Source organism: Clarias gariepinus, chromosome 28 (assembly GCF_024256425.1).
Source record: "Clarias gariepinus isolate MV-2021 ecotype Netherlands chromosome 28, CGAR_prim_01v2, whole genome shotgun sequence".
NCBI lineage: Eukaryota > Metazoa > Chordata > Actinopteri > Siluriformes > Clariidae > Clarias > Clarias gariepinus.
The window spans coordinates 10930240-11049495 of NC_071127.1; the positions used below are offsets into that span (position 1 = coordinate 10930240).

At 38.7% G+C, this 119256-nt stretch overlaps 3 protein-coding genes across 4 annotated transcripts; 1 reads left to right on the forward strand and 2 right to left on the reverse strand.

Moving 5' to 3' along the window:
• Nucleotides 1-65372: 65372 nt before the first annotated feature.
• On the reverse strand, nucleotides 65373-81678 carry khdrbs1b (KH domain containing, RNA binding, signal transduction associated 1b). Of its 2 annotated transcripts, XR_008356709.1 has the most exons (11): nucleotides 81372-81678; nucleotides 79433-79554; nucleotides 77454-77570; nucleotides 73808-73954; nucleotides 72885-73018; nucleotides 72470-72680; nucleotides 72315-72382; nucleotides 71642-71700; nucleotides 71198-71394; nucleotides 69163-69219; nucleotides 65373-65872 (listed from the first exon to the last, which is right to left on the reverse strand). XR_008356709.1 is itself a non-coding variant. In XM_053489993.1 (9 exons), the coding sequence occupies exons 1-9, from the start codon at nucleotides 81463-81465 to the stop codon at nucleotides 71288-71290; spliced, it is 1059 nt and encodes a 352-aa protein (XP_053345968.1). In that variant the 5' UTR covers nucleotides 81466-81678; the 3' UTR covers nucleotides 70161-71287. The 2 variants fall into 2 exon arrangements, 1 of the variants encoding a protein (XP_053345968.1); XM_053489993.1 differs by lacking the exons at nucleotides 65373-65872; nucleotides 69163-69219 and having other exon boundaries at nucleotides 70161-71394.
• Nucleotides 81679-100738: 19060 nt separating this feature from the next.
• On the forward strand, nucleotides 100739-111057 carry tspan13b (tetraspanin 13b). The gene is made up of 6 exons (XM_053490068.1): nucleotides 100739-100973; nucleotides 104605-104772; nucleotides 105839-105919; nucleotides 107240-107353; nucleotides 108654-108764; nucleotides 110245-111057. The coding sequence occupies exons 1-6, from the start codon at nucleotides 100911-100913 to the stop codon at nucleotides 110317-110319; spliced, it is 612 nt and encodes a 203-aa protein (XP_053346043.1). The 5' UTR covers nucleotides 100739-100910; the 3' UTR covers nucleotides 110320-111057.
• Nucleotides 111058-114228: 3171 nt separating this feature from the next.
• agr2 (anterior gradient 2) lies at nucleotides 114229-115991 on the reverse strand. The gene is made up of 8 exons (XM_053490106.1): nucleotides 115939-115991; nucleotides 115611-115749; nucleotides 115431-115494; nucleotides 115162-115214; nucleotides 114958-115034; nucleotides 114805-114868; nucleotides 114615-114698; nucleotides 114229-114480 (listed from the first exon to the last, which is right to left on the reverse strand). The coding sequence occupies exons 2-8, from the start codon at nucleotides 115738-115740 to the stop codon at nucleotides 114431-114433; spliced, it is 522 nt and encodes a 173-aa protein (XP_053346081.1). The 5' UTR covers nucleotides 115741-115749; nucleotides 115939-115991; the 3' UTR covers nucleotides 114229-114430.
• Nucleotides 115992-119256: the final 3265 nt, after the last annotated feature.

Sequence of the window (119256 nt, forward strand, 5' to 3'; positions counted from 1 at the left end):
TGCTGAGTGATTGGAACAGATGAGAGGGGAAATGAGGCTGCTGCTGAGGTTGGTACATAAACAAGCTGTTTTTAAACTGTATCTTTGAGCTTGTAACTTTGTTCTCCATAGTTTTACATAATTTAATATAAAGTTGTGTGTGTGTGTGTGTGTAATGCTTTTAAGTCATTTTGAAATGCCTCTGAACCATACACACTGAAATCTGAAACAATATTTTCAAACCAGCAATTGGTTTATTAGTACAAATACTAGGAACTTTATGTCTTTAAGAAATTAATGTTTCAACAATATTTTTTTATTAATTTATTTTATTAATTTTTATTTATCTCATTTATATATTTTACTTTTTTTTAAGTCTATGTGATCTTGGTGAGAGATTTAATATCTCAAACGGGTACCCTCGGCATGCAATAAGTCAATTTTCAATAAGAATGATTGTACCACATACAGTATGTTTTATGTTATGTTTCATTAACTTTAACATTGTAGAATGGCTACAAAACAAATTAGTTACCCTGATTACTATATTTACACATTTTTGAAAGTAGGTCAGGATAGTCTTTAGTACTGGAAAGAGGGGAGAGCAGCTGCCTGCCAAAACCCACATTAATACTTTCACATTAAACATCTGATAATGTTGTGTCTTTTTAAACAACACTCTGTCTACTTACATAGTAATTGCTTCTAAGTTGTTCTGAATTGCCTCTGAACCATCCGTGTTGTTTTTCGATCTTGCATTACTGCTACTGTAGTTAACGTGACCTTGACCTCCCACCAACATACTGACAAGCTTCCAGCAAATGAGTGAAACACAAATCCCTCTCTAACCCCTGATCAAGGGCACTACTTGGTGTGTGGAACAAGGGATTCTGCATTCTACATAGTACACTAGCTTTCCATTTTACAACAATATGGATTTAACCCTGGAACCGTTAGTTTAGTTTTTTTTTTTATTATTATTATTGGAACAGTCAGTTAACAGAGGCATAATATATGGAGACAAAGAGAAATTCACAAGGTCCTCAGGACTGTGCACCACCTCCATGGTTTATTCTCCTCATTATTTGGCTATATCTTACCAGTATTTAAATTTAGTTACAAATAATTTGTACTCAGCTGTGCAGTATTTTGTGTACAGGTTGGCCCAAAATTCTTGATTCCTAGGTAACAACGCTCATACGAGTTTTTCTGGAAGAATGATTTGCTTAAATTTATGAAAGAAGCCGCCAGTGTCAGTGCTTTGTATCATAGGTTAAGCTGAACACTTTTCCAGGTATCACGACAAGCTGCATTTTTTATCCTGTTATCAATAAGAGAGAAGAAAAAAGAGCCTTTTAAAAAAATGGTTTATAGTTTCTTTAATGGTTTTATTGCAACATATATTGTAGAAATTGTGATGTTTGAACGTATTAGAGTTTTGTAAAACCATTACACATTATTTTCCTTTAATAGCATGCCTCTGAGTATCATAGTCCATACAATCCTCCCACAAACACATGATGATACACCATTAGCAATTCTAAATAAACCTGCTTTACAAAACCAGACATAAGCAGCAAGCGTCATGCTCAGTGAACTGTGACTTGTAAAGAAACCTGCTGACATTGTAGCCAAGTTTTCCCTACTTAGTCACTTTTTTTAGTATAATCTTGTAGCTTGTTTAAGTGTCAGTGATTATAAGACAGCTGAACAATGGTTTTCTTTCTTTAGGAAAATAATGGTGAAGTGCACACCTAGTGATCCCAACAGAAAGGAACCATTTAGAGCTGTCACTATAGATGTCATAGCCATGATTTCTTCAGAACTGATCACGATGACTGTCACAAGACGAGTCTTACTGCCAAGGACGCAGCCAAGCTAGACTGCGTTTCTTCCAATGTGTCACTTATGGTTCTTTCATCTTGGAGGATCCTGTGGAGGTGGCCGCGAAATTCAGCCTTTGTTTCAGACATCTCTAACAGACTGTATATAAATGTAAATCCATCAAGAATTTAATACCAATGCATTCGGAAACATGCCTCTATGAGAAGTACGGTATGAGCCATCCTCCAGATAAGGCAGTGTTTTAGGTTTTGTCCTCTGCCCATGTGCATAAACCTGAGTTTAAAGTCCTTGACTATACATTAATCGGGCCACTTCATTACAGTAGGTACATTTTGCTCGTACTGGGTTGGATCTCCTTTTATCTTCAGCATTGCCTTAATTCTTTATGGCATAGATTCAACAAGGTGCAGGAATCATTCTTCCTGGTTCATTTGACATCATCACGCAGTTGTCACATAATTGTCATACATGATGCGAATCTCTCATTCCGCCACATCCCAAAGGTGCTGTATTAAATAGAGATCTGGTGGCTGTGGAAGCCATTGATCTTGTCTGGTTAAATAAACCAGTTTGAGATGATTTTAGCTTTGTGACATGGCTCATTATCCTGTGGTCATAAAGAGGCATGATCAATAACAATATTTAGGGAGGCTGTGGTATTTAAATGACGCTAAATTGGAAAAGGGCCCGAAATGTGCCAAGAAACCCTCACACCATTACATTACTAGCAGCAGCCTTAACTGTTGATACAAGGCTGGACCAATTCTTGCTCTTACAGTATGTAAGTTACACCAAATTCTGACCCTGTCATCCTAATGTCACGGCAGAAATTGAGACTCATCACACCAATATACTGTTGTCCAATTTTGGTGAGGCCATTTAAACTGTAGCCTCACTTTCCTGTTCTTAGCTGACAAGAGTGGCCAAGTGTGGTCGTCTGCTGATGTAGCCTGACTGCTTCAAGGTTCAACAGACTTCCAGAGATGTGCTTTAAGCTCAAATCAAAACATTTGCACATTTTTGCACACTGTGAACTTAAACTGCCATCTTGCACATTACCTTGCCAATAACTGGCCAACGGTTCTACACTGCACTACATTACCTTTCAAATATATTTCATTTTACTATATATATTTTTTTTCTATTTTTATTATATATTCTTTAATGTCTTTTTATTTCTATTTTATTCTACTATTTTATTTTCTTATTGTTTGTATATTATGTAAATTTAAAAAGTCTTTTTAATTCTCTTATTCACACTAAAACTTTTTTTTTGTAAAATAAATTTATTTTTTTATTTATTTTGAGCCTTCTTTCGTAATATTGAGGTCAACAGCAGTCGTATAAACATTTCACTTCGTATCGTACTTTGTATGACTGTGTATGTGACGAATAAAATTTGAAATCTGGTAATTCTCCTTTAACCTCTGAATCTCAGTAGATCAGCAGTTTCAGAAATACTGAGACCAGCCCATGGCACCAGCATCTATCCCACACTCAAAGAGACTTTTCTTGAAATTACTTCCCAATTCTGATGCTCGGTTTAAACTTCCACAGAACATCTTGATCATGTCTACGTGCCTAAATGCATGGAGTTGCTGTTATGTGATTGGCTGATTAGATATTTGTGTTAAAGGCCAGTTGAATAGGTGTACCTAATAAATATACTTCCTATTTTCTATCCCTACTTTAGGTCTATTCACGCATCTGACTTGGCCTCCTGTGATTTACGCATGTTTTTCTTTATATATTTTTATTAAATCTATGCAAGACAAATGGGAATCCCTCAAACACCCAAGTGACATCGTATTTTTAAACGGGACCCTCAAGTTACTGTAAAGTTCTCACAATCGTCTGTACTGACTGTACACAATGTCATATTCTCGGTGTGTATACCAGGGCACTGCTGAACGATCGATTCTACTGTAGTTGGTCGTAATTTTCTGGTTCATTAATTTTCTTGATATTAATGGGTTCATTCTAATATGTTCTGGTTTCTATGGTGACAATTTGCGCCTGGATCTGTATCGCAAATCCTCCACATAAATGGGGGGGAAAGTGTGCATTGGTTTCTATGGTGACATTTTCTTTTAAGAAACATTGATTTAAATATTTTTGAAAACAGTCACTAGTGTCAATGATTTTGTAAAAGAGGTAAAGTTTTCCTAAATTTCTTCAGAGTGGAGGACTTTGCATTCATAGTGTCTCATGGCCACTTGTGGTTTCTAAGTAACATAATCAACAAAAATAACATAGTGAGGGAATAAAGTTTATAGCTGTTAAGGCTGATTTATGCCTCTCTGTCAAGTCTACACTGTACATAGTAAAATCCCCAGTGTTGGTTTAACACTTGCAGAGTTTATTTGAACCCTTTGAACTTCACTCATATAAACTTTGCTGGCTTTTAATTCAACACTGAGGAATTTGCTGTGTAGGTTTTGCGTAGCCATGGACCCAATCCATACCCTACAGGATGGAAATGTAACTAGACATCATAGCCATGCAGACTGAAACAACTGTGATTGGTCCACCATTGCATTCTCCATCAATTTTAGGCGCGAGCTGAAAGTCGACTATGCATGGAGCAAATCTAGGAAAGACGTGCAGAAGAAGTTTGTAGATATCATATTCTCTCTTTCCTATTTGCATAGGCTAGACATAGAGTTGACACAGAAGCATAAATCAGGCTTAATAAGGGATAACAGGAACTAACATCTTTCAAGATGTGAATTAAAATGAAACAAACATAAATCTTTCAAATCTTATTTAACGAATAAATAATTGTCAGGGTTTAAAAAGTGTTTGCTGCAGTATAATAGGAATAAATTATTATTATTAGAATAATAATTAAAAGCTTCTGGGTGAAATCCACTTTACATTGGGCTACATCATACCACCCTGTTGTGTATTATTTTCCAATAACAGCACACCTCATCAGTGGGAGTATGTACTGTATCCTTGGCTGGAGTGTTGGTGCAACCTATTGCCATTACAAGTTCCTTTTCGACATTTTATTAGCTCAAGTGAAGATACGTAATTAGATAGCCCCTTAGGGGCATGGACAAGTCAGCCATGAATTTCACAAGTGGAATTTAACCAGAAGTACTGGGATCTGATGCAATTTCCTCTTCAAACCAGCAACTGGTTTATTAGTATAAATACTAGGGATCCAATGGGTGATATTTATGTTTCAACAACATAGAGCCGCTCAGCTTGTTAGCTAACCCTAATGATGTTAAGACAATGTCATCACTTTTTTAGATTTTCTCCTTCCAGCCAAGTGTGATCTATTCATATCAGCATCAAAAGAAACTACTCTGTCACTCCGTCTATGTGATCTTAAAGAGATATTACATCTCGGTCCTATCTGCATGCAATAAGCAGTGTTTACTTTCTTTTTCAATGTTGTTTCTAATGAGTATAATTACAATTTCTTAAAGATCAATGCATCATATATTTCATGTTATGTTTCATTCAAAGTTACAGTTCATGTTGTGGAATTGCCACAACACAAATGAGTGTGTGTACCTTTATGAATTATTAATAGGGGAAAGTAGATTGGTAAGATCTGCAGTACTGGAAAGAGGAGAGAGCTGCTGCCTGACAAAACCCACATTTAAAACCAGTTATTCATCCATTTGTTTCTATTTCTATTTTCTATTCATCCTTCTAAGAACCTCTTTAGTTCAACTAGGAACCATGGAGGCCAATGGCGCCATTATATTTATTTATATTTGAACAACCATGGTAGGACCTCCAGTCAACATTCTTACACAACGGGCAATTTGGAAATGCCAGTTAGTCTAATCTGTATATCTTTGGACTGTGAGAGGAAACCAAAGTACCTGGAGGAAACCAGCAAACCAACCAACTAACCAACCAATGGAGAGAACATGCAAACTCCATCCACACAGACCCTATAAATGCAAGACTTCCACCAATGCACTGACTCACCCCACCCACTTTGCACCCTATATAGTGCTCTAGCTTTCCATTATATGCTTTATTTATTTTATATGCGTGTGTGGGATATTATTCCCTGTTGTTACTACGGAAATTATATCATTTAAGAACAAGGGCATTAATGCTACTGTCCAAACGGTCATTGTACGAATCAAATATCTAATCATCTAATATCTTATCTGAACCTGATCAACATCACTAATATGTCTGTATACTACAAAACATTCTGTACGAACTGCGACACTGCTCCCGCGACACACCCCTCACCTTCACTTCCAAGATATATGGCAAAATTGACAAGCTGTATTTAAAGACCTTTAGAACTGTTCACCGTTCGGCTTCTTTTTGAGATTAACGGCTCAGTGATCTGTTTTTCAGTTGAAGACAACGATGAAAAAGAGGTCAGTGAGCTCATCCATTTTCAGTTCCTGTCAGTCACTTTTTTCTATATTATAAAACAACCATCTGTTTATATCACATACATCATCGGCTTGTACACCCACACACACACCTACCCACACACACACACACACACATTTGTGTGAGCATAGACAGACTTCGCAAAATCTCATATTGGTGTCATTCTTGTGTAAATTGCTTGTAAGGAAAACTCGAGGTGCTGAAGTTGTCAAAGTGACGAAACTATTTTAAGCCACTCATTGCAGAACACTGGAAAAGCTGTTAGATGGAGCTGTTTTCTCTTCCAATTGGTAAGTAAATGAATTGAAGTGTAAACCAAGTATTTATATTCATATATAAAAATACAGTTTGAGTGAGTCACATGCTTCAGGTTCATTAACAGAATGCTTTCCTATTTACAAAGGCTGCTCTCGAACCACATGTAGGAGCTGGACTGAGAAGCAAAATAGCATAATTTTATGCTTGTTATACTGTAATTATGTATATTCTGCCGTAAAAACTGTTTATAAGTAAATCTCTTTGACTTGTTTACAAGAACAGTCTGAAAAGCAAAATAGATGCTGACGCCATACACTTCTGATACACTTCTGCTGTGGCTCCTCCCACTATACTGAATTACCTCATTTCACCTTGGAAGACACAGGTTGGCTTGGTGGGTACAGTGTTGGATCATGGGCCAGGAGGTTCCGGGTTTGAGCCCCAATGTTGCCGGGTTGCTACTTGAGCTAGGTCCTTCACCCTCAATGGCTCAGATAAAATCGGTGTGGAGCTGGCGAACCACAACCAAATATCTGCCATAGAATCAGCAGCATGTACTGTAGATGGAACCATCCTTGCTGGACATTATGCTCTGCCCCAACAAACCCCCCTTAATATGAGCACATTTGTCCCCCTGACTGTCTGTACAAACAGAATTTTCTGATGTCCAGTTACAGAGGTCAACACAGCCAAAGTCGAAATAAGATCATCTGTAATATTAATTTCAGTCCCATCATGGTATCAAGCATCAATCACAATTCTTGTTTCGGCTACTGATAGATGGTTAGGTGAACGCACGCTGCCTTTCACCAGCTGCGAGATTACGTACACTACCGCTCACACTGCGTGGTGTAACGATCTGGATCACAAGGTGTGCCCCGGCTTGTATTTTGGGTTAAACTGCATTGCTTTGACATTGTGACATTGTGGTGACATTGTTTCCTTCCCATTATTTTCAATAGTAGTTAATCCACTGGCAAATTTAGAAGCTTGTTAATACTTGAATTTGAAATTTAATTGGGAAACCGAATCAATACTGGAGCATGTTTCCTATAAAATGGGTCTAGTAACACCAATGCAATGAAGTCATTTCTGAGAGCCACAGCCTGGTCACACTGGTGCCAAAGATAAGAAATTGAAGAAAATATGTCATCATGGAGGTGTGGCCCCTTACCACCTTCTTACACCTTCATGGGCATACAGCATGCCCACGTTCTGGAGCACCTACAACTGTAAGGTGAGCACTACCAAGCCGTAAGGGCACTCACAAAGATGGGGCTTCAAGATGAGCTGATGACCTTCATCAAGGTGGCCTGCATGCTGCTGGCACTAACCGCTGAGGCCCAGCTCATAGCCAAACAGCTGCCAACAATACCAGATCTGTTTCAGATCAGCTGCACCCCAGAACAACACTGGCAGCACTTCCACAGGCCGACCTTAGGCATGCGCGGTCACCTATTCAACAGCCACTCTGGCTGCAGGCGGAGGAGCGCAGTCACGGTAAAATAATCAACCTTGTAATTCTTAGGATGTCCACAAAAATAACCACTCCTGACACATGACAACACCCTCAGGCATGCCTTTAACCAAGTGAGTGTAGTCAGTGGTCAGAGAATCCAGCACAATGTGGCACTTTCCCCATCTCTATTTTGAGATGAAAAGGGACAGGACACTCAGATAACAGAGGAAGTGATACAGTTGCTGATTTTCATGACATGCGATTTGCACCAGCATTTATCATCTTCAAAAAAATTAATTGGTCAAATGATTTAATTGGAATTTCCCTATATGAATTATTGCATGGTTGGAGACTTTATGTCTGTTTCAGGCTGCATGGCTCCCCAGGTGAAGGGGCAGGTGAGGCCAGGTAATATGTAATGCACTGATATTTAGGTGTTATTTTTTGTTGACTGCTAGACATAACCAGTGAGGGAGTGTGTGCGGGCAAATGTGTGTGCCTATAAATCTTTTATGAAAAGTAAATATAAAATAAAAAGAACCTGCTTGCCCTTCTTCATTCTTCAAAAAACTTCATTATATTGATAATTACATTATTTTTTATATTATTATTTGATGCATTCATATGAGCATATTAATAAAAATCATTGCATATTGTCATAGCTGCTGGTAAACAAAATGAATCAAAACCTTCTGACCACTGAACAAGCACTTACAACGTCTTGTTTTATAATGCTATTAGAATATTGCATACTAAAACATACGACTGAAAAGCTTGCTAGAACATTGCAGGGTTTTACAGGGTGTAAAAACATTCCCATATTCCCCATATTTTCCCCTTTTATAAAACCTAAAGATTCTTAAAACCACTGTGGAAATTGTTCTGCCATAAAGCAAGGAGACAGTGTTGAACTTGGCAATACAACCCGGCTGACCACTGAAGATAAAGTAGTAAATTACCAAAGCACACTTTCAGGCATGAAATAAAGCATGGCAGAAAGATGGATGAATCACCAGTAGGAAGTGAACAGAAGTATTTTAACTGCAGCAGGACAATAAACACACTAATAAAGAAACTATGATGTTTTGTAGGGTAGAAAAGTGGACTTTTCTTTTACTAGCCAACTCATTCAACGATGCGGATCCCAGTGAAAATCCCTTGATACAAGTAGGAACCAAAAAAAAATAAAAATAGTGGCATTACAGGCCTGACAGAGAATCATGAAGTTGTACAGTACAGTGTTGAAGAAATTGCAAAGAATCTTTATGTAAGTATTATATACATCTGTTTTGTTTGTGTTTATGTAAATAAAATAGTCAAATAGTGTATATTGGATAAGAGAAAATGCAGAGTGTAGACATTTTTCTTTGCTGTCAAGAACAATACGATGAAACATAAAAGCAATAGAAAATAATAAATCAACTAAGAGATGGTATGTGTAGGGAAAACTAATAAATATTTAATAGAAGTTTAGTCTACTGCACATTGCACAAGACTTTCTGTAATTACTTCAGGCAAAGAGGACGGTAAGAAAGCCTCAAATAGCACTTGATCCAACAGATACTGTACATTATGCCCATCTTCAGGAATAGCATTTGATCCAGCACACATTCTCATGCTTTCACTCATTCTCTATAATACTTATCCTACACAGGGTCGTGGGAGCCAATCCCAAGGGGACTTAGGGCATTAGGCAGGGTATACCCTGGATGTTATGACTATCGGTCACACGGCACAAGCACACACACTCACAGAAAGAATGGAGAATTTCCAAACTTCTCCAAGCTCACTTGGCATGTCTTTGGAATGTGGGAGGAAACCGGAGAACCTGGAGGAAACACAGAGAACATGCGTTTTATTTTTTAGTAATGTATAACTAGCAATAGTAGCTTTCTTTCGGCTGCTCCAGATAAGGGGTCGCCACAGTGAACCAACTGTTCTGCACAACAAGTTGGCACAGGTTTTACACCAGATCCCCTCTTTTTATCTGGGTTTGGGACCGGCACTGCATCCAGTGGCAGGGGTTTGGGGTACCGGCACTGCATCCAGTGGCAGGGGTACATGCTGCTCAGCACACCGGGCAACATATATAGAGCTGCTGATTCTATGGCAGATATTTGGTTGTGGTTTGCCAGCTCCACGCCGATTTTATCTGAGCCATTGAGGGTGAAGGACCTAGCTCAAGTAGCAACCCGGCAACCCTGGGAATCTAACCCAGGTCTTCCGCATGGTAGGCAAGAAACCTACCATTGAGCCACTAATACCCTAAATTGGTAACAAATCAGGTTTAAAAGTTAATATAAGGTTTCATAAATTTAAAAATACTGTCTATTTCAAAACCCTCCATACATTTCCAATAGGATTCAAATCAGGAAGTCTGACGTGTATCCTGTATGATGTATGATGAGGTAATCCAAAAGCTGTCTGTAAAAGCAGACAGCTTTTCTCCAAATTCAGTTTTACAACTGATGAGATTAAAGCCTCCTTGTATATCTACCAGTATAGTAAATATTAAGAAAACATGTGTTGCCATATATTATGGATTTTCGTTGGAGACTACCTGACCGAAGAGTTGTACTGATTATAATCAGCTGGTTTTGTTAATAAAGGGAACAAATGCATGGCAGGACTGAAGCCAGAGTGTACACCTCTGCAGAAAAATGTCAAAATTAATGATCTCTTGAATTGTGGACTGTTGTGGAAAATTTCTATACATGATCTTCAAATATAAAAATAAAAATATTGATTATTGTATAGGAAATTATAGCATTTTTTTTACCAAAAAAATAATTTTACTTTAGTCTTAATATTTTTGGGAACCCTTGTATCTTTCCGTGTACAGTATGTTGTGTAATACCAATCTCAGTACCACCTCCAGTAAAAAGTTATAATGCTTCTACAGTACCTTTGTGCTTCACTGTAAGTATGATGGTGCCCTTGTGCTTGAGTTTAAGTATTGCTGAGTTCTGTTTTTTTTTTTTTGTCTGATTTGTCTAAATCCTTTAAGGAAAACATTGTGTTTCTTCTTTCTTTATGGATGGCAGGCACTGTGAGCAGTCCATTGCTTGTTGTTCTCTATATACTGTAACTGTTGTTTCTATTGCTTTTAAGTCATTCTGCAACTTTTTTTTTCTTTTTGTTTTTCTGACTGCTACTACATTTCTCTTACATTTTTAACGCTTATGAATACGGTACATCAATGATGTAACGTAAAGTCCAGTGTTCTTGTTTTGTTTATGAAACATATATTTGTTACGCTTATACAGACATGTTCATGCTTATGGCGTATAAGAAAATAACCAAAATAAGAATGTCTTAATACTTATTCCCCCTCATGGTATTTAAAACTGACTTTTAACTCCATTTCATAGTTTCAGTGTGACCTACTGTGGTTACATCAACTGGCAGAAAGAGATGCTGGATTTGATACTGTTCCTTACACAGGCCAATATTGCACAAGAAATCGAACTTATGTGTGTGTGCAGCCCAGCCCAGCTCTCAAATCCATGGTCACATCTGTGTTCTGAATACTGATTCGACTGATGTTTCAGTATAAAACTCAACTTGATGAAACTCTGCTCACTCAGTATGATATACATCCTCTCGAATTTAACTGCAATTTTCTGTCTTATGGTCGTTGGAGCAGGTCAAACGCAGTGTCCCACATCATTTTGTAGAATTTCTTTTTTAAATATACTGATTGCATTAGCAGGATAAACAGATAAATTTGCCCAACAGGAATTGGGAACTACTGTTGTGTAGCCTGTCGCTTATAATTCATTGGGATTAGTGGAAAAAGAGATCCATCTCCATTATATGTAGTCGTCTACACTAATGTGACTGCAAATGCGTCCATTAAAATGCTAAACACTCTTTAGGTGCAGCAGAATAATGTTTGATCAGTGTGCCCTTGGCAATATCTAAGATTCTCCATTTGAATAAGAATTTATAAAGAAGGTCATGTATTCAGCATTCCTAACCTGTGTAGGTGGAAAACACAGGAGATTTTTAATGCCTGTTCATGTGCAGTAGTCTATATCATCCTACAGAAGAAGATACTGTATCTGACTACGTTTTAATCTACTGTATATGTATAATGGGCAAAAAATATAACATCTAAATAAGATATTTGTCCACATCTAGACATGGTCATAGGATGTGACTTTGACCAATTCCAGTTATGCTACACCAGAGCAAAACAAGATGAAACTTTATTAAACACTTCCCAAAATATGCCAATCATCATAACCACCTATCATTCCCCTTGCTTTGGCCATGACTCGACAGGACCTCAGGAGTGTGTTGTGGTGCCTAGCACTTGGATGTCAGCGCGTCCTTTGGGTGCTGTGGTTTTTTGTGTTGGGCTTACATAGATCGGACTTGTTTGCCCTTGGGTGCTCAATCAAGCCTTGCGCCCTTTGCTTGCTGGTGTGCAAGTCTTATGATACTTTTATCATAGCAGGCGTTGGCTTTTTGAACCAAATGGGCTGCCAAGTATAGAAGGAGGAGTCTAGGGTGCCCATGATCTTGTCACCATATTACCTCTACTGTACATTGTTGATCAGTGTATGCCATTCCTTAAGTCACATGACTTGATTTAGGAGTCTCAATTCGCAATGTGAGTTCAACTTGGATCTCATCTTAGGTTTGACCCTATTTCTGCGCCCAGGGCAATTTTAAAACACAAAACTCAACATCAAGCACATTATAAATATTATATTTCATACATGAAAATGACTGAAAAAGTACTGTTTGTGGGAACCTAAATAAACTTTACAACTGTTCCTAACGCAATGTCAGCTCAATGACTCTGATTCAGAAATTCAGCAAACCTACCGTTGTTGTTGCTCAACAATCTAATGCAACTCCCAAAGGCATACATGCAATCAAACATTCAGGCCAAGAGTCTATCATTCAGCCAAGAAATGAAAGCCAACAAAGATGGGAGATGGGAAGCCAAGAAATTATGCTTAAAATAAATATCTGGTATGGTCTCAGTGCCATGAAAGCAATCAGTTGGAAATTGATTTTTTTTTAACAAAGGAATGTGTGGATATAAACAGAATAAAAAGAAGTAAGAACTGATGAGCTATTTATCCAGATCTAGTCTATAAATTCTGCACTATGAACATTTCCTACAATGTTTTTAAATTTAACTCTCAAATACTGTAGCTCCTCTGACTCTTTTTTCCCCCTCAATTTTCTTATGTTACAATCCATTTGCTAGGCACAGCCTGAGGTAGAGCTTTCCGTCTGAAGTGCTCTGAATGTTGCTCTTCATTTTTCCTTTTTTTCACCCTTCCTCTAAGCCTCCAGGAGGCCAAACAGCCATAGAAGAGAGGTCCAGGCATCACATGACGCCCCACCATACACATTTACGCTTTCATAGGGAGCAATCCCATAAACCTGTTCATGCACCAAGGCTTTTGTTTTACTACCATTTGTCCAATTATTTGATAGGAATCAAGTCATTATTCCCATTTATGTGGACATCTAGAGTGCATGCCATCATCTACAGAGGAATACAGCATGTTATTTAACACAGCTTGCCCTGGTATTGTTATCACTGTAATGAGCACTTTATATAACAACATGTCAAAAGCCAGGAAAGACAAAAGTAGGCCACTGGAAATTAACCAGAGAAAGGTATCCAAATTCTATACAACCATTTATTAAGATAAGTAAACACCATCATTATAATTTGTGATTAAAGCAATTATTTATTTTGATAGTGGTGACAGTTGTTAATTAGCAAGGGTGTGTATAGCTAAATATAAACGGTGCACAGTCTTTAAACTGTATAAAATGGATAGTTTAAAAAACAAGTTTTATAACATGGTTGGTAGGATATCTCCTGTACATACCCTTTCCTTTTCGCTTCACTTCCCCCTAACCTCTTCCATATCCTGTGAGTTTAACATAGATACATACAACATACTGTGTTTTTTACTGTATATAACAATAAATCATAAATGTCAATTCTTCTGATTCATCACTGTCAAAAAAAATATATTATAGCCAATTGATTTGCCAAAAATCACGTGTTTTCTTTCACACTAGCTAGGCAAGCTAAAATAGCTACATAATTCATTAGATCAGCTGCCTGTAGGGCGACATCACTCATGCACGAAGTTTATCAGAGCCATCTGATAAGAGACCTGACAAATAACTCAAACAGCAAATAGTTCAAGATCCCTAAGCAAGCGATCTTGATAAGGGATCATCGCAGGCTTTTTTTTTTCCCCATAAAAGGGAGTTTTTATTTTTCTATTGCGCTAGATTCCACAAGCCTCCAGAGAGCAAGGCTGAGGAGAGAAGACACGCTAGGCATCTGAAGTCCTCCTCTTTCCGTCTGATCTGCCAGCATGACGCCAATCAACACTACGCTCAGAACCTGCTGAGCGCTGGAAGATTTAAAGAGAGAGGGAATTGGAGAAAATAGAAAAAGCCATCTTTCGAAGCTGAGCTTTCTTGCTCTCGCTCCCTCCGTTGGATACCGTCTCTCACCCTGTTAAAAGGACAGCAGGTTGCTCTTGCAGCGAGAAAGCATATGTGCTCATCATATGCAGCAGTGTGGTCTCCTCTGTGTGGCTCCAAACTGTGGAGAATGCCTTCGATATATAAGAGTAGGCATGGCCATAACTAGGTGTGAGGTCACCAAGGTCATCAGACGTCAACAGTCTCAGAAAGTTTTGTTGTTTTTAATTATCCAGCTGTTAAATTGTAAAAGCTGTATTCACAAAATAACAGTGTTTAAAAATGTATTATTATTATTATTATTGTTGTTGATGATGATAATTGATGAAGGATACAATTTGCATTGTGTTATATTAACTATGTTTTATTTCCTGTGATCCTCACTTAAATTCTAATCCTTGAGTAGAAAGTTAAGTTGAGTCTGAAAAGAAAGTAGCCTGCAGTCATTTTTCTACTCATGGCCTAGAAATGAGTCAAGCACTCTCACACTTAAGTTGAGAGTGCATTACTTTGGCTTGAGAAATGGAAAATCCTTACAAATGGGGAATGCACTTATATCATTTTCAGTCCATCTATGTCAAACCACCACCAACGTAAAAAAAAAAAAAAAAAAAAATGTAGAAAGGTTAAGGAAAGAAAATTTGACCTTAAAATGTGCAAAGAGATAGAAAGTATTGTACGGTCATTTTAAAAAGTCCAGCCAATCACAGTTAGTCATTTTTGGGATTCTGTCCATCTTTTCGCACGAGAGAATTGACAATAAGTTCCACATTTGCTCAATCATTTCCCATCCTTCTCTGCATTCATACTCTGGCAGACAGTTCTCCTTGAGACTGCTCACTCAGACGGTCCAAAAGAAAGATGTGATCTTTTTGCCCTAGTCTGGACACGTACAGCGCACTACCAAGCCTTTGTGTTTTTTGTTGCCTTTAACAAATTAAAATATATATTTATATGCTATTCTGAGTTAAAGGAAACCTTACTTTTTTCTATCAAGGCTGTTTTTTTTATTATTATTATTAGTCACAACTCATGCTATAGCAAGAGCCAGGTCTGAAAAGAAGGTTGAGAAAGTGTCTGAGATCAGCCAAGAACAGAAAGGAACATTGGAGAATAAAAATGAAGTGGGGGTGGGTGTGAGACTTACCTACAAGAAAAAGAAAATGGTGAAGTTAACGGTAAGGAAGGAGAGTAAAATCAAGACTCGAAGAAAAAAGTTTAGGACGCTCTTGGTCTGGATGTGTTTACAGTAGCACTAGGTGTCTACTGACACAAAGATAGCGTTAGTCAGTTTTTGCTGGTTGGTATAAGCATAACAACCAACTCGAATCAAGTTACTGTAATTTTAGTTTTGCATTAGTGGGTCATTTTAGCTGGATGCTGTAGATTTGTTGACTTCACACTCACGCCCTCATTTTCTACACCATTTTATCCTGTATACAGGGTCGCAGGGGGCCTTGAGCCTATCCCAAGAGACCTAGGCCACGAGACGAGGTACACCCTGGATGGGGTGCCAATCCATCACAGGGCACGCACTCACACGCTTATTTACACACTACAGGCCATTTGGGAACACCAAGTAGTCTAATCTGCATGTCTTTGGACTGCGGAAGGAAACAGAAGTACCTGGAGGAAACCCACCAAGCAAGTACAGGGAGAACATGCAAACTCCATGCACATAGAGGCGGGAAATGAACCCGGACCCTGTAGGTGCAAGGCGACAGTGCTAACCACTACACCACCAGGTCACATGATAACAAATTAAACTTGTGTGAATTAATTTCCATTTTACCTACTTTCACACACTAGTTTCTCTTTTGAATTAAAGTTAAAAAGTCCACTATGACATATTGCATATGAAAATAATCACCAGAACAGAAGTAATCAGTTGCTAGGTCACTCTTTTATCTGTGTGACAAAGCATCAGGTAATCCTCTTGGTAGTCAGGTAATGTGGAGTCATAATTAGGCATTTGAATAATTCCTAACTCATATAAAGTTAAGATGTGTTTCGAGTCTGCAATAACAGTTTTTACTTGAAATTGCTTTTGCTTGTTAAATTTTTTTTTGCTGCACATGATTTTGGCATGGATGAAGGTGCCAAGCAGAGAGCAGCTGGCCATTTCACAGCTCCTGCTTTTATAAAACAATACTGAAGTAATTATGTCTAATTACCTCCTAATCACTCCCCATCCATCTCATATCTTTAATCAGCTCCTACCACCTTCCATTCCAGACCCTACTCTGCTGATAAACGTGAGTGTGTGTGTAGCTCCCTCCACAACACACAACACACACACTGCTTCTAAAATCCCCTAATCTCTACCAGGAAGGATGGCAGCATATGTGCACGTTAAAAGCAATTTAAGTTCTCAGGGTTCTTAATGCTTTCTGTTACAACTACAGCAGGGTGCCAATGTCTATTAGAGAGTGCTGTTTTTATTTTATCAATTATTTAAAACCTAAAGCACATTCCATAAATGATAATGAAACAAGAGTATATCATTCTTCACCGAGTCAAAAATAGAGTCATAAATGATTTGTGAATATGATATTAGGATTAGCGTTCGGTTTCATAAACGGATTTCACAAATAGCTAAAAGAATGGATTTATCTTAGTTTTAAATAACATATCCTATTAGAATTAAATTTATTTTTCATTACTGAGAAGCATTGTTTGTACATGCTTTCTTTTGACTCATGTTGTAGATATTATACTGTAGAGTTATTATGAAAGAGTGGAAGAGTCATAGCTATTAGTCTTTAGTATTTTTCTAACCTATCTAATTTAATCTACATCTTCAAGTCAAACTGGGACTTCTGATTGTGTAGCATAACAGAACACAGTTATGAGAGGACAAATTCCTTTATTTCTTTACATAACCCCCTGCTACACTAATGCACCTATCCCAGTGCTTGGATACCATCAAGGTTAAAGTTCTCTCAATACGCCAGAACCGTGATCCAGAGCCCATCCATCCTGCTTCATGTCTGGAACCCCTGCCTCCCAGAAACCCAAACGAGTGGAAATGACTTGAAGTGGGGTCAAGGCTGTACAGATGGTGTGCCGATAACTCCCTGTAATGTGCAAGTGGTGTTGGTAAGTGATTGTGCATACAGTTACCACAGACAGGCGTGTCTCTTCTGCAAGTTAGTGACAAATAACCCATGGCTTATCAAGCCAACATAAAATAGTTTTACTGCGGCTGAGTCTCATCAATGTACTGTGATGAGGTCAATCAGTTTCAGCAATTTCATCACAAATCCTTGTTTGACTCGAACACCCCTCGTCAGGGCTAGGTAGTTGTTGTTGTTGTTGCGGAATACCCAGTCTGCACTCCGTTAGATTTTTACTGCATCGTACTTTTTACTTTTACTTGAGTAGATTTGTGAAGAAGAAACTCTACTCTTACTCCGCTTCATTCGGCTACACTCGACTTGTTACTTTTCCAACCATTTATTCTACACACTAGATATTCTTTGTTTTTGCCAGAGAAAAGCAGCCAGTGGATCTACTGTATCACATGACTGTGTTTCACCAATCAGATGTAGCAACAATAGTCACATGACTCTGTTTGACCAATCAGCCATTATAACCATAACCATGTGTAGTTAAATCTTCAGACATAGTAGACAGTGAAGGAAACACGTTAGCTGTTTTATTAAATGTTGCAATGTTAAAATATATAATTAGTATATTAATTAGTTAGAAGCTAAAAAATATAAGTTTCTTACATTTGTTCTGCTGGACACAGTTTATGGTGAAGTGAGACCTCTTGTACACACTGTGTGTTCTAATGTTATTTTCTGCTGAGTCATTTGGAGGGCAACTGAATCTTACACAGGAAGTAGTTTACACTGTTCAAACATACATGTGTTACCTACAGTAGATGTTTGTTTCAAAAGCCTTATGTTGTGAAAAAAAATTCGATTAGGAAATTTGTGTTTCTTGTTCTTTAATTTGCTATTTTGTAAAGATATTTAGTTTTATTAATTTATTTAATTATTTGAAAATGTCAGAATTTGTACATTATTTCATCATTTTGTTCTAAAAATGAAAAAATCTAAAAGCAGCCATTACGATGAAACAGTTACTCACTACTTGAGTATCTTTTCACCAAATACTTTTTTTTTACTATTACTTGAGTGATATTTTGGATGACTACTTTTTACTTCTACTTGAGTAATATTATTTTGAAGTACAGCTACTCTACCCACCTCTGCCTGTCGTCAATAATCTAACTAGCACATACGGACACACATTAACTTACAAGCAACCAAATGCCTTCACCACTCCTCAACGTCTGTGCGGTGTTTATTCGAGGCAGAGAATGCAAGTCCGCGCACACATTATCCAGCACATGCTGTTCATTTGCATTCAGTTTTTTTTTGCTAACAGTTCCCAGTGTGAGCGACTTAATGTAGCCCCAAGATACTAAATCAAGGTCAAGGCGCATTGTGTGTGCAGGATGTGTGCGCAGTGCTTTTGTTTATTCAGTGTGCTGTCCTTTGATGAAAATTTGCCAATGGTTTGAAGGATATGCTGACCAAGCAGCCATCTGCTTATTAATACAGAATTTTTAACCCTCAAAAAAAATCAGTCCTTGAGTTAAGCAATGACTGATTAGGATGCTGTATCTTCCACTTTAAAAAAAAAATGTAATAGTGCACACATGTGCTTCCATGCAAGCCTACAGTTATGTCTTTGTCCTCAATCTTTGTCTCATAATGCAATGTTAATTCTCATAAGTCTAAATGCGACCCCCATGTGGTAAGTGATTTTTCCTCAGGATTACTTAATGTCCTTGAGATGTATGGCTGCGAATTTTAAGCATTTGCATAATACTTCTCTTACCTGTTAGCTACCGTGGCCTAAAGACTTAAAACATGAACTTCAGACAAACAACCCAAAATTAATGAATTACATTTAGAGTAAGGGAAACTATACAGTAATAGAATTTTTTTTTCCATTAAACAATTACTTTTAAATTGACCTTCACGTATTATACCTGGCCTAAATAAAGGAAATGTAATGAAACATATACAGATACAAGTGTATGTGCAAAGCTGCTCACTGAAATGCAGAGTAATCCTGGCGAGATAAATCTGAAAGGTACAAAATCAGGCTAAAAAGCTTATAGCCAATGCAGATTTAATAAACAAATGTATTCTTGACACTGGAAAATGTCACGTCAGCTAAAGTGATTCGCTCACCGAAGCACGGTATGTGTTTCAGGTCCCTGCAATTAAAAGCATGTGAATAAATTACCCCTCACCTTCCTCCTGGATTTCTGTGTGGCAAAATCTGCAATGGCTTTATTATATACCAGTGCCCTTAATGAATCTGCTTCTTATTGCCATGAAGAAGAATGAGCTTAGATAATTTTGTACCATAAAATTTTTTCAGTTGCCATTACCAACGTGATGCCATTATTGTCATTTTAAATATTTAAATCTAAGTAAGACACTGCATTTGATGATGCAACATTTAGACAACAGTATTTTTGGCTTACAATAGAATAAAGTCTGATAATTGGTGCAATAGTGTGTTTTCTTCATTCTACTGAACTAACAAGAGATTGCAATATTACATCACTACTAGATAGCAATGGGATCAGATCTGAATTTTGAAGTTAAATAAAATTGTCTGAAATCCCCAAAGAAACTGTTGCTTGATGTCCTGGGTGTTCTCATTTTTGTGTTCTGGATTTTGGTCCCCAGTGTGCATTACACCTGACGTCACATGAACTTGTGTTCACTGGCACTTGGTTTGGTCTGATTAGTTGGTCTACTTAAAGACCAGGTCTCAGTTTGTTTCTCGTCTTGCATCAGTGTTTTCTTACTATCTCTGTGGTTGATGTGAGTTTTTATCTGTGTGTTAGCTTTAGTGCTGCTATTAGCTTCAGGCTGTGGCTATAGCCTTAGTTCCTGTGTTCCTTTTGAGTTTTAATGCTGGCTCTTTATAATAATCAAACATCACACTATACGTACAAGAAGAATCTGCTCTTACACATTTACCTTACTTCTAATTCATGACACAAATCTGGTTCTTTTGTTCTTTTTGGTGGTGACAGGGGTGAAAGTAGCTTCTCACTAGTAAAATGTAGCCAGAAAGGATGAAGAATCCTAGAAGATTTACTTTATACACTGCCATGTCAAAATAAAATAATAAATTAATTAATTAAATTGCATGATGGGAGCATCACTTTATGCTCTTCCCTTCTTTCCCTGACACATTCATCACTTTGAAATAGGCTTAATCTGAACTCATTATAATAAAATAACACAGACTGTTCTGATGTAATTCATATTTACTTATAAGCAAGTTGTTTAAATGACAATGCTATCAGATGTGTTTTCTTTCTGTAAGTACTTCCATTTTTCCATATGCCATATTTATATGTACAGTATATACACACACACACACACACACACACACACAAGAACAAGGGAACTACTTGACTACTTGGTGTGTGGAACAAGGGATTCTACTCCCCACATAGTGTTTTCCATTATACACTATTTGAGATTCAACCCTGAAACAGTTTGGTTTCAGGCTATTCTAAAGCAAAATAATTGGAGAAATATAGAGAAAAATATGAGATTTACAGGCTCCTGTGCATCACAGCCAGGCTAATATTCAGTACCAAGAACTCAAGCGTGACATTGCTTAATTATATTATTATTATTATTATTATTATTATTATTATTATTGATGACAATGGATCTGTGGATGGATTTGTTTTTGTTTTGTCTCCTTGTTTGCCTGGCAGAGAGCACTCGAGCTGGCATGAACTTCACACATTTGTACCAAACCTTATGATCTATTTTAGATCAAATCCATAAGTGTAAGATCTGAACATGTGCTGCAATAATTCAGACATATTTAGGTTATATTTAAATAAAGACCTTAAAATAATGCAAAATACTGAAAATTACACATTTAAGTTATTGAACGTTGACTTTTCCCCTTAAAAATTCAAAACATTTTTATTTATTTACTTTATTTATATTTTTTACTGACAGAAAACTACCAGATTATTAACGTGGTTTTAGACTTTCGAACCCCACTGTGTCGACATTTTAAAATATGCATTATTTACAAACTCTCACTCATAGTCTATACTGCTTTATCCTATATACAGGGTCACGGGGGCCTGCAGCCTATGCCAATCCATACACATACAGTACACACACTCACATGCTCATTCACACACTAAAAGCAACTTGAGAACACCAATTTGCCTAATCTGTATGTCTTTGGACTGTTGGAGGAAACCAGAGTACCCGGAGGAAACTCACCAAGCACAGGGAGAACATGCAAACTCCATGCACACAGACCCGAGACGAGATTGACATGCATTATTGAGTTTGATAATTTCGGGTCCATTGGGTATATTCATAATACAGTTCTGACTACTCATAATTGCAAGGCAGAATATCTGTAATCATTTTAATTAGTCATAAATTATCATTGAGTACTGGCATATGAGACAGATCCTTAGCCCACTCTACTGGACACACCACATGTGGGAATGATCTAATGAAATTCATATCATTGTACAGCATCTACTTGTGACATGATTTTTTTCTGCCTTTTCGCCATGGTGATGTAACAGATGTTGTTTTTTCCCCCAGCAGAGTTTAGAATAAATAACCTATTAGAAACAGCTATGTGATAAATTTCACATTTTGATTTGGAAGTCAACCCTTCCTTATCTTGTTTCTTCGTGTTAGAAATGAACTACTTTCAAGCCCATCCCTTATGTATGAAATGGATTTCAAATACCTTCTTGCAGGAAACACAGCTGTGCTTTCATGTGTTATGATGATTATCGTGGTTGTGTTGAGCTGGCATGTTGATAGGTTCTGCCACCAATCGTGTGTTCTTATTTTGTTCATTCTGGAGCACTTGTCTGCTCTCTGAGCATGGCTCAGTCCTCTCATTTCGAAATTAAATATATAAATGTGACAGATTATGCATTGTTGAGTGTTTAGTATGTCTTTATTTAATGTGGAATGAGCAAACTGTAATAAAGATTTGCTCTGATTAATTACAAACACTCCTAGATTTATATATTACAGTATGCACAGCTGGAATCAGGAGCATGCAGTTGCCAAGATGAATGGAAAAAAAAATACCAGAACTGTACAGCTTTTATACCCTGCCAACTTTGCATAAATGCTGTTTTGTGTTGTTTCCAGTATTGTAATGTAATATGGTAAAATTTTTAAACATCAGTCTTTTACCTTGTTATTTACCTGCCAACTTTAATTTTTACTGCACCGCATTTCCTAAATACAATATATACTTTTACTCCAATACATTTTCCCCAAGTATCTTAATTATTTGTTACTGCACCATTTCAAGTTGGTGATGTAATGCCTATATTTTTCCACCTTTCACCAAGTGTGAAAGGCCTGCATCATCAACACAGCAGAATCAATGATGACCGATACTTTCATGGAAGCAGATGTTGCAGGTTCTGTTGCCAAGAATGACAGCAATGACCTCAACTTCAGTGGTGAATTTGATAAATTCTGTGGTGGTGGTGGTGGTGGTGGTGACAAAGATAATGTTACACTGATTCTCTCTTACACTCATACACTCATGGTGCCTCTTCCAAAACCCCTTGTCTAACCTGAAAAATGTGTTCAGTGTGCTGAGGTCAGTAGTTTATTTAAGACAGATTTAGTAGAGCCATTAGGTCAATGTTTGATTGGTTGGTTGGTTGGTTGGTTGGTTGGTTGGTTGGTTATAAGAGTGCCCCAACATCTGGCTAATGTGATGGTCAGGTTAATATGTGCTAGCTACCATCGCTGATTAGCCAGTTAATTCAAAATGTTATTTTTAACAAAGTGCTTTACTATAAATAAGCCCCAATAAAGTTCATAATCAAAAGTTTAACTGCTCACCTATTGAACTTTTACTTCCAAAAAATCTTTTACTTTTAATTCCATTATATTTAATATCAGAAAATTACTTTTAATACTTAATTACGGGTAATATCAGATGCTTTAAAACTTCGGTACTCAAGTAATATTCTTCAAAGTCAATTCCTGGTACTTTTACTCTCACTTCAATTAATTTATATATTTAAATAGTTGTTTTTTATATTATTTTATCCATATTGGATATTTTCACACTAATTTGCATCAAATATATCTGTTTAAATCAAGCCAACAAATTAGACTGGTTTACAGGACGAACGCTAAAATAAGATCCATTGTTTAAAAAGAAAAACAAGCTGATATGCTAATCAGCACCGAGAGATACGCAGGGTTAATGAAGCAGTGAATTTGACTTTATAATCTTATGGGATTGTGTTAGGTCACCCTCATTAGGCTCTCTTTAGTTGGAAGATATACAATTCATTTTCTTCTAAATTCTTCTTCGCCATCTATTTAACTGAAATCTTCCATTCTAATGAACATTTGTATTGTTTTAATATTTATATTGATTCATTCATCTATCCATATTCATATTTCCTTCAAAAAGACAATTTGTATGTGTTAGGTCTGCTATCTGTACGCATATCCATGTCATACGCAGTACTAAAATAAAACGTCTAAAGAAAACCAATCTACAGAATATAAATAAAGTGTTGGACCGCCATGATCCAGTAGAACAGCCTCAATGCACTTTGACATCTCTTGACTATCTGTCCTGGATCAATGAGCATCATTATTTAAAAAGACATCTCTTTAACTGATGTTTTGAAGATGGAAGTGGGAAGTGGAGTCTAGCGCATGACTACAAATTCTCCCACAGATGTTCACTTGGATTGACGTCTATGACTGTGGAAGCCATATAATATGATTTACATCACTTCTATCCTCAACAATCAAACAGTTCTATGAGCCCTTGTGCCAGAGAGCAGAGCCGTCATGGAAGAGAGCACGCCCATCAGGATAGAAATGTTTTATCATAGGATAAGGGTGATCAGTCAGAAGAATTTGGTATTGATTTGCAGGCTCTCTTATAAGAAAAGCGCCGTCAAAGTAGGGTAGGAAATGCCTTCACAGCACAACAGAGTCAATGTTTTTTTGTTTTGTTTCTTCCCCTTACACCCAGCCCCCCTGAATTTGTCATCCATCTATACATATTTTGGATTTCAAATTCTTTTTGATTTTTTCGAGGCAATTTAAAGAGAGATTTTGCCATTATTTTTCAGTACACTTGACATTTTTCCATTTGACCCAGTATACTCATGACAGAGTGGGCACTAGAGCATATACTGATGATGAACGATGATGGATGATGCATTAGCTGCTGCATTGGTCTATTGCTTGCTGTTTGCCTCTGTCTACAAACAGGTACATTCCAGGCAAGCCCTTTAGTTTGGGACTCATCCTGCAGCTGTCCTGCACAGATGGACAGACTCTGGCTGCCAGGCATGGTGGGGTGCTTCAATATTAGATTATACACACTCACACTGACATAACCATTCAGGGGTGATTGATGACTCTTTGGTGAACTGAGGATGAAAACAGAATGCATCACTGAAAAAAACAATCCCACATGTTCTTCTCTCTACTGCAACAAATGTAATATTGACCTAAGCTTTCATGGCATTGGTGTAAAATATAAAATATGTTACTACATAAATTATCATTCTAAACAATATTTATGGAATGAGTGACACAAACTTTCCTAAGGCTTGGGATTCCAACGGGATTACAACGGTACGAGCTTGTTCATAAGGAGGTGGAAAAAAATGGGACTAAAGTTACCTTCATGGTTCATATTTTGAATTACAGTTGTTGTTTTTTTTTATCTCCAGCAGGAGATTTCAGATCAAAAATACTGGAACACTTTTGTTTACTCATTCATCTTTAATAAGTGCTTTATGCTGGTCCATGTTGCATGAGGTACCTTTGAAGTCTAGCCCAAGTCTGCATTTGTAGTTCAATCCAATACACAATTAAACCATATATTTGAAATGTTTCCTAATATTTGAATAAAAATTCATAAAATTTGGTTGCTTTGAAGTAGGTAACCTGCCAGACTTAGTAGTATCTTTGTTAGCATATTTGCAATACAAGTTAAGAGTACTTACAAAAAAATAATTGCCGTTTCTGGGATAAAAACTGCATGAAAGGATGAAAAAAAATTGTCATGAAAGCTTAGGTCAATATGACATTTATTGCTGTAGAAAGGAGAACATGCGAGATTGTTTTTTTTTCTTCAGTTATTTATTCTGTATTCATCATCATACCACGGTTTTTGTGAAGTACAATGCAATTGTTACAGTTATTGAACAGTTCATTGCTAAAATAGCCCTATATCAAGGTAAATTGCAGTTATCCTGCACTGAAGTCCTGCAGTCCTGTACTGTACTTATGCAGTAGCTGTTATCCTAACTCGGTTATTCTATTAGTAGTAGTAGTAGTAGTAGCAGCAGTTAATATTATTTACTGTTTTACATTAAATGTTTATTTTCTGTGTGTTTTTTAAATGTTAACTTAGCTGCTATACCGTTAGCATGCTAGTTAGGTTAATCTGTGATAACCTACTGCTAGCATTGGGTTTAGTTGTAAATGCAGAGCCTAGTTTAATTAAAGACCATATAAGTGCAAGGTAATGTCTTAATGTGTGACGCGACGATATAAGAGGTGTTAAGAAGCTGATAAAAATGATTTGGGTGTAAACTTCCTGTGTTTGTTTCCGTAGTCGACTGTCAGCCCTTACACGAGAAAGAAGAACGAAAGGAGGGCTCTTTCCTCTCCAGTGTTCTTCTTAACACGTCAGAGTAGACTCTTGGAAAGGAGAAGAGGGAGAAGGCCAAGAGGCCAGATGTTATGTTTGTTCGTGAAAAATGTATTTCTTGAAAGTGTTTGACAATGTTTTTAGTCATTCAGATTTGTCTGGGTACTTTATAAGATCTTTTTGGGTGGTGTGGAGTTCTCAGAGCACATTTACACTGTATTTCTGCTCAGTTAGTCCTAAACCTTTCTCTCTTCAGGTGTCAGCATGACCTCAGGAGGTAGACATCTTTCTATGGAACATAGATAAACTATTCCAGGATTATCTAAAATCTCACACAGTCTCCCAAAGGTCTACTTTCTTTTCTTTTAATTAATCTAATGGTGGGCATTTGGACAACAAAACACTTTTCTTGATAGGTACTTGCGTGGTTAGATGTGTTGTCTTTTGTTAATAGAATATGAAAAGCCTCAACCTCCATACATGACACTAAGGGGACCCTCAACGAGCTCAACAACGAGCAGCTGTGATAGGTGAATAAATATAGTTGATATTTTAATTATATTTGCTCATTCCACGTATAATTATCCAGAAGTTCCAAGCATCCGCAGGAATCACAAATTTCACATAAAGGAGAAATCACAAACCATAGTTATGAAAGAGTCATTAAATTCACATTACATTCTGAAATCATTTCTGAAAAACTTACTTAATTCATTAATTAACAGGGTCGCCATAAAAAATGGAAAACCATTTTTTAGCAATAGTTTAGGACATAATGACAAACAGATCATTTCTCAGTAAAATGTGTGCAGTAAGGTTAAGTATATATGGAATGATATTATTTCAATTATTCAAATGTATTTTTTACACAACGCTCAATAAATATTTGTCTCGCTGTTTGATTTACATTTGTTTCAGCACATGTCAAGAATATATTAAAGGTGCATGAAGGGGAGGTAAAAGTGCTTATTCGAACAAAGTTGAAGAATGAGGACAAAATGGGGAGGAGACGTTAAACCTTTCCAGGCTTCCAGCTGCAGACCTCAGCCTTGTAATATACTCACATATCTTCTTTTTCTTCGTTTGTTTGTTTTTTTCCGTTTGAGAATTGGATACTGTAACAAACTAAAAAGAACACTGTGGGTGTGTCCAGTCATACAGCAGTGTCTCCTAGCAACAGCAGTACTTAACACTTGAAAACTAGTTATTTTTTGTAAAAGACGCACCACCATACAGTATGCCTTTACTTGTTAATATATCTTAGTCTAATTGATTAAACAAAACTATTATATGATTAATTAGTGTAAAAAAAAACATTGCTTGCCTTCTTAGCAGATTAGCAGCACAAATACAAAGCAAATTCCCAAATGTTGAATTAACACCCAGCACTGTTTATATGAGCCCAGTTAGACTCAAACTCTGAAAGTGTTAAATCAACATTAGGGATTTTACTTTGTACTCTCAAGAGACACCAGCAATCTCTCCTACTTCTTTCCAAGCTTCATTTTTCTTCATAATGGCTTTATACCAAAGCCAGTATGTTTGATGATGTGGCGGGGTTTAAAAAGTGAAGAAAAAATGCCTCTGAGGCCCCGTTCAGTTTGCTTTAATATTTCCCCTGATATTTTTTTCCTAACAATAAATGCATTTTAAAGAAGCTATTCAATGATAAATAATTTTTTGAATGGGGCTGATTGATTTGGTGACTGGGAGTCTCATAAAGGTATTTTTTACCAGCACAAGAGGCAAAACAATATCTCGTTCTGCTCTAAATTGCTCTAAATTAAAAACAAACCCCAAAGCAGGATTTTTACTATAGTGTGTACTAACGTTGTTGTTGTTGATGTACTTCAGACATTATGGTATGTACCCACAGTACTTTGGTAAATACCAAAGTTCAGGAAGTATCTAATAGGATATTGCCAAGGCCAAAAGTTTTGAGAATGACAAATATTAATTTTGACAAAATCTGCTGCTACAGTGTTTTTGGATCTTTCAGTCAGATGTTATATTGTAGAAGTAAAATTACATATAATTTCATAAATGTCAAAGGCTTTTATTGACAATTACATTGAATCTATGCAAAGAGTCAATATTTGTAGTGTTAACCCTTCCTTTTCAAGACCACTACAATTCATCCTGGCATGCTGTCAATCAACTTCGTATCCACATTACGACTCATTATTGAATAATCAATGCTTAGATTTTGTCAGAATTTGTGGGTTTTTGTTTGTCCACCCGCCACTTAAAGAATGACCACAAGTATTCAATTTAATTAAGTTCTGGAATGTTTCCTGGCCATAGACAAAATTTCGATGTTTTGTTCCCCGAGTCACTTAGTTATTACTTTTGCCTTATGCCAAGGTGAACCATTATGCTGGAAAAGGCTTTGTTCATCACCAAACTGTTCTTGGATGGTTGGGAGGAGTTTCTCTGGATGCATTCTTCATTCTTAGGTAAAATAATGAGTGAGCCCTCTCCCTTGGCTAAGTAGCAACTCTACTCATGAATGGTCTTAGAATGCTTTACTATTGGCATGACACAGGACTGATGGTAGCGCTAACCTTTTCATGTACATTTTTTACCAAATTAGAAATGTCAGTACATGCTACTGGCATGGTGTGGTATAGTCCGTAACTTATTAAATACCTGCTAATCCTTAATAGCCACTGTGCGAGATAATAAATACCATGGTGTAACTAAGTATTGTGTATTAACCTTAAGGAGGTACAATAACAGGTAAATTGGCACAGCAGAAGTTACTATGTGTAAATATTACAGTTATGGTCCAAAAATGTGTATAGCATATTTTTGACATCATAATCTACAATATGATTTAATTTATGCCGACATTACGTCAAACCTTTTAACATTCAAGTCATTCCTTTGTACATGAACTTTACCAGAAGAGCGAAAGATTTTTTCATAGGATGATTTTTCCCCCTCAAAGATCAAGCATATATGTTGACTACTGTTTAGCAGTATATATTTTCATTTTGTTTTTTACATTAGCTCTTAATACTTACATTACATGGAATAAAATGATGAAACTTGTCAGCTAGCAAGCTCTGTCAGTCATGACACAAACCTCTAAAATCTTCAGCCAGCAGTGGAAAAAAAATCTATATATTGGCAAAGATGAGACTACAACTCAGTATTTTATATATTTGGCATTAAGTATGCTGTGTCTGTCACTTTGATACAACAGCTGATACGAGGCTTTAAGTTGCACTTCAAATAATATCAGTTTGTGGACGAGTGTCAATCACTAATGGGCCATCTGGCTCTATCTACAACGCGTGCTCTTGCTCCAAAAAGGCTTCGAAAACACAGTGAGAGACTGCCACACACACATATCTATCTATATATATATATATATATATATATATATATATATATATATATATATATACATACATACATACATACACTACCGTTCAAAAATTTGGGGTCACTTGCAAATTTCTTTGTTTTTGTTTAGTAATTTATTTTCTACATTCTACAACAATACTTGTTAGTTGTTATTTTAAGACACAGAGGTCAGCCTTTCTGTAATAGTTCTTGCAAGAACAGTATTGTCAAGTGCATTTGCAAAACCCGTCAAGCATCATAATGAAACTGGCTCTCATGAAGGCCATCCCAGGAGGGCAAGACCAAAACCTACCTCTGCCCCAGACGGAAAGTTCATTTAGAGTTATCAGCCTGAAAAACGACCAATTAACAGCACCTCAGATTCGAGGCGTTATGAAGTCCTTACAGAACATAAGTAGAAGACACATTTCACTATTAACTGTTCAAAGGAAATTAATGCATTTTTTGGACGCCTTCGGCATTTCTTTACAATGTAGAAAGAAATAAAAATCAGGAACGATCATGGAGTTAGAAAGTGACCCCAAGCTTTTAAACGGTAGTGGGTGTGTGTGTGTGTGTGTGTATATATATAAATATATATATATATATGGTCATGGTTTTACATCCATTCAATAAAAGGTCATATATTACAAGGTATGGTGAAATCATAGTTAAACAGTAAATGGGTACTAATTACGGTTAAAAATTAAGTTGTTATAAGGGAAGTGCAAGATAAAGCTTAGTGTCTATTCATTTACATAAATCAGAGCAAATCTCTACACACTGTGGGGTGTTCTGCAGGGTGAGCCAGAGTACACCCTAGATGAAAGGCCAGTCCACCACAGCACTTTTTCTTTAACTCATTAAAGCCAATAATGTATTATTTCCTGCTCTTCTTATTTCTCATTTCTCTTCTGTGGTTAAATAATGTTTTTTCTCTCATCTATTTCCCCCACTCCGTTAGAAGTGCCTTTACTATTCCAAAACAAATGTCATTTTGCTAAGAAAAGCTTCTATAAAGTTAGTTAAGAAAATTCTTTGACTGTTTGAAGCTACATCAGAAATCCTTTTAAGAATTTCAAAAATTTTTTTTTTTTTTTTAATACTGTTCTGAGTTACTGCATAATTTCATAAGTTTATCTCTTCATCATCACTGTAAAATAGTAAAAGAATAAAAATTTTTTTTTTTAATGTGCCCATGGGGCATCTCTGGTCTATCTGAGCATGGTCAGGAGGCCTTCTGGGGTGTGTCTGGCACCAGGATGTTGGCAGTAGATCCTTTGGGTGTTTTGGGTTGGGGGGGGTGGGTCCTCCATGAATCATACTTATTTGTCCTGTGCATCCCATGGCTGCTAAATTGGATTGGGATCTGGGGAGTTTGTAGGCCGAATCAGTGGCCTTAGTGTATTTGCCTGCTGCAGCCCCATGCACAGTGGAGTGTGCTGCACTGGGTGTTCTGGTACCTTTCTATCATGGCCGACATTGGCTTTTTTGCTGATTTGTGCTACATTGATACAGTAGGTTGTGTATTTTTAAAACAGATTTTTCATTTTACTGAACAAAAGATTTAAATGTTGCATAATGTTGAACAAGGCTTCACATACTGTTTATAAGGAGCGAATGAGTTTGTATTGTGGCATCTGTCCCTCTCTGTATGAGCCAAGCACCTCACTGACATAAACATCTACAGAGTTGGAGGCTGCAGAAGGATCTACTCAGTCACATGAAAATGGAAATGCGATAATATTCTTCTTTTTCCTTCAGTATGTAATCCTCAAGATATAATAAGCTATCATGTCAGACATTTCATATATTTCTCTCACACACACACTATGTACCACCTGGCCATGGCACCAGAATCAGGTCTTGAGGGAGTTTCCACTTCAAATCCAGTTTCATTACTGTACATCTGTCATCACAGTAGCTGGCGCCATGACCAGACAGCATTCAGCCCCGAAAGTGGTTTAAATACTTCAGCGCATCTGTCATAGTTCAGCCCTAAAGACAGTGTGAGAACCAGAACAAGGAAACTCCATTATCACCCTGTTCCCCCATTCATTCTCTCTCACAGTCTCTCTCTCTCTCTCTCTATTTGGTTACTTATTTTAAACCCTCACAAGGTGCTGACCATCCTTGCAGCGAAGAAGAAACAATAACATGATCACTCTGTAAAAACACTTGAAACTTTATGAAGCCTGTGTGAGGTATTTAGTCCCAGCAGAGCTATTTCTATTTCTCCTGGACAGCTAATGTAGGTAAAAATAACATTCAAATACACAGGTCTATGCAGCTCTCGGCAGGATGAGTTACACAATTAAGCCCGGCTTTTTAAGAAATAAACAGCAGCTTTATTTACACTAAAAAGCTATTTTTCAACTTCAGGTTCAGTCACACAGAAATGCAGACCAGATGTGTGTATGTGTATGTTTTTACACTGACGTGTGGCGAGCATGGTAACAGACCCCAACACAGACATGGTTACATCACTTTTCCACCGCATGGCCGATTACAGCATGGGGCGGTAAAACAGGCAATTTCCCTGCCCCTTGTTTATTTTATGAACAGTTTTATGCTCAATTTCGTGAGAAATTTCTTCACGAGTCCTGGCTTGACTTTTAACACCCCTCACAGGATCCATAAATCTGTTTATCAAAAACTAACAAATAATTGCACTTAATAACAGACTGGATATAATTGAGGTGACAGGGTGGCTTAATGGTTTGCACTATGATTTCCACATCAGGTTTGTGTGCATGGAGTTTGCATGTTCAACCCATGCTTGGTGGGTTTCCTCTGGGTACTCCAGTTTCCTCCCACAGTCCAAAGACATGCAGATTAGCCTAATTGGCATTCCCGTAGTGTGTACATGTGTGTGTAAATGTTGAGAAGAGGTCCTTCTACGGTCGTACAAATGTAAATAAAATACAATGGTCACCACTGGCCTCCACGGTCCCTAGTAGGACTACAGAGGTCCCTAGATGGACGGATTGACATAATTAAGAATAAAATAGAAAATAGCTACTGTTTTATTTAGCTTTCTTTTTTTGACCATGTATTTTATGTAAATGGAAAACATATGGATCATTCTAACTAACTGGATTAATACCATTATGCATCATCACTGCTATTGTTTTCTGTCCACATTAACATAAAAACTCTCAATAATTTATTAGATAATTATAGGGAAAGCTAGCTTCATACAATTTGTGTTTCAACATTATCCACTTTGTTCTCACTGCCATGCCAAATCTCAGAAACAAATCATATTTCCACAGAATTTCAGCTTAGCATTTAAGTTAATAGGTCACATCTACAAAAAATCTCATCCGCAACCCAAAACACATTCCATGTTTGGTTCACTTGCAGCAACTGGGTGGATTCAGGGTCAAGTCAGTTTCTCACTGTAGTCAAACCACAGTTGAGTTGTTCAAAGAAACCACACCAAAATCTTAACAGCATTTAATTAAAAACATTAGACTTTCAAATATACAGAGTTTAGCATGAAATTTCACTCTGGTTCAAAATTGGCAACCAGACTAGCAACAGGTGTGAAAGCTCTCCAGTAGAACACATCAGAGGAGAAAGATTGGCTGAGTAAGTGAGAGCAGTTTCGTTTACCGAACATGTTTTTTTTTTTTTTATTTTTTTTTTTTTAATGTGTGTGTCCTTTCTACACTCCAGCCAGCCATGGCCTGAGCTGACAGCCGCTCGAATGCATAATTCAGCTTTATTAATGCTGTTTGTCTTCATGAGCTCTCATTAATCTGCATGAATGATGGCTGTGCTCAGGTTCGTCGGGGACAACAGGAGACAAAACGGACTAATCAAACACAGCCTGCTCGAAAGTCACTGACCTCAATCTCCACACCCTGGCACTAAATAATTCCCAAAACAAACTGGCAAATAGGAGGAGTGAGGTCTTCTCTCATACAAGTGCATAGTATTAAAAAGCCGACAGCAACTCTGTGATCATCTCTGTCTCGCTCAGGCACACAATACATCTCTTTCTTAATCCCCCACCCATTCTTTTCCAAAGAGTACTAGATGCATGCATAGAGTAACAGCTGTGAGGAGTAAGACAGAGATTTGTCATGACATGTCAAGCAGCATGGTCATGTTCGCACAAGGCCATGTTCACTAGAAACCACAAATAAAAACACGTTCATACAGACATGATTCCAGCAGCTGAAACCCCAAGGCCAAGATTAATGCCAGCTTGAGTGCTACACCTGTGCACTAATTTACAAAAAGAGAATTTATAAATTTATATCTGCATGTGAGAAATCTGCATAAGACAGCCTCCATATTAATTTCAGGAAATGTATTGCTTTGATTTTTTTTTATATTAATAATTTTGGAAGATTTATATTATTTATTATTTGAGTGCTAGAAAAATTAATGCAAAACTAGAAGTACAACTACTAGTGAAGTACTTATCTTCATAAAAGTTAGAATACAGCTTTAAATACTTTACTCAAGTTAAAGTAAAGGAGTTTTGTTTTTAAAGCAGCCAGGAGAAATCATAAATTAAGGTTAAGTGAGGGTTATTGTCTATTTATTTCATATTTTACCTTATTTACATGTCTCGTTTACATGTAAATTTTTTTGATTGTTTTTATATGCAAAAACGATGATTATAGTGTTGGAAATTGGTAATATGTTTGGGTAGCTTAAATAGATTATCTGCATTTACATTAAAACAAAATTTCAACCAAAATAAAAAAAATCGCCTCCAGAATGGATTAAATTTGTACCACTGTAAAAACTTAGTTTAAACGTGTATGAAAATAACAGTACAAGAAAGATTTACAAAAGGAGATGACTCAAAATCACACAATGATTTTCATTAACGTTACTTAAGCACCTAGGATTAGCTAAGGCTAATCAGCAACAAGTTGTTGTTGTTGTTGTTTTTTTTGGGGGGGTGCAAACATTAGCTAGCATCATAATTCTAGTGGTACAAACTAGCTGAATGCTAATATTTACAAAAGCTAATAAAAATACAAAAGTGTGCATAGCATCTGATAGATTACTCTAAATGTTGTTAGGTCTCATTGTTGCAGTCATGTTTGTGAAAGTGTAGATTTGTTAGGTGTTTAACTGAGATAAAACTTCTTGAATCTACCTGATGCTAGAAAGTCAGAAAACAAAAACAACATGATTATATAAAAATTGAGTGATTGTGTTTAGTTTGTTTGTTGTTGTTTTTGAAAATGTGAGTGGAAATTTAAGATTTTCAAATTTCATAACAGTCATGAAACATATTAGCTAAATATATTAGCTATAACATATTAGCTAAACTAATACACATCAACCACATTGGCATAAATTGTTATTTTCATACCTCTGGTAACATACACACACAAAATAAAAGACCTCATACATGAGCTCTGCTGAATATGTGCTTCATAAAAATCCTTAAAATACCACAGATACTTTTAAAGTTTTCTCCATACAGCAAAAAAATAAAGAAAAAGCTGATATGTGTCTGTTGCCCAGTCACCACAGGAATACCATACACCCAGAGACAGGGTTGACCTTTAACAGGTCCCCAATTAACACAATCACCAAGTGTCAACCTTAATAATATGTTGGTTAGCACGGGCATGGTCATTAGCTGGACACCAGGGGAGCAGAAAACCTAAAGGTCTGAGGTAAAACTAGACATTAAATGAGATGAATCAGAAAGGGAAGCCATAAACCTGGCCAGCTTCACTCCTGAAGCGTTTCACACCAAATTCATCACACCTGCTTTAGTTTTCAGATGTTAAAGCCTTGAATGGTTTATCAGCTGTGTTAGATTAGGATCTGAACCAAACACATTACTCTAATGGTGCAGTCTTAAAAAAATGTTAAAGTAAATTAATGTCATTTGATATACACAGTTAGGTATTTTTACGACAACTATTAAATCAAAGTAGTTAAAGCGAAATTTGTTTCAGGAAATCTCTATTTTTTTATTTGTGCAGAAAAGATCTTGCCAAACCGCACTTCAATTAACAGTTATCATCCCTGCAGATGATTAATATGCAACCCCTACCTTACAGTGCGCTTTCTTTTCAACCAAGTTGAGAAAATATGAAAGTAAGTGGAAAGACTGGAGTTCTGCGTTAAACTTTTACAAGCAATAAAAATAAATAAAATAAAGCAATAAATGTTTTTAGGTTGTCTCTATGGATGTCAAACAATATAGCAGCTTAACTGAGTTTCCAGGAAAGGAGAAAAAAAAAAACTCCAGTAGAACTAATTCACATATCAAGTCTTAAGAGTTTATGGACCAGTGGACTGTAACTTCCAGTTTACTGCTTTCCAGTGTTGCCATTTCAGAAAAATAAAGCTGCCATTTTTCACCTTCAATTTCTTTACAGCTCAAATAGCAAAATGAATATCTAAATTTACAAGGGTGTTCAATGTTTAAGGAGTAATGGGGGTTGATTTGGATTGCAACCTTCCAAGCCTCAGTGTTTAACCTGAAAATCAGCAGGCCATCAAGACGTAAAAGAGGCTTTTACAGCAGTATATATTATCATTTAATCAGGAAAATGAGCACACTCGGGGACGATTAAAAAACAAGCTGAACAAAGAGGATTTAAAGAAGGAACTTATGAATCTGGTGGTAAATCTCTCTCACCACAGTGGAACATCTGATCCAAACAACAACTTGGCACAGGTTTCACTCCAGATGCCTTTCCTGACACAACCTTCCCTTTTTGTGTGTGTGTGTGTGTGTGTGTGTTTGGGATTAACACCCATCATCAAGTGGGAACCAAACTCAGGTCTTATGCATGGTAGGTGTGTTGTTAGAAGTGGGATGGAGAGTAACGGGTTAGAGCGCACCCCGGAGCAAGCTACAGCTCCGTGCGCCGTCAGCTGGCGAGGCGACCTGCAGCTGCACCTGCCGTCCTACAATAGCGCTGTCAAGCCCCACGCGTTCATCGCCCAGGTGGAGCTAGACGCCGACTTCGCGGGCTGGTCCCCGGTGGAAACAGCCGTCTGGGTGGCCCTCTCGCTAGAGGGCGAAGCGCTCCGGGCGTTGGAAGACCTCCAGGCGGATGAGAGAAAGGACTGAGGGAAGTTGCGGGAGTCGCTCCACTTCCGGTTCGGAGCGGGTGACTCTGGGCCGCTCGGTAGGTGAACCTAGCCGGGGACAGGGCTACCCGTCGCGGCTAGGCCTCGACTCAGCATCCGAGATTCTGGGACGACGTCGAGGCCAAGGACCGCCGGACTACCGCTGCAACGTTCTCAGGCCTGAGGACAGCGTACCCAAGCAGCCGTTACAACTAGCTGCGGGGAAGCCGCCTCCAACAGCCGTCTCTGTTTCCCCAACTGCTGGGCCCAACTTCCGGTCAGGATGTGTAGGAAATCGCGCGGGCGTTTACTTGAACTGTGGCCTGGACAACGTTTCGCTACGGGCGCTCGTGGACACCGGCTCTACAATTTCGCTGCTGCGCTGGGGAGTATTAGAACAGGGCGAGCGCGGTTGTATGCTGCCGGCCCCAGCCTTGACCATTCGCACTGTGTTGGGGAGCTATTTGGAGATACGGGCCTGTCGCACAGTGCGGATACAAGAAGGTGCAATCAGTCTTTCTCATCCATTGTTTGTGGCAGACATTAAGGATGATTGTATCTTGGGGTTGGACATTTTGGAAAGGTGGGGTGCGGTACTAAATCTCGCTGACGGATGGTTACGTAGTAACTTCGGGTTAGCCAGGTTGCTATTTCCCAAAGCGCAGCCGGACGTGTTAGTAGCGCGCACCAGGGGGGCGGAACTTCCGGTGGACGCGCCATGTAAAAATCCGGTAGCAGACCAAGCGAAAATAATGGCCGAGCTTATGCAGCGTAGCAGCGTGGGGCTAAGTCAGACACAGACCGACACAATGAAGTCCCTTTTACATGAGTTCGCGGACATTTCGCGAGTGCACACATACTAATTTGGTGCAGCACACGACGGGTAACGCAGCTCCTGTTAGGTTACATCCGAGACGCCTTCCCTTAGCTAAACGAGCTATCGCCGAGCAGAAGCTGCGTGAGATGGCCGACTCGAGCATCATAGAGCCAGCCTCCGGACCGTGGTCTTCACCGGTTGTGTTGGTGCATAAAAAGGACGAATCGTGGCGGTTTTGTATCGATTACCGGCGGTTGAACGAGGTAACGCGCAAAGATTCTTATCCGTTGCCGCGAATAGATGATGCGCTGGAACACGTTGCGCGCTCGGCGTGGTTTAGCTCGTTAGATCTGCGTAGCGGGTACTGGCAAGTAGAGCTCGCCCCGGAAGCACGACCTAAAACCGCGTTCTTGATCGGGCTATGTAACACTCCAGCTACGTTTGAGCGGTTGATGGAGAAAGTGTTGGCCGATATTCCTCGCAACCGTTGTGTCGTCTACCTGGACAATTTATTGGTGCACGGCCAGGAGTTTGAGGTCGCGCTAGCTAACCTACGGGAGGTATTTTTGGCTATCCGGCAGGCGAATTTGCGTCTCAATCTGAAAAAGTGCCAGCTGTTGCGGCAAGAGACCGTGTTTCTGGGACACGTGATTAGCGCTCAAGGGATTGCCACCGATCCAGCCAAAATTGCTGCGGTACAGAATTGGGCTGAACCGTTGATTGTGTCGCAGCTACGCACCTTCCTCGGGTTAGCCTCGTACTATCGTCGGTTCGTGAAGGATTTTGCCATGATCGGTAGTCCGCTGCACGGGCTCAAAAGAAAGAATCAGACGTTTCGCTGGGACAGGGTGCACGCGCGCGCTTTCACTCAGTTACGGGAAGCTCTGGTCACGTCGCACGTTCTCGGATATCCTGACGCGTCTCGTATGTTTATCCTCGACACGGACGCAAGCGATGTAGGGCTAGGGGCTGTCCTATCTTAGGTTTCCGAGGGTAAAGAGCGTGCTATCGCCCACTTCAGCCGCGCGTTGTCTGGACCGGAGAAAAATTTCTGCGTCACGCGGCGCGAGCTGTTAGCGGTCGTCGCGGCCCTTAAACATTTTAGGCCGTATTTATATGAGCAATCCTTATCGCTGCGGACCGATCACGCTTCGCTGGTGTGGCTACTTAGTTTTAAAGAGCCCGAGGGGCAGTTAGCGCGCTGGCTCGAGTGGTTGCAGGACTATGATTTTACCGTTCAGCACCAAGCGGGAAAACTGCATGCTAACGCCGATGCTTTATCCCGCCGGCCGTGTAGCAAAGAGAGTCAGAACATTCTCCCTGCGCAGTCCTCCGGAGCCCACGTCGGTAATCAGCCGTCCGAGCTGGCGTGCAGCCGAGTTACTGCGTCGCCTAAATCATTGCCTGTAGTCATTCCGCCTGTGCCGCAGATGGACTGTGATCAGCTCATTGCCGAGCAGGAGGAGGATCCGGCGCTGCAGCGGTTGGGTTAACGCGGGCCAGAAACCGGATTATGCCGTGGTTGCTCACCTGGGACAAGTGAAAAAGCTCTCCACTCGCAGTTTAATCGACTAGCATTGCGGGGGGGCTTACTCTACTGGGAACGGCCTTGCGGCACTGGCAAATCTTTTCAGCCGCTGGTGCCGCGGACTCTGCGGGCATGTGTGTTATGGATGGTTCATGGGCATGCGGGTGCGGGACACGTTGGAGTCACCAAAACGCTGCGGCGGTTGCACGCTCGTTTCTACTGGCCGGGCTGCCACACTGATAGTGAACTCTTTGTTCACAGATGCGATGTCTGCGTGGCAAAGAAGGGCCCTACCTAGCGCTCGCGAGCACCCCTGCAAGACTTTCGGGTGGGGGCACCTATGGAGCGTATGGGCGTGGACATTCTCGGGCCGTTTCCCATTTCCGATCGCGGGAACCGGTATGTGCTAGTGGCCATGGAGTACTTCACCAAGTGGCCGGAGGCGTTTGCTGTGCCTGACCAGAGCGCTTCCACCACCGCCCGAGTGCTGGTGGATGAGGTGTTCAGCCGATTTGGCGCCCCGGAGCAGTTACACAGCGATCACAGCCAGTGTGTTAAGCAGCGCCGTGTGTTTGACACTCACAGCCGAGGGCGAGACTTTGCTACTGGGGAGCAGGGTTGGGTGTATTCCCCCGGAAGGAAAAGGGGGCTCTCGCCTTAGGTCATGTCTCACTGGGTGGGCCCCTGTACCGTAATCGCCCAGCTCTCTGATGTAGTCTACCGCGTGAGGTTGACGGGGGGCGGTCGCGAGTAGTCGTGCTCCACCTGGACCGTCTCGCACCCTACCAGCCCAACGCCAGCGAGACCTCGAACTCTGTGGAGGACGGTCCGCCTCAGGGAGAGGGTAGCGGCCCTCCTTCTCCCGCAAAAAGACTCCGGCGTTCACAACGCCAGCGCCAGGGTGTGTGTGTGTGGGTTAGAAGTGTGTCCTGTTGATGTGTGTTTGTTGACTGTGTGGTTTATGCTGTTTCGTGCCATGATAAATAAAATACCCCCAGCCATTTGCATTGGGCAGCAAGGAAGCTCACTCGTCTCTCCAAGTCCCTTCGTAGCAGTGAAAAACGCTACGATATATATATATATATATATATATACACACACACACTCACCTAAAAGATTGAGTCAAGGTGCTGAAAGTATTCTTTAGAAATGTTGGCCCATATTGATAGGATAGCATCTTGCAGTTGATGGAGATTTGTGGGATGCACATCCAGGGCACAAAGCTCCCGTTCCACCACATCCCAAAGATGCTCTATTGGGTTGAGATCTGGTGACTGTGGGGGCCATTTTAGTACAGTGAACTCATTGTCAAGTTTAAGAAACCAATTTAAAATGATTCAAGCTTTGTGACATGGTGCATAACCATCAGAGGATGGGTACATGGTGGTCATAAAGGGATGGGCATGGTCAGAAACAATGCTCAGGTAGCCCGTGGCATTTAAACGATGCCCAAATGGCACTGAGGAGCCTAAAGTGTGCCAAGAAAACATGCCCCACACCATTACACCACCACCACCACCACCAGGCTGCACAGTGGTAACAAAGCATGATGGATCCATGTTCTCATTCTGTTTACACCAAATTCTGACTCTACCATTAAACAGAAATTGAGACTCACCAGGCAACATTTTTTCAGTCTTCAACTGTCCAATTTTGGCGAGCTTGTGCAAATTGTAGCCTCTTTTTCCTATTTGTAGTGGAGATGAGTGGTACCCGGCGGGGTCTTCTGCTGTTGTAGCCCATCCGCCTCAAGGTTGTGCATGCATTTTCGCCCACAGGACTACCGCATACTGAATGTTTTTCCCTTTTCACACCATTCTTTGTAAACCCTAGAAATGGTTGTGCGTGAAAATCCCAGTAACTGAGCAGATTGTGAAATACTCAGACCAGCCCGTCTGGCACCAACAACCATGCCACGCTCAAAATTGCTTAAATCACCTTTCTTTCCCATTCTGACATTCAGTTTGGAGTTCAGGAGATTGTCTTGACCAGGACCACACCCCTAAATGCATTGAAGCAACTGTCATGTGATTGGTTGATTAGATAATTGCATTAATCAGAAATTGAACAGGTGTTCCTAATAATCCCTTAGGTGAGTGTATATACCATAGTTGTTTTCTTTGCTTTGTATCTCCAGCATAAAGCGAAGAAAACAACTAAGGAGATTTCTGAAACTACTAAAATTTGTTTAAGAACCCAATGCAATGTTAAAATCTGGAAGGATAGTGATGAACCATCATCTTTGAGGAAGAAATGTGATTGGAAAAAACATCCTAAATGTTTGTAATCGGAGATCATTTTTTCCTTTTTTATACTCTAATATTGGCATGGCTTTTAACATTGGACTTACCTAAGTCAATTGTACAATGTTCAATAGTAAACAATTTATAAGTGAATTAGTAATTACATTAATAATTAAAAATTAATGATTAATTCTTAATGTATTAATAAATTTTCATAGATTTACAATTTATAATACATTTTATTAATAGATTAATATCTGTTGTCAGGTTAAAAGTAAGAAGTAAGAAAAGTGTAATTGGATTATTTTATCATGCTCAATAATATATTTGTTTACTTTAATAATGCAAATCTATTGTGAAAATTGTCTATTTTTTTTTTTTACAATTTTGTTTTAAAAGCATTGTTAAATTATTTCCCAGATAAGCAGACCTCAACTTCCTGGAGGTGTACTATATTGCACAATTTCAACTTTCCTCTGGCTATGACCTAAATCAGTGCATGATTCAATCAATAATCAATTCTCAAATTAGTTACCAATCAACTGCAACTGCTCAATGCATAAAGTATTTACACTCATCCTGACTGTCATCTACGCAAAAAAACTCATCACTCCTCTGACTCTGATGTGCTGCCTCCAATATCATAGTCAATGATAGCACATGATCCATGATAGCACAGTCCTAGTTTTAACTACACAAAGAGCTAATAAGCACCTATGACTCAAAAACAGTGAACTGAAAAGTAATAGGGGAAGCTACATCAGCCACAGCAACAACAGCAATTTTAAATATGAGTGGATCATTTCACTCTCTAATTGCCCTGTGTACTTTGTTAATGTTTTAGTCACTTAAAATAAATGTCATTCAGAATGAACATCTGGCTAACTCAGACCACAAGTCCCATGTGGGAGAAGCCTGGCTTGGCTTAATGATCCTCTAAACCTAGGCTGTTCCTGTGTTGCACTTTGCTCAGTCGTGCCATGGACATGTCTTAATCCCATTTGGTGGTAGATAATTACATTACATACAGTACAGCAAAAATACACGGAAGAATACGTAGGGGTAGGATTCTTGAATCTTCCTAAAGGGAAAGGCCTTTAAAGCAGAGTATGTTGCAGTTTATTGTTTACATGATGTCATTTATTTATTTGAGTCTTTGAACTTTCAAGGGAAAGTCAGGAAATCACTGTTATAATGTAAGCAAAAACAGGAAATTACTTTATCAGAGCAGTTGCAAAACAGATGGATTTTTTAAAATACGCCCAACAGGAACCCTAAGATTGAGCATTGTAATGTGGTAAAGTGTAAAGGCGTCAATGATGTTCACCAAGGTTGCTTTTAAAAGTTAGAATGACTTTTATTCAAGGACGTAGAGATAATGCTGAAAACATTCCAAATACAACCTTAAAACTATAAAAATGTTATCTCTATTTAAAGCATTTAAGTCGATCAATTACTCCCACAACGTTCGACCAGATCCATTGTCCCAAGTTTCACAACAGCTTCCCGCACACTGCAAGTGTATCTCATGTCATGCATCTTTTAGTGTTGCAATATAATCTCTCTATTTAATCTTCTTTCTGAAATACCATGAGGTGCATCTCAGTTACCAAATGACTGTACTGTATTTAGGTTTTGGCACAGTGTCCAAACTGCATCACATCCATATGCTTTCCAATTTAGATTATAGTAAATTGCTGTTGTCCAGTGGTTTTCACTGGCATGTTTCCTAGTGGTCCAGAGATCTGCTCAGGCCATCAGTTTGGTATTATTGTTGTCTTAAAGTCCGCTTCTGGTTGGAGATCTCGTCACATGGATGCCCTGTGTGTCTCTTTGGGATGCGTCTGGTGTCTGGGGACGGTTTCACTCTAACATGAAGACGGTTCTGGGCTCAAGTGATGTTGACAACTGTTTCTCTGAGGACTTGACTCGGCTGCAGTTGCTCGATAATTCAGGACTGGAATTTCCGAGTCCAAACATCAATTAACATCAACTGTTATGCTGATCTGCCTGCCACCCAACACACAGTATGAATGCAGATCAATTCTTGCTCTTTGTTTTACCCAAATGAGGATGGGGTCCCTGTTGAGTCTGGTTCCTCCCAGGGTTTCTTCCTATTACCATCTCAGGGAGTTTTTTCTTGCCACTGTCGCCCTCGGCTTGCTCATCAGGGACTATCTGACCATTTTGATTCATACACATTCACATTGTATACAAACTTAAATAGTTCTTATAATTGTGTAAAGATGCTTTGCAACAACGCCAATTGTTAAAAAGTGCTTTACAAATAGAATTTAATTGATGTACTGTTGTGTTAGTGGCATTTGTGATGACCAAAAATTAGGGTATGCTGGCTACAAAATGCCATTCTTTAATAAAGAAAAACTGATAACACGGGGGGAAATTATAACAGTTCACAAATTGCTGTTGTATAAGCAGAATACAACACTGTATAATGAGCTGTTATAGGAAAATATTTAACTTGGCATCATTGGCTATTTTCATATAACAGCACACCACCAGGTTTTATATATATATATATATTCATTTTATATTAAACAATGTTTTCCATGCATGTTCAATTAACCATAATCAATTAATTAACATGCACCTGTGGAATGGTCGTTAAGACTTAAGACCTTAACAGCTTACAGAAAGTAGGCTTTTAAGGTCACAGTTCTAAAAACGCAGGACACTAAAGAGACTTGTCTACCGACTGTGAAAAACACCCAAAGAAAGATGCCCAGGGTCCCTGCTCATCTGCGTGAACGTGCATTAGGCATGCAGGGAGGCATGAGGACTGCTGATGTGGCTAGGGCAATAAATCGCCATGTCCGCACCGTGAGACGCCTAAGACAGCGCTACAGGGAGACAGGAAGGACAGCTGATCATTCTCGCAGTGGAAGACCACGTGTAACAACACCTGCACAGGATCGGTACATCCGAATATCACACCCGCGTGACAGGTACAGGATGGCCACAACAACTGCCCGAGTCACACCAGGAACACACAATCCCTCCATCAGTGCTCAGACTGTCCGCAATAGGCAGTCCATGAGGAGGAGATGCACTGCAGTACTTCAAGCAGCTGGTGGCCACACCAGATACTGACTGGTACTTTTGATTTTGAGCCTCCCTTCATTCAGGGACACATTGTGAAACATTTTTAGTTTATGTCTTATGGTGTTGACTCTTTTAGTGTTTATACAAATATTTACACATTAAGTTTACTGAAAGTAAAAACAGTTGAAAGTCAGAGAACGTTTTTTTTTTTTGCTGAGTATATATATATATATATATATATATATATATATATATATATATGCTCATCCTTTCATTAGAGATATGATTCCAGTTGTTAAGACCACTGCTTTTCATCATTCTAGACAGGTTATGTCTATACTTATGTCTACAGTTGATGCTTTTCGAAGAAAGGCTTTCATCCAACATCAGACTACAGTACCTTTAATAACTAAAATCATTTTCTGGCCTTCAGACAAGGTTAGAACTTCAGCCTATACATCTTTCCAGAGATTTCATGTTACACACACAGGAATGGCAGCTTCAGACTGACACACCATTGCTATCAGATTGTGTGTCATGCGTGCAGGCGCTGGCAGGCAGGGACAGGAGTCTTTTAGCATCACGCTCCATCACTCACAGGAGACATCTGGAGAAGCGAGAAAAAAAACTGAAACCTCATCAAACCTTCAAGAGAAGATATCAGATCTCACATGCTATCCGCCTTCAGATCTATAACCATAAAATGGAAGGTCATGGGGATGACCCAGTCGTGTAATTGAAATAAATAAATAAATAAATAAATAAATAAACAAACACATTTTTTAAAAAAGGATTTGGAGATTAATTATGTGATAATGATGTTGGACCACTCTGGCTTCAATTCACACAGGAATCGACAAATGTAGATGTGAAAGTATGCCTGATATGCATATAAGCCATTTTTAGATACATAGAATCCAAACTGAGAGTGTGATGAAGCCCAGAAAAAGAAAAACTCAAAGAAAATCTTTGTGCATAAATTAATGTATAACTGTCATAAACCCAATTTCTAGCTTTTGGAATACAACTGTAAGCTAAAACACATGACAAGATTTATTTATTTTAATGTTGTACTTTTGTGCTAGCAGGGTTTTTTTTTTTTCTTTTAAAAAAATCACTCCAATAGTAACCAGAGCTTTTTTTCGAGAACAATAAGCTTAAAGTAAACATCCTGGATGGGATCTTTACAGGAGTCGATGCAGACTTACATTTAGATGTAGAGAACGCAGTGGAACCCACGTGAGCACATACAAAACTCCATACCAACAGTAACTTTAGCTCTGGATTGATCTCGTTACCGCATTGTTTATTGCAATTGTTTTGGATTTCCATATCACTATGTAAAATTATACCCGTATACAATTCCTCCCAGAGATGAAAATTCTCAAGTGAGCTCCTAATTTTAATTTTATATTTACATAATGGGGAACCAAGTCATCATCATAACTCATCATGAGTTTCCTTAAAATCCAGTATAACTTTAAATGCAGTACATGCAAAGCTATGGAAACTATGAAATGGTGAAAAAGAATTCATTTATTCTGGCCATTTAACCATTTATGGATTAACCGAGGTTTAGGCAGAGCAACCAGAGCTACTACAGTTAAACTTCAAAACCGTCTGTGTTAAAAAACTGGCTAGAATGAAAGCCTGGAGGTTTACGACAAAATAATTGGTCCCCTCCCCCAATCCCCCATTGGCTAGCGTTCACATTATTATTTTTTTCCGTACTCAGGTACGCTTGCGTATTTTTACCCTCCAATACAGCAGATGGCAGTATGCACCTGGTTGGTTTGTAAATCACCATTAAACACAGAAAAAAGAAGAGAACAAGTCATTCAAGTCATGAATAATATTACAGTGGAACCTTAGATTACAAGCATAATTAATTCATATTCCAAAAGACTTGTAAATTAAAGCAAGGTTTTCCATAAGAAATAATGGAAACTCAAATTATTCGTTCCACAGCCTCACATAAATAAATAAATAAATAAATAAGATATAAATAATAATAAATAATACAAAATGTACAGTAAAAGTAAAACAAATTCACCTGCACTTTACCTTTAAAAAAAGTAAAAATAAATTCCAACAGTATGTGTGTGAAGTAAGAGGAGGAACCAGCCTCCCCCTTCTCATCCTACACAATGAACCTTTCTCCTCTCATATTTGAATTTTACACAAAGACACACACACACACACACACACAAGGAAAGACTGTTTTGTCGGAAAATTAGCAAGGAACATCGCTAAAGACACTCGCGTAAGCGCATACTGACAGAATCACTGCTGTAAAGTAAAACAAACAAACAAATGAACCTGCACTTTACCTTTAAAAAGAAGCACAACAGTGCAGTGTTTCTGTATAGAGCAGAGTGTGTGTGTGTGTCTGAAGCCGGGAGGGGGCAGGGGCTTAAAGGTGAAAGTGTGTGTGTGAAGGAAATTACGCGTGCACACACATAAGGACAAAGAGGTAGAAAATGGATCTGTAACCTCTCTACTGAGACTTCTTTTGCTTAACAAGCGTACACACACACACACACACACACTTGTGTTATAATGAACAGTACATGCACGCTATACACACACACTTACAAACACAAAATAAAATATGTTTTACGCGCACACATGTGTTCGCAGTGTTATAGTAAACAGTACATGCGTGCACCGATGTTGATTATACCAGTAAAAGACGCACACTAAGACCCAGCAGGGGAGACGATTACCTACAATTCCGCAGCACAAGAGAGAGAAAAATCATTGGCTCATAAGTGATCACGTGTTGCTCGGCGTCAAAACAAGAAGCGCACGCGTGATACATGATACTCGGAAGTTACATTTTTATTTAAATCTTTGCTTGTCCTGCGGAACACTCGCAAACCGCATTACTCGCAATCTGAGGTTTCACTGTATTGCTTTAATAAATAAAAAAATATTTTAAATAAAGTCCCATTCTTGAGACCACCTTTTCCAATCAACTCGGGCACGGCTCCTGAACCTGGAACACTTGCGTTCCCACTGATCAAAGTGAACCAGTTTTTGGGGTTAAGTGTTCTCAGAAACAATCCTGAGGTCCCTAATGTGAAAACGCCCTTAAACAACTCTTTACTTTGGGGTAAAAGGTTTTTTCCCACCATAACATCCCTCCCACCTTGAGAGCATGACCCATTTTCTGTGCTTGGCGTAAGCTCTCCTTCAGACACCAGCCTCAGCCCTAATAAGAAGTAAAAGCCAATGGGTCCATTTTAGTTCATAAATCCATTTTATCCCCATTTTTAGTGAATTCACCTTGAATTTAAGACCTGATTACTCCCTGCTGACAGGACATCTGAGCGGCTCACTCCTTCTGCGTTTAGGATGTTCCTAATTATCGTCATTTTACGACCTTTTCGGTCCGGCGTAATTATTTCCGGAGAAAGGAAGCGCATTAAAGAGTCCTAAAAACCGAGGTTAATAAAAGCAGAATGAGTGAAGTGCAGTAAAAGGGATGATGAAAGCTCTTCTTGAGTAAAGAGCGTAAGTAAAAGAGTGTTTGTCACCAACGCGCAGGTGTGATCGACTGAGTGATCAAAACACGCAGTATTTGCACTTAATCCCTTTTGCTGCCGGGTTGCTCAAGCCCACCCGTGACTAAACAGCTTCTCCAGAGGGAGATGACGCCAAGTCGTTCTTGGACGATGAAAGGAGAGAAAATGAGCTGTTGGTGGCAAGAAAGAAGTGGGCTCATTAAAAACACGCGTTGCTGGGCTGTAGGATGGGACCCAGAACAGAATCCAATTATCACCTGCCTCCCTCCCACCACCACATCAATAATCCATTACAAAAGAAGCCTCAAAATCCATTACATGAGAGACGCACTCAAGCGGGAACAGAGACCAGTGTCTCTCTCTCTCTCTCTCTTTCTTTCTCTTTCTCTCTTTTTTCAGCCACCTGTTTCACTCAGGAGCTCAACTCTGCAACCATCACACACACACACACACACACACTCAGTCACTTCCATATAACATCACCAGTGTTCTATACACTTGATACACAGCTGTGGTATCTAGATAACTTGGATAACAAATACTTGTGGTGTGTGAGAGTGGTTTGTGAGTCAAGGAATCTCCTTCCTCCACACACACACACACACACACTTCCATTAGAGTGTAATGGAGCTGAAAGCCTCTCCTCCGTGGAGTAAGAATGCAATTATGCCTATGCAGGCAGCACCGTTACTCATGTGACACTTCTCTTAAATCAGATGGCTGTAACACAATGCATATGGCATTCATCATCATCATCATCATCATCATCATCGCTCTTTAACTGTTTCATTCATGTTTTTGTTTGCAGTGTAACATACTGTAGGTCAAAGGCTGGGCTGTAAAAAGAATCAGATACAGATACATCTGTGTGTGTGTGTGTGTGTGTGTGTGTGTGTGTGTGTGTGTGTGTGTGTGTGTGTGTGTAAACTGCCGCAAATGTAAAGTGAATCTGCAGGAAAGCTGCACTGTGCATTTCTCCTCAAGGTCTTTCAGCATTTCCCTCACGCACTTTAACTGCCTCGTCTGGCGTCTTGCCCTCCGGAAGATGAAAAAAAGCAGGTTATGTGGGTCAGGTCACATCACTCGTAAAGTGGATCATAAATCAGAGAGATGTGGCATATTGCAAGGCAATCCTCAAAACAATAACACAAGGCTTCATTGTAAATCTATATATTTAGATAAACAGTATATATATTTTTAAATAGTAGAGTCATAAATAGAAATAAAATATGATAAATAAATATAATAAAATATAGTTTTTTACCAAATCTTAATGTCTGTGAAGCGATATATAAAGTGAAGTGATGAGTGTGAAGAAGTAGAAAAAGAAGAAGAAGAAGAAGGGGAGAGAAAAGCAAAAGAAAGATGCGGAGGAGACAAAGGAAGAGGAAAGAAAAGAAAATGAACAGATAGTAATGGAGGATGAGGAGGAAATGGGAAGAAGGAGAAGGAGAAAGAAACAGAAATAAAGATGGAAAAGAATACAATGGAAGATAAGTAACAGGTGATGGAGGATGAGGTGGAAAGAAAAAAGAAGAATTGGGGGGATGAGGAGGAGGTAAGAAGAAGGAGAAGAAGGATGGGGAGGAGAAAAGGAATAGAAAAGGATGGGAGGAGGTGATGGAGATGAGGAAAGAGGAAGAAGGAGAAGGAAACAAAGGAGAAAAGATGGAGAAGAAGAAGAGAAGAAAAGGAGGAGGTGATGGAGAAAGATGTGGGAAGAAGAAGGGGAAGGAGAAAAAAAGGAAGGGAATAAGATGTTGAAGAATAAGAAGAAAGAACAGAAGAAAAGATAGAGGAGAAAAAAAATGAATGATGAGGAGAATGTGAGGAGGAAGAGGAGAAAGTGAGAAGTAGAAGAAGGAAGGAAGAAAAGGAAAGCAGGATGATTAGGAGGAGGTGTTGAAAGAGAAGGAAGAATTAAGAAGAAGAAGAAGAAGAGTTTGGGAGAAAAGTAAATTGGTGGAGAAATGATCAATTAAAGACAATCAGTGAGGAGCATAGACAGAAAAGGGGGATAAAGAAGAGGTGAAGCATAGGGAAGAATGACTAAATGAAGTAAAATGATGATGATGATGATGGAAACGGTACAAAAAAGAAGTGAGAAAATGGAAAATGGAGATGTGGTAGGGGTTGAAGGAGATGAAGAATAAAAAGAAAGAACAGGAGGTAAAAACTAAAGCAAGGACAATGGTAGGAAAAAATGTTTTTTAAGAAGGAGAAGAGGAAGTGATGAGTGTTAAAACATTCTGAGGAGGAAGAAGAAGAAGGAGAAGAAAGGTGCAGAAGCACTGCAGAGACTCAGTCTGAATGTTCCACTCACTAACACAGAACATTAACCACTGAGTCACGGCTGTCCCTGAGCTCAGACCTGAGAGCTAAATCCCAATAATCCGCTGGTCTGTTAGCTCTTTTTATTCGCAAACGGCATGGTTTTACTTCTGTCTAATCACACTGTGTAATAGCGGGTCATTTCCTCGTGCAGGCTCTAAAATCCAGTTACGATCCATTTCAAACATTTATATCAGCGTCCACTGAAGGACAAAAAGCAATTTCCTTAAATATTAACTAATGCCTGGTCTTCATATTATCCATTTCCTAAATTGGTAATGACAGAGCTTATAGTGCAACCTCGCACTATTTCTATTCTGGCAACGCATTATGTAATCAATAACAAGTAATAATTATTAGAGATAAGTGTTAATAATTCAGCCAGCAGCCAGCAGCGTGCAGGAGCGAGCTGGGCCTGTAGTGCAGATCTTCTCAGCTCCTCCTGGACTCGTATGGAGAAAAAGGAGCTAGACGGTGTTATCACAAAAAATCTTACTCATCGAGAGAAAGCGAGCACAAAGGGACTGAACCTTTTAGAGTGTCTATTACATCATTTTGACTCTGAATTTGTGCCAGCTTTATTTATTATTTTTTTTTTTTCACCCACTTTTAGACTCTTTCATAAACGATCCGGTGCGAGACGAGGATTCGGACTGCAGCAGAAGAAGACGTGCCAGCAGAGATGGGCTTCTTTTACAGGAGATTAAACACAACCTAGGGGAGGGGTTTGAGCTGGAGAGAGAGAGAGAGATCTCATTAGTAGGCAAAGTACAGCAAGTCTACAGCCCTTTATACGACGCCACGGCTTGATGTGGTGCCAAACGGCGAGCCGAGAGAGCCATGATTTCCCTCTTTTTCTCTCCAGCTGATTCCGGTCAGGATCATATATCACTGAGACATGAACACTTACAGCTTATGTAGGCTTAAGAAGTGCTTTTCAGCCTTATTCGCTGTAATGTACGTGTGTGTTTCTGACATTTTTTTTTTTTTTTCCCCTTCCTATTTTCACTAGGCCACAGAACAGCGTGAGCTATGAGACAAGCCGCAGGAGCTTCACACACTCAGACAGCTCGCTCCTGCACAATTAATGGAGGAAGAGAGAAACGAGAGCACTCCAGGGAGGACGGAGGACGGAGGGAGAGGGGGATGGGGGGTGGTGGGAATCCGTCAGGCCGTGCAATAGGGTTAAAGAGAAAGAACACGATTTTTAAACAAACGCAGGTGCAAATCCTAAATATTACTCTCCAAGCCTTACTGAAATGTGCGGACAGCGGCGAAGAGTCAAACTTTCTTGTTTTGAAACCCAATAAGTTCCAGGGTAAGACGGTGGTATTGTGAGAGGTGCTCAAGCCAATTTGAACTTCTGATTTTGTGCAGAATAACAGAACACAGTTATGAGAGTAAAAACTCTTTTTATTTCTTTATATAATCTCCTGCTACACTAAAGCACTTATCCCAGTCTTTTATAGTGCTTGGACACCATCAAGAAAGTTGAAAGTTTTCTCAGTCTACCAGAGCCATGATCAAACTGGCTGCATCACGTCTGAAACACTGGCCTCCCAGGAACCCATAACACCCAAATGTTGGGGTTTTTTTGTTGTTTGTTTTAGATTAATTTAAATAAAAAAATTCTCCCAAATGTTTGCTAAAGCCAATTAGAAATAAGCATGTACTGGTCAATAAGCAGCTAATCCTTTTTTTCTGATTTTTTTTTTTTGTTGTTGTTTTGTTGTGTTTTAAACCATTCTTGTGTTTTATATATGTTTTGGGAGTTTTATTTGTTTCTATGATTTGGTATTGTCTTTAATTTGATTGATTAGTTTTTTTTTTTGTAGGTATAATTTTGCTTTGTTGCATTTTTTTATTTGAAGTTTTGATTTTGATTTGTTGCATTTTTTTATTTTTTAAGTTTTGATTTTAATTTGTTGCTGTTTTTATTTGTAGGTGTGATTTTGATTTGTCATGTTTTTAATTCGATGTTTGGGATTCATCCTTTACGTAAAAAGAGCTGGAAAAGAAGAATGCATTTATTTTTTTACTGTGACACTGAAAGCAAAAATGGTATTGCGAAGAGCCAATCTGAAACAAAACATTAAAGCTATGAGCTAGCCACTAACAGTTAAGCAGTAAAACATAACTCAGTCATGTTCATTTTATGCAAATGGATTTTCAATTTGAAACAGAGAAATTATTTGACACCACGCGGGTTATCTTCTGTTTAAATCAGAGAAGGAAAAAACTGCAGACGATGGAAGTGAACTCAACTGCGCATGTGCCCACGCACTGATGACAGAAATAAATCTTCCACTTTTTGAATCGCACTTATTTTGAAAATGTCCCCATCCCTGTGTGTGCGCACACTTGGTGTCTTGGAAAAGATCCTTTCTGTTCGTGTTCTTTCTGTCTATCAAACCTGGATGACGAAAGGAGCCGTGAAGCCGACGGACGCAATCAGGGCAGAACTTAAAACCAAGCAGCAGCACAAAGGCTTGTGCTACCTGACCTCAGCCCCGAGCATCCAATGGCCTCTTTTTCACTAACAAGCAAAGACTGGAAATCAATTAAAACGAGTGGAACCATAGGAGGCTGGAACTGGCAATGCTGTGACCATGGAGCAGACGGTCTGTCTGAGCTGAAATAACAGAGAGCAGGAGCCTGAGAAGGACAAAAGAAAGACAGAGGTGAGATAGGGGAACAGACAGGAAGCTTCAAACAGGGAAAGAGTGACGGACCACGAGGCGATGAGCAGCAGCAGAAAAAGGTGAAAAGGTGAAAAGAAGACGACAGAAAAAGAGATTGAGGGATGGAATGGAGAAAGAGCGAGGGAATCAGGGGAGATCGGGACAGCCTGGTGTCTCTATCCGTCTTCTTTCGACGCTTAATGACGTCCCAAGTGACAGGCGCTGGCGTTTTCTCCTGGCAGCTGCTAGATTCACCAAATCTATCTCCACTCCTTTTAAAGGATGAAGGTACCAGATGTGACTCGAATCCGCCGGCTAGAAAACGGAGGAACACGGACGCAAGAGTGAATTCCCCAAAGCTGGAACTATGCTATCCAGACTAGTGCGAAATAGAGCACATTTGTCAAAGTTCCGTCTAAAATGTAGAGGTTTCGTAACAAAGCATCAGGGATTCGCTATGAAAATTACAACCGCTGCCAAGTCCACACTCTAAGCACAGGGCATGCTTCACCATCTGCAGTGTGCTGGGAAATGTGGGAGGCCTGGAATTGAGACGGCAAATTAATTAATTCAGTCGTGTTTCTGTAAAGAGTCGATGACATGTTCTTTTGTGAAATGCAATCGTTTTTTTAATTATATAATTCAAGCACTGGATATTACTGACATAATCTTGCAGTGGTGTTGCAGTCACCACTATGCTACTGGTTTAATTCCCAAGCACATTTGGGCTTTAAGCTAACCTGTTTGTGCTATAATTGCAATGCAGGAGGATTCATTTAGATAAAAAAAACTAAATAAATAAATAAACCTTCTTGCATCCAGAAAAACTAATGTCCCCTTCAGGCAACAGTACATCAGAATAAATGCCAGTGGATCTCTACGGAATGAGGAAAAGGGAAAGCGTATTTGTGTGTGAACTGCAGGATCAATTGTTTATTGATCATTTTTATAATCATCAGACTTTAGTTATAAAATGTCAAAAAACTGAAAAAGGTGCTTAGTTGTATTTTTTTTGTTTTTTTGGGAGAAATTCTCATATGAATGTTCATTATTTAATTTATAATTTTTTAAACCATTCGAAATCCTTGGGAATGTGATGTGTAAGTGAAGTAAAACGCTTCAGGATTGAAAACTAATCAACTTCATGAGAGTAACAACTCTGAAGCAATGCTGCTCTGTGTTGAGCCACATCACACCAGCACAATGTTAATTATTTTCCTATAACAGCACACCCCACAGGGTTTTAGTGCTTATTTAACATAAAGTACATTTTGTTCTATATATCACTGAGTACTGTATTCAACTGCCCGGAAAATAATGATAATAATAATAATAATAATAACTAATTAGATGGCACGGTTGCTTAGTGGTTAGCAGTGTCGCCTTGCACCTCCAGGGTCCGGGTTTGATTTCAGGCCAGGTTCGATTCCCGCTTTTGTGTGCATGGAGTTTTCCCTGCATGCTTGATGGGTTTCCTCCGGGTACTCCGGTTTCCTCCCACAGTACAAAGAAATGCAGGTCAGGCTAATATTCGTTCCCAAATTGCCAGTAGTGTATGAATGAGTGTATGTGTGTGTGCCCTGCAATGAATTGGCACCCTTTCCAGGGTGTGCCCCCTTTGAGCCCTGTGGGATAGGATCCAGGCACTCTATGACCCTTTATACAGGATAAGGTGGTATAGACAATGAGTGAGTGAGAGTGAGAATAAAATAAAATAGAACATTCAGGTCAACAGCTGACTTCATTTTATTGCCACATAACGTTGCTGAGTCTAAACCTGAGCAACTGAAGCAACTCCAGATCATAACACTGTCTCCAGAGGCTTGTACAGTGGACATGACGGATGCACAGCTTTATTTGTTTCCCTTCTTACCCTGGTGCACTCGAATAGGGTCAATCTGGACTTATTAGACCACATGACCTTTTGCCATCGCTCCAAAATTCAATCTTTCTGCTCCCTAGCAGACTCAAGCCTTTTTTTTCTTATTAGTCTCACCAACAACTTTCTTATGGACACGCGGCTTTTTAGTCCCAGTCCTGTGAGTTCTCACCATATTGTGATTTTACTATTAAACATAGCTGGTGGTATTTTAATGATGCAACTTCAGCAAGAGTTTAAGTGATTTTCAGTGACTTTATTTAACCACACAGTGGTTGACAGTTCAGCACCATCCTTCCATGTTTTCATAATGAGCTTGAAAGGTCTTAACCCAGTTAAAATTTCAATTTTAAAAAGATGAGAGAAAATTTTTTTTTTTATTTAATTTGACCCTTCTGAATGTTTTTTTTTTAGATAAACTTATGTTTTTATATAAATCTTATGTAAGTGATCAAGCCCCTGAGTTAGCATGACCTGTGCCAAGTTTGCAGTAAGAAACGTTCTCTAGTGAGGGACTCAGGGACCGAGTAATTAAAATTGAATTAAACACCGAGCTGTGCCAAAGTTTTGTCCTTCCCTGGCCAGCACCCTAAAATTAGACAGAAGCTGCAAGCGGTGCCAGAAAACATACAGGAAACCTCGAATCTCTGCAGAACGAGGGAGAGAGAGAGAGAGAAAGCGTGTACGAACCCAAAAAAAAGGACTGAAGACTCTGGGGACATTCAAGCGCCTAAAGCTCAGTAAAGTACAGTACAGCCATCTCTGCTCATGTCAGCCCGCTGCAGCTGTTTAACATGAAAATTGATTCATATCGAGGCCTAAGTTGTTTTGGAGGGATTTGCTCGTGTGGCCAGGAGACGTCTGGAGTCAAGCGCTCCTGTTAACGAGATGCCCTCGGTTGCCATGCCAACAGTAAGACTTGAATTAGCGAGTGTCTGAGAAGCGCAGTGACGGTGTCCAATCGAATCAAATAAATCTCAAGTTAAAATAAACATGTTTAATTAGTTTTTAACAGGCAGGTATAGTGTCTACATTTATAAACTGTTATGTAAAGGATGTTTTGTAGAACTTAAGACTTAAATGCATTATATCTTCATTTCTGTTGCTCTCTACAGTATATTATTTGCTATTCTGAGATCAAAGAAACATTTTGTCCTACATTGTCAACAAGTTTTGTTTTGTTTTTTGACCTAACTGTCCAGGTTTAACGAGTGTGTGCTTCAACTTTTTTATGGCAAAGATTGTAAACAGGTTATTTAAGTTACCTTCCCCTACCATCAGCAATGCCTCTCCTACTGCAAAACTGCCACTCACTGAATTTTTTTTTTCTTCTTCTTCATTCACCTTGTGTAAACTCTAGAGATGACTCCGTATGTGCGTGTGTATGTGTATGTGTGTGTGTGAAACTCTCTGGAGAGCTGTAAAGCATTTGTAATAAAGTGCCTGCCGAGTGTATATCACGTTTACATTAGAGTTAATCAAAAGTGAATATTTGTGGCTGGCACCCATCCGGTCATGTGTTTCGGATTATTTTTTTTTTTAATAATTAAATAATAAAAGTAAACATTGTTCAACTGTTTTACCTGGGAGCCGTGGTCAGGCTCATAACGATTGACATTCAAGTGCAGCTGGTTGCAAGACACGTTGAACATTTCCTTTCTATATCTAATAGACAGCGTTATGTGTGTGTTGCGTGGTGTGTGTGTGTGTGTGTTGGGGGTGTGGGGGATGGGAGCGATGGCGCCGGCGAAGTTGACAGGCCAAGATGAAGAGGAGCTCTAAGTGTCTCATTGATCTCAGTCTAGCATGGTGTAGGAAACCTGAGCGTGTGCACTCCAACCTGGAATACACATTCCATTAAAACGTCTAGACGTGAAGCACACGACGTACACGGCTCGGCCATTCAATACACTCAGCATACCTTTCGAATCAGGTTAAAATCCAGAAAAGATGATTTATATGAGGGTTTTTTTTTCTGATTCATATCACACACCATAGGATTGTTTATTTATTTATTTTGGCCGAGTCGTTTTTTTTTTGTGGATGTATCCATCAGCCTTTTATAGCTGCCCTACTTTCAGCAGATTGGGTAGCAAAGAGCGTGTCAAGGCCTTGAACTGAATCCTTGCTGCCCTGCAGCACACTAACTGTAAGTTGATGAACAAACACAGACAGACAGGATTTAAAGGATGACAGTGAGAGATCCTTTATTTTCAAGATTCATCCACAAAAAGACAACATAAAGCTAATTACTCATTCCTTTGTGACAGCGGTTATCCATTTAAACGCACAAAGTTGCCTCGTTCTATTAACATCGTAACCCACCGACATGTACATGTTCACCGCGCGACCTGTTCGTTAAAGACAAACAAGATCGAACTGACCCTAGTTTTGTATTTCGGTTCCAAAAGCAAGGAGAGCGATGACAAGCCAAGCGATCTCATTAACTGATTTAATCACATCGCAATATCCAGCTTCTAAACAGCGTGAGTTACCTCTCAGCTTTTTCGAGGCTAAAAAAAACTGACTCTTATAACATGTTAGTGTCAGAAAAAAATATCTTTTTTTTTCTAATAGTGCCAGAAAAAAAAAAGTCTTGTACTTATCATGATGTAGGAGAAGAGAGCAATAAAAGGTTAGGAGCATAAAAGCCTGTGCGAGCCAAATTCCACATACAAAGACTCAGAAGTCAAATACCTTTAGAAAGCTTAAGCTTTCATTTCAAAAGGTGAAAAAAATATATGGTTACGAAAGAGCTGAAGATTATTATAACAGTTATAGAATGAAAAAATATATATTTTTTCATTCTATAACTGTTATAATAATCTTATATATCTTATATATCAAATATTTATATATATATATATATATATATATATATATATATATATATATATATATATATATATATAATCATTCTGAAAACCCCAGATGTTCCAGAACTGAAATGTGTTTCTCGTTAGAATGTATGTTCTAGTAAAAAGAGACGAAATCAGATTAAAAATGCTTCAATGTAATTTCACAAAAAAGTGTAAAAAAAAACAGATAGATATTTACGGAAGACTTTGACCACAGTACAATGATGAGACTCTTAGCCGCGGTAAAACATTTAAATGACTCAAACTTTTTAATCAAGGCTCCACTTTTGTGAACAACAATCCCAGCCGAGGTGACTCGGATCCCGCTGCAGCCGTTCCTGTGAACATTCAGAGAGTGAGCCTAAAAAAAGTCAAGAACCTGAAAAAAAGAGACACATCTGTCTGTAGGAACTGTGCACACAATCATTGACAAGCACCACATTACAGGAACTCGGGTGGGAGTTATCGCCACATCCACCGTACAATCCTGATCATTTCCATATGTTTGGGCTACTAAAGGAGTTCCTGGGAGGCCGGCGTTTCAGAAGTGAAGCAGGTAGTCCGATCATGGCTCCGGCATACTGAGAAAACGTTTAACATTGATGGTATCCAAGCACTACTGAAACACTGGGAGAAGTGCATTAGTGTAGCAGGGGATTCTGCACAATCAAAATTCCTTGTTTGACTTAATCGGCCCTTGAAGATAAGAAATCAGTCATCGCCTCATCAATTCAATTAATTAAATTCAATTTTATCTGTATAGCGCTTTTAAGTTTTATTCAAGAAGTATTTAAGTTTGTATTTAAGTTTGTATGGAATGTGAATGTGTATGAATCAAAATGATCAGATCGTCCCTGGTGAGCAAGCCGAGGGCGACAGTGGGAAGGAAAAACTCCCTGAGATGGTAATAGGAAGAAACCTTGAGAGGAACCAGACTCAACAGGGAACCCATCCTCATCTGGGTGAAACAGAAAGCAGGAATTGATCTGCACTCATACTGTGTGTTGGGTGGCAGGCAGTTCAGCTATAACAGTTGATGTTAATTAATGTTAATATGGAGTCCAGGTAGTTATTGGAGGCTTCCTTGTAGGAAATCCCAGTCCTAAACTATCAAGCAACTGCAGCCAAGTCAAGTCCTCAGAGAAACAGCTGTCAACATCAGTCGAGGCCAGAACCGTCTTCATGTTAGAGTGAAACCGTCCCCAGACACGAGACGCATCCCAGAGAGACACACAGGTCATCCATGTGACGAGATCTCCAATCAGAAGCGGGGCACCAGGATGAATCTGCTAAAATTAATCACTCAGTTAATCACGTCACTGAACTGTCATTTTACAAACATTTTAACACTCGATCCACAATCTGTACGGAGCTTTTAAAGCTCCCCTGATGGGTTTGTTAACACTCTTAGTTAGTATGTTTTTTCAAACCACAAACCACTTTTTTTTTTACACTTCTCCGTCAAACATTATATTTCAGTGTCTATGTAAATGAGCCACTGCTGAGCCACGCCCTTCTTCTTAGGGGGAAAACATGCATTGTAGGCCTGTCTGAAGGTCTAAAAATAGCTCCCCTTCAACTGCTCTTCTACAGTATGTTCTGATGACGGTGACATGACGACGGGGAAGCGTTGAAGATATTTTCCCAAACTTTACCAAATTTTTCCAAACTTGATTAGGTTTTTATCCTTTTCACTAGGATGCCTAATTGCAACCCAAGTGCTTAAGTTCTGCATGGAAAGTAAACTAGCAAGGTTTTATCTTCAGACAGACTGTCTACACTAATGCGTCTTTTTACCTTAGACTGGGTTCAAAAGCAAATAAACCTACATTTGAAAAAAATGTTTAAAAAAATGATTCAACAACTACAAAGAAAAAAAAAAGGCAAGCTACCATGTTATATATATATATATATATATATATATATATTATTTTTATTTTTTTATTTTTTTATTTCCGCTACAAGCATTAGATTGGTGTGAACACAACAGTATGAGCCGCGCTGCATGACATTCATGACATCCTTTTTCTCGCCATATGTGTCGAGGAAGGAAATGCAAAAACACTCAAAATGGTGGCGAATGATATTCACAGGCGTAATAAGCACGACCCTGCTGCTCCAGGCCATAAAGGTCATATTGTCCTACACACACACACTTCTCACTCAGACGGCTTGTATGTCATCATTAACTGCAAAAAGATAGGCTGAATGGCTTTTTTTTTTTCTATAGACCTATTCTGTTTATCTGCTTTCACAGTTTCTCATTATACTGTTTGCAGATTGAGCCACCTCCTACTCACACACAAACAAGCTCACTCGATTGTTGGATGGAGCCTGAGCACCCGGTATTGCTCATTAAAATCTGCACTGAGGACTTGTGTCTAATATAATAATAGAATAGCCTGTTAGGCAGGCAGCAATCAGCACTAGCTCTAGGGCAATGACACAGACATCAGCATTAATTGGCTGGATTGACAGAAACACCGACTTTTTAAAAAAGAACCGATAACACACCAACACACAGATTCAGCCATGTCGATTACAGCACAAACTCCGGGATTAAAATTAATTATGCGAATAGAATTTATTGGATTGAATCATTCTCATTCATTCAACCTATATACATTTTCCACTTTATTAAGAACACCAGCTCATGGTGGCCATCGGTGGCTCAGTAGTAGGTTTCTCGCCTGCCATGAGAGAGGTCCGGGTTCAAACCCCAGCCACTGGATGCAGTGACGGTCCCAAGCCTGGATAAAACAGATTGGTTAGTCAGTAAAGGCATCCAGTGTAAAACCTGTGGCGACCCGAAAGACTGACAACAGCAGCTTATTCATGCGATTATTCAAACACCAATACGTGATTGACGTGAAGAGCTTTCCTTAACCTTTATTTTTACGCCAAACATCAAAACCGGGACAAAATGTCAGTGGCTGACCGCATGGTGCTAAACGGGAACACATTTTCACACACCACTAAACCTTGATGCGTATCAGAACACATCAAAATCATGGTCAAAAATCGCATTTGTCCCCATTCTGAACATGCTTTTTTTCCCCCTCACTGTGCTGCTAATACATGTCTAGTTAATTGCATGACTGCACAGGTGGTTCTATTAAAGAAGCCGCTAAGTGCATGTAAGTGCCTCTAACTATACAGAAATGACCTTTTTTTTTCTTTCCTTCTTTCTTTTTAGTCTAATTGAAATATATTTCCATTTGTTAGTGGTTTTCATTAGAAAACAGATCATCATGCGTTTTTTTTCTGTGCTATTCATTTTGCAAAGCCATAAATCATCTCTAAATACACTGGAGATGGTCTTTCCAAAAAAAATGAAAAAATAAAAGAAAGAAAGAAAAAACCTTGATCTTGGGAAAGAGTAAACAATACGTTGCCTTCAAGCTGGCTGTCCCTCTGGATAACACCGTGTACAGTATGCTTTCACTGCCGCGCTCTGGGCATCGTCCTCACGGGCCAATGGACTCAAGACGATGTCACTAAGTGAATAACATTAAAGAAATGATATTACATGTATACAGTTTCATACACGTTTTCATGTATTTGTAAGGGATTAAGAGACACATTTCAAACCAACTGAGATTTCAGAATTAATTAATGTTTTGTCTTATTATTTTAAATATATAACATGATGCAATTAGGTAATTGATTGCACCCGCTCTATCTGCTTCAATAGGAACAAGTATACAGTTGTGTTCAAAATAATAGCAGTCCAACATCATTAACCAGATCAATAATTGTTTTGGGGAGAAATTATATTTCTTCATGGTAAATATTTTACCTGTACGTGTATTGGAGTAAATAAAGAACAACAGACCCAACAGTCATGATTGGATGCACCTGATTCTGTGTAATTTAATCATTAATTGAAATAGGAAGTGTTTAAAATAATAGCAGTGTGGAGTTCAATTAGAGAGGTTTTTTAGTTCTGTAAAAAATGGGTGTCAAACAAGTTCCCCGTTTCAGACATTGTTCAGAATAACAGCGTACTTTGATTGAAAAGTTGATTAGAGATGGAAAAAACATACAAAGAAGTGATAGGCTGCTCTGCTAAAATACCAAATGCTTTAAAATGGAGATCAAAACCAGAAAGATGTGGAAGAAAATGGAAAACTACCATTCGAATGGATCAAAGCATAACAAAATTGGCAAAGACTCATCCAATGATCAGTTCCAGCATGGTCAAAAAACACCTAAAGTTACCTGTGAGTACTGTTACTATTAGAAGACGGCTATATGAAGACAAGCTATCAGCAAGAAGTCCCATTGTTGGAAAAAAGACATGTGCTGTCAGGCCCCCAAACACTGAATTCAAGCCACAGTACACTGTGAAGACAGTGAGGCATGGAGGCACATGCATCATGATCTTCTTGTACTATGGTGTTGGGCCTATTTAACACATTTCAGGGATCATGGATCAATTTGAGGACATCAGAATACTTAAAGAGGTCATGTTGCCTTATGCCTTATAAAATGGGCGTTTCAACAAGACAACGACCTCAAACACACCAGTAAGCGAGCAGCATCTTGGTCCTAGACCAACAAGATTGACGTTATGGAGTGGCCAGCCCAATCCCCAGACCTCAATCCAATTGAAAACTTGTGGGTTGACATTAAAAATTCTGTTTCTGAGGCAAAGGCAAAAAATGCAGAGGAACTGTGGCGTGTAGTACAATTGTCACAGATGTGAAGCAGTTCTCAGTAAGCATGGTTATACAACTAAATATTAGTTCAGAGATGCACAAGAAAGGTTAAACTTTAAGCATTTTTGTTTAAATATTAAATTTATCACTTTGTAAAGATGAATGATGACACTGCAATTTTTTTGAACAGACTTATATTTGTTTTTCTTCACGTTCTGTAAACTAATAATCCATTTAGCACATTTAAAATAGTTATTATATGAATAAGGAGCTTTACTCACTTTTTTTAACACACTGCTATTATTTTGAACACAACTGTACGTATCATGTCAGGCAATTATCCAATCAGGAGGCACAATGCACCAACTTGTTTTAGTGAATTTACATATTAAACATCAGAATGCACAAAGCTGTGATGGTTTAAAGATTTTCACAAAAAACAAACCATCCTGTATGCGGGAGGTCAGTGGGCAGAACCACCTTGTGGAACCACCGGACCGGCTTGAGATGATGAGAAATTCTAGAGCAACTCATATACCCGACTTTTCATTAATTGCGATGAGCAGAAAACTTTTTCTGGTTGGCACAATGGTGGGCTCACTGAATTAAAAAATCTCTTCAGGTCGTTTCCCCCCCCCCCCAGTTTCAGTGAGCCTTTTAAAACCCATTTCTATTCAAGCAGCTGGTGAGTGTAAACAGATCTGTCCTAATCCACACACTGGTTTTTATCCCTCTCTGTTATTAATTAGGCTTGAACTGAAGCTTTCATTCTCTGAAAGACCCTCTGCTTACTCATCATGCAAGCTAGCGTGGTTTTGCCATCTGGCATGAATATGGTCTAAAAAACATAGTGGTTAAAAAAAAAACCAGCTCAAATGCTCTCTCTCAGACACACACACACACACACACACACAATGCCCGGGGTAAGGCTTTTCAGCTCCAAAGCCCAAGTCTCAGCTTGTCACGCCAGTGCACACTGCTGTGTATTTCAGAAACACTCCTTTCCTCAAAAGGGCAAAGGGATCATTCTGGCTCGGTGGAGCAACAGGCCCTGGTGGCACTGCGGCATGAAAATAAAGACCCAGTTGTTAGTCATAGCGAAGCCGCTATGTGCCTGTAATCTGTAATACGATACATTTTAATATTTAAGAGTAAACACAACAATATTTAATAATGAACATTACTTTTGCAGTGTTTCTGTCTGAGCCAAGAGCCCGGTGAGAGACTTAAAAGGTGTCTGATGAGTCCCGTCTGTGCCACCTGCTGTGGGTCTATTCAAGTTAAAATGCTGCCTAACACCACAAATGTGACTTCCAAATACTACACAAATACTAATGAGTCTACTATTGTTACCCATAAGCTAAACAAAACACCCATTTAGGATATTCTTTGGTGTAGAACAAGACAAATTACCTTAATGACTATTTTTCACACGATAAACACGGCGTACGACCATTAGGTACAGTGCCGAAGGAAGGTTTTTTTTTTTTTCCAGACACTTTTACGTTTTCTGCGTTTTGCTTCACATTCATCTTAAAATGAATTCAATTCTTTCTCTCCCCCCTATATCAGTCTAGACACAATACTCCACAAAGTAAAAACAGGTGTTTGGAGTGTTTTCTCTGCTTGTACTGTGAATGATGCTACACGCTTGGCACACCACTGTTGGAACTTTCTTCCATTCTTCTTGGCAGAATCGTTCAAGCTCAACCAGCTCTCCAGAGATGCTCTATTGGGTTCTGGTCCAGACTCTGGCTGGGCTGCTCCAGGGCTTACACAGAGTTGATCTGTAGGAAAATTCATGTTTTCTTGGGGTTATGCTCAGGGTCATGTTCTTGTTGAACTGAAGAACGGGTTCACTCAGAATGGCTTTTTATTTTTCTGCATTCGTTCTTCCCTCTACACTGACTGAACGGCAAAGCATCCTGACAGCATGATGCTGCCCCCACCTAGGGCCAGGGGTAGCTCAGTGGTTAAGGCATTGGACTACGGTTTGGAAGATTCCAGGTTCAAACCCGACAACCACCAAGTTGCCACTGTTGGGCCCTTGAGCAAGGCCCTTAACCCTCAACTGCTCAGATGTGTAATCAGATAAAAAATGTAAGTCACTCTGGATAAGAGCGTCTGCCAAATGCCTAAATGTAAATGTGTTTGACTGTCGAGAAGTTTAATAAAGTTCCTGATTTTCAGTTGTTCAATCTGTATGTCGTCAAACCAGAGAATTTTGCTTCTCGTGGCTTAAAAGACCTTCAGGTGCTTTTTACTAAAAAACAGCTTCTGCCTGGTAGAAGGCATACAAGTCTGATTGGTGGAGTGGTGCAGTGATGCTTGTCCTTCTTACAAGGAAACTGCATCTCATTTGTAGTGACCCTTAGGTTATTAGTTACATCTCTGACCAAAATCATTCATTCCCAGGGTGGCCTGATCTGGAAAAACTGTTTGTTGTTCCAGATCACTTCCATTTGAGACTGATGTAAGAAACTCCAGAAGGTTCCTCAAGTCTTTCACAAGATCTGTCTTGACAAAATCCTGTCTTACAATGTTTAGACAATTCTCTCGACCTCATGGCTTTTTCACTCTGACATACACCTTATGTCTGCTGGTGTGCATGTCCAAGTTATTGGATTGATTTAGGCACAAGAAGCATCTCACAGACGATCACCAGGAGTAGGATGCACCAGGGCTTAATTGCAAGCATTATAACAAAGGGTCTGAATACCTATGTAAATGACCTTTAAATCTTTGTCTTTTCTTTATAACTAAATGAAAACCCCAAACACCAACATTGTGGAAAAATGTATGTAAAAAGGATTTGAATGCTTTTTAGGAAAAGTGCGAAACAACAAACCGTGGAAAACTTGATGGGGTGTGAGAGCTTTCTATCAGCACTGTATAATACAATGAAAGTGTGTTTGTGCATGTGTAGCGGCATGAATTAGTCCTAGAATTCAGAGAAAACAGGTAGAATTATTCATAATTTGGTTATTGCCATGGCAACTGCATTTATTGTTAGACACAACAATCATTAAAGTGCACAGATTTGGTTGGTTTTCATGTCTGTCTTTATGTATCAGAGTACAAATTTATAACGTACAGCAAAGTGCAAGTTTAAGGAGTGTCAAGTAAATACTGTAAAATGTGACGGAGGTACACAGACACACAATCATTTACTCAGACAGGTGCAAGAAAGAAAAAAAAAAAATATATATATATATATATATATATATATATATATATATATATATATATATATATATATACACCGTATATATATTCCCCACTGTGTTCTTAAAATGAGGTAGACAAGCAGAGAACATGATATTAAAAAAAAACAGCACTGGTCATTTACAGGACAGCATTTAGGGTGCTTTAGAGAGAGAGACCTGAACAAAATAAATAAATAAGAACCTAAGCTTTACAAAGACCACAATGAGCCAGACACATTTCCAATACATGACCACATACACGCACACAAACACGACCACTGGACGCTGTAGGACACGTAAGCCGCTTTCCGCTCCAGCTCAATAAGTGCCCGCGTGCGTTGGCAGCAGCACCGAGGAGAGCATCGATTTCCTTTTTCTTTCCTTTTTAAGACGCGCAGGATGCACTTTCCTAGCACTCCGGCTTCTTGAAAGGCGTCCGGTAGAACTTCGGTTCGATTCCCATTCTCTGCAGATTTCAGGAGTTCTTTCCCCAAAAACAGCCTGACTGCTGAAATTTAAGACCGCCTCTTTACGGCAAATCGGTCTTCCCTGCAGGAAATCAAATCAAATCGGTAACAATGACTAGGACATGCAGCAATATGAAACACTAAAACAATCAAATATACAGCTATTCCGAGACATTTGAGTCCAAAACACACCAGAATGAACAGTAATGTGCTCGAAACCACTTTAACATGGTTTTTCCACAGACACTGAGTCGCTGCTGGTTCCCATAATTTATGTCTGGTTTGTACGCATTAACGCAAAAACTTTTTTTTTTAAATAAATAAATGAAAAAGTATGCTTATTCAATGTAAACAGGATTAAGACTGCTTATTTATTTTGAAGAATTAGACTTCCCAAATAAATTCACGCCGAACAGCCAGAACATTAAAACCACCTGCCAAATATTGTGTAAGCCCCCTTTCGACGAACCAAAACAGGTCTGACCCATGAAGGAATGGACTTTATACAAACCCGGAGGGTGTACCGAGACGTCAAGACGTTGATCCAACTGATCCTTTAAGTACTGCGAGTTATGAGGTATTGCCTCTGTGGATCAGACGTTTATCTAGCACATCCCACAACTGCTTGATCGCAGTGACATTTAAGGAATTTAAATGTCGAGATTTTAAAGGCCGCGTCAACCTTGAACTATGTGGTACTTAAAACCAACCCTGAACATTTTTGCAACGTGGCAGGGGGCATTATCTTGCTGAAGGAAGCCACAGACTTAAAGGAGTGTGATGAAGTAAGTGAAGGTAGAGCTAATTTATCAGACCAGACCACCAATCTATCTTTCAGTGGCCCATGGTCCAGTTTTAATGCTCACATGCAAACTGTAGTGGTGTACTAGGGTCAGCATAGAAACTCTGACAGATCTGTAGCTACACAGCACCATACACAAGCTACAAAGGTCTTTGTGTCCTGCCACTTTTATCATAGTCAGCCTTACATTATATTTATTTATACATACATAATTTTTTTTTTTTTTTTTTTTTTAAAGTATACACACTTTAGGGGGGGGGGATTGTATGTATAAATGTATCTATTATGTTGGTATAGTAATAATAATAATAATACTATAATTGTCCGCTTTATACCAAAACACCACTTTATCCTGTATTCAGGGTCGCGGAGACCTGGAGCCTGTCCCAGGAGGCTTAGGGCACGAGGCAGGGTACACCCTGGACAGGGTGCCAATCCATCATAGGGCACACACACACACTCATTCACAAACTAAAGAAACGCCAATTAGCCTAACCTGCATATTTTTGTACTATGGGAGGAAATACTATAATTGATAAAGGAAGGAATTTAGTATTAAAATATTCATACAAGTTTTTTCTTTTTCTAACGTTTGTATACATTTTTGGTTGACTCTCTATACACATACATAATTATATCTATCCATCTATCCATCTATCTATCTATCTATCTCTCAACTATTTTACTTGTAGCACTGTGCAAAAGTCTTGGGCACGTACAAAAATATAGCATAAACAAAAGACGCTTTTGAAAACATTTCTGCATAAAAGAAACTTCTATAAAGAGTAATTAAGAGTAATAAAATAAAGACAATATTTGGAGTGAAAACTCATTGCTTAAAATCAGTTTTAGACAGATTTGTGCAGATTTATAAGGAAACGGTTGTTAGGTTTTACTGAGCTTGCTGGAGAATGAGTTCTTCTGGTAACTCTGTCACACTCACTTTTCTATTTTTATGCAAATCCCAGGAGCGTACATTAAGTTTGTTGTTTTTATCTGAAAACTGGTTTGTCTTGTACTATATTTTTTCTTTACAGCCATGCATATATTCTCCTGTAATGTTATTTATTTTTAAGTTATATATGGAAATACTGAATGATATTAACATAATTATACAGACACGATAAACATATATAACGAAATTGGTACAGCATAATATGACTTTTGCACAGTATTTTATATATATTTCGCTCCAGGCCAGTTCTGTAGATGGGCTAGTCTTTGTTCCCTAACCTCGTCAGTTTACCAGTTGCCCTTCTTTAAAGCACTTTTGGTAGGGACCAACCAACTGTGTAACAGGAACACCCCAGAAGACCTGCTCTTTTGATCACCAGAATTTGGCCTTTTTCAGACTTGCTGCAATCACTACAATTAACCACTTCACTAATTTAATGTTTTGACTGATCAGTGCATACACCACAGCATAATTGCAATCTATTAAACAAGACAGGTTACAGGCTTAAATATGGTAAATTAAATTAACCTGCATGTTAAAATACAATGGTTTCTTCAGTAACACCTCAGGAACTTCTATACCAGATAACCCTAACAAACATGTTAGGAATTATAAATGTATAGTGCTATGACAAAATGTCCAATTATAAATCCATTATTTAACAAATATGGATGGAGTTTCTAGATTCTATTTAGTAAGCGAAAAAATTCCAAAACTAAAAGTCTTTAGGACGGATGATTTTGTACTCCGTCTTCTTGGTAGTAGTGGCAAAGAGAAAACATTAACAAAAAAATTAATTTAAAAAAAAAAAAAAAAAAAAAAAGTCTTCCAAAGACTGGTAAGGGACTGATAGTAGAGTGTTAACAGGAGCTTATTCAAATAAATGAATGTAAAACAAATATAAACTCATTACCCAGTACATGTACGTACACCGGAACACCTGCTCATTTTTTATGCACGTAAGTCGAGCCTCAGTTAATATCTGCAACCTCCTGTGTGAACTTGTATGATAAATTCCTAGGAGATGAACTGTTCCTAATACGCTCAAACCAGTCCATTTGGCACCAACAATCATGCCAGAAGCTGAGGTCACCAAGACCCATCATTCACCCAATGTATGATTTGACCATTACCTAAAGCTCTTGACCCGTATCTGCATAGGGATTGGCTGAGTAAATAAATGAGCAGGTGCACAGGTGTTTCTAATAAAGCGGCCGTTAAGAATAGAACCGTTGCAACAGAATAAAACATGTGTAATTAGAAAATTACCAACTGTTCACTCTATTGAAAAAACTGATTTTTCCAGTGTTATTACATCATAAAATGTAAGAGCCAATCAGGTCCTTGTATACAAATGCAGGTCCTTCCAGAGAAATTTAGTTTTAAAAAGAAGAAGGTCATTGTAACAATTAGGCTGAATGTTTCGGATAAGATATTTCTTGCGTCACTGCAGTTGCTCAACCGAGATCTACAAATCAGCCACGTAGCCAAGAACCGGTCACTTTGTGGTGTAAAAGTGTGGAATAGTTTGAAATGAGGCTCCAGCACAAACGCAGCGTCAGTGGAAAAATCCCCAATGAATTAAAGATAAGTAAAAATGGAAATGTACACTGACCTGAGAAAAAAGCGGCAAACCCTGATTCCATCTTTGGCTCTCGTGAGGAACAGTTCCCTAAGAAAAGAAAGCAGACTCTGAACTCATCGAACAAAGTGCTTTTGGTACACAAGAACATCATGCAGCTATAGAAACACGTATAGGTCATGCAACTCAAGCTTTCCAAGAAGTGTCTTAAAAACAATTATGGAATTATGTACAAGTTTCACTTCAATTAGGCAAAAGAAAAAAGTAGTAGCAGCAGCTTTAACACCACACACTGGTACAGAAAACGTTTAGCAAGAGTTGCATTACATATCTGATCTAAGACTAAGCCGAGTTAGCATACCAAAATATATATTTTAATTTAAAATTTTTACCCCCGTTACTTTTATATATATTTTTTGTGTGACTGAAACGTTTAATTCATTACACGACAAGAGATTTAGATAAGAGACATGACATACACTGGCTAAATACAAATTTAGGGTTAGAGCTACCTTTACAATGCTGCACTGATGGTTTAGCAGTCCTCTCCTTTTCTCAGTCATTACTTTCATTAAGAAAAGCAGATTCAAACTTGACAAATATAAAAGCTAAACTTTATTAAAAACTCAAGTTATTTCAAACTAGTCAATAACATTTGTCATCGTAAGACCAAAAGAATAAAACGGCATTCAAGAAAAGTTTTATACATACCCAAGCACTGAATGCTTAGCTGTCTAAAGACATTAGGAAGCTATCCGGGGTTATTTTAAAAGGCACAGGGTCTTACCTCTAGGGTCCTTTTTAAGTATAAAAAGAGAGAGAAAGATTAAATGGCGCTTTTTATTAACAGAGGAAACACTGAACAGTCCTTTAGTGCCATTTACGTCTCCAGTCTACATGCACCATTTTTAAATTTAAGCTGTTTTGAAGATAAAAAAAAATGGTTGATGTACTTAAAGGTTATCAGGTTATTTAAAAGGCCAGTTCAGCTTTTATGATGACAGAAACAGAAAAATAAACCAGGTTAAGAGTTTCATAAAAAACAATCTAGGCTTTATTGACAATTGCTGCAAAACATTTTTGGACAGATTTAGTTACCTATTTAGGCAAGCTTACACAGGTAGCATTCTGCATTTTCTGGAGAGCGTACAGAGACTAGATGGCAGTAAGTACAGTTTGGGCGTATTTGAATTTTTCTTCTTTTTTTTTCTTTCTTTTAAGTATGTACAAGAAATTCGGATTTAGCTGCAGGATCCCTTTACATTAGAAAGAGATGACCCTTGTAGAGATTGTTGTCCCAATCCTTCTTAAACAGTTTGAGCATGCATTTTATATAACATGGTATTATAGCTATGAAAAATCGGATTTATTTTATATCTTTAAAACACAATTATCCAAACACAATTAGCATTTTACAGAACAGATTTTGAAGAGCCATAACTTATTTTAACAAATTAAGGATTTGAGGACAGTCCATCTCAACAGTGTCTATTAGGGCTATATTTCAAAACTCTAAAATATCATGTAAAATATATTAAAGCCTAATGCTAAACTAATCTTTTAAGACTATTTAAAACAAATAATCAATTGTCGTCAATGTCATTAATAAAGAGGGTTTTTCCTTTCCTTAATTACCGCTCCTTTACATTGTAACGTAATTGATTTGGTTTAATGGCTTTTTTGAAGTCCTAATATTAAATATTAATAGAGAATTTTGAAATGTAGCCTACTGGGAATCTGCAACTCATCAACAAGTCAGGCTTTATCTCTTCAATTTAAATAGTTAACCAAAGCAATAAGAGGACAAAAAAAAAGAAAAGAAAAAAAACAATGCAAAAAAGCAGAGATTAAAGCAGAGAGAGATTAGAAGTATAAAACTGAAAATAAGAACAGGCTGTTTTTTTTTAAATACCTAAACCATCATCACCACCCACCCACCCACCCCCAAACTGTCTTGCACTTTCGATTGAGTCCCGGATGCATTCAGTTGCTGATTTTTCAGGTTTCCTTCTAAAAGAAAAAAAAAATGTCCAGAGCAGAAATGCGAAACGGAAAGGCGGACAATTACTTTTGTCAGGTTGCTTAAAGAGCGAGCTGCCGTGGGAGACAGTCGTCATGATGGGACATTATGGGTGATGACGGTGTGCTTGTCGAGAGGTCAGTATCGTCCGTACGGGTGTTCCCTGTACGCTCCCTTCGTTTGTCTCGGAGTAACCGCTTTCCCGGCTGTGGCGGCGCGCTGTGTTCCGTTCCAGTCATCTTGAGCTACGATGGTGCAACACACAAACAAAATAAAGCCATATTCTAGAAACCCTAAACCTTCCAAAACATTAATAAAAAATAAAAAAACACTTAAGCACAGAATGACTGATATGACTAGTCTGATATTACTAAAATAACGATCTCATTGATTTCAAATGAAAAAGTGTTTCAATTCATCAAAACGCCTAAAAACTAAATCTGGAAGATTTATTAAAAAAAAATAATAAAAAAAAAGCTTTTTAACACTCACCATAGTTTTCATATCCTTCCTGTGTTTCCCCGTGTCCATAGTCATAATACTCTGGTTCTCTGCAGGTAAAAAATAAATAAATAAAAATCTTAAAAAGGAAGCTGCTTTCACTAGCCCTCTATACTGAACTTAAATTGAATTACGAGAGGCCAAGACAGTCCCATAACTACTGACTGACAAAATAAAAAAAATGTAAATTTCTTTTGTTTTCTGCACGTCACCCTAAACACTGTCCTTGAGCAAAACGAATGCAGAATAAACTAAATGAAAGCGATAAAGAGCAAGCAACGTTACACTGTAAATACATAACCTTGACTGGTGAATAAGTCATAACTTTGCTGAGATCTATAAGAGTTTCATACCAAATTGGAAAATGCCAATGAACAGGTACTCTGTGCTCAGAATGTCTAAACTCACAGGTTTAAAAAAAAAAGTCTTAAGACCTAATAAAAGTCCATGGTGTTGGCAGAAATCCATGTTAGCTGATTCAGGCATTCTTACAGCAGGGGGGAGGCCAAAAAAAACAGCCAACAAAGCAGGTCAGGGTGTATCCTCAAAAGTCCTGATCTAATCTCTTAAATACAGCCGGGTTTCCCCAAAGCCAGTGGTGAACCAGAATGCCCTAGTGGTGCGTTCTTATAAATAAGAGAATTAAAAAGTGCTTCAAACTCACGCCTGTGGCTGACTGTAATAGCTGTCGTAGGATTCATAGCCGGACTCTGTGTAGCTTTCGTCGTAGGACTGAGCAAACAGAACAATATCCGTTGTGTTAGTTCAAAAATAATAAATCCTGAGCACACTTTTGGCGATACCGTGGTTCACACTCACATAGTCTTCGTAAGACTCCTGGGCAGGAGGACGTGGCGGAGGAGGCATCCTCTGCGCTCCAGGTGCTGCCACGCGGGCTCTGCTGGCGGCCGCGCCCCGGCCAGGCTGAGCTGGTGGTCCTCCGCGTCCTGCTGGAGCTCCTCTCACTGCTCCACCTCTGGCTGGACCACCACGAGGAACACCGCCGCGCATTGGTGCCATGCCTCGACCCCTGGAGCATCAAAATATAGGGATAAATAAGATAAACCTCAAAGATGAATAACAATTTTAAGACTTCGATCATGACGGTTGACAAATGATCCCTAATAACGATTCAAAACAAACTGTATGAATATATAGTTACATATGTAATGTAATATGTAATAACAGCTTCTTTATACGTTCCTAATTTAACTTTATTAGATGTTTGATATACCTGGGTGGTGGAGGCGGGGGGCCTCCACGCCCCCTTGCCATCGGGCCTCCTCTTCCTCGGACACTGTGTTCGTGGCTGCCGTTGAGATACCCCATCTCCATGAACTGCTCCTGGCAAATCTCATCCATCATGTCCTTAAGAGAGAGAATAGCAGGGCAATTTTTATTACTTGCAAGCACACATAAGCCCGCGTGCACAAACGGAAGCACATCTGTCTGAATTTTTTTAAAGGTAAAGTGCACGTTAATTTATTTTATTTTTTTGGGCTGTGGAACAAATAGTTTGAGTTTGCATTATTTTTTAATGGGAAAATTTTATTTGGTTTGCGAGTTTTTTGGAATACGAGCCCACTCCCAGAACGAATTATGCTCGTAATCCAAGGTTTCACTGTATTTTTACTTTTATTATTATATTCTCATTATTTCATTTAAATATTTCTTATTTAAATTATTGAACCTTTTTTTTAGGTCATGGGCAGCAAAAATTTCACTGCATATCATTCCGTGTATGCGACAAATAAAATTTAAATTTGAATATTTGAATTTAACACTTTGTTCTCACATCTAAGTGCAACATTGGTTTCTCTCCAAACTGGCCAAACTGCATCCAGGAAATCTAAGATCACCTATTAACTGAAACACTTAAGTATCAGCAGCAAAACACAAATCTGAGGTGCCATTACATAAAGCAATCAATCCACAAGACTGATGCGAGCGTGATGACGGTCCATAATCGAGTGAGAATAGTGCTGCCTGCTATCTGGACTTCTCACTCTTAAGCATTAAACTGCAGCCACAGCTTACGCAAGCCAAAGCTCTAATTTAGCAGCATGAGTGGTTAATCAGTTTTTAAACATCAGCCCTTTTGGCTCTAATGAACGATCCATCCTGTGGCTCTGGGAGAGCTTTTTAATTGATACTTACAGGGAAGAGGAACTTCTTAACCTCCTCCATAGCGTGGGCCATGCGCATGTACGCTTCAGGCGCTGGAGCAAATACTTCAATGAACACGTGGAGTTCCATGGACAGGTGGGCGTATTTGGGCTCGCCGCTTTTCCTCAAGCTCTCTTCCTGATAAACACACATTAAAACACATTTTACGGGCGGCTCTGTTCCGAAATGGGGGCTACAAACTTAAACCGATTATCAGCAACAGGGAGCTGAGGGCTTATAACAGCAATGAGTATAGCATCTGCCTGCGCATTTCTAAAATCTACCAAGAGATAAATAAAAACATAAGCTCACAAGCTTCCCTCGGTTTAGGGTAGGCATAATGCAGGCAGAGCCCTCAATTATGTTTTTGTAGCCTAGTTTATTGTGTTTACAGTCACCCGTGTGAATTATATTGTTCTGAGACAAATTTAATTAAACCGAAACCAGCCGACCCAGCTGCTAAAAGATCGGATACGTAGAAGCAGATCTTTTATTATTGCTCGTTTAAAAAGTCAATGACCAAAACCAAGCGGCAAAAATCTACAGCTTGTCAATCAGGTCTGCATCACATAGTTTTCATTGAACATTGAAATACAGCACAGAGAAACAGCTTTGATTGACGTACAGCTCATCAATGTAGACGAGACATCGTAAACTACAGAACCTGAAATCCTGTGTAGTGCAGCCAAATGAAAACTTGATTAAAAGAAGTTGAGTTGTCGCACTGTATGGTTGGAAGATTACTAGGTTCACTTCATTCTGGCAAATATCACAGTCACGATGATATTGGGAAATATTGAGATTATTATTTTACGTGAATACTTACTGACTATGGAACCATAATGCATTTTTTTCTTTTTTAAAAAAACTGAATATTCCTAAACATTAAATACAAAGTCAAAATAGCTTTTAAAGATAGCTAAATGAGAGAGAGAGAGAGAGAGAGAGAGAGAGAGAGAGAGAGAGAGAGAAAGAGACCACATCCTGGATGAGAATAAGCTCGAGTTTTAAGTCAGTAATAGATAATGGATTGATCAGCCCATTGTTTGCACCTCGACCTAGGGACCTCTAGTAAACTTTGGATTTTAATGGAAACAAATTTGCTTTCCAATAATTGCTCAAGAACCACAAGTGTGATTATCTGGCAACCCATATTGAGCACAGTGCAACGACAAACGAGCGTGCAGTAGGGTGAGCAAAACTACAAATTGTGTGCGTAAAAACAAAAAAACATCAGGACTAGGCCCCAGAACTCTCCCACTGTGATGGGTAAAAAAATGAATCCTCATTGAGTTCTCAAGTTCTCAGGCATGCCGCCCATGAAGAGAGATCTGTACTGATGACTCCGTCATCACTAGCTGTTAGTGATAGGTGCAGGTGCAAGATTTAGATCATTCGGCGAATCATCGTAAAACAGAGTGCACAACAATTAAATAAATGTTTGTTTTTTTTAATCATTAGTACTCTGGCTGAGAGGCCCTCTTAAAAAAGTTTTTTTTTTTTTTAAATCCCTCAACGCCTTCCTGTTGCACTTGTCCTTAAAAAAAAATAAAAAAATCATACAGAATCTTCTACTGTTCTCGTAAACGTCACTAAAATCCTTTTGGAAATTCACAGTTGTATACGTTAAATTAATACCTCTGCTGCTCCTTGCACAATCTTAACTTTATCATTAAACACAAAGAGTACCATGACATTCGTGACAGATCCACACCAGATAACTAAGATAATCCATTTCTGGCTAAGCAACACCCCTCCTGTAATCATTGTGCTCTTAAATTAATGACCACCTGTCCTCCAACCACAATTACTTTAATCAAAATGTAGCAGTTTTACAAATATTGAAATTATGAATACAGGATGTGAACTCCATCGTCGTAGACACAACGGGGGCTGATTACGCATCATTCCTCAGGGTACATGCCTTACTCATTGACTCCATTTTGCCTTTCCCAGCCCTGTCCATACTCACCTGACTGTTAATCCATCATCAGGCAGTCAGGCGCGAATAAGAACGGGCCAAATTTTCTGTGATCGCTGTATGGAACGACATTAAAACAACAGGTGTCGGTGGAACATCCGGGCGCTTTAGACCGCTGCCAAGCACACGGACAGGCGATGTTGAATACGAGCTGTGAATGCAGATCCGGGAATTCATTAATATTTCATCAGATTATTTAAGTCATTCATCAATTCTGTTTTAGCGGCATGCCATTAGCGCTCAGGCGGCATCAACAGATGTGTGATGAGACGCGGGCCAAAGAGGCTGTGTGAAGGGTTGAACTTGTTGCGTGAACTCAACTGAAATTGACTTACTGAGACACATGGGATTTAAAGAAAGTTTAGAAGAATATCTAAACTTGGAAAGATTTCATGAGACGCCCTGATGCAGGAAGAAAATTTGTAAAGAAGACCCGTTACCATGAGAACAGCAAAAGCCTACCAGTCAGAACGCTACATTTCCATCTGTTCAGATCGCGATCGTTTGAAAGTTGATAGACAGGATGCTGCTCTAAGCTTAATAAGCAAAAGCCATCTGTATTCCATATTCTTTTTAGCTGATGATGGCGAATTTTTTTTTATACCACAAACAAAGTATAGACCTTTAAAGACATTACAAATTGTTTTATAGGTACGTGGTCTACGTTTAGACAAAACCACCACTGACCCTTACACTTGCATTGTGCTTCCTTACTTTACATCAGATGACTTAAACTCGTTAACACAATGCAGAGCATTGTGCGTGTGGAGGGGCTGGGTTATCGTAAGAGCAATAATGGCTCATTTAAGCCCTAATCTAGTCAATTACAGGCCTTTATATGCATGCAGCGCCTTGAGCTGAAGCCGAAACGAGTCGGAAACAGTTAGCATCGCAACGTCCTAATGAGACCACAACGATTAGACAAATTAGAGCAGCAGTTTTCCGTTTTAAGTGCAAAAGATTTTTTTTTTGCCTTTGAAAAATCACACCAGGAATTTCATCCTTTTTCCAAAAAAAAAAGATATAACATGCCCAAGAAAATTATGGCCTTTTAAATTATTCCAGACCTCAATAGTTGAACACCAAGTAACGTCAACATGGATCTGATGTAATCTATCAGTCCAGACATCAGTAATAGGAAGGCTCTAATACACATCCCAAAAACTATTTTAATTCACGATCATGCAGAATTTATTCAACAAATGAAGCTACAAAAAAATAAAAAAATAAATAACAAAAGGAGAAGATTAAGATCTTTTGATCTTACATGTCTTGCAAGTTTGATTCTGGATATTCACAAAAAAAGAAAGAAAAAGGAAGGAAAGGAAAAACTAAAAGAAATAGGGGAACCCTGCACTGACCTGTAAATTGATGTTATGCAACATAAAAATCTTTGAATAACATCACTGCTGTAGTATTAATCAAGCATTTTAAAATCACAAGCAGATTAAAATATTAATTAAAAAATCTGACCAAAAAGAAACAAAAATAAAGAGGTTGCACAAACAAACGCAAATAGGAACCTCTGGAGTGAGGACTTTGCCTCGATAAAACTAAATAAATAATAAATCCCATTTAGACAGTAATAGATGGAAATGCATTTAGACATGGCGACTAACCATGAAATCGTAGCAACCCGTGTCTGCGTGTCATTACCTTCGCTTTGTCTCTCATAGATCCCTTGCCCAGGACTGAGATCTTGGCGCCTGTCTCCTCCTGCAGTCTCTTAATGGTGTTTCCTTGAGGCCCAAGAATCTTCCCAACAAAGTTAAACTATGGATAAATATAAAAAAAATAAAAGCACAGGTGAGATTAAAACACTAAATTCAGGGTGTGTTAGAAGCGACTGTCTCACTGGATTGGCTGAAATGGTTTCTGAGGGACTCGACGTTCAATAACTTTAGACAGATCTGTGATCTATGTGTCCGGTGGGTGCGACAGGGGCTAAACTAGAAACACTCTCCAGCTTTAAGAGATTGCGCCGAAGAGTCTCGGAGTGAAGGGAAAAGTGTATTTAAGCGGCACAAACAGTCAGCAGGGGCGCTCTGTGTGTGCCAATCCCATCCAACTCTTTGGTGTTTTTTTTCCCTCTGTCTCTTGTGATACAGATAAATCACTTAAAGTGCTTGGCACAACAGGGCTGGATGTGATGGGAAATCTGACAATGTAAGCAACTTTATATAAAAACTGCAGCACAGAAAGAGTAAACTAGGGCAGTAAAAGCAGATTAGTCTTGTGAGAACGATGATAAAAGGGTTCGACGTGACCTACTTCTATCGCTATAAACTAAACAAGAACAATTCCAAGTGCATGACTAAAAAGTGGAGTGATTTGGGGATGAAGTTATTAAATGCTCCATTCGCACTGAGAGCACTCAACATTCAAAAACAGCCAGGATAACATTATCAGGTTGTTAATAAGGCATTTACAAGGTTAAGCTTTTTTTACACTTATAATCAGTGTATAAACAAGGTTATCAAATGACTTCTTATTTTAAATAAATAAATAAATAAATAAGCAAGCACCTGAACACCCTTTCTTAACGCTCCAATGTACTGAGTTACTGAAAATAACGCAAAAGAGGGCATAACCTTTATGTGGGCGGTTTAAATCACACATGTTGAGGTAGAGTAACTCTTCCTCTATACAAAGGTACTGCACATCATAGTCTCCCTCACCAGTGGTGCATTTCCCCCATTGTTAGACGCTACTCTCAAATCCCCTTTGTCACAGCTGAAGGAGAAACCAGCACTGAAGACAAACCCCTATTGAGACCATCAAGTGTGACAAAGGGGCTTTTCAGAGAGGATTCGAGAAGTCATTTTCAACCATGGTGCAAATGCAGCACTTGTGATGGAGTGTGAATATGTAATATGTAAATAATTGTAAATTATATAGAATAGAAAGTCACTTTACCAACATGTGCAATTTGAACCACTCATGTCAGTGGAAAAAAAAAAAAAAAAAAAAAAAAGACGGTCACTTTGTGTTCTGACACAGGTTAATAAACTTTCTGTAACAGATTACTGATTTATTACCAGGCATTCCAGCTCAATAGCAGAGCGGCTGCTTGATAAGAAAAAAAAAAAAGTACACGTCAAAAAAATGAAGCATTATAATCTCCCTAAAGAATTTAGGGAGCGCAATATTTTCCAACGACAACATTTTTCTTCCTGAATCAAATGATCTTTATGGAAAAACCTGTTACTATTTAAGCAACGTCAACATTAAAGTAAGGTAAACAACTTCCTTCCAACTGCTCTCAGTGCAAAAAGAGCGTTTTCTGTTCTTCAATGGAAGAAGGTTTGAGATGTAATCCCCATCTTAGAAGGAGAATTAAAAATCAAAGTGTAACTAAGAGGCACATTGAAGAATCTTAATACAAACAAAAGCTGTTCCTTTGCTGCACTGACTGACCTCGGTATAATCATCTCGGTTTGCATTTCCTTTTCTTTCAGTTGAACAGCTAATCATAATAAGTTTACCAGAATCCGTGTGTGTGTGTGTGTGTTTTAACTTTGAGCTTAAATTAAGTAACCAATATGCACAAGCGTCCGACAGGCAACATAACAGGTGAGTGCTCAATCACAAAACGTGTTGATATTTGGACGATTTTTAAAATATATAACACTGACCTTTGGGTACTGTTTGACTGGGATAAGAACTCTTTCCTTCAGTTTGATATTCTTTGCTGTGAACAAATCCAAGTAGGTTTCGCTGTCTTTTTCCGGCTCGTCCTTCTGAACCCTCTCGATTTCTAGAGGAAAGAGAGAAAATTCAAAAAATAAATAAATAAATAAATAAGAGAACAAGTATCAGTTCATCCAGACCAGTCAAGCAAAACAGCAGCACATTGTTTTTCCTTTACATAGACGTGGCTGAGAAGGAGAAAGACGGCTTGACAAATAACGACTGCAGAGTACAGAAAGCGAAGTCAAGGCTGATGTTAACTAGTGCCTCGTTAATCAATCAGGAAAAGGATCAATGGCCCTTTTTTTAATAAATTGACAAGCTTTCAGACAGGAGGGCAAGGGTCAAGAAAAAAGTGGATAACATCGTCGTTTATACACAATAGAAGCGGCAATGGATACAGCCGTGCTGCTCTGGGGAAACACACACACGTTTTTCACCCAGCACGAAGGGCTTAACATCAGTGCATGGTCTGAGCATTACTATATCTCATCTCTGTCTGACCACACTGACCTTGGGTGATCTGAAACCTCAAAAGTACTCCAAAAGATTGCTGATATTTCCTATGAAATATAAGCTCACTTATGTGCTTTCACATTTCTGTTCTACCCATTTCGAGAGGTTACAGAGTCAATCCAGGTTACACAGCGTAATCCGCTCTCGAGAGACTGGAGAACGCTTCATCTGGTCGATCTCAACCGGGTACAAAAGAAAATGTAAAAATCATAATTAGAATCAGACTGCCACTGTTGGAACTCCTAAAACACACACACATCTAAGGAAACATGAGTTCATCAACAGCTTTGAGAAGATCCAGATGCCGAGCTGTGCGCCTTCGATACATACAGTAACGCTCGCAGTAAGAAGGCTACTCATGATGAAAAACATCTGCTGCGCACAGGACAGCCGAAAGGAAAATAATAAAAAAGAAAAAAAAAGAAGGAGAAACATTTCCTGCTGGAAAAAATACACCCTAGCTGGGATAATCTAACATTTCCCCTGGTTTATGAACAGAACATTAAGTGCACTGTGCAAGACAGAAAAGACTAAAGATATTCAGTGAATTTATGCACTCAGGGATTCAAACAAGGAGGCAAGAGGAGGCCATGTGTCTAATCTCACTCCTCGTAAATCTAACTCCGCTCCAGATCCATACAGCCACGTTCTCCCTCATCTACAGCGCAGGGTGAATGGGGGGAGCACTACATAGAGTGCGCGCGCTCATTAGTGCACGCGCCATGTAAGTGCATCTACGTAGGGAGCGTCAAGCGGATTCGAACGAAACTAATCAACGGTTTTTAACGTATACGCAGTACACCATATACGTTAAAAAAAAAAAAAAAAAAAACGTTGACCGGCTCAGTCCCAATCCCAGTAGAAGTATAACGTCAGTTTAGTAATACGCCGAGTGTGCTCATAGATTATATTTGGGCGAAATGTTTACACTTTAGGGATGTAATTAACACAATTTAGAAGGAAAAAAAAGGTCCACACCATAGCAAAAATATCCGCATTGATTTGTAATTCAGGCAAAAAAATCGCCAAATAAAACTTTAAAAATGAATAATATAAACGAACCTGGGTACTTCTTTAGCACCTGGTTTCCTCTCCCTCTCTCTATAATTACCCTAGATAACTGCACAAGTTTACACAGGACGCTTTCCCAAAGGTTCTGTCCCAAATAAACATAAAAGCAAGCTACGTAGGGCGCAAAAGCCCATTTAGACGCACCCTGAGTAGGACGCAAACAGGGAAAGAACCGAGTCATTTGAGACACAGCCGCAGCACAGTTCTCCCCGCTCAGGATTGTACCAGATGAATTATTATATTATATGTATATAACGAGAAGCAAAATTTACCTTTTTTTCAAACAAATGTATTTACCTGCAGATAAAAGTTTCATGGCGTGCATGAAGGACGAGTCGAGGCTGTCTCTCTCCGCCAGGAGCTGCGGGAGGTACTTGTTCTCGTTCTCCATTTTGGGGAGTTCGTAAATAAAGTTAACAAAGCGATAGAAAACCTCGCAAAGCTGTACAAATCCGGCCGTGAAACTAGTGCAAAAATCCAAGTTTTTTTTCTTTCTCTCCTTCCAAGCTCGGTCGAGGTGAAAAAATGGATGGAGACGACGCGGTTTGTGGAGAAACGCTGAGCGGCTCACAAGTGCAGCAGCGGTCCTGCGCGCGGCGTGCGGAAATGGAAGAACAATACAGCTCGCGAGCGACGAAAAGGCGCCCTGAGAGCGGAAGTGATGTCACGCAACGAACCCGCTCCTCTAGCCCCGCCCACTTCTTTGGGATAAAAGTTTATTTTGAGGCTGAAAATGCAGGATTATAATATGAATCTGTAATAAAGTCTTGCTCAGGGTCTTCTTATGATTTTTTTTGTTTCTTAAATCTGATCAGCGCTGTGTATTTGTCTGAATAATAAAACCTGATTTTCTATTCAAATCCCTCATCATGTAGGCAAATGATCAGGTTCAGTGTCTGAATGAGCACATGGCAGAACAGATAGCTTTAATAAATCTCAATACAAAGTTAATTTGGGGAGAAGATAAAGCAAACTTCAAAATAATGGTTTAATATTGCATTTAAGAACTAAACATTGATATCTGCTGCCCCCCTGTGGATTTAAACAGCAACTGATTGCATGATCTGAGCATCAAGTCTAAAGAAGTGTACACAATGGACATTCTTACTAGATTCCAGAATGGCTTGTCTTGGCTCCAGCACCGCATAGCTGCAAGGCATTAAGGCGAATAATGTTGGTGCTATACAAAAACTTTTCAAGGATAAACAACTCTTATCTATGGATAGTCTATGGATCTCTACGGAGAGGCTTGTTGCTTAATAACTTCTTGTCATCATGTGCTGCTAAGGCAGGTTCCATAACCACTCATAGCACACCATAGCTGTTGCTGTAGTTTATCATAGATAATTGTATTGTGCTGCACATGCTTTCATAGCCACCCGTAGTGTGGAGTGGTTTAATAGGAAGTTTCCCTAATCGCTCTATAGCTTTGTCATAGCTTGTTGTTGCCCCGTTTTCAGTCTACATGGGCGTCTGTAGCACATTGCCTGGATACAATTGGCTATAATTGATTACAAACGGGTGTATGGAAGCATACTGTGGACTATCCGGCAAACCTACAAGTCATAAAATGGAGTAGCTCCTAGTAGTAGCTTTTTTTGAACACTCTCAAATTATTTGTAGCTGATGTCAGCAAGATAGAATTACACCAAGTCATCTTCACCGCCCCCCCAGTAAGCCATGATCTTACCGTATGATTACTTATAACACTTGTTAATGAGAAACTGAATCTTCTCTGACTTTCTCGTCCTGAACATTGTGAAGCTCTGACACTGCAGACTTCCTCCCAAATGTTAAGTAACAGAAAGATTCAACAATATATGGTATTGGGTAATTAAGTAGCAACAAGAACTAATTTGGTTTAAAACTAATGCAGCATTTTATGAAAAGAACATCATACCAACAGTCAAACATGGTGTTGGTATTGTGGTGGTACTTGTGCTGCTTTGCAGCTTCAGTACTTGGTCAACTTACCACAATTGATATAAAACATGAATTCTGCGCTCTACCAGAAAATCCTGAAGGAGAATGTCCAGTCAAAACAATTCTGCCAAGAAGAGTGGGACAAAATTCCTCCACAGCGATGTGAAAGACTGGGTTATTAGGTTTTACTTTTTCACATTTTTTCGCTTTTTTTCCTTTCTTTAATAATTGAAATTGTTATATCCACTGTCTTAATATTAAGTAGGTCCCCCTTGTGCCACCTAAACACTAATGACCTGTGTGTTCTGACACCTTTCTATGGAGACCAGTATTAACCTTTTCAGCAATTACAGCTACAGTAGCTCTTATATTGGACCATGAGCCAGCCTTTACTCCCAGCATGCATCAGTGAGCCTTGGCTTCCCCTTGACCCTTTTGCCGGATCACCGGTTTTAATTCCTTGCACCACTTTTAGTTGGTTCTCACCACTGCAGACCCACAGAACATTCCACAGTAGCTGCAATTTTAGAGTTGCTCTGACCCAGTCGTCTAGCCGTCAGAACTTGGCCCTCGTCAAAGGTTTTTTATTACTTGTTTTGCATTATTGTCCTTAGATTATGGTGGAATGTCTGTCTACGAGTCCTTGTGAATGAGTCTTTGCTAGGGAAAATCATTCAGTAGATTCGGTATAAAGCCGTGATTCAGTCAGCACTGCTACAGCTAATGTTCTAGACCACGAATCCGCAAATTGTTTAATCATGATCGAGAATTAACCGCTGTTAACACTCATGCGCAACACGACTGACTCATTCCTGATTAAACCTGAAGCTGTACCAGTCCTATCCTATAAACTCGACAAATACATCTACTTCTATTCCTCGAATTTTCTTGCCGAGACGCTATATACTTTTTGAACACAGTTTCCCCCTCCTTCCCTGTGGAAGTGTATGCCAGGGTCAGTGATGGGGTCAACCACAGCTTAGCATTGCTCGGAGGCATGAGAAACCTTTTTGTCCTGTGAATGCTTTCAGAGCTGTCACACCTGCTTAGCTCTTTACCTTCACACATCTCTCGCTCTCTCGCTCTCTCTCTCTCACACACACACACACGTTTCTCTTTTCTGTTTCTCTTTCTTCTTTTTGTAGTTTCAAGGTCAACACAGACTAAATACCCATATCTAATCATTTTAACTCATTTCCTTCTTCTGTAACATGCTTGCATTTTCTTTCCATTTATATATTTTATAAGTGATACCCTGATAAGAAAAAAAAAAAAAAACAACACCTTGGGGAGAGTAAACATTTTTATTCCAAACTTGCCAGGGGCTGTTTGACTTGCAGCCACCCAGGATTCTGTGTGTGTGTGTGTGCGTGTGTCTGTTTGAGGTGTATGCTTAAAACTAGAAGGACGAGATGTGCCAGAAAGGATTACATAAGCGCGTTACAAAAAATTTATATATTTTAGCAAAAACTTAACTTTGGAGTTATGGGAGAAAAATCTATGTCTTGTATAACATAAAAGTTTGAGTTTGATAATACCGGTTTAACTATTTCAAGATTTCACATTTAAAAATGTAATTGAATGCCAAACTGTATTATTTGGTATAATCTTTTTTTATTTATTTATTTATTATATATTTCTGTGGTAGAAATGCAATAAATTTATACTTCTATACTGATTATCTTGTCCAGGGTTGCATGGGCCTGGAGCCTATGCCAGGGCATAAGGCCTGGTACATGGGAGAAACCCACCAAGCACTGGAAGAACATGCAATCGATTAAAAAAAATATCTAGTTAATTGCAGTCACAGACTATAATTAATCACAATTAATAAAATTTTTAAAATACAGTGAAACCTCGGATTGCGAGTAAGGCGGTTTGCGAGTGTTCCGCAAGATGAGCAAAGATTTTAAATAAATTTTGACTTTGAAAATGAACAAGTGTTGATTTACGATTACTGAGTATCATGCATCACACATGCACTTCTTGTTTTGACGCCGAGTGTCACATGAACACAACTGAGCCAACGGTTTTTCTCTCTCTTACGCTGCGGAATTGTGAGTAATTGTCTCCCCTTCTGGGTTTAAGTGCACGTCTCTTACTGGTATAATCAACATCCGTGCACGCGTGTACTGTGTACTATAACACTGTGACCACGTGTGTGTGTAAAACATTTTATTTTGTGTCTGTACAGTGCGCGTGTAAAGCAAAAGCAAGTCTAATTAGAGAGGTTAAAGATCCATTTTCTCTCTCTGCTCAAGGCCCAGTCTGCTCTTTGTGTCTGTGTGTGCGCGCATCATTGGACAAACACACAGACCCCTCCTACTTTTGCCTTTGCAGACACACACACACAAACACACAGAAACCCTCTGCCCTACACAGAAACTCCGCTCTGTCGTGATTCTTTTCAAAGGTAAAGTGCAGGTTCATTTGTTTTATTTTTACTTCAGAACAGTGATTCTGTTAGTGTGTCGCTCAATTGAGTGTCATTAGAAAAAAAAATTGTTTATTTTACCGATAAAACAGTGTTTCCGTTGTGCGCATATCTGAAAAGAGTGGAGGAAGGGTAACTGTGTAAGACAAGAAGGGGGGGAGTGGAGCTTACTTAAGATTCACACACACACACACACACACACACACACACAACACACAGCGCCTGTGTGCACAAACGGAAACACTTTTATTTTTACTTTTTTTGTACAGGCAAAGTGCAGGTTAATTAGTTATATTTTTACTGTATATTTTGTGTTAATTATTTTTATGTATTTATTTTTTTTGGGCTGTGGAACGAATAATTTAAGTTTCCATTATTTCTTATGGGAAAATTCTCTTTGGTTTACGAGTGTTTTGGAACACAAGCCCACTTCTGGAACAAATTATGCTTGTAATCCAAGTTCCCACTGTACTCAGATTTACTTGTATTATAAATGTGCAATGTTGGAATAAAGAAATGCATGACAGACTAGAGGAAACAGATTATACAGTATTATAATATTTTCAATCAAAAAAAAAAAAATGTAAATCTCTCGAACTCCTTGCAGCATCAATGATACTTTGCTAGCGCAACCAGCTAGTGTATGTTTCTGCAAAATGTCTTCCTTTTGTTTTTTTTTAATGCACCCGGAGTGCAGTTGCCATTTGTCATTGATTAGATGTGCTGTTACACCAAGGTAAAAATCTAGATTTCTAATCTAAAATCTAATTTCTAGATTAATCACATGCGTGTAGTATTATAATATTGATAGCCCTAAAATAGACCATAATATATTACTGTGGTACTTCAGACATTACATTACCAGGGAAGGCACTTTTGGTCCTAATAGAGTGCCATGGTAGGTACTGTGGCACTGTAGTGGGAAGCATGATAGCACTATGGTGTGTACAACAATACTTGGGTGAATCCTACAGTACTTATCAGGTATCACAGTGGCTACCAAAGTTCAGCAGGTATTTATCCTAGTACATACTCCTGGTGTGGTATAGTAAAGGCAGTAACATATTAAATACCTGCTGAACCCAATTCGTACCAAGGTATACAAGTACTGTACATGAACATGTATAGCATATGTTTCATGTTCTATAGTATGTGGTAGAACCATGTACTCCATCATAGTACATGTACTCCTGTACCAAATTGTGCATATGTATAGACCAATATACCATATATAGGTATTATATATACTTTGGTACAGGTATTATGGGATTACTGTGGTACAATATCTTATTAGGAATAGTATGTTGAAGTTTTTAAAAGAACCAGACAGCCAATCTTGTTTTTGTCTTTTTGACAGCATCAGGTTAGAAATGCAGGCGACACTGACCAGGGATGTAGAAATCCGATCTTTAATTTGACTTAGGTTTGATTTCATTGCAGCGCCACAGGCGTCGTATGTTCAGCAAGAAACAAAAACAATTACACTGCCACGCTAATGATGTGGGAATGATCACAGAGCAACTTGCTCAAAGAGATGGCCACACACATTCTCTTTCTTACACACACACACGCATTCAACACGTTCATACACTCACTCCCTTAGTGAGAGCAAAGAAGTGAAACGCTGAGGGGAAGCAGCATCATCTGCTATCTTTTTTGATCAGTGCTCCTGCCTGGGGTCTACATAGCTGTACCACTGGGCTCTGATTTCTGACTCAAACCTGTAATGATGGAGAGAAGGTGGAAAAGGTGGAGATGTACACCGCAGGCGCAGAGGACTTGAGATTGTCAGTCATAGTAATGATCCTCCAAAAAAAAAGGGGGAAAAAATGACGTGGAGATTTTACATCATTGTCAAATGCAAATAATGCTCATTAAAGTTTTTAAAATTTCATTAAAATGATCTCTCTTTTAGATGTGTGATGAACTTTTTTTTGGATCTTCCACTTAATCCCTAGGCAACACTTTTCTATACTTATTCCTGTTAAATTATTCATAAATATATTCATCATTTGGTGTCACTTACCCTGCTCCGGGTGCACTGGGCATGAAAAAGAAGCTCTACAGAAATCCAGAGCTAGCCAAAGCTAAAACATGTTCATAGGTTGTATGGACAATTTAATGCATAAAGCATGTTTTTGGAGGCGGCACAGTGTCTCAGTGGTTAGCACTGTCGCCTTGTGCCTCCAGGTTCGATTCCAGATTCCAAGCCCCCGCGACCCCGTATACAGGATAAAGCAGAATAGACAATGATGAGCATGTTTTTGGAAGGTGGAAGGAAACCAGAAACAAAACCATAAGGAAATCCATAAGGATGTGTGAAATATCAAACGCTCAGAATCGATGCAGGGATTTGTACAGCGGTAGTGGTACCCATATTTTAATACATAAAAAAACATCTGGATTTACATAATTATTCTGGAATTACATAATTAATATGTTGAAAAAATACATTGATTCCTGTTGAGAAAATCATCCTCAATAGTTAAATAAAGCCTTTTGGATTTCCACACAGGACTAAAACCGAACTACTACTAAAAATAGGATCAAACTTTTTCCAAAAAGTAAATACATGCAAAATATTGAACATTAAATATTTATTATAAGAGTTTCTTTTTAATCTAATCCTTATCTAACCCTATCTGTCATGCTTTTTATAGTATGTGACACATTTTCATGTACTCTCCTATGGATCTAAGGCCAGTTACGAGGGCATCAATGATAAAATAAGAATATTCATCCCCTCCGTGAATCAATTTCAAGTAGCCAGTCCACCTACCTGTGCGGAGGAGAACATGTGAAACTGTGCACATACAGTAACCCTAGTTCAGGATTGAACCAGAACCCTGGAGCTGAAATGCATTAAATATGTGCATATATTCTACAAATTCAATATTACACTTATTACATTCTAACCGTAAAGGTCTTCGGATTTGACACGTGAGAAAGTCTTAGAAAAGCTGCTCTCTCTAATGGAGTGTTACTCAACTTCCCAACATTGTGGGAATACATTAAAAAGTGAGTTTGCTAGAATAGACTTTGGGACAGGGTGTTGATTCGAACTGAACATTAATAACAAATGACCACAAAAGGGTTTCTATTCTGAACACATTTGGATGAATAATTCATTAAGCCCCGGCACAGTTGAATTCTCAGTTTGTGATTCAGAAGATGTTGATTAATTGTTTTTAACAGCAGACAAAAGTGCTGGCTAGAAGGCAAGGCACAGGTTTATATTACTTGCTGGCTGTAAACAGTATATATACTGTATATATTTATTATAGTAATGAATGACACAGCGAGTTTATTTTTAAATAAATGTTTATTTGTGCATTGGAGTGCATGTTCCCCCCCAATCCTCCTGTTTCCCCCCAAATACATGTGGTATAGGTTGACTGGTGTGGATGGTTGAGTGTGTGATTGTGCTTGTGTTTCTGCCCTGCAATGGGTTGGCACCACCTGTATAACAATGTGTAAGAACTGGACAAGCACTCTGTGACATCACTTATAGGTTATTGGATAGCTGTTTTGGAGATCAACTGTAGGAGCTCGGGTTGTCGCTATCTTGGCAGGAGCTGACTCCACCTGAATCCCAGTTAACCCATGAATAGGCACAAACAGAGCCTGACTGTTGGTTGGAACATGCTTCAGTTGCCACAACTTACTTCAGATACCACAACTTAGCTAGCCTAGCTAATTTTGCGAAGGTGGCTAGCACTAATTTATTTGCTAACGTTACATCTCATTTGAATAAACTTAATTATCCATGTTTTACACATATATTTCTTGGGGTAAGTTAAACTACTATGATTCCAGTTAGCCTATTAGCTAAAGTGATGCTAAGCAGACAGCTAGTCTCCCTAAAGGGGAAGAACTGCCCATTTCTACACTTTTTTTCTTTACTGATGGATGAAGAATTGCCTAAGAGAGAGAGCGAGAGAACACAGAGTGATAAGGAAATTACTATTTATCTGTAGCTTGTTGCATGGACAATTCAGAACATTCCTAGCCATGAATGGAAAAAAAAGTATAGAGTGTTGTTATTTAATTTATACTAACAGAAAATCGTAAAAGGTAAGTTGTAAGAATAAAGGTGTTATTTGACGGAAAACAGTTAGTTGTTGATTAGATAATGATTTTAATAAAGAGCACAATATGTACCGATATCATGTCAGGTTTTTTCCCATAGATTTCTGTTCTTTCTTTTGATTCTTTAGATTTTTGTTTTTAAAGCCTTTGTCTGCCACATGATAATGTGTCTGGGTAATTAGTATCACTTTCATTCACCGCTGCATTTGCCAAATGTTCTTTGCCCCAGGATGCCTTCGGGAGGTCCTTTGACACTTCTCTATTTTTCCAGCTTGTGCTTTCATGTAATCTTACATTTGGGTCAAGGGCTTAGAGTAACTGTCTTATCATCAGTCAACGCTGACCTTCTCATTGCGGCAACCGCCCCTGGCTGAAACTCCGTGTCCCACTGCTGCTACTTTGCTCCAAACTTGCATGATGTACATAAGCAGATTGACTAAGAATCTACTACCCTAGCTATCCATTATCATGGTCGCAATGAACAACCTGCTAATTAGCTCATGAACTGATTTTCTTATTCTTTAATTAGAGTTTGCCTTGACTTTCAGCTTTCCTCTATGTGCAGCGATTTGCATTCGCATCGCTTACCCGCGTCCTTCGCTGGGCAGCGTGCCACTGCATTAAGAGCCTTTTTAATTACCCACGAATCAAGATTAGCTCTTTTTTTATCCCCTGTAACTCCCAGCGATCTATCAATCAGTGCCAAGTAGCCCTTCAAGAATGTCCAAGGCCAGTGACATTATACAGGGTGTCCCGAAAGTCTCCATCCACAGGGAAAATTAACACTTTTTAGCAAAATATCTTCAAAAAAATTTTCAATAATATATGCAGTACTGTGCAAAAGTCTTGAGCTACCCTTTGTTGCTTTATATTTTGCTTCAAAAGTGTCAAACTTTTGTGTACTTGAGAAATAGTTCTCAAAGCTTCCTAAAGGACTTTCATGGTTAATTTTATGGCACATTTTTTTGTTTTAATTTTTCAGTGAGAAACACATACAGCCCAGATAACACAATGCTGAAGGGCTAACACTGGGCCAACGGCAGTACAATGGAACCTTGGATTCCGCGCATAATTTATTCCGGAAGTGGGCGCATATTCCAAAACACTTGGAAATCAAAGCAAATTTTTCCATAAGAAATAATGGAAACTCAAATTATTCGTTCCACAGCCCAAAAAAATAAATACATAAAAATAATTTACACAAAATATTAAGTAAAAATAAAAGAAAAAAAAACCCTGCACTTTACCTTTAAAAAAAGTAAAAATAAATCCCGATAGATAAGTGTTTCCGTTTATGCGCGCAGGCGCTGTGTGTGTGTTTGTGTATGTGTGTGAAGCTAAAGTAAGAGAAGAGGAGGAATCAGCCTCTTCCGTCTCCCCTTCTCATCTTACACAACAAACCTTCCTCCTCTCTTATTTGACACACACACACGTACACGTTAACGGAAAGACTGTTTTGTAGGAATAATTAGCAAGGAACATTGCTAATGACACTCGCGTGAGCGCAAACTAACAGAATCACTGCTGTAAAGTAAAACAAACAAACTAATGAATCTGCACTTTACCTTTAAATAAAATTACGACAAAGCAGTGTTTCTGTGTAGAGTAGAGAGAGTGTGTGTGTGTGTGTGTGTGTGTGAGAGAGAGAGAGAGAGAGAGAGAAACCAAGAGGAGGAGGGATTGGGAGTGGGGGTGCTGTTGTACACACACGCATACAGGCACAAAATAAATATGTTTTACACACACACACGTGCTTACCTTACAGTGTTATAGTAAACAGTACATGCATACACGGATGTTGATTATACCAGTAAGAGACGCGCACTAAGACCTAGCCGAGCGTCACGTGATCACAACTGAGCCAACGTTTTTTTTTCCTCTCTTGTACTGAGAAATTGTGGGTAAAAATGCAGTGCCGTAAAGCAAAACAATATGTACTATATATTAGCCCGTTAACGTTTCTGGTGCTTACTTTGGTTCTAACCTCATATGGCTCCTGTATTCACTGGCAACAGGTCGATTAGCTGAGCATAATAGTGCATAGCTAAACATCTTTCTCACCACATTACAGCAAAACTACTAACTGTGTGCTTTTCATGTTACCACCACAGATTTTTAACACTCTTACTGTATATCTTACTCATGGGTATTTACATTTAATTTGGAGGAATATTAACTCACTTGTAGTTAGAAGCAAAGAGGCACAAAACAAAGCTCCCTAGCCATAAGCGCCATCAGGTGACCTGTTTGACAGTGTTCACACTCACTCAGTCACTCATCTTCTATACCACTTTATCTGGTATTCAGGGTCGCGGGGAGCTGGAGCCTATCCCAGGAGGCTAAGGGCACAAGGCGACAGTGCTAACCACTACACCACCGTGGTGCCGCCACCGTATTTACAGTTGAGCATAAAGTACAGTGAATTTAAGAAAACATAGGAAAATAAATGGATGTAAGTTAAGGTCCACTGAGTTAGAGATAGTTCTTTCAATGTTATTTATGTACTAGATTGGTAACCAACCCTCGTATGAGATCCTGTTGTAAAGGCATCATTGAGGGAGCCTGATGCACAAAGCTTTAGCAATGTAATTTAATATTCAATTTTCAAGCTTGCCATTATCTACTGAACCAATTTTGGGCCAACCTATCTTTGGCCCCACCAACAGTGGGCCCATGGACAAAATGAAATGACATGGGCTTAACGTATGCACTTCCGTTGGCCCAACTTTGAACTCTTTCAATGATCTCAATTTTCAATCAGATAAAACTTGGCCAATTTTGATTTAACTTAAAAAGACATAAACCTGAAAAAGTGTATTATTCTAAAAGACAAAATTTAACATGGTTACACTACAGATTTTTTGCTTTTTAAAGCTTTTATTAAAAACCGAAATGCTTTAATTTCAGCAACAATTTTCACAGGTCATATGCTTTTAAAAGCTTACACCAATTTTCGTATCAATACTCATAAAAAAGTATGAATAATTTACATTTTTAATTATTGTAGTTTGAAGCGAGACAGTATAATGCTAAAAAATGCCATTTTGGGAGCACATATAAAATCATCTCTCCAAAACAGCTGAAGTTCGCAAATTAATTTTTTTATGGAAGCAAGATTGGTCTCTTCCATATTGCAGAAACTTTAGAAGTAGCTTCTTTGGCAAACACATTTTCTGTACCATATGTATAACATAAAAAAATAAAATCAGCACCAATACTGTGTTTTGGCCGTGCCCAGTTGTTAGCAAGTTAAAGGTGCTAATTAGAATGGACAAAAGAGCATAATACGCAAAAATCTATAAATCTGTACAGGCCTGAATTTGAAGATAATGCACCTCAATATAGACAGAGATTATCTTAAAAAAATTGAGCAGAGCTTTTTCGTATTTTTAGCCAGTGCTTGATGGTAAACGTTTGTCAGCACTTTAACAAGAGATTTCAGGACTTGACAGCTTGACCTTGGGTGTAGTTATCACAGACAAATGCTGCCTTGACAGCTCACACACTCAGAGGACGTTCTAGAATGTGAGGAAAGGAGAAAGATATTCAAGTGACTTTAAGAGACATAAAGTGAGCAAACTCTATGTATATTGTACAAGTATTTATAAATGTCAACATCTCCATATTTACAGCGTATAAAGAGGACATGTCTTCAAAAAGTCACTATTTCACAAGGGTCAAATTATTGAGCTGCATCAGAAAAACAACTAAAGAGATTTTAAATTACTGGAACTGGGATAAGAACCCTTCAACACATTATAAAATCTTATAGTAAAGATATAATAAGTATACAGTGGAACCTCGGATTACGAGTAACGCGGTTTACGAGTGTTCCGTAAGACGAGCAAAGATTTTTAATAAATTTTGACTTAAAAAACGAGCGTTGTCGTGGTTTACGAGCACCGAGTATCAGCTTCCTGTTTTGACACAGAGCGTCGCGTCATCACAACTGAGCCAACGGTGTTTCTCTCTCTGGCGCTGCGGGTATTCATCTGGGTCTTAGTGCTCGTCTCTTACTGGTATAATCAATCCGTGTGTGTGTGTGTGTGTTTCTTTCTCTTGCGCTGCAGAGTGTGTGTGTTATGTGTGTGCGCGCGTAATTTGACACCGTGCCGGTTCACACTCTCTTTGTCTCTCTCTCACCTTTAATGTGTTTGTGTGTGTGTGTGTGAGAGAGGGAAACAGAGAGGGCGTGCTTCATTCACACACAACCGGCACGGTGTCAATTTACGCTCGCGCACACACATAACACACACTGGTCGGGATTTATTTTTACTTTTTTTAAGGTAACATAAAGGTTAATTTCTTTTATTTTTACTTTATATTTTGTGTTAATTATTTTTATGTATTTATTTTTTTGGGGCTGTGGAACGAATAATTTTAATTTCTATTATTTCTTATGGGAAAATATGCTTTGATTTACGAGTGTTTAGAAAAAGGTCATGTGATCTGCTTTTTGAAGCAGTGTTATGGTCTGAGGTTGCTGCAATTGGTTGGGTCTAGACTTTAATATTATGTGGCAAAAAATAAAGTCAGCTGACGACCTAATTGTACTGAACGACCAGGTTATCACATCTATAGAGTTTTCCTTCCCGAATGGCCTGGGTATATTTCAGGACACAAATTGTGAAAGAGTGGTTCTGGGAGCATGAGGGAATCATTTTTAACATGAAATGTGGCCGCCACATTGTGGTGCTTTAATCACAGATAAAGGTATTTGAAAGAAAACCTTTATTTATTTGGCCAGACAGATGAAATATATGCATACATACGATTTTACAGTCTTTCCTAACTTCTCCCGTACAAACGAGGCCTTTCAGTCATCATTCAACTGGATTAAAAAATGCAGAAGTAGGTGATGGAGGAAACCTTTTAGAGCCACATCCTCTGCTCTACATTGTAAATGAGCATTGTCCTGTCCTAGAAGCTTTAGTGAGTTTTAAAACAGTAAATAAGTGAATGAGCAAACATTCTCTCAAAAGTCAAGGCTATAAGTGATAATGCACCATGACATAAAAAAGGAATGCAAAACCCAGGAGAGTCCAAGATGAGATCACTCTAAAATAGTTATTTTCTGCTCCAGCAGCAGTAATGGGACAAAGAGCTTGCTATCCACAGTAGATCATCTCTCAGACATGGACTAAGTGCACCATAGTCACCATGCGGCTGAATCATTACACACCGATCCATTTACCTTTTAACATTTTAAGGGACCCTGATTCTACGATGGAGTCTATTTCACGAAAAAAAAAAGTCTTAGCTTAAAGGTATAATTCATGCAATTTGTATAGTTCAGAAGGCTCTTAAAATATAAAATATTCCCAGGGGCAAGACATACTCTGCTAATCTTATCAGCTCTAAAAGGGAAGTTAAAGGCTCTTTCATGAGTCCAAGTTCACTTGCACAGAAGCAAGATATATCAAGGATTGAAAGATTCACATCTTTTTATGATGTGAGACGTTAAATGCTGACGAAAATGCCATGAGAATGTGAGAATCTCAGATAATTTGTTTTCTGGAAGAAGAGCAGTACAGTTTAGTTTAACTCTAGCAATAAGAACCCTATAGAAAGAAAAAAGCAATCAGACACCCCATGAAAATTTATAACACACATAGTATTAAACGAATTACTACTCATTCTACAGCAATATTTATTACTGCTTTAAAAACTTTTTCCATATGTTCCACTTTCTTAAAAATCATATGCAACATCGTAGCAAACTCGTACAAATAAAAGTAATTAATATCACCACCCCTTAAATAACAACAAAACATAGAAACAACGGATATCTCTCCAGGGTGGGGAGAAGGTGTCTCCCCATGTGCCGCATACATTGCAAAAAATAACAAATGATCCGTACTATCCTGTTTGGCATTTTTCTAAAAAGACTAATCATTAAAACTTAATATTTTTGTCCAATACTATAAGGGAAATATTAACATTTGATATCCGATTAGTCCATATAATGTGTAAATGGTGTATAAAGTATTGTGTCTCACATTAGAGAAAGTTTTTCTTGGCGTTCTTGGCAATTTTATTGGCATTTACTTTAAAGCTAGTGCTGTCGTTATCTATCATGTGCACTATTTCTCCCCAAAACAAGTTGAAAACAGAGAAGACCTGCCCCAGTGGACTCCTGTTAGCACTTTGTGCAGTTCCAATTTTGGACCACTAGGTGCAATAATAACTCTGTACAGCCAAATGGGGCAGAGACTGCGCTGCCCCAAGATGAGAAAGATGAGCAAACCAATAGAACATCTGCTTATATACGTCAAATGGTTTGATTTTTAAAATCGCTGATCACTCAAAACTGGTAATTGACATTTAATTTAGTATTGTAATGGGGAATAAAAAGTCTTAATTGAGTAATGGAGTGAAAACCCTTCACATGACACTGGAGACTCCTTTAAAAATCCTTTAAATTAAATTTTAAAAAATACCAAATTATTTAATAATAAATCTATAGAATTAATTACTCTAAAAGATTGACATACTGTAATACAGCAAACACATAAATATAAGCTAGAAAATTAATAAACCTCTGTGATGTGAGAATTTAATAGGATTGTGGTATTATAAATATTAATAATAATAATAATAATGTAACATGCTCTACTCGCATAAGGGATGTCGCAGGCATCAAATTAGCAGATCGTTCTGCTGTATAGTAAGTGCGAGTACCAGCTAAGACACGTGTCAACCTTTGATCTCCCGCTCATTGCTAATTGGGAGAGTAATGCACAAGAGATGCATCCCAGGAGCAAAAATAATTAGAAGTGAAAGTGAGTTGACAAAAATAGAGTCATATAGAGAGTCATATAGAGTCACGGTGAGGTGTGTGAGACATGGTAGAGGTAGATGAAAGAAAAAGGACAGGAGAAGGACACAACAAGGCTGAAAATAAATCGTCTTCTCTAAAGAAGGTGTCATGCAGTGGGTTCTCTTGGCCGGGAAAAATGGTGCTATTGTTATTTACATTCTGCTTTACTCAATACAGTATATCAGAATCACCAGATATTTGCTTTATAATTTTGTGGTTTATGTAAAACTATGTACAGTATTAATACACCTGTATTGCTGTGTATGTTCCAAGGACAAATGTGCATTTACAGATATTTTTATTATGCTTTTTGTAAATCTATTCAAATTTGACTGTACTCAGGTCAGGTCACAATCCCTTCTTCTCTGGCGTCTGGCAGCCTGTCGAGGAGAAAAATAAACATAAGGCCTTGCAAACCATGCACAAATGTCAACAATCATACATTACATGCTTGATCTCCTGAAGTGAGATACTCCAGGGCGTGGAGTATCTCACTGTATCTGATCCAAGTCCCACCCTAACCCCTAAGGATGGAAATATTATATACTTGCTTTTAATCACATGTACATGCATACATCCTGGCTGCTGTGCATATCCTGTGTTTGTTTGGCGTGTAACTTGTGGACGTCCTCGGATATGAACACGATGTGCCTGGACAAAAATGGTGGAAAGTTTTGAGGAGAAGTTGTGTGACAAGGTTTGCAGTTACTCCCACCTGTATGAGGACCTCAAGTGTCACAATGATTGTATTCTCAGAAGTGCCCCCTACTGGAATGCTACAGTAACATGCATGGTACATAGGCTAGTTGATCCAGATGAGAGGTCGCCACAGCAGACCATCAGATCTACACAACAACTTGGCACATTTTCTTGATGCAACCCTCCTACCTTATCTTGGATTGGGACTGGCACTGCGTCCAGTGGCTGTGATTTGGGAATTAGCTGGGAATCGAAATAGTACATAGACAAATATGTAAACAAATGCGCTCACTACATTGCCATTCCCTGAAGCAACCTTCGTGGACTTTTGGAAGGATAAGCTGGATCAGGTCAGACTCTGACCCAAGGACTTCTTTCGTTCTGCAGTGATAGAAATCCAATCGAGCTGTGGGTTCAAATCTCACAAGTGCCACTGCTGAGACCTTGAGCTAGACCCTGAAGATTTTTATTTTGTCTCACTGCCTTGTAAATGTCTTAGTGTTACTAACGGTCTTTATCATCAGTGAATACAAGAACAGTCCTATAGAGACCAAGTCACAGCTTTTTAAATGTAAAATATTCATATCTTACAGAAAATCACCTTCTTGCACTGATGGTTTTATATCTTTTATCTCAAACCTATTCTTTTTTTTCCATTTAAACCCCATTTAATCAGAATCCCAATTTCTCTTGCAGTGTGCCTGGGGAACCATGAGCACATAGATTATCCATTTTACTTTTTTTTTCCTCTCTCAGAGACACAGTGATCCAGAACAGTGTTCTGTTTATGTAATTTGAGAAACTATCTGAGTGATGTGAATTTTTAAAGGCAAGCATATTGAGACTTGGGTAAATTATAATGAAACACTGCTCTCTAGTGGTAAGAGTGAAGAACGACCAGTGACACAGATATGAATTTACTGTATGCTCATTCTGACATAAGTAGGTGACTGATGAGAAAGTCATACAGAAGAGTCTTTACCAGCACATAAAGCCTGTATAAAAGCAAATATGGGATTTGGTTATCAATCAGTGTATCATTTTAGTCTGGGATTAAAAGTAAGCAATAAAATACTTCGTCAACAATGTGGTGGTGTGATGTTGACCAATCTGAAATGAAGTCACAGGGTTACACACACATCATACATCATACACTATTGGGAACACCCATCAGACTAGAAAAAAAAAAATCATTGGACTGTGGAGGAAACCTCAGCACCCAGAGGAAACCCCCTAATAAAAAAATCTCATCTCACATTTTATAATGCTTATATCCTATTTACAGGGTCACAGAAAGCCTGGAGGTTATTCCAGTGAACTTTGGGCACAGGGAGGGGTACGCCCTGGACAGGGTGCCAATCCATCGCAGGGCACATATGCACCACACTCACACACTTATTCACACAGTATAGGCAATTTGGGACTACCGATTAACCTAATTTGCATGTCTTTGGACTGTGGGAGGAAACCGAATATAGTTTATATATATATATATAAAGAGAGAGAGAGAGATAGAGAGAGAGAGAGATGATAGTATATACCTGTATACCTATATATATTTATGCTCTTATAACTATATACCCAATATGCCATTTAAGAGTGTGTTCCACCATGCAGCCTGTGCTACATGTGTGATATAAGCCCAATACCTGCGTTATATATAGCATCGTAACATCAGCTATAAATAACAGCAGTCCTGCACCACATAGGTCCCTCATAGGCACTGTGGATGCTTAGCAATGAGAGCAAATGTTAACGTCATACCAATAAATTGACCAATCAGCTTACAGATACACGCCCTCCTTCAATCCGGGTTGCCATGTTGGTGGAAATCCCTTGTTTTTGGTTCCCGCCAGACACTATACACCTACAGATACTTTATTATGAACACTAAATAGAAATTCACTTTATATATATATCTATTTTTTTTTATTTATTTATTTTTTTTATCAGTTTTCCATGGCATGGTTTCCACAATATGTTGGAATCATTCATTTAATATGTTTGATATATATGATTTATCCAGTGCTTTTTCACATTCCCAAATCTGTTCTACTGGATTAAGAACATGTGACTGCGAAAGCCTATGAAGAACACTGAACGTATTGTCATGGTAATGAAACCAGTTTTAAAAAACATTTGCTTTGTCACATCACGCTGGAAGAAGAATAGCCATTAGGAGCTGGGTGGATTGTGGTCCTGAAGGGAACAGATGGTCAGCAACAATACTCACATAGACTGTGGCATTCAAGCCATGATTTATTTGTATTAACAAACCCAAAGTGCACTAAGAAAACATTCCCCGCCCCATTATACCACCCCCACCTGCTTGGACTGTTGACACAATGCAGATTAGGTCCATGTATTTGTCCTGTTAGTGACAAGTTCTGACAATACCCTTTTTGTGCCTCAGCAGAAATCAATCTTAATCTGACCAGCTTTCTGTTTTGGTGGCTGGCAGGAGTGGAACACTACAGTATTTCTGACATGCTTTTCTGTTCACGAGAGATGTTCAGAGTGGTTATCTGTCAGCTTGAATCAGTCTAAACATTTGGCTTATTAATTAAGTTCATAAATGAGTAGCTGTACAGATTTTCCCCATGAAGTGTATAGATAGTCTATGGATAGGAAAATATAATGCTATGTTTAAAAAAAAAAATGGTCCTCGTTATTAGTCATTTTCACAAGTAAAGTATTCCTTCTACATAAAAGAATGTCAATTGTATTTTGTTGACCAGACATTAGTGCATATACAATATTAGCTCAGTTAACACTCTGAAGGCAGCATCGTGGCTTAGTGGTTAGCACTGTGGCCTTCACGACCCAGGGTAAGATTCCCATCTTGGGGTCTGTGTGTGTGTGTGGTGTGTGTGTGTGGAGTTTGCATGTTCTGCCCGTGTTTGGTGGGTTTTTCTCCTACAGTCCAAAGACATCCAGATTGAGCCCTTTTAGCTCAGAGCATTTTCTCGCCATTATTTGTTTTGCTGTTTTATTTTTTATTAATAAACATATATAGGGCTCAGGATTGTGCTGTATAGAGTGATGTATCCTTTTTCTTTATCTTTCAACACAAAATATAGGCAATATAATTAACTGAATTTTTGTTCATTTTAAACACCTACTCAAACATGATAAGTAATATTACAGATGCACATAATCATGTGTTTTTATTGTTGTTTTTTTTATTGAAAACTGATAACTACTTGACATATTTAAAAAACACAACTGTACAGTTTAAAGTCTAAAGCCCCACGGTTAACACACACCAGCAAGACTTCCATATAAGCATTTTTGTATATATATATTTTTTTTGGCATTGACCTATGCTGTGCTGGTATTCATGGTATTCATGGTATTGTTGCACACACCATAGTACTATAACGTTTTCCCACTGAAGGGCCACAGTATTATCTACCATGTGATTCCTTTGGTGCCTAATTTCCTCCCACAGTCTATAAAAACATTAGGTTAATTGGTATTGCATGTAGGATTTGTGTGGTGTGTGTCCTGCTATGGATGGGGCACCCCCAGGGGTGCACCAGGGGTATACTCCCAAAAAACCCAGGGTAAGCAATATAAAAGCAGTTAAGAATAAACACTGTTCACTGATAAACAAAACCCGGATTAACCTTATTTGCTTTGGTAGGCGATCGATTCGAGGATCTGGCAACCCCGTTCCTTCTTCTGCTTGTACAGCATTTTGCAGTCAGCTGCGTTTTATTCATTCATCCACCTGATCTGCTGGCTGGAGCTACCGGGTTATCGTTTAACTCAGTGCAGGTGATCTAATTGCGTGTCTTTAGGTGTTTTCTTTTTTGTTGTTGTTGTTGTAAGGAATCATCTAAAGAGTAATAGAAATAGAGAGAGAGAGATGGGCTGCGCCGGATTCACCTGCTCCAAGAATTCCCTCTGCGCCCTTAACATCCTCTATGTGGTGAGTAACGTTAGCTAATGGACAACAACTGCAACCATATGGACACTTATTTTTGCGCAATCGTAGGAGGTACTGATATGTTTCAAACGCGTTTTGTGAAGTTTTCCAGTCCGATTGTTGGTACGCAGTGTAGCTCTGGGTTAATATGAATTATTCAGGATCTTTTGCCAGCGGTTTTTGGTTTCATTGTGCCTGCTGTCTCAACTGGCGCTAAGGCACATAAAGCAACACATGCCACAGATCTGACAACACAGGAGACTTTGAAGTGTGCGACAATGTAATCATTTGAAAAATTTGAACGTTCCATTTAGAGTGCGCTCGTGCGTCACCATGGCGACCAACGGTGTTCCTTTAGATACGCGGCTACTATCTGTCTATCTAGTTTGGACCAAATCCCAGTTTCCTTTCAGTTTCTTTCAGATCTTGCTTTTCACCTTCATGTTAAAGACATTTCCCTGTTTGTTTCCTCCACATGAGAACCTGATCCATTCCCAATAAACACAACCCACTGTGTCCTTTGTGTCCTGTTGAGACCATTACATCATCCTCCGTTCCTTTAGTGTTATCTCTTCCTTCCTGTCCTTCAGTTCCACATTCATGATTTCCACAAAAGTCACTACATTTATTTTCATCTAGAGTTGCATTCATGTCTGGCCGGATCTCATGTTGATGCCAACCAACCCCAGGATACGTCTCTGGTTGTTTGAGAAATAAAAAGCTACTCCTCGAATCACTCTCACTTACTCATCGTGAACACACAGCTTTATCCTGTATACAGGGTCGCGGGGGGCGTAGAGCCTATCCCAGGAGACTTAGAGCACAAGGCATTTAGCCTAACCTGCTTGTCTTTGGATTGTTGGAGGAAACCAGACTACCTGAAGGAAACCCACCAAGCACAGGGAGATCATGCAAACTCCACACACACAGACCCGAGGTGGGAATCAACTTCAACCCCTCTAAAGAAACAAGGTGACAGTGCTAACCACTAAGCAACCGTGCCACCACCCACCATATCAGTTAGGGGTGAAAGGAGTCATGCCAAATAATACATATTAATCACTGCGATGACTGTGTATTTGTAACCTCTTTCACAATTGCTGATTAAATCCAAATAGTGAATTTTTTTTTTTACCAAAAAGTGTAATAATACAGTTCTTTAGATGTTGTTCTTGGTTCTTTTATGAATAATGAGTTATCATTGTGCTTTTAGAGTCATTTTGGTAAGCCGGCCACTCCTGGGAAGGTTCATCACCGTTCCAAGTTTTCTCCATTTGTGGATAATGTCTTTCGCTGGAGTTCCTAAGCATTAGAAATGGCTCTGTAACCCTTTTCAGACTGATGCATGTCATTTGATTTTCTTAAGATCACAGCATAATGTGTTGCTTTTTGAGATCCTTCAGCATGCATCACTTTGTCAGACAGGGTCTGTTTAAGAGATTCTTTTTAATTTACAAGTCTGGCAGCAATCCGGCCTGTGTGGCAAGTGTACTAGTGTACTACTATGTACTTGAATTTCTTTAGATCAGGGCATAATGTGTTTCTTTTTGAGATCTTTTAACATGCTTGACTTTGTCAGACACGTTCTATTTAGAAAAGTGTAATAATACAGTTGTTTAGATGTTGCTCTGGGTTTATGCAGATTTGTCACACTTAGTTGTTTATTTATTAAGATCATAAAACAAATTTTAATATTACACAATGACAACATGAGTAAATACAAAATACAGTTTTACGATGACGATTTTATTTATTAAGGGAAAAAGCTATGTAAAAAAGTCATCCCCCTTGTGATTAGCCACATTCTTTGAAAATGAGTTGTCATTGTGCTCTTGGAGTAATTTTGGTAGGCCGGCCACTCTTTTAAAGATTCACCACTTTCCAAGTTTTCTCCATTTTTGAATAATGGTTCTCACCATGATTCTCTGGAGTCCCTACGTATTAGAAATGGCTTTGTAACTCTTTCCAGTCTGATACATGTCAGTTACATTGTTTGTCATCTATTCTTGAATTCCTTTGGATAATGCTTTTTAGATATTTTGCATGCTTCACTTTGTCGGACAGGTCCTATTTAAGTGATTTCTTGATTCAACATGTCTGGCAGTAATCAGGCCTGAATGTGGCAAGTAAAATTTAGCTCAGCTAAAAAATTTTGTGGCTAATCACAAGGGCGGGGGTTACTTTTTCACATAGCGCCAGGTAGGTTTGGACAGCCGTTTTCCTCTTATTGAAAAACTGCATTTTGCATTTACTTAGGCTGTCTTGTATAATATTAAAATTAGTTTGATCATGTCAATAAATAAACAAAGAAGTGTGACAGATGTGGAGAAAAAAAATATATCAGGAGGGGGCAAATACTTTTTCACAGCGCTGTAAACCTTCGCATTTTGGTTTGTTACCACTAGGAAAACTATAAAAATTTTCCTTTTCATGATTTAATCCTGTCCTAGTTTTGAAACAACATTTCTCCAGGACTTAGGTGCTACATGAAACATACATTTACAACATAAGTTAGTTGGCTAAATCAATCAAACCCTCCCAAAGTACAAAATGTACACTATGTCCCGCCCATTTTTATTCCCTTTTCTACCAATCCCTTGGTAGATGTGTTATGGTGCTGGTTATTCAGTTGAGGCTTTTATCAATGAAAGACTGGTCAGTGCTTGAATGTTGCAATTTCTTCTCCATACACTGTTAGTGTCAGGTGTTGTTGTTCCCGTTGCCAGCGCAGACCATCAGGTGTTATACCACAAATTCAGTGGCTCGATTCGGGGCATTGGCTTGGAATTGAAGCAGGTGAGAAGCCTACCCCCTTAGACCTTCTCCATTATTTGTATATTTACAACTAATTTACCCATGTCAGGTTCCTCTTGGTGATCACCCTGCGCCTCTCTGACACCATCAGTGCTGCTAAGCAGTCGACCCAGCCTTCAGTTCAAACATGTAGGATTTAACTTCCAAACTACAGCAATTGGTCATCTAGGATATCATCCTCATTAACATGAAAAGATCTAGGCGCAGGCAGCAGTAAAATCCTTCACGGTTGAAAAAAAGACTCTTGTTGGACTCTTTATATTTATTTACTTCACTAAGCTACTGGTGAGCTTGTTTATATTTAATGGAGGTGTGGTGGAAACCAGTCAAGCACTTCAACAGGGCCTTCATCAGCCTGAACTATTGTCGGTTAAAGGAAATATCTTAACATGCAGAATCACATGACTCTCAAGACACTTGATAGGGACTTAACCTTTTACATTAACCTTTGAGCAAACACACTTAAAAAAAAAACTGTTTGCGGAATGTCTGGGTTTTGCCATGCAAAGAGATCCTTCTTTTTGTCCTGAAGATGGTATTGGATATACTTTATACATTGACATAATTTGTATTTTATTACGTCTTAGTTATTTATTTGTTTGATTTGTTGTTGTTGTTGTTGTTGTTATAGAACTACATGCCGATTGTGTTACTTTCCTACTGGATGTTCTACCTATCTATCTATCTATCTATCTATCTATCTATCTATCTATCCAGCCATCCATCCATCCATCTATCTATTCTAGGAGCTCAACTGTCTTTATTCACTCTGACTCACTGTCTAACTGCCGCCTTGTGTCTCCTGTGTGTCCTCCTGCAGATGGTGAGCATGTTGATGATCGGCATCGCTGCCTGGGGAAAGTGGTTCGGCCTGGTCTCGAGTTTCCAGGTGGTGGGCGGCATTATCGGCATCGGGGTCTTTCTGTTCCTCGTCGCTTTGGCTGGACTCATCGGTGCCATAAAGCACCACCAAGTTCTTCTCTTCTTTGTATCCTTCGCTATGAAACATAGCTGTAGCGTAGCGTTGACAAAAATCAACAGTGAACAGAGTGACATGTTAAAAGAATGAGCATGGCTAGCATCTTTTTTTTTAAAGAATGAATTAATGAAAATATAAATATTGGGATGGGAGGCACTTAGTGCTCTCACATCAATCACAGCTCTACAGCCAATCAGGGGTGTCCCCGAGCTCACACTAGCGAAAGGAGTGGATAGCGCAGTCCTCCAAGTGTGTTACGCCGTACCCAACAGTGCGGGAGCAAGAAGTTTGAAAAGATGCCGTCACATGGTTTTAAGGTTATATGTGAGATGTGAGAGTCTTCTGCCCTCCCTGACTGGTGGTAGTAGTAGTAGCCCTAATGTGGACGCCCCCTAGTGACAGGGAGGAATAGGATATGACTACATTAGGGATGTCAACATGGAAACTAAGCTCCTCCAATGTCATCATGTTTGTTTACTTCATGCACAATTGTCTGATTGAATTCTCTGGTGTGCCCCCTACTGGAATCGTAACCGGTATCACATGTAGTATATTGGCAGAAATGTGAACAAATACAGTCACACCGTTGCCGATTGACTACGGAAAGTGTATTTTTCTAAGAGATGTTATGTTGCATTTTGGAAGGAGTCTCCATTATATCTTACAACATAACTTAAGCGTAAATGATCTTTTTGAATTTAATTACTTAATATATTGCTTGAAAGGTTATGTTTAACACATGTTAGGACATTTAGTAAGCACTGAACCATAAACATTCCTTAATGCATGAAAGTTTGAAGTTATTTCTGATCTTGGATTTTTTTTTTCTGTCTAATCTTCATAATTAAGTGCATTTTCATTGTTTCGATGATGTCACACCCCGACCGTCTACCCTTATTTATAGCCTTTATTTCTTCCCTTTCACTTTCCCTGAGCATGCAATAAGTTGCTTGGTGTCCATTTTCGCTTCGTAGCAAACCTATACAGTGAACACTCTGCAGCACAGAAATGTATTTTTTATGGAAGTAATGCTGTGTGTTTAATCCTTCATTCGTCCTTAATGGTTGATTATTAGTACATGATTATCCTCTTCCTGGTGTTCGTGGTCCAGTTCTCGGTGTCCAGCGCGTGCCTGGCCATTAACAAAGAGCAGCAGGTAAAGTCTGATCACATCATAACACCCTTCTTAAATCCAGACACCAAATCAGCCTCGGTGGATCTCTAAGCATCTCTTTGCAAACTCATTTCGAGGTTTCATGGTGGTGAGGTAATGAAGTGAAGCTCTGCTGTTTTTCTCCGCACTCACTCCAGATCAGTTAAGATATCGCACTGTGTATTTTTAGAAACCTCTTAGGCTAATCCAGTGTTGCTGTTTGATTCTTGCACCTCCTGTTGTTCGGCGTCTTTGTGTTCTTTGGGGTCGTGCAAGCTTTTTTGAGCTTTTTTCTTTCGTATTTTGTCACATCACATTACTAGATAACTATATACCATATACTGTACATGTGAATCTGAAATGATTGACGGTTGCATACGCAATATTTAGCTTACACACAATAGAAGTCCCGCCCCTATTTCTCATGTTAGATTAATAATCTTTCATCTCGTCCTGATTTTCCTGCATGAAAGGCATTGATATAGCCAAATGTTTGTGGACACCTGACCATCACGTCTAAGTATGCGGCTCACAAACCTAGTACATTGGGTGCATACTGCCACCTGCTGTATCAGAGGGTGTAAGTGCACAAGCGTAAAAATGTTAGCGCAAAAAATCTAGCTTCATGAAGGACTTCAGCCCCTCAGCACCTCAGCCCCTTTGAACATGAACTGAACCCCAGAACTCCTTACTTAACGTCAGTGCCTGAGCTCACACACACACACACACACACACACAAAAAAACATCAAAATCTATTGGGACTCCTTCACAGAAGAATGAAGATTATTATAATGATGATAAAAGAATACATCTGGAATTGGATTTCCAACAAACACGTACTGTATGTGTGTTTGTGTGTCACATTTTTACAAACTTTTGAAAACTTAACTGAATAGTGTGTCTTTGGTGACAGATCATATCTGAGTAGTGTTACAATCTTGACATGAGTCTCTCTGATCAGCTCCATGAATATACAAACACTCTGGGCTAAAAAGAAATCAGCCTCAACCTCACTTCTTTTTACTGTTTCTGTCATGACCTCTGGTGACCACTGGTGGTGCTGTTGTGCTAGGATTCACATATGTCTTACATCATCTTTAGACCTTAAGATAACATGTTGTATGATATTGATGCCAAGTATGACCTTATATTGGTGTTGTTGTTGTTTTCATATTGGGGAAAATCTTAAAGTGACACGATGTTCATTCCTTTAAGACATTTCTTTAAAGAGACAGAAAAGTACAAAGATGCCTTAAAGGAAATGACATTTTAATGACATTTGATGTTTGTGTGTGTGTATGTGTATGTGTGTGTGTGTGCAGAATGAGCTGTTGGAGGTGGGCTGGAACAACTCGAAGACTACACAAAAGGATGTAGAGAAGAGCCTGAACTGCTGTGGATTTTCTCACATGGAAGTCAACAGCACCTGTCCTGCTGTAATTCTCTCTCTCTCTCTCTCTCTCTCTGTCTGTCTCTCTTGTACACACTCAACACACACACACACATGAATTCTGTTTTTTGGGGGTCTTTTGTTGATAAAGTACTTATATTAAAAAAATATATATATATATATCCCTCAGTAAGCAGAAATACTGTAAATACAAGGGGCGTTCGAGTCAAATCGGGACTGATGATTGTGCAGAATAACAGAACACAGGAGGAGTTAAAACTCCCTTTATGTTTCTAAATAATCCCTTGCTACGCTGATGCACTTACTCCAGTGTTTCACTAGTGCTTGGATACCATTAAGGTAGACATGTTTTCAGAAACGCTGGCCTCCCAGGAACTCCTTTAATGGCCCTACATGTGGAAATGACTTTGTGGTGCGAAGGTCAGGATTGTACATACTCCCAGCCAAGACAAGTAATCTGAGGACCAGGCGTTCACAAGTCCCTGTTTGACACGAACCTACTTTTAACTTTTTCCTTTTCTAATTTTTAAATAATCCCTATAAATTCATTTTTTCTATGAATTTCTTTCTAAGGATCTTCCCGCACAGAAGGCTAAATACACACCATGCATATGCACACTGATTTATTTTACGTCTTTATGACTTGTATTGAGTATCATAAATGTCACTGAGATTTAGTTCCAGAGCCCCTTACAATTACTGACAGCTTTAAAATACATAAATAGATTTTTTTTCCCCCTCTTCTGCTCACCAGAACAAAAACATCTTTTTGTTTTATTTGGCAAACCCTGGACATTTTGTGCTTCTTGTGTTATTTAAGCAATAAGTGCAAGGTCAATGGATATCTACTGGTTTGAACACTTTTGCTCTGGTTGTAGTGGAGATCATATGATATTTTGTTTATGAAAGTCTGGAATGTTTAGTCTCGTTTTATTTGCCCAGCCGAGTGTCTGCTGATAAATACGAGTCTAAAAGTTCGGAGACCATCAAACAGTATCATAGAGTCTAGATATGTTTAACTGGATACCAATTTAAAGGAAATAGTAGCATAAAGTGTGTTAACAGGGAGTTAAACTAGCAAAAGCCACCAAAACTGTGACTCAATGTAGATTCCTCAAGTCTCTTTAATATGGATTCCAACGTGGATTATTTAGAAACCCAGGGCTGTCCAGGTTTTGAGATTCTACTGAATGATTTAATTGATTTATCGTTGGTTATTTTCTTTCTTCTGCACATGAATAACTGTTCTTGAACCTCCAGGCGTAGATCACAGCAACAGTCGGTTATCAAAGTTTCAGTCCTGATTTATTCCATTCCTCCTGTAGGCATGTTTTCTTCATTCCACATGTGATACGTGTGCGGCGAAGATCCTTGAGCACGTCGGCGAGGTGCTGCGCATCGTTGGTGGGATCGGCCTTTTCTTCAGCTTCACTGAGGTACGGTGCCACTAGTTGGCAGTGAGGTTTCATCTTCACTGTGCTGAAAATAGTGGTGAATAATGTCCAAATTGACATCCTTGTAGTGTGGGGATGACTAATCGTACAAGTTTTGTCTGGCTCTCTTGGAATTTGTCCATGGCTATTTAACGTCCAACCCAAAAATGGAAGCGTAGAAGAGAAATCCGGAAATTTGATGCTACCAGGTGGACCCATAACGCACAACCATTACTTGTTGTGGTCTGCGTCATCGACACTTTGGGTTGTCTCCATTAAATGCAGGGTGGAACAAAGTTCTACGTACCTAAGTACCTAGCACTAAGTACCTCTCGTCTCTCCCCTCGGAGAGAGCTCAACCAATCAGCTCTCTCTAGACCTCCAGCTGCGAGAGGTTACAGCACCACATGGGGATCGAACTCGCGATCTCCGGATGATAAGACGAGCACTTTACCACTGCGTCGATAGTGTGTATTGTCATGCAAAATCAAAACACCCTTTCATATCAGTCCTCTGCATTTAATCCGAAGTTTAGGCTTCAGCTCTTCAATAAGCGTCTCACTGATGGTCGACTTTTGAACCTTTTCTTGGTCCTTCTTAGTCCATACTCTGCGGTTTACTCTCAGGTTCATAGTGATGAATCCGTGTCTCGTCACTAGTATTGATTCTCTTTAAGAAACTTTCACCTTCCTTAGAGTATCAGACCATTTTTTGTTTTCAGATATCCGAACGCTTCTGAGAGTTGTTTCGGCACCGGGTACACCCTCAGATCCCAAAAAAGATCACTGTTTGCTGCTCTGCTTTCGTGCAAATCACAGGTGGGGCATCTAATACTGTAAGTTCACACCTGCACAGCAGTGACCGGGGAGAGAGTAGCCTTAAACGGAAAGCGCTGATAAGACCAACAGACCATCATTTTGGTCCCGCACTCAGGGTTAGTCCACACGAAGCCGGTGCGTTCCCTATCCGATCATTTTTTTCCCACACACGAAACCACTGAAAACGGTGTAGTATATATGCCAGACCAGTATGGGGCGCTGTAATTCTGCCATAGAGATACACTATACACGGAGAAGAAGACTTTGAGCATGCGCATAACCTTGCGCGCTGTATACGATCCAAGATTGTGTTGTCCATTATCGCTTGTTGCTCATAACAGTTGCAATGAAGCAATAGATTTTGCTGTAATAAAGCTAGTAGGCTTTGTAGCAACACGAACACAATCATGTAGTCCGCCATTATTGTTGTTGCTGTTACGTGTGACGCAGCCGACACGTGATGTGATGACATCATCGTTTCACAAAATATACGTGTGGACAGGCCCTCAGATTTACTAGGCTGTGAATCTTAATCTTACTTTTGAACTATTAGAACTCTATTAAAGAATAAAGAATGTAAACCACACCTTTCCTGTGTGAGTATGGTGCAAACCCTGCCTCTTCATTTCCTTTTCTCTTCCTCTCCTCTTTCCTGTTTTTTTTAGATCCTGGGGGTGTGGCTAACCTACAGATACAGGAACCAGAAGGATCCACGGGCTAACCCAAGCGCCTTCCTGTAAACCCCAGCCTGGACACCAGGGCGACTTCCTGTCCTCCTCTAACCACTGGACTTCTTACTAGAGCTCTGTACGACACCAAAAGTGTGTGTGTTTGCTTTTCTCTGAAGCAGGGATCAGTGCTCGTTCTCGCTGCTGCCTGTGTTGATCATTTCGAAAGCGTGCGGTGATGTGATTTTTTCTTTTTTTTTTTTTTTTTTTTAGAGTTTTGAATGGCGCTACCACTACAGTACCTTTTTTTTAAATGGAGAAAACACTACTTTTGTTAAATAGTTAAGGGCTAAAAGTGATTGTCATAAGTACTGTCTAAAAAAAAAAACAAAAGATCTTGGCCATGTGAAAGTATACAAAAAAAACCACACAAAGGCTACTGATAATGAATGCAATAAATGAATCAAGGTTTTCTAATGTACATTTTCATTATTCTTCTGCATGACCGAAACAAACAAAAAAAAAATAAAGCTTATTAATTGGAATATTAAGATCGGTGCATGGGCTTTAATCATTATCCATGCTATGCAATATGAATCTGACAGCCTGTTGACTGGACATAGTGTAGCTCTGGAACTGATCATATCGAATCATTAAAGTGTGTGTATTCATGTGTGTTTTTTTTTTTTGACGTTGTGCATGAACATCTCACTACTGTATAGTGTGCATCCATATATTACGGTTCTGTGAACTATGCCTTTATCCATCCTGACATCTATGAACACTTTAAATAAAGGGCCGATAATCCTCTGTTTCTGTTGTCCAGCTTTTTGTTCAGCTTAATTACAGGGTCTTTACAAAGCAAAAAGTTTCAGTTTTCTTTCCTGTTCTCAGGGTTTTTATTTTTTTTGACTAATTGTTTCCTCCATTAGAGCTTGAACAAGAAAAGCAGCAATCGCTCAAGCTTTCGTAAGCAGGTAACTAAGCAACAGGGTTTCCTGGAAAACATTTCACTCGATCCCGCCTTGAAGGACGTGAGCTTAGGGGGACTTCCTTTAACTCTGGCTTCAGGCAAACCAGTCAAGCATGCTGCAGTCCCGCGAGCTGTGCTTTATTTCAACAGATTTATCCGTTAGTTTCCCTTAAACAGGTGCAACATGAGCTCTTAAACAGGAGCCCTGTCTGAAGAGACAGATTTTAAAAAAAACTCTTTTTTGGGATATATGTGTGTGTGTGGTGGAAGCAAAAAAAGTATAATTGTTTTATTATTTATGGACCTGACTGTACATTTTTACGGTATCAAGTTCAACAAAATCTGCATATTGAAATTCTTTTCCTGTTATTTATCCTGATACGAATCCTAAAAGGTCTGGGTCTTACTGTGCATGAGACTGAAACAGGGCGAAGATGGGATGCCGGGCCAAATTAACAGAACCCATTCATCTGCATGCATGTTTTGTTGGACAGAATAAGGTAACTGGAGAACCTGAAAAAAAAAAAAAAAACATGCACACAGTGAGAACACAAAACCCCACACAGACAGTAACCTGAGCTCTGACCTGGGGACCCTGGAACTGCAACATGCAACACATAAAAAAATAAAGTAAAACGCCGGTGCAATCAAACATGATGGCAAAAAAAACCATTGGTCATGGTTTATTATATTTTATGTAGCTCACTCTTAGAAATGATTTTTTTTTATAGTTGGAGCTTTTTAAAGAATGTTTTTTTTTTCCCCAAACCTTTTTTTTGGCTAGACCCACTTAGGAAGCGTGTGTGATGCTAAACAAGACGTTTTCCTCAGAGTGTACTTGATATTATATACTGTACAAAAACCTTCTGTATTTAGAAACTCTTAAAGGATAAGGATGAATAACAGCATGAAAAACATAATAGTATTTCTTTAACATGAATGATTAGTAAAGTTTATTGTGGTTTTAAGTGTGCAGTAAAAGCATCATTAAGCCACCTGACAAAATGCCCAAGTGTTATTATTTATTGGGTTCAATTCCCACTTTGGAGTCTGTTCGCATTAAGTTTGCATGCTCTACCCGTGCTTGGTGGGTTTTTGCCTGGTACTCCAGTTTCCTCCTACTGGGCTAATTGGTGTTCCCAAATTGCCCGTAGTGTGTGAATGAGTGTTGACCAGAGGTTGTGGAAATGGGAATAAATACAATGTTCACCTTTTCCATCCACTAGTTCTATCCTAGTTGGACTATAGAGGTTCCTAAATGGATGGATATGAAAGTGTTTTATTAGTTACATACAGTACTGTGCAAGTCCTAAACATCCTGTGTTTTTCGTTATAAGTGTTTTTTTATGATTTTATTATTAGGTCAGTACAAAAACATTTCTGATTTCCAAATAGGAAATCTTATAACATATAATTATTATAAATATAATTTATTATTAAATATCTGTAGGCCAGAAAAAAAAGCAGCATCTTCATTTTTGTGAAAAAAGAAGCAGGTCCTCAGAAGGACTGTGGCTGATTCTGCTGTTCAGTAAAACTAAGCAGCTCATTTCCTTATAAAACTGTACAAACTAAGACTATATTTTAAGTAAAGTGTTGTCCCACTAATTATTAACCTTGTTTCATTAATTTCTGTTTTTTGTCTTTATATACTGTAATGCAGTAGGATCTTTTTTTTATATACATAAAGACATCCTTGCTCCAAAGTAGTTATTTGCATGTGCCTAAGACTTTTGCACAGTACTGTACATCAATCAGGATTGTCAGTTGCTAATTTTAGTCATATTAAAGAAAAGCTATGGAATGTGTTAAACACTCACGTATTTATCTCATCTTTCTATACCGCTTTATCCTGTATTCAGGGTCGCGGGGACCTGGAGTCTATCCCAGGAGGCTTAGGGCACAAGGCGGGGAACACCCTGGACAGGGTGCCAATCCATCGCAGGGCACATACACATACACACACTCACACGCCCATTCACACACTATGGGCAATGTGCCGCCATGTGTTAAACAGTTGAATCTATTTGAAATATTCACAAAGTGGATCAAACGTTTTTGTTTTTTTTATTAAGCATTCCCCCTTTTAAAGGTGTCATATTTGTTACCCGTTATGTCGAGTCAGGTATTACATCACACAGGTTAGTTTTGCACTCTGGCCAATAGAGTGCAGTGGGTGAAATATGTCAAAGTTAAGTTTAAGTTAACACAGGGCTCAGAGCTGCCCCAAAGTGCACTCATCATTAAGGTGAAAGATGAAGCATCATTCAGATGAAGCATTTTTTCATACCTTAAACAAAATCTTTTATTTCGGTTCTCCCCCCGCCCCAATTTCTTTTTGTTTCAGTATCCATGTAATTAAGCTACTACTGAGCTACTTTTACAAAGAACAGAAGAGGAGAGCATCAAGCTGGGCGAAGGTATCTTCTCATCTTCTTCTGTGAGGTCATATTAGGCAGGAAAACCTAACCGGCTTGTTCAACCACTGGCCAATAAAAAATGGGGAAAAAATGACAAGAGTAGGGAATGTTTCTCATGGCACACTGGAGACCTATCTGATCATCTGAAAATGACTGGAAAGTAAATTTTGCATAATAAGAGCCCTTACATTTTTAAAATAGTGTTTGGTATTCAAATTTGTAAATGTTTTAAATGAAAAACTTAGATGAAGATTTTATATTTAACCTATTTACTCTTTAAATTTTAAATTTATGAAGTGTGTGTTTCTTGTGTTTCTTAGGGTCAAGTCTATTAATATAGGCTGGATACCAGACACTTGCATGGTAAACCTTTTTTATAGCCTTTACATACAGGCAGAAGTATGCACAGATATCATGAATTAAACCAAATGTCTCTGACACTCAAGGTAGCTCTGGGTAAAAACGTCCCTGTTTAAACACCTTACTGAGGACATTTCTGTACTAGCAATGATGCTACGAATGTGATGCTGGTGCTCATTTCTTATTCTATTAATAATAATAATAATAATGAATACACAAAATGCAACAGAGGTTAGCATAATTTTTTTTTTATTTACCCAAAACAAACAGTACATTAGCTGAAAAGCCGATCTGTAGGCTGGCAGTAACAATATCTTAAACAAAATGCATCCAACAAAATTTTTTTACATTATTATAATATAATAAGAATGATGAAATCTAAACGGGAGGATAATCCTCTCCGGGATGGAGGACCTCATGGGGGTGCACGTTACAACTCGGTTTTCAGGAGCTTCTTGGCCCTGAGCATGTTGTTCAACACTGTTGGAATGAATAGAAACGTAATGTATTGATTAGAATTAGGACATTTTGTAGAATGTTAGAGAGATTAACTTTAAGAATGGTCCTAAAATTGGAAGTATAATAAATTATTAGAATAAATCGAGTCCACTTACGGAGTTTCATGTCAGTGGGTTCATAGGCGTACAGGCGGTTGGAGTAGCGGCCAGTGATGTCAGCACGAACAGTCATTGAGGGATCTGGGAGGGAAAAAAGATTGAAGACTCAACAACCTCGTTGTCATTGTGTGAACAAGGTGAAGAGGTATTTTAATTGGCTTTGTGTTATAAGCTATAACACACTTACCGACAAAGATGATTCTGGGAACGTACTGGCCGTCGGGAGACAGGTGCTTATCTGTAGTTTCATACTGTAATGCATAGATTCCTCGAGTCACACCCTTTTCACTACGTCCACAAAGAATTAGGTAGAGTAAAGTTTAAAGATTAAAAAACTCACCACCAGGTTCAGAAGAATGAAGTCGTCGTCGGCAATTTTCTGGATCTCTTTATCCTCGGCGAAAGATTTCTTCAGGGCTGTTGAAGGTACAAAGCAAATATTTGCTCACCAAACATTTGCCAATGAGGTTGACCTAGATTGTCAAGCCCGAATAACCACTTAAACGTTAACGGGTATGAATAATGGGATTGGAGAAAAATTTACCCTGGCTGTGTGGGCACTCGTCCAAGTGAAGGATGACCATCAGGGGCTTGTTCCTGTAAAGATAGATCAAAAAACACAGTTCATACTTGACAAGATGTGTAGCAATCCCTGACCGCGCTACGTTCAATGCTTTTGTGAAAGTTACTGGACAATGAAGCAAATCCTAATACCTCATTGTAGTCAATAGTAAAGCAGTAAATGAGTAACTTATCCATCTTTGGATGTGCCATCATTGCAGTCTACATCAAGGAAATGAAAATATTTCTTACTGTGAGCGTGCCAGAAAGAGTGCCTCTTCATAGGTCTGAGCCCAGATCAGTTGATCACCCCATCCTGGGAAGGAGAAACAGCAAAGTCACACAAAGGATCATAGCCCTCGCAAGAAAAATAAATTCATATACTCTGATCAATCCAATCCAGTATAATGAAAACAGTTGTTCCACACTCACCTCTGGAGAGAGTCTGAGGGATTCGTTTCTCCTTCTTGACCGAAGCCTTCTCAGAGCTTTTCTCTGGCTTCCCCATAGTGGAAGTCACGGCCACCAGGACCAGGAGCACCGACAAAAGTCCTTTAATCATCTTCACAGGCTGATCAAGGAAGAGCAATCACCGCGGTGTTAGAGAATACTGAAAATGTTATGTTTTTAAAAAAAATATATTTATCTTGCACATAGAAAGTGAAAAAGAAATCAAGAAGAGCGTCTAAGTATCCAACAAAGAGAGGTCTCATAGAATGAAAGCAGAAAGGGAAAGTTTTGTCAGTGCCGAAGGCCTCACCTGTTCTCAGGTTTCCCTTTAGAGAGAGTGTTTTCAGACTCGAAGTCCTGCTGTGGTGACTGACTCTCACCTGAGCAGCATTTATACACCTGTCCACCTGCATGTCCCGCCCCTTTTCTATTCCTCTTCTGGAATGTCTGACTCGACACCATCCCCAGAGACGTCCTATTTACTTTTACATCCACATTTTAATCTATTTTACATGCACAACAGTTCTGAAGATTGGTTTGATAAAAGTAAAAACAAGGATATGGATGAGACATATTTGAAGGTTCGTCTTTTTTCCTCCAAAATTGAGCAAAATGGTTAATTTCTGGTTATGTTTGGCTCTGATCCAAGGCCAGGTCAGCGGAATGTCATTAAATCTAGGTAAAGCCTTTAATGATTAGGCTTTTTATGATTGGCTCAGATGTTAAACGTGATGTCAGGCTCAAGCTGTTGATCAGCTTTCACTACCAAAAGCATGACGTGTTATTCGGAATCAGGAAACCCTTCCTTACTAAAAGTAATGTTAATACAATACAATTTAATTCATTTATATTCTTTAGCTCATAACAAACTTTAACAAGATTTTATTTAGAGAATGTATGTATGAATTACATGTATAATAATTTTGCAATTGTTCAAAAATTTAATTAATGAACATTTTTTCGTGTAATATGTAAATGTAATAAATACAAATTTTCATTTTATTTGTCACATAGATAACCAAGATTGTTTGACAAATGCCAATAGAAAAGAAATATAAAATCTATAATATGTAGCAATTTTGTTATATCAAAGTAAATAAAAATATATAAAAATTTAAAAAGTATGAACTATATAAATAAACTGTATAAATGCAATATAATGCAATACAATGCAAGTATTGTTTAGTACCGCATCACATGTATGAAATAAAACATGAAATGTATATCGGTATATCTTTAGTTGCTGCTCTATAATTAAAATCATTGTGTATAAATGTCAAAAGTCTTTTCATTTCCATTTAAAATACAAACAGATGAGACATAAAGTATCATATAGTAGCAATAATGTATACAATATATAAAGCGAATGGCTTAAATGATGCTTTAGACATTTTTTCTGAGCACTGCAATGAATACTTTATTATAGAGATTATACTTTATAATATAATATATTAATTATTAGGAGTTATTATGCAAAAATACAATGCTTGAGCAGTTTTAATAAATTTTATTAGTTAAAATGATTAAATAAATGATAAATTATCTACAAAAGATCCTACACTGGTTTTCATATTGTAAAGAATTAGGAGTTTTAAAATTGGGTTTATATTTTTTTTATTTATAAAAATTTTAAAATACATGAATGTAAAATTGATATAGTTTTAAATGTTTTAAATGTCTATGAAGCTGCTTTGTGACCATTTGATTGTTAAAATAAAATCAAGCACCAAAATTAAATTGAAACAAAGTTAGGAAACGATATATATATAAATATATATATATTTGTAAATCAGTATTATTCCTTAGTATATCACTAGAACTCATATTGTGCCACAGTGCTTGTTTGCCTGGACAGAATCCCAGGCTGAGGAAGGAAGAAGGTTGGTCTTGTTGATCTTTAAGCACTTGAAATTCCTCTTTAGCACGAGATCCTCTTCCTCATCATTTTTTTTTTATTATTTCAAATATAGGTCTATAATTTATATCGAATTTATAGAGAAAGTAGATTGTAATAAGATCTCTTCCAGTCTCAGATTCGGGGTGTGTTTTATGTACACAGTTTTTTTTTTACTTGCTAATGTCCGTTCTAAGTGGCTCAGAATTCTGCGTCTCCCCTGTGCCCTGGAGGAGGAAGCTGGCTTATTGTTAACAGACTTTGCGAGCACTGACGTGTCTATAACAAACTGCCAGTCCTCTAGTGACACGTATGGCCACGGTTCCTGTGTTATTAGCTATGTATACACTTTACAAACAAATCAACCTAGATTCGAATAAGATGTAGGATATCTACAATGGGATCTAAATGTCTGAGAGGATTAGGGAAATTTACATTGTTTGTAATTATACAAGAATTTCCATTGGAAAATTGAATTTTTGAAATTTTGATAAGAATTTCCTTTTTTTTTTTCTTTTCATGCAAGCAAGCGCTTGAGGTGCCATGAACTCTGTATTTTTGTGTCAACATTGTATCATTAATTTCAATCTTGATTAATAATCTGATTGAAGATAAAATAATGAATCTCAGTTTCTAAAAGTGGCGTTCAAGTCAAACCGGGACTCGTGATGAAATTTCTCATGAATGAAGGCATTATGTACAGATACATTTTACATTTACATTTATTACATTTACAGATAGATTCGATTTAATCGGTGCAAACATTTTAAAGTAGGCCGTACGTCCAGGAATGACGATCTGAGGTGTCTCAGAGTCCACTGCTGTTGTTTTCCCGTGGACATTCAGTAAATCCTTTGCCTGAAACTCGACGGATAACTTCCGCATCTGTCTGTATGAACTGTACACGCAATCGTTCACCAACACCACTTGCACGTTACATAAGCTTGGCTGAAAGATATTGCCTGTACTGTCCTAAACAAGTTATTTCCACATGTTTTGGGTCATCAAAGGAGTTCCTGGGAGCAGAGATGCTGTAAAAGGGGTTAAGTAAGGACGATTCCAATGGTCTCCAAATGACGGCCCTTAAAATGGCCTGGATGGGAGGCCCAGTATATTAGTTTTTTAGCCCAAAATCTTGAACCTTGATGGTATCCAAGCACTAGTGAAACACTGGGATAAGTGCATTAGCACTAGCTGGAGGATTATATAGAGAAATTAAGGGAGTTTATAATCTGATAATTGTGTCCTGTTATTTGGCGCAATCAAAAGTCCCAGTTTGACTTGAACGCCCTCCCCGTGGACATCTTCAGCAGTCGGCATCTTGAAGGGAACAATGCTGGGATTCAAGGCTGATTAAAGGCCTCTGGGATAATGGCGGACTGACAGTGATCAATGCCGCCTTTGTTCGGGGCTCAGGCAGCACCGGGCATCTTCTACAGCCATGCTCTCACACATAAAATGCACAATGTGTTCTCCGCCTCTTTGAGAAACAAACATCTCAAAATGATGAGTAACCTGATGAGTTTGTTTTTTGACACTGGCACAAGCAAATGAAATAAGAATTTATTATTTTTTGAAGTGTCTGTTAAATTTTGCACCGAACGTGTTGTTTTGATCAATTAGAGACCGGGTTCCTTTGTTTCGGCTGAACCCACGACCCAGGCCGCTTTCTAGCGGATGCAGGGAGGCTAAAGGCTATCGGGATCAGGTACAGAGCTGTGAATGGGTGTGTGG

What these genes read in the sequence shown, in the direction of transcription:
- tspan13b (XM_053490068.1), top strand. Translation starts at nt 100,911, where the DNA reads ATGGGCTGCGCCGGATTCACCTGCTCCAAGAATTCCCTCTGCGCCCTT. An exon ending in ACCAAGTTCTTCTCTTCTTT is followed by an intron (nt 104,773 to 105,838) that starts GTATCCTTCGCT and finishes GTTGATTATTAG; the next exon opens with TACATGATTATCCTCTTCCT. An exon ending in CCATTAACAAAGAGCAGCAG is followed by an intron (nt 105,920 to 107,239) that starts GTAAAGTCTGAT and finishes GTGTGTGTGCAG; the next exon opens with AATGAGCTGTTGGAGGTGGG.
- khdrbs1b (XM_053489993.1), bottom strand. Translation starts at nt 81,465, where the DNA reads ATGGAGAACGAGAACAAGTACCTCCCGCAGCTCCTGGCGGAGAGAGAC. An exon ending in CCCCCGCCTCCACCACCCAG is followed by an intron (nt 72,681 to 72,884) that starts GTATATCAAACA and finishes TTGATGCTCCAG; the next exon opens with GGGTCGAGGCATGGCACCAA. An exon ending in AGGAGTCTTACGAAGACTAT is followed by an intron (nt 72,383 to 72,469) that starts GTGAGTGTGAAC and finishes CTGTTTGCTCAG; the next exon opens with TCCTACGACGAAAGCTACAC.
- agr2 (XM_053490106.1), bottom strand. Translation starts at nt 115,740, where the DNA reads ATGATTAAAGGACTTTTGTCGGTGCTCCTGGTCCTGGTGGCCGTGACT. An exon ending in TCCCAGAATCATCTTTGTCG is followed by an intron (nt 114,699 to 114,804) that starts GTAAGTGTGTTA and finishes TTTCCCTCCCAG; the next exon opens with ATCCCTCAATGACTGTTCGT. An exon ending in ACCCACTGACATGAAACTCC is followed by an intron (nt 114,481 to 114,614) that starts GTAAGTGGACTC and finishes TCATTCCAACAG; the next exon opens with TGTTGAACAACATGCTCAGG.